We start from the raw sequence: 144,179 nt of genomic DNA on the forward strand, positions 1-144,179 counted from the left end.
AAGACATAGAAACGGCTGGACATGGGTATTGCAACAGTCCACTATATTCCTTATATCTACATGCATTCGACGTCCTATGCCAATCAAATTGCAACCTGATTCCCGCCCCCGCCCCCCTTCCTGACCATGAAATTTGCCCAGAGCCTGCCCGTCCTTCCAGATTTTCTAAATACTCTTCTGTTCCATTCCTGTCTATAGCAGGGCTTCCCATGCCCCCTTCCACATTAAAGGAAAAGAAGAGAGTATATTCTGAACATGTAGTGATGACTACACGTTCCGAATATGCACTGCTGATGAATAGCGTTCCACGGTACCTAGTTATTGTATGGGTCCTATGACGCATGAGACAATAGCTTGAAGTATTTATTTCGTTAATAGTAGGACCTGAGGTCTTGGTTTTTAATACTTTGAATGTACGGCTGCAGTGTTTCATTTCCATTACTTGTATTATCAGTTGCTGTTCTATATCAAGAAGGAGAATGGTCTTTCAACCTACTATGTTGCATATTAATGATATTGCACACCATGTTAATACCAACCTGAGATTTTTGCATGTGACACGGTTACCTATAATGAAGTACTCTCTGAGAAAATTTCAGCTGGACTTTCATAAGATTTCAGAATGGCGTACATGTTGATGATTGGCTTTATTTGCTAAAAACATAAAAGTATGCATTTCAGAAATGGGAAAAATGTGGTGTAATATGATTACAATATCAAACAATCACTTATATGAAAGCGTGGTGACTGTTCTTTAAGTCATTTCCGATCTCTTGTGGGAATCTCAGAGCAGCGAACTTGGATGAAATGGACAGAGATTGCAGGTAGGTGGCGCTCGGTGGGAATGTCTTTCCGTCGTGAAATGGCTCTGAGCACTATGCGACCTAACTTCTGAGGTCATCAGTCGCCTGGAACTTAGAACTAATTAAACCTAACTAACCTAAGGACATCACACACATCCACGCCCGAGGCAGGATTCGAACCTGCGACCGTAGCGGTCACGCGGTTCCAGACTGAAGCGCCTGTACAGCACGGCCACACCGACTTTCCGCCGTGAGGCGTGCCGCAGAGAATCTCGGGTTCCAATCCCGGTCTGGCTCACATTTTCACTCGTCGCCGCTGATTTCTCGTAATGTGCCCATGCAGCTTACAACAGTAATCCCTTCCCTCTTTCCTTCCCCCCCCCCCCCCCCCCTTCTCCACCTTCAACTTATATATAATCATACAATCACAACTGGCTCGAAAAACTCAAATACCTGGATGTAACAGTTTGTTCGGATGAACATACGACAGACTGCAGTTCAGCGGAAGAATACTAGCGAAATACAATCAGTCTACAAAAGAAACTGCTTAAAAATCACTCGAACGATCCTTCCGAGAATGTTGTTGAATTGAGTGGGATCCGTACCAAACATGAATAACAGGGGATAGAACGTATTAGAAAAGGGCAGCACGAGTGACCACACGGTTTCCTGAACGATGCGAGACCATCTCGGAGATGCTGAAGAAACTCGAGTTGTAGGCGGTTGAAGGCAGACGCAAAGTATCCCCTGAATGCCTGCTTATAAAGGATCAACAGCAAGCTGTACCTGAAAAATCGACGGGAGCGTGAAAATATAAAGCATAATTACAGTGTGGGCAGAGACATTTATGCAGTGATTCTTCCCGTGCTCTACGAGTTAAAACGGGAAGTATCCTCTGCCATGCACTTCACAGAGTATGGACGTAGATGTAGATGAAGGCGAAAGTCAAGCTCTTTCATCCAGTGGATAACCCGTGTTTCGAACATTCGCCACAGACCCGCTGCTGGCCCGCGAGCCAGTTAATTAACATGACAGCGGTAGCGTAAGAGCACAAAACCTCTGCGGGCCGCTGCTCCCTCCACAGACTCCTTCCGAGCTGCCTCCGTGAACTTTTTTCCTCAGACAACTGAGTGCGGAGGCCCGCTGAACGCCTTCCACGAACAGCACTCAGACGCGCGGTTTCGCGTGTGCCGTGTGCTAATTTAAAACTGCGGATAGCCGGCCGTAGCTGCACTAACGCCCTACGAGCGCTGATTTCTTACCGGCGGGCATGTAATGGGCTGACCGCACCCTAAGACGCGCTGGTGTTGGAAACAAAATTTGGTGGATAAGCTCAGTTTTAGAGAACCTGCTCCGTTTCATTGTAACTTAGGGTGAACTGTGGCACTTTTACACAGACTTCTTCCCGGATTTTTTTTTTTTTTTAATTTTTGGCAAGATTTATCGTGTTTAAAATTGTTAGTCTTATGATAAGTTTGTATATGTGGTGTCTATCCTTTCGGACATCAAGACGATGACGGCCGGTGTGCGTTCAGTGCAGATTGAAAGAACCCCCTCACTTGAAATGAACCTCCAGAAATGTCTCAATCTAGACTGTGAGCCCTTCCATGGTGGTATTAGAGGCGTAGAGCATAACCGGCCACGCTTTTCCACAGGAGTCTTGCGATCTTCAACTGAGTTAGTGAGCAAACGCATAAGAAATTTATCTACTTATATACACGTACGAAAGAACAGACACCATACGTACCCATATAAGTATATAGTTCTGGCAATACCGGCCATGACCTTCTTCTTCTGTGCGGATGCACACATATTCCCCCAACTCTTACGGGCCTTGGTAAGAAAGTCTTCAACGAGCGATGAGTGTGTTGGGGTGGGACAGTACGAATGTAATATGTGGACATACAACATGAGAATGTGGGTCTCGCGGGAGGCGTACGCGAGATAGTCCCTACAGTCGCACTAACCTCTGTGCCCTTGGTGCCTCAGATGGAACTGGGGCTGCTGGTTTAGCGGTAAACTGCGCGCCTGCTATTAGAAAAGTCTCAGGATCGAATCTCGTTTATACCATTGATTTTTCAGTTACCGGCACGGTAGCTCAGCGTTTTCGATCCTAGGGTTTAGTTACCTCTGTAATTAAAAAACTGAGTAAACGCATAAACGAACAACCTGAACGAGTGTCATTGGACGTCCGCACGAACAAATTCAAGGAAAATATATAGAACAAAAATGAGATAAAAAAAAGATGGATAGAGCGTCTACCATGTAAACAGGAGATCCTATGTTCGAGTCCCGGTCGGGGCACACATTTAAACCTGTCCCCGTTGATATATATCAACGCCCGTCAGCACTGAAGGTATTAATATAATTCTAATTTCGCATAGGAAATCTCCCTACCTGATATGTGGAGATGCTCACGTACTTTTATGCCCCTCGCAAAGCCGTAGCAGCGCCGACGGATTCTAAAAATGCAGTACCACTTTCTGTGTTCTAAGTAATGAAGCGGGAAGAAGTTTATTTGTGCAATTTTTTTTTACACAGGATGACATTATGTGTTTATTTAAGAAACATTGTGAAATGAACAGTTTTTAAGGTTGCTGAGCATCTGTCATACAATAACTTTTAAATGAATTTTTGTTTATTTAATTACGACCCAGGTCTCGGTCTTTTATACCATTTTCAAGCTCAAAATTGGCCATAAATTAAGAAAAGTATTCGCTCCCCAGAAAATGCCAGATGAATAATCATCATCTTGTAAAAACTTGTTCATTCTGATTATAAGTGAACTACTAACGGTACGAGGTATAGTCTACTGCATCACTAGACTGAGAGGCATCCCATTACCGAATGCCAACTATGGCGCACAGTCTGTAACTTGAGGCTACAATCGTGTAGTCCGTATAAGATGGTACGTCTTCGGTTATGCTAAAGTTATTCATTTTTTTAATATCAATTTTTCCTGGCCTTGTAACATTACTGCAAGGTGGTGCTTAAGACCTATCGACTCTTCCTAATATTTGAAATGCAAAAGGTAACTTATGTAAGCAAATATTTATTAACTCGGGCCAGAATAAATGTACTTTCCCAACTTAACTCTTTGCTGACGTCACTAGCGATTTCTGTAAAGGCACCTCATCTCACTGGGTTTGAAAATGTCAGATGGCCAACTGCCTCTATTCAGCCACCAGTGTGGGAACCTATCGCTCGCTCCTTACGCCTTGCTTACTGCCGCGCTGATACACTATGTGATCAAAAGTATTCGGACACCTGGCTGAAAATGACTTAAAAGTTCGTGACGCCCTCCATCGGTAATACTGGATTTCCATGTGGTGTTGGCCCACCCTCAGCCTTGATGACAACTTCCACTCTCGCAGGCATACGTTCAGTAAGGTGCTGCAAGGTCTCTTGGTCACCGGCAGACCATTTTCCACGGGGTGCTGCACTGAGGAGAGGTATCGATGTCAGTCGGAGAGGCTTCGCACGAAGTAGGCTTTCCAAAACTTCCCAGAGGTGTTCTTTAGGATTCAGGTCAGGACTCTGTTCAGACCACTCAATTACACGGGTGTTATTGTCGTGTAACTGCTCCGCCACGGGTCGCGTGTTATGAACCGGTGCTCGATCGTGTTGAAAGATGGAATCTCCATCTCTGAATTGCTCTTCTACAGTGGGAAGGAAGAAGGTGCTTAAAACATCAATGTAGGCCTGTGCTGTGATTGTGACACGCAATACCCCGCCATGAAAAACACGACCACACCATAACATCACCGCCTCCGAATTTTACTGTTGGCTCTACACAAGCTGGCAGATGACGTTCATCGGGCATTCGCCATAACCACACTCTGCCATCGGATCGCCACATTGTGTACCGTGATTCGTCACTCCATACAACGTTTTTTCACTGTTCAATCATCCAATATTTACGCACCTTACACCAACCGAGGCGTTTTGGCATTTAACGGCGTGATGCGTGGCTTATGAGCAGCCGCTTGACCGTGAAATCCACGTCCCGCCTAACTGTCATAGTACTTGCAGTGGATCCTGATGCAGTTTAGAGTTCCTGTGTGTTGGCCTGGATAGATGTCTGCCCCTCTTCAACTGTGGGCGGTCTCTGTCAGTCAACAGACGAGGTCAGCCTGTGCGCTTTTGCGCTGTACGTGTCCTTCACGTTTCCATTTCACTATCGCATCGGAAACAGTGGACCTAGGGATGTTTAGGAGTGTGTAAATCTCGCGTAGCGACGTTTGACACAAGTGACACCCAATCACCTGACCACGTTCGAAGTCCGTGAGTTCCTCGAAACGCCCCATTCCGCTCCCTCACGATGTCTAATGACTACTGAGGTCGCTGATATGGCGTACCTGGCAGCAGGTGGCACCACAATGCACCTATACTTGGAAGGAGAGACAGCATTGGTATTTTCTTTGTTTTATTAACCGCAAAATCGATTTTCGGTCACTTAGTGACAATTTAAATTGGTAGGCACTGGTGTCAGCAAGCTTAGAGCGATCACATTTATGTGATCGCTCTAAGCTTGTTGACACCAGTGACTACCAATTTAAATTGTATATTACAGCAGTGAGGATGGTCACTAAGTGACCGAAAATCGATTTTGCGGTTAATAAAACAAAAAAAAAAAAAAAAAAATACAACCAATGCTGTCTCTCCTTCCAAGTATATCAATTATCTGGTCGTGGTGCACAGGACACTCCATGGAGTCGCCAATCAATAACAATGCACCTAATATGAAAAACATAAGTTTTTGTGAGTGTCCGTATACTTCTGATCACGTAGTGTACATTCACTTCAAGTATGTGAAATAGGAAAACTGGAAATAAGGTAAAATGTGTTCTTATCTGCAAATAAGGGGTATTTTACAACATGCGCATCAAGCTCGAATTCTTACGGGAATCGGCGAGATGTCGCGACTAATGAGGTTAACGTGCAGGGGCACAAATCCAGTGAGTGTAGTGTAAGTTGGGAATTTGGATGCGACAGGAGGCATGATAGGGTAGTCCGTGAAGTCGTGGTGATCATTGTGTCCAGATGGCGTTGTTGTCAAGGCATCTCCTTAGTAAGCGTCCGCAGATCGTTGTCTGGGGGTCGCGTTTTCGCTTCCCGAGAACGGGGTCCCGGGTTCGATTCCTGGCGGTGCCAGTGATTTTCACCTACCTCGAGATGACTGGATGTTTGTGTTGTCCTCATCATTTCATCATCATTCATGAAAATGGGAGATTGGATTGAGCAAAGTTTGCAAATTTGTACGGGCGCTAATAACAGCGCAGTTGAGCGCCCCACAAACAAAACTTCGTCATCATCATCATACTTAGTAAGCATAACATCCACGTTCGGATGTCAGTCTGGCACAAATTTCGAACTTACCGCATTGATATAAATCAACGCCCATTAGCAGCTAATGTCTTGTATCTTATAATATGGTTATTAAAATATAACTTGGCACTAACTCAACATTACATTTAAGAATGCAAAATATTTTTTATATGGGCTGAAGAAGAGTGAGTAAACAGGCCCTAGGTGTGGGTAAAGTTTACACGTCTATGGAAGCATGTTTGCGCATATCACAGGACACAATAATGAATAAACAAACCACGTAACTAAAATTTTGCAAAATATGTTTCTTAGCAATGAACAAATTATAGTGTTACAATACAAAAATTGTACTAGTAGTAAATAAATTCATTGCTGAACTTCCACCAGTTTGCGTAATATGGCCTACATGAAAGTTTTAACGTTAATTAAAGGTTTATTCATCATGGCTGTCAGAGTTGCAATTCATGCGATCACGAAAATAATGTGTTTCCTTTAGTACAATCATTTTTAGCCCACCTTTTGCACTACGGCACTGGACCCATTTTAATTTATTTTTGATTGATTGTATCGCTTCAAGCAGTAAGTATAAACGCGATTTTCATTCTCTTCATCAGACTGCTGCAGGTTATAAGAGTAAGGCAGAAGGACTAGGTGGGACATTTACTGAGATGGAAGTGCTTGCTAGCAGAAAACTTGGAAGCACTAGTTTGTAAGATTGAGACGGATGGGGACATACAAGATGAGAGACGACACTGAGGGAACGGAATTTATGTGGATCTGAAGAGGATGGCCAAAGACAGGTGAGCATGGATAGTTAACATGTAAGAAGCAGCCTTTAGGCAGAACACTAATGATTATATCAGAAGTAGGCCTAACCAATTTTTGCTTTTAGCATTTCCTTGCCCTCCTCAAGCCGGCCGCAGTGGCCGTGCGGTTCTAGGAGCTACAGTCTGGAACCGAGCGACCGCTACGGTCGCAGGTTCGAATCCTGCCTCGGGCTTGGATGTGTGTGGTGTCCTTAGGTTAGTTAGGTTCTAGGCGACTGATGACCTCAGAAGTTAAGTCGCATAGTGCTCAGAGCCATTGGAACCATTTTTTTTTATTTTTTTGCCCTTATTATTTCTTATTCTCGTAAAATTAATTCTTGCTGCTTCTTAGGTCCAAACAGCTCTTTTGCACTCTCTGCCTTTTATTCTCTCATACCTTGAATTTTTTTAGATTGCGTTTGCAATTGCTGGTCTCTTAAAACTTCGTCGATTGGGATGTCAGTTAGAACGACAGTGCAAAATAGTGTGTACACGTGCCCCGTTGCCATGTTTGAATTAGTTTCGAAACTACAGTAATAACTTCCAGGCTTTCAGATTATACAAATGTGTCTTGTAAAGTAGAATATCTGTTCTCAGTTCAAAAAGTGTCCTCCGTAGGAGCGTTGATGGCTGAGCAAAAAAATTTATTCACCCTGCACAGAAACAGAAAAACGTTCTTCACGCTAACACGTTCCAACAACTAGTGCTGTGGAGTTCGTGAAAGCCAGCCGTAGATGGGAGTGTCAATCTTCTATTGTCGGTAGCGCTGTAGCAAGATTAGTTACCGAGAAGAGTGCTCTTCCTAAAAATGCCCCGTGCCTGAACGTGGCCCCATCTCCCGTACTCTATTTCCCTGCAAAGGAGCCGGATCTTGAATGTTTCAAATGTGTGCAAAACTGTGTGAAAGCTCAGTAACGTGCGAAACAGCACCATATACGACATTTTAATACATTATAGGCAAAGTAACAGTTGGTGTGCCATGTTCGCGGGAGAAATTTATAAATTTTAGGAGTTGGCAAGAAAATGCGATCTTGAACGATGCACATCAATTTTTATTTATACACCAAGATCCGTTCCATCTTCTTAACAAGGCATTCTCACCAGGCCGTCATGAGTATCAAATGATTTATTTTTCTTTTTCTCATATCGGTTTTAGATTTAAAATCTTCAAAAATAAATATTTTATAGAATGAGATTTTCACTCTACAGCGGAGTGTGCGCTGATATGAAACTTCCTGGCAGATCAAAACTGTGTGCCGAACCGAGACTTGAACTCGGGACCTTTGCCTTTCGCGGGCAAGTGCTCTACCAACTTTTTTTTTTTTTTTTTTTTTTTTTTTGTCCCCCTCTCCCGTCAAGGAATCAAGTAATCAGGGATGGGAAGGGGAAATCTTTTGTGGGAATTATTATTTATTTATTTATTTTTATTTACTGTTTTTAATACATTCTTAATTTGGTTTTACTTTGTACCACAACAAAAATAAATGTATCTAGCACCGCATCGTGCTCTGAGTAAAGAAAACAATATCTCGGCACGTTCCTACATCGAGGTAATGTATATGGGGAAAACGAAAAAAAAAAAAGTGCTGCATACATGATCCAGAAGGGTGTGTCGCTACTCTCCTTACGCTTCATCATCCAGGTACGTCTTCACGTATATCATGTTATTCCACCGAGAATCGAACTTAGTCTTGTCAGCTCACTCAATGGGTGTCTTCTCCTACCTGTTGATGATCCAGCTGCTGGAGGGTCGCGTAGGGCATTCCCTGAGTAATTAGAAAAATACTGTCTGTATTTTGGGTTCCGTACGATCTTGCAATGACGTTCTTGTAGGTAGTTGCAAAAGTCGAATACATCTTTAGATCCATCGTGAAATAAGTAGTGTACTGCATGCGCACGGATCCATGTGACAGCGTTGGTCTTGGCGCGCGGGAAATAGTAGAAACCGAGGTGTAATGTGTTCCGGAGTCACTCGTAGAAAATATGACAAAATTTGTCGCACCAAGCGCCATACGTCTTCTGCCGCGCCACATGTGAGACGGTGTTCGTCCGTGTCTGGCATCCCGCAGTCTACCACAGAGGCGATTCCGCCATGTTTATCTTGTGGAGGCGTGATCGAGTAATCTGTTTACCATTGACTGTGATGTACCATGTGGATCGGACGGCTGTGTCCAGTGTAACTGCGTGAATCGTCTTCCACACCACCTTGAAATTAACCTGAGGTGGGCGCCTCTGCTGTAGGACACGATATATATCCCGCGCCGATGCCTGTTTTGTCGGTGGTACTGCGATACGAACATAGCTGTGTTCAATGTAAAAGTTCCCGAAGTAGTAGAAGGGTGGGGGTATGTCTTGCGTCGTCAGTGGGGGCATAAGGGAGGGTGGAGCTAAGGACTCGAACAGCAAACCTGTCAAACTTTCCGGGTGGTGGTGCCACAGCTTGATCTGTGAGCTGACATACAGGGCCACAGCTCTGTCGTGGACATGGACTAGACCAAGACCTCCCCTTTCTGGGGGAAGGGTCAGCGACTCTCAACTGACTTTGAAGAGCATGCCTGTACTGACGTAGGCTCCGAATGCCGCTAATAGACGTCGAGCCATCAGTAACGGTATTGGAAGAACACGCGCTATGTGTGGAAGGCGCGATGCGAGGTAAACATTGACGAAGTGTGTCCTTTGGAGAATATCGAGGGTCCGCAGACGAAGGTTGAAGATCTGGACCCGAATTTGTTGTAATAAGCGGCGGTAGTTAAGAGCCGCAGTGCGCCGTATGTCGTCGTGAAACTCTATTCCGAGACATTTGATAGTGCCACGAAGCTGTAGAGGTTCGACACACGCTGGGGTCAACCCGTCTCCTATGCCCATGGCGACCGATTTGGAGACGTTGAGACAGCTGCCGGAAGCCACACCGTACGTGGTAATCCATTCTAGTGCTCTGATGACATCGTCGCGATTGCGGAACACGAGAACCAGGTCGTCTGCATATGCTGTACAGCGAAATGTGACGTCACATAAGGTAAGACCGGTGAGGCGTTGACGGAGCCCACAGAGGAGCGGTTCCAGTGCCAGAACATATAGTAACGTCCACAAGGGGCAGCCTTGACCCACGGAGCGGAAAATCGGGAGGGTCTGCGAGAGACGCCCGTTAACGAGCACTTTGGAAGTCGCCCCTCGGAATAGGCGCATCACGTCGTCTGTGAATTGCTGTGGGTACTGCATGTGCTGGAGAACGGACGTTAGGTACGCGTGATCCACTCGATCAAAAGCTTGGCTAAAATCTAGTGATGCCAGCGCTCCCGGCATGTGGCGTGCCCTGGCTAGGGCTATTATGTTGCGGTATCGGCACAGTGATGTGTGGATGTTGTTGATACCCCCTAGGGAAGTCTGATCTGGTGATATGACGTAAGGTAGGGTCAGTCGTAGACGGTTTGCTAATAGTCTGTTGAATATCTTTATGTCGCAGTTGACGAGTGTTAGCGGGCGGTAATCTTGTATTCGAGCCCCACCTTTAGGTTTGTAAACCGATATAATAATTCCTTCTACGAAGGTCGCAGGGAGCGGCACCGCGGGGGACGTAAGATCCCGACAGATGTCTGTCAACTTGGGAGCCAGTAAATACTGGAAAGTTCTATAAAACTCCACAGGGAGCCCGTCGGGGCCAGGAGACTTATTCGCTGCTCCTTTACCGATGGCGTCGATAACTTCGTCTTCCGCAATGTCATTCAATAATTCAGTTTGTAAATCCTGTGGGACAATGCCGTAAACCAGTTGTGAGACTGCTGTCACCATCGTCGGGTCGGAACATTGAGCAGAATAAAGTCGTGCGTAATGGTCGAAGAAGGCTGCAGCAATATCGCGTTGTGTGGTGTGATGACGGCCGTCCTCAGTGGTGATGGCATGTATCAGCGCCCGTCTTCACAGTGTACGTTCTCGGATGACGTGGTACATGGTGGGTCGTTCCGATGCGAGTCTGTCTTGTGTTCGCGCTCGGACGATCGTCCCTTCGAGGTGTCGACGCATATGGGCTACGATCTGTGCTTTCGCACGCTGAACTGTCAACTGTCGTTCCGGTGTGGGTGGCAAGGAGGCGCATTCGCGAAGGACGGTGAAACAAAAATCGAGGGTCTGCCGCCTCCAAGCAGCAGTCTCACGACCATACGTAATAAAGGTTCTACCTAGGGCCGGCTTGGCGCAGGTTAACCACCAACTAATCGATGTAGGATACGTTGGGAGGCGGCGGACGCACAAACAACACGTGTCTTCGATGGCGCGTCGACCATCCGGAGAAGCCAGATGAGCAAGGTTTAATTTCCAGGGATGTCGGCTGCGCCACACCTGTTGGCGACGAAGGGTGACGATTTGAAGTGGAACGATCATATAAAATTAATTGTTGGTAAAGCGGGTACCAGGTTGAGATTCATTGGGAGAGTGCTTAGAAAATGTAGTCCATGAACAAAGGAGGTGGCTTACAAAACACTCGTTCGACCTATACTTGAGTATTGCTCATCAGTGTGGGATCCGTACCAGATCGGTTTGACGGAGGAGATAGAGAAGATCCAAAGAAGAGCGGCGCGTTTCATCACAGCGTTATTTGGTAACCGTGATAGCGTTACGGAGATGTTTAATAAACTCAAGTGGCAGACTCTGCAAGAGAGGCGCTCTGCATCGCGGTGTAGCTTGCTCGCCAGGTTTCTGGATGAGGTATCGAATATATTGCTTCCCCCTACTTATACCTCCCGAGGAGATCACAAATGTAAAATTAGAGAGATTAGAGCGCGCACGGAGGCTTTCAGACAGTCGTTCTTCCCGCGAACCATACGCGACTGGAACAGGAAAGGGAGGTAATGACAGTGGCACGTAAAGTGCTCTCCGCCACACACCGTTGGGTGGCTTGCGGAGTATAAATGTAGATGTAGATGTAGGTCTGCAGATCGTCTCCTGCTGTGGGGGCCGCCGTCAGTGTCGCCGTAAAAGATGGGGCCTGTGATCTGCTGGCCGCGTCCGCGTCGTCATCTGTTGCTACTCGGGAGGGGTCAAGGTGTGGGAGGAGAGACCCCTCTCCTCATCCACCACAGCGGCCGTAGAATCGTTTTCAATGTCATCCGTCCAAGGTCCGTAAGTTAACGGTGGCTGCGGTAGAACACGTGTGGGCTGAGTCACTAAGGGTGAATCCGCAGTTGTTTCCGGTTGGGTACCAACGACGGGCGCAGTGCTGGCCATCGGTTTGCCCGAGAGGGCGGAATCGGGTTTGTCAAAATCAAATTGACAGGTGAGGGCGATCTCGTGTCATCCATTTTCCTTGTCGTTTCGGCAGCCGTCCGGTCGTCCAACTGGAGAAGACGTCCGCTGGAGGCAATCGTCTGAGGGTGTGCGACGTCGCTTTTTATGTTTTCTCGGTGACCTTTGTTTGCGGACGTGGGTTTCTTTGTCTGAAAGAGTTTGTGGATCTCGTATCACATCCCCCTCAGGTAGAAAGGCAGAGGTCGGTGCAACCCTAGCGTCGAGTTCCATTCTCTCGTCCGAATCTGCATGTGGAGTCGATGGGCAGCGTTCTTCAATCTCTGCAGACACTGTAATGGTGTTGGTCAATCCAGGACTGGCGACAGGTGTGCATTCTAACGCTTCGTGTCTTCCAAGGGGTTTGTCGTCTGTCATGACGGTTGATCGTGTCACCTCTGCGTAATTGAGAGGGAGGGCGGTGACCGTAGGAGGTGGTGTCGAGTCATGTAATGGAAGTTGTGTAACCCGACGTTGAATACACACCGAGCGCATGTGACCCTCCTGGCCGCAACCAGAACAAGTACGAGGCTGTCCGTCGTACATTACTATTGCTCGGCAGCCACCTATGACTAAGTAGGATGGCACATGTTTCTCTAATTCAATTTTCACTTGTCGGACGCCGTTGAGGACCTGGTACGTCTCGAAGGTGTTCCATTTTTCGGCCACGTGGCTAACTACCATCCCATAAGGGCGGAAAGCTGAGGTAACGACGTCCGGTGGCACTTCGAAAGGGAGTTCGAAGACTGTTATTGTGCGTAATCCTAGTCCAGCATGGTCAACAGTAACCTCTCCGATGTGACCATCGGAGTGTTTGTTTGAACTTGAGAGTGTTCGCGCATCTGTTCACAACTGCGTGACATAACTCGTCATCGACCATCTTGACGTAAACGACGCTACTTGTGATGGATAGGTGGATACCGATGATGTGCTGTGTTGGTATTTGAACTTCGTCACGGATGAATCGTTCGACTTCAAAGGCTCGTGGTACCAACTGACCTACCCAAGCACGAGTCACGCCCCGTCCTCACAGCTTTACTTCTCCCAGTATCTCGTCTCCTACCTTCCAAACTTAACAGAAGCTCTCCAGGAGGTTTCATATCAATGCACACCCCGCTACAGAATGAAAATCTCATTCTGTAAACATCCCCCAGGCTGTGGCTAAGCCATGTCTCCGCAATTCCTTTTTTTCAGTGCTAGTTCTGCAAGTTTCGCAGGAGATTTTCTGTTAAGTTTGGAAGGTAGGAGACGAGGTACTGGCAGAAGTAAAGCTGTGAGGACGGGGCGTGAGTCGTGCTAGGGTAGCTCAGTTGGTAGAGCACTTGCCCGCGAAAGGCAAAGGTCCCGAGTTCGAGTCTCAGTCCGGCACACAGTTTTGATCTGCCAGGAAGTTTTGTTTAATATTTTATAATACAAAGATGCAAAAGTACTTACTGCAGAAAGTCTGATTCATTATGAAAGATCCAAACGTGGTACTAAACTTCCATGAAAGCTTTACAGTTTAGTCACGAGTCTGTAAAAAGTGGTTGTAGCGTCCACGTATTTAAGTTTCGAAAGACGTTATACGTATATACAACTTATACTGTATATAGGAGTGAGATAGGGTTGTAGCCCATCCCCGATGTTATTCAATCTGTACATTGAACAAGCAGTAAAGGAAACGAAAGAAAAATTTGGAGTAGGAACTAAAATTCAGCGAGAAGAAATAAAAACCTTGAGGTTTGTTGGTGACATTGTTATTCTGTCAGAGACAGCAAAGAATTGGAAAAACAGTTGAAAGAACGGACAGACTCTTGATAGGAGGATACGAGGTTAACATGTTAACATCAATACTGAATCACCCCCTCCCCCTTCCCCCCCGCCCCCTCCATGAGCCGTAGACCTTACCGTTGGCGTGGAGGCTTGCGTGTCTCAGCGATGCAAACAGCCATGCCGTAGCTGCAACCACAACGGAGGGGTATTTGTTGAGAGGTCAGACAAACGTGTGGTTCCTGAAGAGGGGCAGCAACCGTTTTAGTAATTGCAGGGGCAACAGTCTGGATGAGTGACTGATCTGGCCTTGTAACACAAACAAAACGGCCTTGCTGTGCTGGTACTGCGAACGGCTGGAAGCAAGATGGAACTTCAGCCGTAATTTTTCCCGAGGGCATGCAGCTTTACTGTATGGATAAATGATGATGGCGTCCTCTTGGGTAAAATATTCCGGAGGTAAAATAATTTCCGATTCGGATCACCAGGCTGGGACTACTCAGGAGGATGTCGCTACCAGGAGAAAGAAAACGGGCTTTCTACGGATCGGAGCGTGGAATATCAGATCCCTTAATCGGCTAGGTACGTTAGAAAATTTAAAAAGGGATGTGGTAAGTTAAAGTTAGATATAGTGGGGATTAGTGAAGTTCGGTGGCAGGAGGAACAAGACTCTTGGTCATGTGAATACAGGGTTATAAATAGAAAATCAAATACCGCAAAGACAGGAGTAGGTACAATAATGAATAAATAAATATGAACTGGGACAAGCTACTACGAACGGCGTAGGGAAGGCATTATTGTAGCCAAGATCGACAAGAAGCCCACGCCTACCACAGTAGTGCAAGTTTTTATGCCAAACAGCTACGCAGATGATGAAGAGATTGAAGAAATGTATGATGAGATAAAATAAATTATTCAAATAGTTAAGGGAGACGAAAATTTGATAGCCATGGGGGACTGGAATTCGATAGTAGGAAAAGGAGAGAAGGAAAAAGAGTAGGTGAATGGGGAATGGGGGTAAGGAATGAAAGAGGATGCCGCCTGATAGAATTTTGCACAGAGCATAACAAAATCATCATTAACACTTGATTTAAAAATAGTGAAAGAAGGTTGTTTACGTCGAAGAGACCTGGAGACACCAGAAGGTTTCAGATTGATTATATAATGGTAAGACAGAGATTTAGAACCCAGTTTTTAAATTGTAAGACATCTTCAGGGGCATATGTGGACTCGGACCACAGTTTATTGCTTATGAACTCCAAATTAAAACTGAAGAAACTAAGGAAGTGTAGGAATTTAAGATCGGACCTGGATAAACTGAAAGAACTAGAGGTTGTAGGGAGTTTCAGACGGTGCATAAAGGAACGAGTGACAAGAACAGGGGAAAGGAATACAATAGAAGAAGAACGGGCCGGTTTGAGAGATGAAATAGTGAAGGCAGCAGAGGATAAAATAGGTAAAAAGACGAGGGCTAGTAGAAATCCTTGGGTAAAACTAGAGATATTGAATTTAATTGATGAAAGGAGATAATATAAAAATGGAGTACATGAAGCACGCGAAAAGGAATAAAAAGCCTAAAAAATGAGATTGACGGGAACTGCAAAACGGCTAAGCAGGAATGGCCAAAAGTAAATGTAAGGATGTAGAAGCATGTTTCACTAGGCGTAAGATAGATTCAGTCTACAGAAAAATTGAAGAGAGCTTTGGAGAATTGAGAATCACCTGTATGAATATCAAGAGCTCAGGTGGTAAACCAGTCTTAAGCAGAGAAGGGGAAGCCGATAGGTGGAAGGAGTACATAGAAGGTCTTTATAAGGGCGATGTACTAGAGGGCAATATTATGGAGATGGAAGAGGAGATGAAAGATGTGACACTGAATGAAGGGTTTGACGGAGCACTAGGAGACCTAAGTAGAAATAAGACCCCATGTGTAGACAACAGCTGGCCGATGTGGCCGAGCGGTTCTAGGCGCTACCGTCTGGAACCGCGCGACCGCTACGGTCGTAGGTTCGAATCCTGCCTCGGGCATGGATGTGTGTGATGTCCTTAGTTAGGTTTAAGTAGTTCTAGGGGACTGATGACCTTAGGAGTTAAGTCCCATAGTGCTCAGAGCCATTTGAACCATTTTGTAGACAACATTCCGTTTTAGAACTACTTACAGCCTTGGGAGAGGTAGCCATGACCAGAATCTGGTAGCCAAGATGTATAGGACAGGTGAAATATCCTCATACTTCAAGAAGAATGTTCCAATTCCAAAGAAAGCTGATGCTGTCAGGTGTGAATATTACCGAACTATCAGTTTAATAAGTTACACGAATTCTTTACAGGCGAGTGGTAAAACTGGTAGAAGTCGACCTCGGGGAAGATCAATCTTGATTCTATAGAAATGTAGGCACTCGGGAGGCAATACGGAACATAAGACGTATCTTAGAAGCCAGGTTAAAGAAAGGCAAACCTCCGTTTGTAGCATTTGTAGACTTAATGGAAGCTCTTGACAATGGAATACTCTCTTTCGAATTCTGAAGATGGTGAGGGTAAAATACAGAGAGCGAATATTTACGATTTGTACAGAAACCAGATGGCAGTTATAAGAGTTGAGGGACAGGAAAGGGAAGCAATGGTTGAGAAGGAGTGAGATAGGGTTGTAGCCCATCCCCGACGTTATTCAATCTGTACACTTAACAAGCAGTAAAGGAAACGAAAGAAAAATTTGGAGTAGGAACTAAAATTCAGCGAGAAGAAATAAAAACCTTGAGGTTTGTTAATGACATTGTGATTCTGTCAGAGACAGCATAGGCTTGGAGAAACAGTTGAAAGGTACGGACAGACTCTTGATAGGAGGATACGAGGTTAACATCAACAAAAGCAATACGAGGATAGTCGAATGAAGTCGAATTAAATCAGGTGACGCTGAGGGAATTACATTAGAAAATGAGACACTTAAAGTAGTAAATTAGTTTTGCTATTTTGGGAGCAAGATAACTGATGATGGTCGAAGTATACAGTATATAAAATGTACACTGGCAGTGGCAAGGAAAGCGTTTCTGAAGAAGAGAAGTTTGTAAACATGGAGCATAGATCTAAGAGTCAGGAAGTCATTTCTGAAAGTATTTGTATGGAGAGTAGGCATGTATGGAAGTAAAACATGGACGTAAATAGTATGGATAACAAGAGAATAGAAGCTTTCGAAACGTGGTCTTACAGAAGAATGCTGAAGATTAGATGGGTAGATCACGTAACTAATGAGGAGATTCTGAATAGAATTGGGGAGAAGAGGTATTTGTGGCACAACTAGACCAGGAGAAGGGATCGGTTGGTGGGACACGTTCTGAGGCATCAAGGGATCACCGATTTAGTACTGGAGGGAAGCGTGGAGGGTACAAATCGTAGTGTCAGAGCAAGAGATGAATATACTAGGCAGATTCAGAAGCATGTAGGTTGCAGTAGTTACTGGGAGATGAAGAGTCTTGCTCAGGATAGAGTAGCAATGAATGTTGCATCAAACCAGTCTTTGGACTGACGACCACAACAACGACAACAAAAATATTGAATCATTTGGTTGGTGCAGCTGAGAGCTTACATTTAAATCACCGAAGACTGTGATATTGGTTGTCTCTAAAAAACTAGAAATTAAGGATTTCTTCTTAGAGGTGCGCACTTTCTGATAATATACCTTCGTCGATGTCTACAACTCCGAGTGTATTCACGAATAGTTACAAAATATTTTTAATGACTGATCTTAAACAGATTAAAAACAGCTATAAAGCTGAAAGTGCATTCAGTAAGGTGGATAAATAATAACATGGACGAAATATTTTACCTTTATCTTTCAGTGACAGTGTTCAATAAAATTGGCACATCGGTGCCTGTGTTCCTGGGCTATTAACACATCAGTTAAAATCCAGTATCTTCTTAGTCTAGTAATAACGTAGAGCAATGGCGGACTCCGTTCTGTTCGGATACCAGCTCAAGAAGTATATGCAGAAGACAGTAAAAGCTGAACATCACCTAATAAAACAGGCAATGAAAACTTTGCTCTAACTCTAAAAATGTGTCTCTGAAGTAGATACAAAAACTTAACTACTGTTATTGTCGATGTTACATGGTATGGACGACATACAGTACAACAGGTATTCCTTCCCACTGCAAATGCTAAGTTAACCCTTTGCTCGATCAACTTAGTGAACTGAAGTGTAGAACTCTTCCGTACGTGTTCCGTGTCTTGTTCTTGTAGATGTGGTCCCTTACACAATTCTTGTAGCTCACTGAATTCGTTCTGAGATGTAAATAGCATTTCCATGTGGCGATGGATGGAAATGCCGGTAGATAATGTACTTTAAATAAATTACAGGATGCCATTACGGTGCATTTATTAACGAACATCGCAAAAGAATTCATAATGATGTGGTTTGGTACAGATAACTTAAAAAAATACAGGTAAAGGATAGCATTGGTGGCACGGAGAATAGTCTGGATTGCACCCTAAGACCGACTGAGGAGATTGACATGCAACAGATATCCTTATCGCTGTTCGTATAGTTTCTAAACTACTTGTATGTTGTCAAAAGAATAATAATTCCTATTTGTTTCTTGATGTAAACAGCTTACTTCGTAGTGGCGCGGCAGTAGCAGGGCTTTAATGACATTTCGGCACCCTCTATCACTTAATATGCCAAACGTGGACTCTAATAACTAATATCTGATAAGAAAAATGTTTTAGTTTCACGCCTAATTATTGGTATGTCCCTAACACTCAGAATCACGGGCTTGTAATTCCTCATACCACTGGCGCATTCACTTACCATGCGATCTGGCCAGTCTCACTGCCTGTGTTCCGAACGTGGGACCACTTCTCATTTGTCGCTACAGCATTCCTCTCAAGAAAGCAAGTTATTCGCGTTAACTGCAGTGTCCAAATACAATGCTAAAATTAGAAAATAAAATATTGTCAAAAACAAGAGGAACGTCACAATTATTTGCAGATAATGCACTTTTTGTTCATGTGGGAAGTCTAACTTTTTTGTGGAGAATCACTGTAATTTTACCAATTGCACTAACTCAGCGGTTATTATCGTCGTCTGGTGTGTTTCCGTAAGTGATGCCAACCTTGACTTCTTTTTTTAAATGTCTTCTCTCTCTCTCTCTCTCTCTCTCTCTGTGTGTGTGTGTGTGTGTGTGTGTGTGTGTGTGTGCGCGCGCGCGCGTTTGTGTGTGTGTGTGTATGAGTACACATGTAAGAGATTAGACAAAATTAATGAAGAAATTGTATTTGTCATAACCGTTGCGATATTTGTCTATCTCGTGGCGAATCAGTATAAACAGTGAGTTGTTTGTCATTTAATAGAATTTTTATTCTGCTGTATATGTGTCAGTTTTCTTGTAAAGTCAGCAGGCGTCTTTCATTATACACTATCTTACATGAGCGACAACCGCAACCATAAGTAGCACTCTTGAATAGCAACCGCTTTGTTGCTCTTGTAAATCATTTATTTAACAACCTGTTTCGTAACCTAGAAGCCACGTCATCATGTTAAATGTGGCGAGTCATTCATTAAAGCTGCAGCACGGACGGGGAGTGCCATTTCCGGGCACCGAACATCTCTTGTCTGTAAATAAGTGGCACAATTAGCAGATCGTCAGGTAAGCGGAAAGTATGTGTTCACGGTTCCTCAAGTGTGCCACGAATCCAAACGGACGACAATAGGCCGAATATAAGCGGGTATGTTAGGCCTGTTGTCGTCCGTATATCTGTTTCTTAGTCGATAAACACCTGTGTGTCTCAGAGGACCTGTAGTCAATGTTTCTGTCTGTTAGAGTAGCATTACCTTCAGCCGGGAACTGCAAGGCATGGCTGTAGCACAATGGTTCTCATCCTGGAGGTGATTACCCCCTGAGAGGTAGGATGAAATCTTCTGAGGGGCAAAATCTAAGCGAATTGGTTCTGTTTCAGTCACTGAACTAAGTTATTTTCAAAAGACCATTACTATTAACGCAATTTTGTAAGATTTTAATATTGGTTATGTACGTTATCAATAATTACTTTATTCTCAGTTAGTTGCATTAAAGTAATGAAGGTTACTGGTTCCTCACATAATCCACCCACTACACACGTATGTTGTGCGATGTTCCGTACAAAGCTGATGATAAAAGTGAAACATATACGTAAGAAATGATAAATATATCAAGAGAACGTCTTCTCCAAGTTGTAGATAGTACCTGCAGTATTTCAGAAATGGCTTCGTTACTTGCTTCGAATCAGATAAATGAAATTATTGACAGCTCGACACAGCAGGAAATACATAAGGGCTACTATAGTGCGGTACACAGTATTATTACTATTATTATTATTGGCAAATGGTTCAAATGGCTCTGAGCACTATGGGACTTAACATCGATGGTCATCAGTCCCCTAGAACTTAGAACTACTTAAACCTAACTAACCTAAGGACAGCACACAACAGCCAGCCATCACGAGGCAGAGAAAATCCCTGACCCCGCCGGGAATCGAACCCGGGCGTGGGAAGCGAGAACGCTACCGCATGACCACGACATGCGGGCGATTATTATTATTATTATTGCTGTTACTATTAGTGACTGTGGTCAGACACAAAACATTAACGATCTGAAGTCTTCCAATTTCTTCCAGTTTAGAAATAAGGAGTACAGTAGTCACGCGATTTACGAACAATAAGTTTAGTGTACATGTTTTAACTTGGTTGATTTTAAATAGGGCTGCAGTGTGAAGGTCAAGCAAGTGCCGCAATGAAGAGGAGTAGTGTAGGGGAAGTACGTTTTGTAGCAAGTGTCTATAGTCACTTTGGATAGTTAGCTTTCTTACGTGAGAGGAAATTGTGAGTAGCACTTGCAATGCACCACGAATTCCTTCGTCATTCACACTCTCACACACACACACACACACACACACACACACACACATAAAAGTGTTCCAAGAAAAGTCTTTCATTCTACAGTTTAGTTAGGTGCTAAAGATGGTAATTATGTGAGGAAAGGGGGGGGGGGGGACGGAGAGGGGATACTAGCTAATATCTAATTGCAAAATGTGTGTGTTAAATCCATAGGACTTAACTACTAAGGTCATCAGTCCCTAAGCTTGCACACAACCTAAATTATCCTAAGGACAAACACTCACACCCACGCCCGAGGGAGCACTCGAACCTCCGCCGGGAGCAGCCGCACAGTCCATGTATCTAATTGCACTCTGGGGTAATGGTACAAGAATAGTTAGGAACCACTACTCCAGCAGTACCTTAAACTCTAATGATTCCAACAAACCAGTCGTATTGCTTGACCGCGGAGAACAGAAATGGCTCTGTCGCTGTGGCTTGTTGGACATAGACGCTGTCCTCTTCCACTTGCCGCTGTGAAAAACTCTCTTCGTTTGCTGACGTCAACATGCCGAATCTTATAGCATAGATTTTTTGTCCTGTCATGTCGAGATTCACTGACGAAAGCTACATCATCCAGCATTTTGGAGAGATGGTTGCTTGCTCGCATTGCATTTATGTAATCGTATGTCACGTGATATCTCACGTTCATTTATGTGAGTTACTTCGCAGTTGTATTCCGTGTGGACAATGTTAGTTTCTTGTTCCACTTCGCGTCTTAACTACAACACGTGAGGATCAATACCTATCTTCTCTTCAATCATTCTAGCATACAGATAGTTTATATCATTATCTTACCACTCATTCAAAAATATTACAAGCGTTTGTATGAATATCAGGTAATTCTTCTATCATTAAAAAATGTTGGTTCTGTAAAAACAAGTCATCCGTTGAAGGACATTCCCATGTATTAATTAGGATGCCTTATATCCAGGCCGGCCGAAGTGGCCGTGCGGTTAAAGGCGCTGCAGTCTGGAACCGCAAGACCGCTACGGTCGCAGGTTCGAATCCTCCCTCGGGCATGGATGTTTGTGATGTCCATAGGTTAGTTAGGTTTAACTAGTTCTAAGTTCTATTGGGGGAATGGACATGCCTGCGGTTCCTCCGACTTAAGTCTCATCGATCACGTGTGGAATGCGTTAGGCAGACGTACTGTGACCACCCAAAATGAACCTATGACCATCAAGCAGCTGTCAACGGCGCTAGTGGAGGAAGGGAACGCCCTGTCACAACTCGTTACCATGGTGAGGAAAAAGCACCACTGCACCTGTGTGGTTACTTTATTTAAAAAGTACGACTGGTTTCGTAACGTAAGTTACATCATCAAAATCAAGGGTGATCCTTTTAAGTGTCCGCGATTTACAGAATTACATGTAATCAATGCCCGTACATATATGTAGGCCAGATGAGTAGAACATTTACGGTCTGGTTTAAGCAACATTCATCTGTTTCGGGCTCTAATGCATCTTCGGGAATCTATTTTTTTGAGAAGGGCCTTTCTGTCGCCAGCATTTCATACAGCCTTTCAGAGTCGCATAGGAAAGCGCAATGTTGTTTTGTTGTAGAAGAACTAGAGATTTACCATGCCTTAAAGCAATGTCGTAGTCACAGTCTCAGCACCCAAGTTCAATTGAAACATAAATCGATCTGAGCTAATTTTGGCTATTTCAGTGGATAACCCGGACCATTTACCTGTTTGTGCATTTTCTCCTTCTCCGTCTCCCCCACCTTATTATTGGTTTTCTTTACGACTAATATTTTATGATCGCTCTCCTTCTAGCTTTTTCAAAGAGTCGTAACATTTTTAATAGTTTCCACAGTACGCCATTTATGTGTCCCAGGAGTACCGAGTTCGTATTTTGTATTGCAAGTATTTGATTCGTGTGTACCCGATTCCTAGGATTTGTCTCGCATTCAGAGTGCGCCTAAGCACTTCTGCGCATGTGCCACCTATTTAGTGGTCCTATACATGTTTACGCGTTAGTTTGCAGTCGGCTGCGGTGCTATCCTGTAATCCACTCGTTGTATCCAATATAACATTGTATGGTTTTCACCGTTTTTCTTTTGTTTTCTGTTTTATTCGGTCTTCCCTCCCCCCTCCCAATCGCACCATATTTTAATGTTTTTTTATATTTCTTTTTAGGTACCGGAAACTGCCCCCATTCTACATTACGCTGCAGAGTGTCTACTGCACACCGTGATGATTACACACCCTCTTAACTCTTAAGAACCGAATCCTGCTGTTTGTAATTTCCGTGGAACAGTCGTGAATAGGGGACACTCGAATGTAATTATTGAATTTATATAAAAGTGTCATTTGTGTTCGTCTCATTGCGTATTTCTTTCAATTACCTTCAGTACTATATTACAGCACGTCTTTCCACGTATGGTCCAAGTTTCATCCAGTTATATTATATCCGAGTACTTTGTTCTTAACTTCTGCGCCGAGTAGGCTGTAAGATAGCAAAGCCGCACACACCGAAGATCGGCGGGAAGGAGCGGAGGGGCAGCTACCACCCACTCAGCTCCACTTGGAAAAAGTTTCCCAATCCGAATTTGCATCCTGTTAAGTTGAATAGACAGCTGTATCAGCTCCCTAACAGTTTGAAGAAGATCAGGACAAGTAATACTAACTGTGGTGTCACCGCCAGACACCACACTTGCTAGGTGGTAGCCTTTAAATCGGCCACGGTCCATTAGTATACGCCGGACCCGCGTGTCGCCACTGTCAGTGATTGCAGACCGAGCGCCGCCACACGGCAGGTCTAGAGAGACTTACTAGCACTCGCCCCAGTTGTACAGTTGACTTAGCCAGAGATGGATCACTGACAACTACGCTCTCATTTGCCGAGACGATAGTTAGCATAGCCTTCAGCTACGTCATTTGCTACGACCTAGCAAGGCGCCATAGCATTTGATATTATTTTATATTGTGGTTATAACATGTACCGTCAAGAGAGATGTTCTACAATTGTGGATTAAAGTTAAGTATTACATCAACTACGTACTTTATTTGCTACTATTAATTCCTTTAACTGTTCCAGACCTCACGCCAATCTGCGTGAACTTAACGCGTGCCTTTCGGCTTCCTCTCATTGTGACTTGGCTGTCTTGCCAAGTCACAACACTAACCACGTGAGACGTTACCCAGACTCGTGAAATCTTAAAAATGTATCGTCCCTGAACGGGAAACTAACATGACCTTCCACCTCCCTAGCTCAGGTCTTTGGTAGACTCTTATAAGGTGTTAACGACTGTAGATGGAAATATTACGTCATTCTTCGCGAAACAAAAGTAGTTTCCACTTCCATAGCTCAGGTCTTTGGTACACTGCTATAAGATAGTAAAGAACGTAGACGGAAAGGAAAATCCTGACTGAGCGTAAGCGACTTACATCGGACGAGATCTGATACAGTTCCGATATGTTCCCAAGCGATTCCCTTATTTTTGGAGACCTCCTTGGCTGTCGATTTGCTTCGGTGGAAGTAGTGTACGCCTTGGTTCTGTAGGCAATTGAAAAATTTTTCCATGATGCCTTGTCCCACTGAGAGAGAAATTTATTACCAGGTATGACCACTACTTTTGAAATAATGAGCAGTTTACTTACTGGTTTTTCATCTGTTTCATTTTCATTTGACTGTCCCTTATACAACAGATTTCAAACGTCATGTGACAGCGATATGCACACGTGAAGATGGCTTTAGTATTGCCTATACAAGGTATAAAAGGGTAGTGCATTGGCGGGACTGTCATTTGTACTCAGGTGATTCATATGAAAAGGTACACGACTTGATTATGGTAGCAAGACGGGAATTAACAGACTCTGAAAGCGGAAAGGCGCTTGAAGCTATGCCTATGGGATATTCCATTTCGGAAATCGTTAGGGAAATCAATATTCCAAGATTTACAGTGTCAAGAGTGTGACGAGAATACCAAATTCAGAGCATTACTTCTCAAAATCGACAACGCAGTGGGAGACGGGCTTCACTTAACGGCCGAGAGCAGAGGCGTTTGCGCAGAGTTGTCAGTGCTAACAGACGAACAACACTGCTAGAAATAATGGCAGAAACCAATGTGAGACGTACGACGTATGTATCCGCTACGACACTGGGGCGAGATTTTGTGTTAATGGAGTATGGCAGCAGACGACTGACGCGAGTGCCTTTGCTAACAGCACGACATCGCCTGCAGCACCTCTCCTGGGCCGGTGACCATGTCGGCTGGACCATAGGCGATTGGAAAACCGTGGCCCGGTCACACAAGGCGCGATTTCAGATGGTAAGAGCTAATGGTAGGATTCGAAAGTGGCATAATCATGGACTCAATATTCTCAAACAGCAATGGAATTTTTATGGGTGCCACAACTGTTCGCGACCGGTTTGAAGAACTTTCTGTGTATTTCGAGAGAATGATTTGTCCATCCTGATCGCCCGATATTAATCCCATCGAATATTTATAGGGCATAATCTAAAGATCAGTTTCGGCACAAAATTCTTCGTTGGGAACACTTTCGCAATTATGGACGGCTATAGGGGCAGCATGGGTCAGTATTATTGCAGGGGACATTCAAGGACATGTTGAATCCATGCCACGTTAAGCTGCTGGACTAGGCCGAGCAAAAGGAAGTCCGACATGGTATTAGGAGGTATCCTAAGACCTCTGTCACCTCAGTGTACACCAGTGAAGAGCTAGTACAGTCTCTATATCTTCCCATGCGATTTCTATAATTTTGGAAACCTGCAGAAAGAAATTCGTAGCCGTCGATTCAATTCAGATGAACAGGTGCACGCCTGCGTAGAATCATGAGTCCGAAGGCAAGCGCAACCATTTTCCCACGAACTGTAGATTAAAACTGAAGAAACTGCCAAAAGGGGGGAATTTAAGAAGATGGGACCTGGATAAAAAAGCACCAGAGGCTGTAGAGAGTTTGAAGGAGAGCCTTAGGGAACAATTGACAGGATTGGGGGAAAGAAATACAGTAGAAGAAGAATGGGTAGCTTTGAGGGAAATCCTTGGGTAACAGGAGAGATATTCAATTTAATTGATGAAAGGAGAAAATATAAAAATGCAGTAAATGAAGCAGGCAAAAACGAATACAAACGTCTCAAAAATGAGATCGACAGAAAGTGCAAAATGGCTAAGCAGGGATGGCTAGAGAACAAGTGTAAGGATGCAGAGGCACATCTCACTAAGGGTAACATAGATACTGCCTACAGGAAAATTAATGAGACCTTTTGAGAAAAGAGAACCACTTGTATGAATATCGAGAACTCAGATGGAAACCCAGTTCTAAGGAAATAAGGGAAAGCAGAAACGTGCAAGGAGTACATAGAGGGTCTATACAAGGTGGTGGTGGTGGTTAGTGTTTAACGTCCCGTCGATAACGAGGTCATTAGAGACGGAGCGCAAGCTCGGGTTAGGGAATGATTGGGAAGGAAATCGGCCGTGCCCTTTCAAAGGTCTATACAAGGGCGATGTACTTGAGGACAATGTTATAGAAATGGAAGAGGATGTAGATGAAGATGAAACGTGAAATATGGTACTGCTTGGAGAGTGTGACAGAGCACTGAAAGACCTAAGTCGAAACAAGGCCCCGGGAGTAGACAAAATTCCATTAGAACTACTGACAGCCTTGGGAGAGCCAGCCCTGACAAAACACTACCATCTGGTGAGCAAGATGTATGAGACAGGCGAAATACCCTCAGACTTCAAGGAGAATATAATAATTCCAATCCCAAAGAAAGCAGGTGTTGAGAGATGTGGAAATTACCGAACTATCAGTTTAATAAGTCACGGCTGCAAAAGACTAATGCGAATTCTTTACAGACGAATGGAAAAACTGGTAGAAGCCGACCTCGGGAAAAATCAGTTTGGATTCCGTAGAAAAGCTGGAACACTTGAGGCAATAGTGTCCCTACGACTTATTTTAGAAGAAAGAAAAGCATTTGCAGACTTAGAGAAAGCTTTTTACAGTGTCCACTGGAATACTCTCTTTTAAACTCTGAAGGTATCAGGGGTAAAACACAAGGAGCGAAACGTTATTTAAGATATGTACAGAAACCTGATAGCAGTTTTAAGAGTCGCGGGGCATGAAAGGGAAGCAGTGGTTCGGAAATGAGTGAGACAGGGTAATAGCCTATCCCCGATGTTATTCAATGTGTACATTGAGCAAACACTAAAGGAAACAAAAGAAAAATTCGGAGTAGGAATTAAAATCCATGGAGAAGAATAAAAACATTGAGATTCGCCGATGACATTGTAATTCTGTCAGAGACAGCAAAGGACTTGGAAGAGCAGTTGAACGGAATAGACAGTGTCTTGAAAGGAGGATATAACATGAACATCAACAAAAGCAAAACGAGGATAATGGAAAGTAGTCGAATTAAGTCGGGGTGATGCCGAGGGAATTATATTACGTAATGACACACTTAAAGTAGTAAATGTGTTTTGCTATTTGGGGAGCAAAATAACTGATGATGGCCGAAATAGTGAGGATATAAAATGTAGACTGGCAATGGCAAGGAAAGCGTTTCTGACGAACAGATATTTGTTAACATCGAGTATAAATTTAAGTGTCAGGAAGTCGTTTCTGAAACTATTTGTATGGAGTGCAGCTCTGTATGGATGTAAGATATGGACGATAAATAGTTTGAGGAAGAAGAGAATAGAAGCTTTCGAAATGTGGTGCTACAGAAGAATGCTGAAGATTAAATGGGTAGATCACATAACTAATGAGGAGGTATTGAACAAAATTGGGAAGAAGAGATATTTGTGGCACAACTTGACTAGAGAAAGAGATCGGTTGGTAGGACATGTTGCGAGGTATCAAGGAATCACCAATTTAGCATTGGAGTGCTGCGTGGAGGGTAAAAATCGTAGAGGGAGACCAAGAGATGAATACATTAAGCAGATTCAGAAGGATGTAGGTTGCAGTAGGTAATGGGAGATGAAGCAGCTTGCACAGGATAGAGTTACATGGAGAGCTGCATCAAACCAGTCTCTGGACTGAAGACTACAGCAACATTCACCGAACTGCCACACAGGGGGATAAATGTATTAACATCTATCGCCATTCCTTTCGACTCACATATATATGTCTGCTCCTCATATTGTCTATGTAGAATAAAAATAGTAAAAATGGAAAATTCTGCGACGAGTCGCCATAATATCCGTAAAATTACAGTAAAACCTCTGTCACAACCAAGTGCATACTAGTACCCCTCTCTGAAGACGACGGCAGGTGTTTCGGATGATCTCAGAGTGACGGTAGCACTAGTGTTGCCGCCGGCTGGAGGCTCTTGCCCCCTCGCGGCCGCTCAGCGTTGAATATGTATTCGGCGCTACGGGTATGATGCGGCACGCCGCTCCTTAATGCTGGATGCTGCCATTCATCACGCGGCCGAGTTATTGGTATTCTGCAGCGGGGATATAGATCAAGGCGGACCCCAATGAGCTGGACCATCCATCAGCGGCGCCGCCCCGGGCAGACTCCGGGTGCGCATGCGCCGGCCGCAGTGGAGGCTTCCTTGTCGCGGCACGGCCTTACACGTTCCGATACGCTACTGAGTCCAACACACACACAGACGGCAGCCGGATCACATTTACGACACTGCGCGGTCCGAGTTCATTTTCATACTACCCCATAAATTCAAAGAAGCAGGGCACCGACTAGGAAATGAACACAGAAATCCCGTAGGATGTTTTACTTCTGCATTTTAGGTAAGCCCGGGAGAGTTGGACCATTGGGTGAGACAGATCAGTGGTGTATTTCACAAATGCGCCACTAACGAGCAGCTCCCGCTACTCGTGAGGAAGCTCTTTTTGTGTAAATGTGGCGCACAAGTGTTGCTGTTAATGTCCTGTTAGTTCTGGAGAAAAATCACATTCTCTGCTCTTGTAAGCCGAAAAGTTTTATAGTGTAGTTGCATAACTTTGGCATTAAGGCTTAGTTTGCACAGCACTGACGCAGTATTTTCACTGTGAGCTTGACAAATGTCTGGAGATAAAAGTCGGAGTGGTCCATCTCTCGCAGATAATCAAGGGTAATGAACCGGTGTTATCTGGGGGAGATGGACCATATGTTTTAATGCAGAAGAGATATGACACAATTACATTTAACTGCAAACAATGTGGTATAATACCACTGAATATGGCCGTAGTTCCAGACTACGTTTATGTGTCGGAAGATACGTCTGTGCCAACAAATGGGAGAGCAGAATCTCACACACAGGCCAACCAACGACTATAAAGCTCATCAAAGGACCTACTATAACAAACACATCAGAAGAGCAGAGTTGTCTGCACAAGCCAAGTTCCTTCACTGGCACTTCGGACTCTACTCCAAACAGACCCAAAACTTCCAAGATTACAACTTCAAAACTGACTACTCATAAGCCATCACCAACAAAACTTTTGGAAGAAACGTCACCAGTTCTTTCAATTGATAAAACCATGAATTCTAAGAGGAAGGCAATAATTTTATTTAAAGTGCTAAAGTCTCCTGAAAATATTGAAACTGTAAAGGAAAAGAGGTATACGAAAAGAAAGGAAATAGAAAGAAAGCACAAAAAGTATCAAAAAAGGAAAATAGTAGTGAAAAGAAAAATAGGCAGTAAAAGTTAAAAAAAAAAAACTTTGATGACTGGGATGAAGATGAATGAATTTGTTGTGGTGAAATGTATTACGAAATTAACATAAAAGACGATTAGATTCAGTGTCCAGAATGAGATTTTCACTCTGCAGCGGAGTGTGCGCTGATATGAAACTTCCTGGCAGATTAAAACTGTGTGCCCGACCGAGACTCGAACTCGGGACCTTTGCCTTTCGCGGGCAAGTGCTCTAGAGCACTTGCCCGCGAAAGGCAAAGGTCCCGAGTTCGAGTCTCGGTCGGGCACACAGTTTTAATCTGCCAGGAAGTTTTAGATTCAGTGTGTTTCCTGTTCACGATGGTCACATGGATGTTGTTCAACATTTGGTAATAAATGCAATTTCTGTGGTGAGAGGAACACAGGCTAACGTTTGAACACATCTAGCAACTCACTGGGAAAGCCAATGTTCAACCAAGATTTACAATAAACTAATAAAATTGTTTTGGACCAAAATATTCGATAGTATAACTCTGAATTCATTACGACATATTCCAAATAATAATATATCATTCTAATTGACTTTTTTCCTCATGGCTGTCTCTCCCAGTACACATATCATCCGTACACATATGGTGATGTGGAACATTCCTGTACATTTTCATAACATATCACTTGTATTTTAAGTGGCAGCACGTCAACAATATATAGTAGTTACGTTGTTATGATGCGATATACAAAACGCTGCCACAAGTCAAAGAAAGTAGAAAAACACAAATTTTATGCTGAAGAAGAAAAGTGGTCCAACTACCCTGAACTCACCCTACCGTAAAACTCCCCAGCTCTGTGACAGGCTGCTAACAATGTGACGTTCACACTTTCTGACAAACGGAACTCTCTTGCGGCTGTGGTGCTCATTACGAAGTTTCGAAAAAAATCCAGGAGGTTACGGCACCTGTCTGTAAAAAGTGGAACACATTCCACGGCACGTTGTTACACGTTTACAAAATTCTGTGTGAGATGTTCGTGTGTTAATATGATTGCCACGATCTCCCCAACTTCAAATACTAGAGTCATGAGAAACCATTGACAGTTTGAATTGTTTATTCTTTCGGTTCTGTGGCCGTTTATATGAAAAAGTATTCATTCCATCTATGACGTCATTGCAACTGAATCAGCTAAGACGAACAGTGACAAATCTGAACTACAGGACGGGACCAACAATCAAGTGTCCACTGCCATCACCACCCTCGCATACTGCTTCGATACACCCCCCCCCCTCCCTCCTCACCCGTCCGCCTTAGTCACCATCTGTGGGAAATTACACAATTGGATCAGACTTTCCGCTCCGGACAAGATAGGAAAAGAGCCAGTATCAGCCGAGACCAAAGCAAGAAAGTTCTGGACATGGCCCAATCCTCATGATTTTGTGTGGTATAAGTAACACCAAATTGTTCGCCGCAGGGTTCCACCACGAGAGATCACATGAGGTGTCTTTGATTTCGACCTGAAGAAGTGAATTTTCCCACTTCCGTTTTTTTATGTGTGCGTTTCTGTTTTTCTGTTCTTACAAGAACCATATGATTTGTTTTCAGTACATCAGTTTAAAAGTTTATTTTTCTAAGTGTTGTGGTATAAAATTGACAATTTATGGCAAGTTGAAAGTGTAGATTCAAATAAAGGCACGACAAAATGATGCGACACATTCACTACGGAAGAGTTCTCTACGTAAAAGTGTGTTAAGAGGGTTACGTAGAAAATAAGAAAGGATCTTTGAGTTCCTAGGGTACATTTTTGATATATCCAGCAGGATACATCAATGTCATTCTCATAAGAGATGGGATCGTCATGCATTATTCTTCTGAGGAGCGAGAGATGTCGGGTAGCCCAGGAATTTCATGACTGTGTCAATTTTTTTTTAGCAGTATTGCACCTGTAGTGTATTCTTCATCTCCTTCCACTCCCACAATGTCAGTTTCCACACTGTTTCCTAAATATATTCCTTGCATACAGATTATTTCATGATTAATAGGAAAAACTTATACCGGTGAAAATATACAATAACTGAAGAAAAGTGTTTCCAGTAAACAAGAGTCAGCAATCATGTCGTTTCCGGGGTAGATGCAAATGTGTGTTTGCGAGCCACCACTGCTTTCAGTATGAAATATTATCCTAGTAATTTCGTTAAAACGTATCTGAAATATAATATTGTCGACTGAGTATCGTGTCAGAAATAAAATACACAACGACACGGAGGGACACACACTGTGGTCCCATTTATGCTTATGATATGCTCAATACAGCATAAAATGCATTGAAAGGTTCATACAAGGACGTAAAAAAATGGGTTATTCAGAAAGTGCAATACGCACCAAAAAACAAAGTAAAGATGAGCAAAACACAAGTGCTGATGTCTGTTAGGAGGTACGTCAAACAATGAGTAAGAAAGAATACAACTTTCCGTGAAATATCAATTTCCATATAGTACCTGTGAGTGACGTGTTACATTTTCATTTCAAAAGTCGGTAATTCTACAGCTTGGGGAAAACAACCCGATGACGTCAGAGCAGAGTAGGAGAGACTGAACCGAGACGAATTTTCTCAACATCTGTGGGCACGGCGAATTTAAAATTTTACTTCTCTTTTCTTTCACCATTGTCTGAGATTAGAGTTATTAATCTACTGTAATTGTTAGAGCAAAATACCATTTACAGTCTCTGTATGTCAGCACAAACTAGGAATTGTGGATTTATTCCTAGCATTGCACCTTAGTGTACCCCAAGTCGAAAATCTCACTCCAGTGGTCTTTCAGGTTTCCTTAACAATTCCTAGCATTGCTGTTCATTTACTGTAGTTAGTTTAATATTTCAGTTTTATCCAGTATACTTCGAGTTAACAGATGTCATAGGATGGCTATACACACATGTACAGATGGCGTATGCAAGGTATAAAAGAGCTCTACACTGCCGGAGTCATCGTTTCTATTCAGATGATTCTTGTGAAAAGGTTTACGAATTGATCATGGCAGCAAGACGGAAATTAACGGACTTTGATCGTGGAATGGTAGCTGGAGATGGATGACATTCTATTTCGGAAATCGTTAGGAAATTCATTATTCTCCGATCCAAAGTATCAAGACTGTGCCGAGAATAAGAATTTTCAGTCATTACCTCTCACCACGGACAATGCAGTGTCCGACGGCCCTCACTTAATGAGCGAGAGAAGCAACACTGCGTGAAATGACGGCAGAAATCAATGTGGGACATACGACGAACGTATCCGTTAGGGCCGTGCGGCGAAATTTGGCGTTAATGGACAACGGCAGCAGACGACCGACGAGAGTGCCTTTGCTAACAGCAGGACATCGCCTGCACACCTCTCCTGGGCTCTTGCCTACATCGTTTGGACCCTAGACAAGTGTGAAACTGTGGCCTGGTGGGATGAGACCCGCTTTTTGGTAAGAGCTGATGGCAGGTTTCGAGTGTGGCGTAGACGCCACGAATCCATGGACCCAAGTTATCTACAAGGTATTATTTGAGTTGCTGGTGGTTCCATAATGCTGTGTGCTGTGATTACATGGAACAGATTGATTCCTCTGGTCCAACTGTACCGATCATTGACTAGAAATGTTCCCAGACGCCTAGGGAATTTTTATTATGACAATTCACCATATCACAGGGCCACAATTGTTCGCGATTGGTTTGAAGACCATTCTCGACAATTCTAGCGAATGATTTGGGTTCCCAGATCGCCCGACATGAATCCCATCGTACCTTTATTGAATATAATCCAGAGGTGAGTTCGTGCACAAAATCCTGGACCAGTGACACTTTCGAAATTTTGGACGGCTATAGAGGCAGCATGGCTCAATATTTCTGCAGGGAATTCCAGCGATATGCTGCGTCCATGGCAACTCGAGTTGCGGCACTACGCCGATCAAAAGAATCCAGCACGGTATTAGCAGTTATCCAAAAAATGCTTCAAATGGCTCTGAGCACTATGGGACATAACATCTGTGGTCATAAGTCCCCTAGAACTTAGAACTACTTAAACCCAACTAACTTAAGGACATCACACACATCCATGCCCAAGGCAGGATTCGAACCTGCGACCGTAGCGGACACGCGGTTCCAGACTGAAGCGCCTAGAACCGCACACTGGCCGGCTAGGAGTTATCCCAAGACTTTTGTCACCTCAGTGTCTATCATAAGTAATTTCAAGTTGACGTATCTCTGACCAGCTGGAACTATTATATTCAGTTAACATATTACTAACTGCCTTCTTTGACATAAGAGGTATTAGCTAGGGTAAATTGGTTAAAATTCACACAAAATTGATGCAGTCTTCATAGACTGCTTGCCACTTTGTCGACCGATGAATTTTCGGCTTACGGTTAGTTGGAAAATTTTCCACGATTCACCGACACCTACACTTCTCTGACGTCACCGCCAGCTTGTTTTTTCGCACTCCGTGTAAGGAGTTCTGATAGAACTAATCAAGTGATTTTTTATCTTGTCTCTAGTATGAAAGATCTATGAGACCGTCAAATACCTCCAAAGGGAGCTTATGTATTACTGAAGCATCATATCCATTACTATGGCTATCTGATTTAATTACGCAAATTTCCATTTGCTGTTAGTTGGGGCTGAGGGGGAGTGTATGCATACTATGGAGTATTGATCTGAAGTTAGGCATCTTATGCTGGTTTGAGTGGCAGGATGTGTTGCTGATGGTAACATCCGTAGTTATTGTATGACGAAATATGTCAAACTGATGTTTGTTATTTAAGTGGGATATAGTAAGACCCAGGAAGTTAACGCTACTGTTTATTTCATATTCGACAGTGAATCTGATGGTGTGAAGTTTGCTCAGATCTTCGACTAGGACGTCAACTTTGATACTGTTAACGTGAAACAAGAGGAGAGTGGGGTCTACGTCTCTCTTACAGTAAATAATTTTACCGATGATTTCGTTTTTGGATGAGAAGATGCTCTAGATCTTCTAGATGTTTACTGTGGATAACAGCTAGCAGTCTAGCGTTTGCTCCCCACTGTAAGTCCAGCATTTTCTATATAGAATTTATTGTTAAAAGAGAAATAATTGTGAGAGAGTACAATCCTGAGAATCTCTGTTAACTCATATTTCAGGTAGGCTGAGCTTTCTGAGTTTTAGGGGGTTATTTTGTTATTATGCTATAAGTTTCTTCTACTGGGATATTAGTATAAAACTAACAGTATATACTAAGGCAAATCTCACTGTTGGTGGTATGTTGATGTCTTCGATACGTTCTATATGGTCAGTTATGTTTTCTTAATTTTATAAGTGGTTTCAAATTTGTCGTAAGTGGCAACAAGATCCTCAGGTTTTCTGCATATATCGTAAAGCGGGTTGACTACCTGAAATGTATGAGTTAATAGAGATCCTCAAACTTCTATTGTCTCATTATTTCATTTTTAATAATCTAGTCTATAAACAAAATGATAGACTCGCACGGGGGAGCAGTCTTGTGTCACATATAGAAAACAACTTAATCAAATCAGCCCTTGCCACATCTCTTGCAGTAAAAAACACACAGTAGACAATAAATAAAATAATCTCCACATGAGTTACACCTTACAGATAAAGGAGGCGCAATGAATTTTTTACGGAAAATTGGAATTCATATACATAAGAACGTTTTTCCTGATCTCATTCTGAATCAACAGAGTCACCTTTTCATCATTTAAACCAATGTAATATTCCAATAGTACACGAGTCATAGTACCTTAAATGATATGCCTTTACTGTTAAATTCAGCTCTAAATTATGTTCTTAGTGTGAGGTATTAAAATTTTGTTGTTTATAATGTAAAATGCAACCACAGATTCAATGTACAAACTTATATTTCTCATTATAATAGCAAACGTATTTTATTGTGCTTATTTACTGTGTACATTGTTTGGTGTTATCTGTATACATATAGTATTTGTATGTGTGATCCTAAACATTCAGCATATTAGAGACTATTGTGGACGTATATGTGAAAAAATAAAATAAATCTTCTTAAACAATACTTGTTGCTGGTTCTGTTTCATTTACAAACCTTATACTACAGACTTATAGTATTACACCCACCGTTCTCGATATGTCAATTATCGACAAAATAGCTTGTTAAAAATATTTTCTTCAATTTTCAGAGTTTAATTCGTACTACTTGTGATGTAATAGCCTTCTTATTTCAATCAATGAACAGCATTACACCCCGTTTTCTACACAATTACGCTCTTGCTTGCGACGTTTTATTACTTCTGCCATCAGAGAAGTCATGTGAATAATATCTGTGAACCCATTTACTATGTATTAAAGAAATGCACACATGATGGAACACAAAACCCGAAAGAAAGCTTTAATAACTTGATTTAGAACAGACACCCAAAGAAATATTTCACTCATCTACTATTGTTAAAATGTCCACATATGATGCTTGTCTGGAGTTCAGAGATGGTAACACTCGAAACACTGGAATCAGACCATAATGAGACTAATATCTGTTGCAGGTTGCTTCACTGGAACGATATTGAAGGAGACTGATCATGTGCTTATTGCTAGTTCTAAAATGTCAGGCAAGGATATTGTCAAAAGAGCATGTGAGGAGAACCAGACTAGAAGAAAAGAGCTACATGAAGAACAAAACATCCAAACGTGTGGCCGTCGCTAACGTTAAAGTACTCGTTACTGGCATAAATGCTACGAAAACCGTTTTTCTTCATTCACGGCAACTTTTATATTTTAGTGTATAACAAAAATTTTCTGCTAAACGATTGCAAATAAGAAAGTGAAATTTTCTACAGAATTGTTACATACTATACCATATCTTCCTGTGGTACACTATTTTTCAAAATGCACTACTGTGTTACTTATTTAAATTTTGGGGAAATAAAAGTTACTACGTGTCATACACATAAATTTAAATAACTGTTGCGAGAGTTCCAAGACTGACATTAAGAAACTGGTATGCAGATTTGTTTTGCTGATTATTAAGAATAATCTACCGCGTTTTGAAAATTACAAGTCAAGTTATCATTGAGAAAAAGTTTCTCAGGTTATACAATGTGTTCTTAGCAGTTTCCAGCAACGTCATTATCAAATTACTTGACAAAAACCTGAAACAAGACCAGATTATAGTCAATAATATAATGACAATAAGTGAAAAATTTTGTTCAATTACCTCTCAAATAGTAAAAGTTGTATTAGCTTATATGTACCCGTATATTTTCTCCTACATCCACCCTTAAGCGTTTTAGGGGAACTGCATAAGACATAGATGAACATGGACGGACAGGGATATAAACTGTGTCCCACTAGAATGCGACTCCAGTGATTTAACAATTGTGCCACCTAGGTATAGACAGCATGTCGTTTCAGTTCCGACAAATTCGAAAATTTCTTATGCGACATATTCCAGTAGAATTGATCGGTACCTGCACTACAGTTCTTCCGAGCTACACTGTGGATACTAAGGCGATGGTTGAAGGCCGATGGAGTATAAGCAAAGCATTATTTAGAAAGATCTATACGTATGTAAATATGTAACTTTAGCCTCCCGCAGCGACGATACGTTTACCACGTGACCCCGCTACTACCTCGCTTGATATAGATATCAGGACCTTTGTCTACGGCTTGGCACTGGGAAGCTAAATTTATTTGTATTTAGTACAAGCCTTTGTACAACAGTAGTAACATTTAGCGAGGCTCTGGGGCGATTAATTCAGGTCGTGATGGATCGCTGACAGTGTACTAATGGATCGGAGTAATTAATCTGGTGAAGGACTAGCAGTATTAATGACGCTCCACGTCTGACTGGTGTAATGGCTCCTCATCGTCTTAAGCGAGCCCATGACGGGTAAAGGGAATGAGGTTAGATTTATATTTAAGCGTGAACTACCCGGATGGTGAACTCTCGTTCTCTTTCCTACCGATCGTTGAAGTCTCCTAATGCCTGAAATTACATTAAGCGCTTTGTTTTGCTTGTGACTTTGGCACCGTCGGTACGCCAGAGACACCGAAAAATTATTCACACCTTCCACAAAATCCCTTGTTAAATGTTAAATGTACATAAGCGTTATGCTGTTTTTCTGGAAAACAAGTGAAACTTTTCCCTCTCCATTTCTACACAAAATTGAAGGAGCAGCCAGTATGACGCATGGATTAATATCTATTGATACCTGCTTCACATGAATTTTGTGATTTCCGTGTTACTGAGTTCATCGGGCCTCGAAGATCAGCTGAAAATTTGTAGAGTATTAACTTGTGCTATCACTTTGGAGCGATACAGATCCAGTGTCGCTGTAATGTGGCTTGGCATTTTGCGAAATCACTTGTCTGTTGCACTAAATGATGTCCCTTTGACTTAATGGCTTTTGTAAACTGGTCTCTTTAGAAAGAAAAGTGTCACTTAAGAAGAATCGGTAACAGTGAACTCCGGAAAATTATTCATGGCTGCCACAAACTGACATTTTGATTATTAATCAAATAATTCACAATTCAACATCAAGACGGAAGTCACGTTGTTTATCACCGATGTGTTATCTGCAACACAAATAAAGTCGTAAACCCACAGTTAGATTGCATTTGTACAAAGCCGTAAACATGCTTTATAGATTATTATTTCTAGATGAAGATAAGAGCGTCAATTAAAATTTTTCTCATTTGGGTGAGGCAGTAGTAAATGCTCGTTAGTGAGAAAAATTAATAATATGCTGAAGACAGTTTTCAGTTCCTAGGATAATGGCTACTCATTACCAACAGTCACTAAAGCTCTTAGCGCTGTGAACAGTTTTTGCAACCTCCAACGAATGCTGAGTATCACCAAATGTGTTACATAAATGAATCAGTTGTGGAAACATCAGTTTTGAGTACAGACAGACCTTTTCAATCAATGTCATCTGCTCAGATGAACTCCAACATACATGGTGTAGCTCCTCTAACACACTCAACAGTTTGATAAATAACGGCTACACTGCCCTTCCAGACAGTGGAGACAGTTTTGACCCATATGTACGGGCATTCACAGTGGTAGACACCTAGCTAGCTTTGTCAAGACTAGAAACTGCTCAGAATCAACAGTACGGATTGCTGCATAACAAAGCTACTGAACCAGTTGCGATGACAGCGGTCGTACTATCCCATATTATTTATTGGTCCTACTAACTTACATTATCAAGTCCAGAGCCAATGTAAACCCATCGATAGCACCATGCTATGATCTACATTAAAGTGACGACCATTAGTCTAAACCTGCAACACCACGAGGTCATCACACAAGGGAAGTCAAATTATCATAAAGAGTACTACGTTCCAAAATATTTAGATGATTAATACTGCACAGTTTAGATAGCATTAACACCATTACGCAGCGAGTTTCTCATCCAGAAATGGTATTTGAATGTTGGTTGTGTGTGAGAAGGAACATGCATCGGAATGTGAAAAGGTTCAGTAAGTAATGTAACACTTTTTTTGTTCTAGATTCCAATATATCATTATACACTCCTTTAGCTAAAGAAGTCTATTTTTCAACATAATCTCCGGTCAGTGCGACTGCCCTACGCCACATTACTGGGAGGGCCTGCCGCCCGCTGTGGCCTAGCGCTTCAGTTCGGAACCGCGCTGCTGCTATGGTCGCAGGTTCGGATCCTGCATCGGTGATGTCCTTAGGTTAGTTAGGTTTGAGTAGTTCTAAGTTCTAGGGGACTGATGACCTCAGATGTTAAGTTCCATAGTGCTCAGAGCCATTTGAACCATTTTTTATACTCACCTGATAGTAATATGTTAGTTAAAGAATGGAGAATAGCAAGCAGTCGTTGCCTTCACCAAGTGCTTAGCCGAAAAACTGCCTAAGTCGTTTTTCACTTGGCCGTGGGATAAAGCATCAGTTCTCGTTACTGTGCAGTGCCACAGTTTATTCACTGTTGTGCTTAATTGGCAGTACTTGGAAACTGGCTCGGAACGTCTTTAGGGACGCTGATTGGAAACTTTAATATCGTCGTTGTTGGACTTGCACATCGAACATGGCATTGTACAGCCATGTTTGACAGTTTAATAAATTTACCATCGTGGTCAAATGTAAAATGCTACTCGTGGGTGCGAGATGTGCTAGGGCACTGTATTTGACACCACTACTACTTCCTGTATCCCAACACCCCTAAATTGAAAACGCAGGGCATTAAGTGTTTTTTAGTTGTGTAATGACAGACGGCCAATCTCGAGGACATTAAGCATCACCTCTAAGCACTGGCTGGACTCATGCACCTAAACACCGGCAGATGATTTACGATTAATGCCATGCCATTCAACTATTTCCGCGTGCAAAATCTTAGTCACAATTCTCTTTCTACTACAGATGGGACGGCGATCACAGACAGGTCAAAATTAAGCCGAACAGACACAAAGCACGCATCATCAACTAGAATTTTGGCAGGGAACATCCGTGTAGTATCTATGGTCTAATGCTCTCTAATTCCAGATTAACGTAGTTGTTGCAGAGAGTTATAATGTTGCATTGTCATGTGCATGAATAAAATAGCAAATGGCCCGTCTAATGCCATCCCCCTTTTAGTTCGGCAACACACCGAGTGTCACCGACGCACCTTTGTTGAGCGCTTTAAAAATGTGCCTATCGGAAACATCATCAGTTTACTCTCGCAGCGGTTCTAGCCCCTGATTTTGGGCAAACTGCACTTCAATGGTGTCGAAGGGGTTGCCTAACCCTCAAGCCATGAGGCTGACAGGTTGTTTTTAAGGCGCTAAACTATGGTGCTTGAGTGGCACTGAGGCTGTTGCAGATTGGTTTTAAACAACCCTAGTGGTTTCACCCTTTTTTTCCAGAGCAAAAATTGCGGTCGCTCTACACTCTAAAGTGGTCAGATCAGTTTCAGAGTGGTTGCAGCCCACGTTGTCAGAGTAGGGTTGAAGCCCCAGGAGGATTGCAGGAGCGACGAACGTCGTCCTGTTGCTCGTGGTGAGGTAATTGTGAGGTAATTAACACCCCAAGGGAAGGTGTCATTTCATCGACCCCTTTATGCCACCTGCTGAGAGGTCTTTTCGTGTTGAGTCTGAGCTGCGGTACATCTAAACGGTTTCCCTCAGTCACCCATAAGAAAATAACATGATTTCAACGTTAGGTGTTTAGGTTCTGAGCTCCATCACAGTGGCGAGCAGGCGAGCAAAGAGGGGGTGAAATGTGGGTAAGAGGCGGTTGATGACACCCCATCGTGTGTTGCACTCTGGGTGGCACTGGACAGAATTGCGTAACTTTCGGTGGCAATAAGACATCATTAACCCACCTTTAAGCTCAAATGAACTTTTTCGTATTTGTCGACACCTTGCTGTTAGAAGCGTCGATGACCCCGAGGGTGACGTCGCAGGGAGCCACGTTTTTACACCATTATAGAGGAAGGTGGTTCACAACTCTGAGCCAAATTTCTGGATTATGCGTCGCAAAGGGTAAAAATTACGAGGTTTCGAAACAGTGCTTCTTTAGTCCTCTTGTACAATGTAATTTAGGCCGGTTGTACATGGACGAAATGGCAAAGAGAGGGGAGGGCAACAGTAGTTGACGTCCTCTCGACAATACGGTCATTAGAGACGAAACACAAGGCAGGATGGGAAAAGGAAGGGCAAGAAAACAGGCCGTGCTCTTTTCAAAGGAATCATTCTGGTATTTGCATCGAATGATTTAGGGAAATCATGGAAAATCTAAACTCAGATCGCTTGACGGGTATCTGGCTCATTGTCCTCCCGCATTTCAAAGCTGAAGCCTTCTAACAATCAGAACTAAGTTACATTGCTATGCCACTGTTTTTCCGGTAAAAGCCACGTAACGTATCCAAATACAAATGAAAGACCCATTCGACTAGAATATTTAATTGACCCCGAGAAACATTATAAATAATGATACCAGTGGTCATCGGTAACTGACAAATACAACCTTACTCTCTTTTACCCTTGATTCGGGTTTGCATGCCTTGTAGGAGTGAGAGAACGTTGAAAGCACTCTGAGTGGTAGAAAATAAACATGGATGCCCAAGAACAGTAACGTTTTTCGCCATCCCTGGAGCCAATTCGCAGAAACCCCGCCGCGGGAGGGCCGAGGATCAATAGGCAACCGGCTATAGGCCATGCTTTTATTGTGCCGTGCTGGGATGTCCAGCTTAGTTTTGGAGGGACACAGTATCTGCTGTGGTGCCAACCTCCGACGAAAACATCTTACAACCTGTGAGTGGAATACAGAGTTCGCCTTTTAGTGGAAGTAACTATTGTGCCTAAATAGCTTTCTCCAGAAAGCACTGAATGTCAGAGATAAACATCTCGTAGATACACTCCTGGAAATTGAAATAAGAACACCGTGAATTCATTGTCCCAGGAAGGGGAAACTTTATTGACACATTCCTGGGGTCAGATACATCACATGATCACACTGACAGAACCACAGGCACATAGACACAGGCAACAGAGCATGCACAATGTCGGCACTAGTACAGTGTATATCCACCTTTCGCAGCAATGCAGGCTGCTATTCTCCCATGGAGACGATCGTAGAGATTCTGGATGTAGTCCTGTGGAACGGCTTGCCATGCCATTTCCACCTGGCGCCTCAGTTGGACCAGCGTTCGTGCTGGACGTGCAGACCGCGTGAGACGACGCTTCATCCAGTCCCAAACATGCACAATGGGGGACAGATCCGGAGATCTTGCTGGCCAGGGTAGTTGACTTACACCTTCTAGAGCACGTTGGGTGGCACGGGATACATGCGGACGTGCATTGTCCTGTTGGAACAGCAAGTTCCCTTGCCGGTCTAGGAATGGTAGAACGATGGGTTCGATGACGGTTTGGATGTACCGTGCACTGTTCAGTGTCCCCTCGACGATCACCAGTGGTGTACGGCCAGTGTAGGAGATCGCTCCGCACACCATGATGCCAGGTGTTGGCCCTGTGTGCCTCAGTCGTATGCAGTCCTGATTGTTGCGCTCACCTGCACGGCGCCAAACACGCATACGACCATCATTGGCACCAAGGCAGAAGCGACTCTCATCGCTGAAGACGACACGTCTCCATTCGTCCCTCCATTCACGCCTGTCGCGACACCACTGGAGGCGGGCTGCACGATGTTGGGGCGTGAGCGGAAGACGGCTTAACGGTGTGCGGGACCGTAGCCCAGCTTCATGGAGACGGTTGCGAATGGTCCTCGCCGATACCCCAGGAGCAACAGTGTCCCTAATTTGCTGGGAAGTGGCGGTGCGGTCCCCTACGGCACTGCGTAGGATCCTACGGTCTTGGCGTGCATCCGTGCGTCGCTGCGGTCCGGTCCCAGGTCGACGGGCACGTGCACCTTCCGCCGACCACTGGCGACAACATCGATGTACTGTGGAGACTTCACGGCCCACGTGTTGAGCAATTCGGCGGTACGTCCACCCGGCCTCCCGCATGCCCACTATACGCCCTCGCTCAAAGTCCGTCAACTGCACATACGGTTCACGTCCACGCTGTCGCGGCATGCTACCAGTGCTAAAGACTGCGATGGAGCTCCGTATGCCACGGCAAACTGGCTGACACTGACGGCGGCGGTGCACAAATGCTGCGCAGCTAGCGCCATTCGACGGCCAACACCGCGGTTCCTGGTGTGTCCGCTGTGCCGTGCGTGTGATCATTGCTTGTACAGCCCTCTCGCAGTGTCCGGAGCAAGTATGGTGGGTCTGACACACCGGTGTCAATGTGTTCTTTTTTCCATTTCCAGGAGTGTAGATTGCAGTCCCGCGGTTTTGGGAACATCACTGAAAGTATTAACTCTGCAAAAAAGAAATGTTCATGCAAACACAAACCACCACCACTGGCTAACGTAGATAAAATACAACTTAAAGAGAGAATTTGTATGGTGACAATGGGGACCCGTTTCATTGATCACATAGAGAGATGAAAAGAGAATGAAGCGACTTTTTTCCGTATAAGACGGTAGGACTTAAATTATTGATCAGCCAGCTAGAGACAAGAACATTTTTATCTACCGGCGTTCATTAGATTCGGAGCCCAGCCAATCTGTAGTAAGAGATGAAATGCGTGGCAGTGCAAGGTCTCCTTTTAATCAACATTCGATCAGAAGTCATTCGATCTTCACGAACCTCTGCCGCCAGATTTCCACGCTGAGAGCTGTCGTCGACTCCACGAACTACTGCACAACCTGAGCCCATGTATTTCAGGCCGATATGCAATTAGGCGCTATTGAGATCCTTCGTGCAACCAATAATTTATTCTGTCACTACTTCATCTTCCACTTGCAGCACAATGTTGAGACTGTGAAAAGATGTGGAGATACATTAAAGTTATTTTATAGCGAATATATCTCACATTTTCATAAGAGGAGAAAGCGATTGTAAGCAGACAATCAAATATAAAATTATAGAAATTTTAAAAGCCTTCTAAAAACTTTTCAAAATTTTCCAGAAATTTTTATATTGTCTCTACTGCAGTTAACATTTTTTCTTATAAGCTGATGACCAGTTCTGGTAGCTTAACTACCATTTTCAGATCACACGTACTATTACAAAACACAAGCAGTGCACAATACTGTTCCATCCTTCCATCATCCATAACATTCTTATTTCAGCTCATCGGGTAAAATCTGCTATATACAACAGCATGTTGTACAATGTGACAGCATTTGAAACAAATATCTGTGACACCTATTGAAACAGGACTTTTGTTTCAATTGATGTTACAGATAGCGTGGCTGTACGTAACCGATTTTACCTGAGGATTTAAAACGAGAATGTTGTGGATCAAGCAACAGTGTTGTACACTGCTAGTGCGTTTTTAGTATTAAATATGATCTGAAGATGGTAGTTAAGCTACCGAAACTGGTCACCACTTTGTAAAGAAATTATTGTTAAATGCAGTTTACAGAAATCTGCTAAACCCTACCTTGGCAAGAAATGTCTGTGGATCTTGCCCCAACTGAGAAAGTTTGGAGCATTATGGACAAGGCCCTCAAATCACATCTGGGTCCAACTAGACAGAATTTGGCATGATTTCCGTAAGAGGGCATCTATAAGCCCTATCTATCAATGCAAAGCCGAACAACTGCTTGCATAAGGGCCAGAGATGGACCAAATCCGTATAGACTTACTCAATTTGTGACTCTTTCACTTGAATAAATCACCCAGTTTTTCTGAAATTGTTATCATTGTCTTTACATGTACATCACATCTACTGATTTCCGTTCCATTCGTAAAATTCCTTCATTGTGCGTCATTTTTACCCCTTAGAATGCTTATTGGAGATTGTACTGTATAATGTTCAGCTCCTGCAGTCATGTGTAATTTTCAGACTGATATTTGCGCAGGAAAACCACCAGGACGGTCTTCTTCCCCACGCCGATGTCGTCTATAGGTCCAACAACTTTTTTGCATATTGTGGATTGCACAACTCTACATTTCTGAAAATTTAAAGCAAGTTGCATCGCAGTAAGTCTTACCAGTGTTTGAATGCGTGTTTATGCAGCTTTTTTGGATAACGCTTCTTTAAATATAACTGAATCACCTACAATGAGTCTGGGATTACTATTATCCGCAGGAGTCAGCAACATACAACATGAACGACAAGGGTCCCAGCACACTACCCTCGAGCACACTCAAAGCTATTTCTACTTCGGTCGATGACTCTCTATTCAAGATAACATGCTGTGTCCTCTCTACCAATAAAACTTCAATCCATTCACAAATTTCATTCGATGCCCTCTATGATTGTACTTTCGTTCATAAGCGTTCGCGTTGCACTGAGTTAAACGCTTTTCGAAATGTATGAAATACTGCATCTACTAGACTACTGTGTTGCTCCATGACTGTCGGGACCTTATATGAAAAAAACGCTTGTCATTTGTGCATGACCGATGTTTTCTGAATTCATGCTGATTGGCATGAAGGAGGTCATTCTGTTCGAGAAACCACTTTATGTTTGACATATATCTCTTCTTATTCGTTCAATAGGTAGATATTATTTGACCTGCCATCGACAGCCAGACTCCACGCAGAAGAACAAAAAATAAAATAAATATGAATAACATCTTATATGAATGGTACAAGTAAGGTTATATGTCCTTTTCAAAAGGGATTGCTGGCAGAAGATTGAAGCAGCTGAATACTTCGTCCACAAAAGTTCTGCAGGAGTGTTGAATACTGACATGAATAGTGTGAAGGACACTACTGTACCTAACTGAAGCATAGGCTGTAAGAAATATGTGAAAGAAGAAACTCGAAAACTCTGAATGACGTGTTGCAGAACACTGGCAAAATGGAGCCGTGAACAAGCCATTTCACGCCATGCTTCAGTTCCTTCATCGCACAGCAGTTCCGGTAGTGCAGGTCGTGCATTCCGCTTGCTCCTGAGGTCATGGGTATCAGCAAGCTGGAAAATACAGGTCAGCTGCGTCGGTGTGGGTTAGTAAAAAGGGTTGGAAATACGGAACTGGGTCGGTAACTTGAACTTCGAGGCAACGGCGGTTTGTGCACAGTAGCTGACAAGGATTTGTTTTGTTGTTGTGGGTCTTCAGTCCTGAGACTGGTTTGATGCAGCTCTCCATGCTACTCTATCCTATGCAAGCTTCTTCATCTCCCAGTACCTACTGCAGCCTACATCCTTCTGAATCTGCTTAGTGTATTGATCTCTTGGTCTCCCTCTACGATTTTTACCCTCCACACTGCATTCCAATGCTAAATTTGTGATCCCTTGATGCCTCAAAACATGTCCTACCAACCGATCCCTTCTTCTAGACAAGTTGTGCCACAAACTTCTCTTCTCCCCAATCCTATTCAATACCTCCTCATTAGTTACGTGATCTACCCACCTTATCTTCAGCATTCTTCTGTAGCACCACATTTCGAAAGCCTCTATTCTCTTCTTGTCCAAACTGGTTATCGTCCACGTTTCACTTCCATACATGGCTACACTCCATACAAATACTTTCAGAAACGACTTCCTGACACTTAAATCTATACTCGATGTTAACAAATTTCTCTTCTTCAGAAACGCTTTCCTTGCCATTGCCAGTCTACATTTTATATCCTCTCTACTTCGACCATCATCAGTTATGTTACTCCCTAAATAGCAAAACTCCTTTACTACTTTAAGTGTCTCAGTTCCTAATCTAATCCCCTCAGCATCACCCGATTTAATTTGACTACATTCCATTATCCTCGTTTTGCTTTTGTTGATGTTCCTCTTACATCCTCCTTTCAAGACGCTATCCATTCCGTTCAACTGCTCTTCCAAGTCCTTTGCTGTCTCTGACAGAATTACAATGTCATCGGCGAACCTCAAAGTATTTATTTCTTCTCCATGGATTTTAATACCTACTCCGAATTTTTCTTTTGTTTCCTTTACTGCTTGCTCAATATACAGATTGAATAACATCGGGGAGAGGCTACAACCCTGTCTCACTCCTTTCCCAACCACTGCTTCCCTTTCATGCCCCTCGACTCTTATAACTGCCATCTGGTTTCTGTACAAATTGTAAATAGCCTTTCGCTCCCTGTATTTTACCCCTGCCATCTTCAGAATTTGAAAGAGAGTATTCCAGTAAACGTTGTCAAAAGCTTTCTCTAAGTCTACAAATGCTAGAAACGTAGGTTTGCCTTTTCTTAATCTTTCTTCTAAGATAAGTCGTAAGGTTAGTATTGCCTCACGTGTTCCAACATTTCTACGGAATCCAAACTGATCTTCCCCGAGGTCCGCTTCTACCAGTTTTTCCATTCGTCTGTAAAGAATTCGCGTTAGTATTTTGCAGCTGTGACTTATTAAACTGATAGTTCGGTAATTTTCACATCTGTCAACACCTGCTTTCTTTGGGATTGGAATTATTATGTTCTTCTTGAAGTCTGTGGGTATTTCGCCTGTCTCATACATCTTGCTCACCATATGGTAGAGTTTTGTCATGCCTGGCTCTCCCAAGCCCATCAGTAGTTCTAATGGAATGTTGTCTACTCCCGGGGCCTTGTTTCGACTCAGGACTTTCAGTGCTCTGTCAAACTCTTCACGCAGTATCTTATCTCCCATTTCATCTTCATCTACATCCTCTTCCATTTCCATAATATTGTCCTCAAGTACATCGCCCTTGTATAAACCCTCTATATACTCCTTCCACCTTTCTGCCTTCCCTTCTTTGCTTAGAACTGGGTTGCCATCTGAGCTCTTGATATTCATACAAGTGGTTCTCTTCTCTCCAAAGGTGTCTTTAATTTTCCTGTAGGCAGTATCTATCTTACCCCTAGTGAGATAAGCCTCTACAGCCTTACATTTGTCCTCTAGCCATCCCTGCTTAGCCATTTTGCACTTCCTGTCGATCTCATTTTTGAGACTATGTACCCCTTTTTGCCTGCTTCATTTATTGCATTTTTATATTTTCTCCTTTCATCAATTAAATTCAATATTTCCTCTGTTACCCAAGGATTTCTAATAGCCCTCGTCTTTTTACCTACTTGATCCTCTGCTGCCTTCACTACTTCATCCCTCAGAGTTACCCATTCTTCTTCTACTGTATTTCTTTCCCCCATCCCTGTCAATTGTTCCCTGAAACTCTGTACAACCTCTGGTTCTTTCAGTTTATCCACGTCCCATCTCCTTAAATTCCCGCCTTTTTGCAGTTTCTTCAGTTTCAATCTGCAGTTCATAACCAATAGATTGTGGTCAGAATCCACATCTGCCCCTGGAAATGTCTTACAATTTAAAACGTGGTTCCTAAATCTCTGTCTTACCATTATGTAATCTATCTGATACCTTTTAGTATCTCCAGGATTCTTCCAGGTATACAACCTTCTTTCATGATTCTTGAACCAGTGTTAGCTATGATTAAGTTATGCTCTGTGCAAAATTCTACAAGGCGGCTTCCTCTTTCATTTCTTCCCCCCAATCCATATTTACCTACTATGTTTCCTTCTCTTCCTTTTCCTACTGACGAATTCCAGTCACCCATGACTATTAAATTTTCGTCTCCCTTCACTACCTGAATAATTTCTTTTATCTCGTCATACATTTCATCTATTTCTTCATCATCTGCAGAGCTAGTTGGCATATAAATTTGTACTACTGTAGTAGGCATGGGCTTTGTGTCTATCTTGGCCACAATAATGCGTTCACTATGCTGTTTGTAGTAGCTAACCCGCACTCCTATTTTTTTATTCATTATTAAACCTACTCCTGCATTACCCCTATTTGATTTTGTATTTATAACCCTGTAATCACCTGACTAAAAGTCTTTTTCCTCCTGCCACCGAACTTCACTAATTCCCACTATATCTAACTTTAACCTATCCATTTCCCTTTTTAAAGTTTCTAACCTATCAGCCCGATTAAGGGATCTGACATTCCACGCTCCGATCCGTAGAATGCCAGTTTTCTTTCTCCTGATAACGACGTCCTCTTGAGTAGTCCCCGCCCTGAGATCCGAATGGGGGACTATTTTACCTCCGGAATATTTTACCCAAGAGGACGCCATCATCATTTAATCATACAGTAAAGCTGCATGTAAAGCTGCATGTCCTCGGGAAAAATTACGGCTGTAGTTTCCCCTTGCTTTCAGCCGTTCGCAGTACCAGCACAGCAAGGCCGTTTTGGTTAATGTTACAAGGCCAGATCAGTCAATCATCCAGACTGTTGCCCCTGCAACTACTAGAAAGGCTGCTGCCCCTCTTCAGGAACCACATGTTTGTCTGGCCTCTCAACAGATACCCCTCCGTTGTGGTTTCACCTACAGTACGACTATCTCTATCGCTGAGACACGCAAGCCTCCCCACCAACGCCAAGGTCCATGGTTCATGGGGGGGGGGGGGGGGGGGGGGGGGAGGATTTGTTTATATCATAAAATTTATAACCAGTACTGATAGGTCACCAAAAACAGTCAGAAGACGTTAGTGAAGTACTTTATTGCATTACGCATTTTGGGCGTAGCGCATCAGCAGATCAAAATACAAAGTTGATGAAAAGGTTTAGATACAAACATTGTCACACATAAAAATCCATTATCGGTACTCTGATGTTCGTCATTTGGCACTACTATCTTATGGATTTTTATGTGTGACAATCTTTACGTCTAAAAATTTTCATCAAATTTTTATTTTGATCTTCTGATGATGGAAAACGCCCGAAACGTGTAATGCAATAAAGAAGTTGAAGTAATATTTCGTGACTGTTAACGACCTGTCAGCATCGATTATAATTTTTGTAAGTATCAATATGGTCGCAAACCCTGTAAGGTGCCAGGACATGGGCACTTAAACGTTAGCTTACCAACATTAGTATTAATAATAAAGCGACTGGCAAGGGCATCAGATCATGACCCTATTGAATATTGATAAATATGAGGCCGTCTCGAGCAGTATTCCCTGCATGTCTGCATGATTAAGTCACTAACTTAAAGCATTGGTGAAGAGTGTCGGAAGTTGAGAATTGTGGAGTATAAAGTCTGCAGCTGGCCGTAGCTCGCCGGGTCGCCGTGGGCGGCAGGTAGCGGTCACCGGAAACGCGGGACAATACGGCGCTTTTGGGGATAGTCCGGCATCCGGAACCACCTGTGCTGGGCAACACGTGGCGAAGACGGGAATTTCGTTTGCTTAGGGGCGATATGACCTACTCGATCATTGGGTAGATCTCAGAAATGCCGTTGGAGGAATTTCGGCGATGATAGAGCGTTCGACATTGGCCGAAAGGGGTATTCATCCGCCGCGTTTTCGCACGCATGTGAGACGGAAGAATTGTGGAGAGAGAGGACTTCGCCTTCACCCATCGAGCGGTACGGACTTGGAGACGGCGTCTTGGCCATCGTCTTCGAAGGGAGATGTACGGTCTGTATCGCAGCACTGCACCAACGCGTGCTCCGTGCAGAGTTCTGCTGCTAGAGCTCTTTGTGTGCTCAGAAGCGAGATTTTCACCAACGCCTAACCACTTCCAATAACTTACCTAACAACCTTGATCTGGTAGTTATCCTTGCGAGGTGCCGAGCATTTATCAAACAGCTGCCGGTAATAAGGCGCGTAAGTACAAATTGTCAATGTGCCATTCTCAGGAATATGTAGGTGGACAAAGAAATTCACTTTTTTTTTGTAAATTCTGTCAGTTGTGGGGCATATCAAATTAAAATTCCAATATTACAATCGAATTATCGACTTCATTGTAGCTAGCATTTATCCTGTCCCAGTAAGCTTTACATGTACTCTAGTCACTGCACAGCTTGCCCAGACGGGAAGGAAAGAAGGTTTGCGGTCTTCCGTGTCAGCGACGGACAAATAGGATTACAACCCTAGACACTACTTTTTGTTGTATTTAAGACGACTGTGTATGGTCAAGCTTCGAGAGGGGGGGGGGGGCGGAGTCATTGTTGATGCGCTAGCCGAATTTTTTTGCATTGGAATGGCTGGCTGTATGCGCCGCTGTGAATACAATTTGATGTGAACGGATAAATCGGGCGGAGCTGGAATCCTCTGAACAAAGAAAACACATCTTTGAAGAAGCTCAACAACACCATCTGCAAGCTGATAGCGCGGAGGCCGCAGGACAGTGGGGTTGTGGGCCGTCAACACTGGATTTTGGCTGGAGCAACAGACGGCGTTTACCGTCCAGATCTAATGCCAGCTGAGAACCAGAATGCGACTGCGGAAGAAAGGTTTCCGTTACAACGACAGAAAGGCTGTGCATAAAAGTGAATTACGCCATTCTCTTGTGGTGGCCTTTGTGTCGCTGGTGACAGCGTCAGTAGTCTAGTACCAAGATTTTGAACTGATGAAACGACGAGCAGGCTATTGGGCCTTAAATTTGAGAAGCAGTGAGTTGTACAACTGTGTTGTATTTTGGTGAAACATGGTGAGGCCCTGTGGGGCACGGATATTATAAAGTACAGTATTATCTGAGGCTTTTTAGTGATAAACTTTTGTTAATGATTCAAATTGCCTTCCTATGTGTCCTGGTGACGTATGTATGTTTGAGGATTGTGCAACTGCAGATCGTGTGTGTTCTCAGTTGTGTGTCCGTGTTTGGTAAACATGTTGGTCATAGTGGTATGTCCTTACATGTTGAGTAGTGTATGTTGTAAGTTATATTGATTGCCCCCTTATGTAAAGTTAATCTCACTTGTGCAAAATAGTTATATTGCATGATAAATGTACAGTAGGTTAAGATTTTCTGATTGTATATTCTTTTGTGCCCTCTTAAAGTCTTTGTTACTATTTTGGGGCGAGAGCGTGTTTCCCTGAATTTTTACATTGCTTTATCAAGTGTCATGTCATTTTGAAAGTTTAGCTCGAACTCCTGCTTTGTTTTACATCATGGATACGCTCTGTGTATTTATGTATGGTCAAACTTTAATAAAATTAAATTGCAGTTGATTAAGAGCCATCCACTATTTAGACAATCTCCACTCCCACCGAAATACTATGCGGTAGAATGAAAGGTGGAAGTAATGTGCGAAATGTGCTCAACACTAATTATGACGTATATTTTGCGGGCAGTACTATATGTATACAGACATAAAACATTAAAAATTTGACGCGTGGCCAGCCGTTTGTGGTTGCTTGGAAATTGGAATGACAGGGCAATGGGAAAATCAGAGTCATTTGCAATAAAAACACCATGCAATACATTAATAAAAAAAATATAAGAATTGCAACAATACAGTAAGCAAAGCAGGTGGCTCGATGAGATGCAGTCTGCCAGTTCTCTAGCCACACATCGGGAGACAGCACTCAAACCCTGGCGTTGCCCGCTAGTCTGGACGCAATGCCACCCACATTGGTTGAGTGCTGCAGGCAGCTAGTACTTCTGAAACATACTTCTGAAACACATACAAAAGGTGCGAATACACCGGGCAGTTCTCAAGCTTACAGATCAAACAATTCAGAAACGAAGATCAGTTTCCAATAGTTAAAGAGTACGTCTAGCGTTAAAATAACAACATAGAATAAGATATAAACCTTTCCCAAAACCACATCGTATAGTCTTATCCAAACGGTAGTCGGGCGTCAAAATAGGATGGAAACGCCCCTCCCCACCACAATTCAACGAAGGCACAATAACAGTTCAGTAAAATGCAAGATGGAGTCAAATATACAGTTCAAATGAAGGAGATCTACTCAGCGATAAGCAAAGCGTACTTAGCACGAAAAGACTACATGAGAAAGTTCAGTTAACATTTGGCACACGATAACGATTTAAATAACCTCCAAAAACGTATTAAATACAGAGTATAAGGTTGAAACTCCTTAGTAAATGTTTTGAAACTGGTAAGTAAATATACACCACGAGAGACTGAGGCGTACTGATGATCAAGACATCGAATTTCTGAGCATTTCAAATTACCACAGCACTGAACTGCACGTTAAATGGCAGACAAATAAAACACAACATACCCGCCAAACTAGATGCCTGGCAGTGCTCATTTCATTCCAGTTCGCACAACGCAGCTGAGCAACCGCTGTTACATACCTACTCAAAGACGCGCTCACCCGTTACAGCCTTACGTCAGGTACCTTCCCGGTTGCCGCACACCTGCACGGGTGATGTGACCGTCCTTCTCCATGGGCTGCTCTGCACGCGACCCCAGTCCGTTCCTCGGCTGACGGGCGCAGTTGATCCTATGTACTCCGAGGCGCCGGTGCAGTCGACCACACTCCAACAACCACTTACGCAGCATGTCCTTTGTCGCAGCCGTAAGACTTGCTAGCTCGCCTGCTAAGGGTGAAGTGGCCCTCACGGGGACTAAGGGAAGACAATGATCAAGTCTCAACAAGTTTACTGACAAAAAATGTGCCTCCTTCGATGTAAGAACAAAAAGCACAAAATTCAGCGCCTTATGAGGTTCTCGTACAGAGCCTTAACAGAGTTGTTATCTAAAAGTCACATGACTGTTTCTAGTATATACACTATGAGGTCAAAAGTATCCGGACACCTGGCTGAAATTGACATACAAGTTACTGGCGCCTTCCGTCGGTAATGCTTGAATTCAATATGGTTTTGACCCAGTCTTATCCATGATGACAGCTTCCACTCTCGCAGGCATACTTTCAATCAGGTGCTGGAAGGTTTCTTGTGGAACGGCAGCCCATTCTTCACGGAGTGCTGCACTGAGGTGTCGATGTCAGTCGGTGAGGCCTGACACAAATTCGGCGTTCCAAAAAATCCCAAATGTGTTGTACAGGATTAAGGTCAGGACTCTGTGCAGGCCAGTCCATTAAGAGATGTTATTGTCGTGTAACCACTCCGCAACAGGCCGTTGCTCGAGTCTGTTGAAAGATGCAATCGCCATACCCGGAATGCTCTTCAGCCGTGGGAAGCAAGAAGGTGCTCAAAACGTCAATGTAGGCCTGTGCTGTGATAGTGCCACGCAAAACAACAAGGGTGCAAGCCCAACACAAGAAAAACACGACCACACCGTAACACCACAGCCTCCGAATTTTGCTGTTGGCACTACATACGCTGGCAGATGACGTTCACCGGGCATTCGCCATACCCACACCCTGCCATCGGCTCGCCACATTGTGTACCGTAATTCGTCACTCCACACGACGTTTTTCCACTGTTCAATAGTCCAATGTTTACGCTCCTTACATCAAGCGAGGCGTCGCTTGGCATTTACTAGCGTGATGTGTGGCTTATGAGCAGCCGCTCGACCACGAAATCCAAGTTTTCTCACCTCCCACCTAACAGTCGTAGTACTTGCAGTGGATCCAGAGCAAGTTTGGAATTCCTGTATGATGGTCTGGATAGATATCTGCCTATTGCACATTACCACCGTCTTCAACTGTCGGCGGTCTCTGTCAGTCAACAGACGAGTTCGGCCTGTACGCTTTTGTGCTGTACGTGCCCCTCCACGTTTCCACTTCACTATCACATCGGCAACAGTGGACCTAGAGATGTTTAGGAGTGCGGAAATCTCGCGTACAGAGGTATGACACAAGTGGCATCCAATCACCTGACCACGTTCGAAGTCCGTGAGTTCCGCGGAACGCCCCATTCTACTCTCTCACGATGTCTAATGACTACAGAGGTCGCTGATATGGCGTACCTGACAGTAGGTGGCAGCACAATTCACCTAATATAAAAAACGTATGGATGTCTGTGATGTCCTTAGGTTAGTTAGGTTTAAGTACTTCTAAGTTCTAGGGGACTGATGACCTCAGACGTTAAGTCCCAATAGTGCTTAGAGCCATTTGAACCATTTGAGTTGATCGTGTCGTGAAGCTGGCTTTCCGAGAATAGCATCCTGTTTCGGTCCAACGCAGGCACAGAAAATTCTATCCTTAAAGCAGTCTAAATCCACAGAGGAAAGAATGATGAAAGCTGAAAACAATGGCGTCGGTTCCTCCAATAGTCTTCGAGATTGTCCTGAGACGATGAGGTGGGTAGCACTCACCAGCGGACGACGAGTTGGTTAGCACCTGCCCGTTGGCCGGGGGAGTCTCTCATAGCTGGATGTACTGGCTGGGATAGTCCATGTGTCGGCCTTAATAGCTGCCGACGGTGGAGCTCTCATGATACTGTTTTCTCGTCAAGTATTGTGCGGATATGAGTAGGTCCTTCGAATGTGGCAGCTTCTGCCAGCGCTGGACTGCCTCCTCGTTCCCGGCCGTGACTGTGATATGGACAGCTTACGATGCAGAGGCGTGCAGGTGTCATGTAGACTGCACATGTGCCCGAGATGTCCGAGAGCTTGCCGCTCCCTTTCTCGCATTTCCTCAGTAGAGCAGAAGGGTTATTGCGATCTTCAAGCATAGTACAGACTGGCCACCTCCGCAGTCTGCAATCACGCTAAGAGAGCTCGGCGCACCTTATGCTCGCCCCCTAGCGGCCGACGCTCTTGGGACAGTCCTTGGAATCCAGGTAGGTGGCATGAGCTATCGATCTTCGCGGCACGCCTCAAAATTCACAACAAAGTCGAAGAAGGGCCTCTGAGACCGGGTAATTTTAATCTTGCCGGTATGGCATTGCATTGAAGCTAGAAACGGGTTGCCGACATCGATCTGATCGCATGTCGCGAGCTGGGGTCTTTGGTCGAGGCGTGTGTTCTTGGTTTGGCGGGGTCTGATACAGTCAGTTAGCTGGAGGGTACGTGGCTGGCAAGTTGTGGCTTTTGGGGGACTCTGGCTGTCCAGTATGGATCGCGAGAAGCCGCGAGTGGTTAAATCGGTCGGAGGCAAGCCTTGCCGGCTGGCTTAAGGATTGGTAGCGCCGAGTTTCGCAAAGAGCAACCTGATGAGCAAGTTCACGGCCTGCCATGCAAGCTTATATTTTACAGCACCTCAAAGACCGCCTGTACGGATTGGAGGCAATAACACCACTGGCTGGAATCCTGCAAGCCACGGCAACTTCACACCTGGGAGGAGTTAAATACGCTTTCTTATATTTTGGGTACCCGTCATTGCAAAGCCACGTCTGTGTTAATGCGGAATTGAACCTGTTATATTATCGGGCCTACGAGTGACTGTGTGTATGATCATCGGTCAGTGTAGCTGATCGCAGTTTGTGTTCCAGGCCTTATTCCATGTAAGTATGCGAGTATTCTCTGTTGTAAACTGAATCGACTAAATAAAATCTGTAACATAATCTGTGCCTGAAGCAAAGCACCGTTTGTAGATGGGTATGCCTTAATTATTGCATCAGCAATCGCTGATATTTCAGCTTCTAAATTTCAGTTAATTTTAAGGAGTGTTAAGCTTGTAGTCTGTATGTGTAGTCGCTTCCGCGATAATTCGAGAATTTCCACATCTTAGGGATTCTAGTCTGCAACCTTATTTGCACAGATTACTGTTTCCTTCTGATGTGTGTTGGAAGGGTAGCTCTGGCAGAGGACGACGCGTTCCTTTTCCCTGGGCTCGGACCAGAGACGCGTTTGCTTTCTGCCGCAGCGGCACATCCGTCATCGCTCGACGTCTGGGTTGGCTGGCAATCTGGTGCTTCTACTGGCTCCGTCGTGGTCACTCCAGTTAAGTTGATCGTTTGATGTGTGCCACCGCAGAGCGTTGCAGATTGTTCTGGAACCAGTAGTCTGACCTATTTGGTGAATTCAGTAAGCTGATGGGGTTTGAAGCGTGTTCTGCCAGCCCAAAGTTTCTTCTCTCTATACCTGCTTTTTAACTACTCATTCAACCTTGCACCCTTATTGTTACTTCTGAAAACGTTAAATTTTAAGGCCCTTTACTTATCAACATGAACTCTTGAACCTTTTCTTTCGTCCACCGTCATTAGCTAACTTCTCTCACTATGAAACTTGCATGCTCGGCTCTGATAGCCGTCTGCTGTAGTTCGCAGCTTACCTAGAATTTTTGGATAGCTGTATTTTTTTATTAACGGTTATTGTCAACGTTTTTGCTGGTGTGTACCAGTTGGAGTCACATTTAAATAACATGTCCTCCCAACTTATTTTGTGTTTCGAGCAACTGTATTTTTATTAAGGGTCATTGTCAACGTGTCTGCTGATGTATACCAGTTGGGAGTCACATTTGCATCGCATGTCCTCCCAGCTTAGTTTGCATTTTGGGCAATTTTACATTTATTTAAGGGTAATTAGCAAAGTTTCTGTTGATGTGTACCAGTTGGGAGTCACGTTTAAATTGTATGCCTTTCCAGCTTTGCCTGTATTTTGGGGGATTGTGTATTTTATTGCTTAAGGAATTTTTATTAAGGCTTGTACATTGTTAACGGCTTTCCTTTCTGCATTTTGGATGGGCGTTATGCACTTGTGTAACATGTTACCCAAGATTGGAAAACCTGCTTGGCCACTTCTAGTTAGTGTGACTTCTTCTTTGATTTGGGAATTGTATGCTTCCTGTTTCAAGCCCTGCTTTTAATGGTATAAACTATTAAAATTTGAATCTGTTGAAGTTATTTAAAGATTGTGAGCGTTGGGAGTTTTTTAAAAAGAGTTTTTTTTAAATTGTAATTATAATGTTATTGTTACGCAATATAATGTATTCATTGAAACATCAAACGACGAAATATGTGGGACTACCTTTCATGTATTTTCTTTAAAGTTATCCCAAGCCTAGTTGTGAGTCAGCAGCCTCGAACCCATAACCATTCCACTGAGGAACAGCAACAACGCTCTGAGAGTACAGTCGCCTGAATGGAGAAAATATGCCGGCCGAAGTGGCCGTGCGGTTAAAGGCGCTGCAGTCTGGAACCGCAAGACCGCTACGGTCGCAGGTTCGAATCCTGCCTCGGGCATGGATGTTTGTGATGTCCTTAGGTTAGTTAGGTTTAACTAGTTCTAAGTTCTAGGGGACTAATGACCTCAGCAGTTGAGTCCCATAGCGCTCAGAGCCATTTGAACCATTTTTTTTGGAGAAAATAGGTAAGAAACAAGACGAAATATGCGGATCTTAAATTTTTTTAAAGAAGAATGGTTCACTTGAGCCACGTCTGCTGTTACTGAGAGTTCAGAGAGCCCAAGATAAAATAGAACTCATCACCTTTATCATCATTTATTTAACAAGTGCACAAGCACTAAATTAGTTCCGACTTATCTATGGGAAATTCATACATTGTACAGAAAAATGTATTTGCAAATATTAATTGTGAGTAATGGTGGAAAATTACCGCAGGTGTTTTGCGTCAAGAAAACGTGTCTCAATTCGTAAAGAAGCCACTTTTTAATCCTATGAGGCAGGACAGGTAGGCGCAGGTGTATCTTGAGGTACACCCAGGTGCGCGCCAAGTTCCATCCTCATCGATCAGCCTTATATTATGGGGTGGCAAGCGTGCAAGTGCGTGGGCGTTGGGCGGAGGTAGCAAGCGAACCCAGGACTCGCGCAGTTGACGGATCCATCAGGTGCTCTCGGCCTACCCGAGGAACGCCCAGTAAATTCTTGTTTACGACGCATGCACCCGGAGTTATTTATTGCTTAATTGCGCTGTGAATACATCAAAACTAATTCGTGGCTTATATGAATAAAAAATTACGGCAGATATTAGCGTGAAATACGGTGGCCTCGGATTAGATGCAGGCGTATCGCGTTGCGGTGAGCACCCCGTGTCCGCCATTAGGGCATCGGGCGGAGTCCGCTCATTATAATAATGGCGGCGTGAGTTATCGGAAGGGTCCGGACGAACGCGTCCGCTGACCGCATCACAGAGGCTCTACGGAGGAAGGACATCTGCCGCGAGCATGACGCGCATCTGCTTCATGATGTGGTAGGTTGCCACAGGTAGCCGAGCGTTGCTGAACTCAACCTTACTGCCCACGGTGTCTCACTACGCCTCGAGGCTGGTTCATAGCAGCAGAAGGAAGGAGGTGAGGTAATATTTGGGTTCAACGTACCACTGACGACGAAATTGTTAGAGATGGACAACACATCGAAGCCACGGGATTCACTCATGGGATGAGATGTCATTCATTGAACGCGTTGAACCGTGTTCAGTTCGCTTCATACCTATCATTTGTGCTACTGCCTTGCTGAGAAGTTGGGTCACTCATCTTGAGTGGTAAGTGGTGATCAGTATTAACCTTGAAGTGTACATCAGCGTCACTCTGATCCTGAATTTTTTTGTTTGTTATTGTGCATGTTCCACTGCATATACACATCCCGCTGCCACCTACGTAAATTTAGCACTGAGTGAGACCTAGTGTAGGACAGGCTTTCAAATTTGGAGACACTATTGTTTAAAATTAGTTTGACAGAAATATCTTTTGAAGGGTCACTGTGAGCCTTGCGTACATTTGTCTAACAGTTGTGACGCCGTGTGCGACGTTCATTTATGTAAAAATGGGACGTAGGAATGACATTTTAGTAACGGCAGATGATATACGAGAAGACGTTTTACATCTACATCTACATGGATACTCTTCAAATCACATTTAAGTGCCTGGCAGCGGGTTCATCGAACCACCTTCACAATTCTCTATTATTCCAATATCGTATAGCGCGTGGAAATAATGAACACCTATATCTTTCCGTACGAGCTCTGATTTCCCTTATTTTATCGAGGTGATCGTTCCGCCCTGTGTAGGCCGGTGTCAACAAAATATTTTCGCATTCGGAGACGAAAGTTGGTGATTGGAATTTCGTGAGAAGATTCCGTCGCAACGAAAAACGCCTTTCTTTCAATGATTTCCAGCCCAAATCCTGTATCATTTCTGTGACACTCTCTCCCATATTTCGCGACAATACAAAACGTGCTGCCTGTCTTTGAACTTTTTCGATGTACTCCACCAGTCCTACCTGGTAAGGATCCCACACCGCGTAACAGTGTTCTAAGAGAGGACGGACAAGCGTAGTGTAGGCAGTCTGCTTAGTAGATTTGTTACATTTTCTGAGTGCCTGCCAATAAAACGCAGTCTTTGGTTAGCCTTCCCCACAACATTTTCTATGTGTTCTTTCCAATTTAAGTTGTTCGTAACTGTAATACCTAGGTGTTTAGTTGAATTTACGACTTTTAGATTAGACTGATTTATCGTGTAACCGATGTTTAACGAGATCCTTTTAGCACTCATGTGCATAACCTCACACTTTTCGTAGCATTCAGATACTTTTTCTAAATCGTTTTTCAGTTTGTTTTGATCTTCTGATGACTTTATTAGTCGATAAACGACAGTGTCATCTGCAAACAACCGAAGGCGGCAGCTCAGAATGTCTCCCAAATCGTTTATATAGGTGAGGAACAACAAAGGACCTATAACCCTACCTTGGGGAGCGCCTGAAATCGCTTCTGTTTTACTCGATGACTTTCCGTCAGTTACTACGAACTGCGACCTCTCTGATAGGAAATCGCAAATCCAGTCACATAACCGAGACGATATTCCATAAGCACGCAATTTTACTACGAGCCGCTTGTGTGGTACTGTGTCAAAAGCCTTCCGGAAATCCAGGTATACGGAATCGATCTGAAATCCCTTGTCAATAGCACTCAGCACTTCATGTGGATGAAGAGCTAGTTGTGTTTCACAGGAACGATGTTTTCTAAATCCATGTTGACTGTGTGTCAATAGACCGTTTCGTTCGAGGTAATTCATAATGTTCGAACACAACATATGTTCTAAAATCCTGCTGCATATCGTCGTTAACGATATGGGCCTGCAATTTAGTGGATTACTCCTACTTTTTTAAGAATTATTTAGTCGTGAAAGTGACGTAACGGCTTTCGTAATGAGATTCTGAAGCTCATGTTCCTGCAACAGTTACGGACAATGGCGAAACTGATCAGTCTGCCGAATCTACAGAGAGCGATGGCAAAAATACAGTCGTGCACGGTAAGAATGGTCATTGTTGGAACATAGCTGTCCCTAATAGAACATGCCTGCCGGGTGTCGATGACGTTGTAGTCCATATTCCAAGAATGTGGAAGTAATAAATAAAGGATTTATGAATAATTGAGAACACCTCAAAATATTCGTGTAATATGTGCATTTCATTAAGTGACAAGAATGTTCATGTAATTAAACTGCAAATTAAGTCTTCAGATCTGGACCCTTTTCAAATTTCTTCACTGAAGAGTGTCAATGACGGTTTTTACTTTTCTCGAATGTTGGAAGCATTAATACGAATAATGACTGAAAAAGTACATGAGAGAGATGAAATAAAATGGCTTTAGAACGTGATAGTTCACTTTCATTATAAAATATTCTATGTTCTGACATTTTTTCCAACAAATACTTATGGGTCGATGTGACTTTCGTGTACAATTCGAGTAATAGTTTCAAAGGTGTACACCACTTCCCATGCTTGAGAGAAGGTGAACTTCTTAGTCGAGATCGCTTGTGAACAACCTTTGTTGTCGACTACCGACTGCGATAAGCAAGGCTACCATTTTTAGGCCTGTGAATGCATTCATAAAATGTGAAATTATAAGGAGATAATATTAAGTATATTAGCAGGTGTATTATAACAGCAAAACCATGTTACAACATACCACGATAAAAGGTCTTATTTGTCTCCTATACCAGTTGTATAAGTACTCTTTCTAAAACGTTGCTAGGCGTATGAGGGACGAGAAGACCGAAGCACCGGCAAGTCAGTGTTAAAATCGCAATATACAGCGTAATTCGCAAGATGCTTGTGTTCCGTACCACACACTAGTGTGTACTCCACTGCAACCAAGGCACCGCTAGACTTGCAGCTGGCGACCGTTACTGGACGGAAAACTGACAATTTGGACCGACACGTGGCGCTAGTGTATTCACGTACTTCGTACTTAAAATTATTAATGTGTTTCAATTGCAGCACGATTCCTGTTACGTGTAAATAAAAGATTCCTACACACCATTTCTAAAATTATTGTAAAATAATTATTATAACAGAAGCTAAAATTACGCTTATTACGTTTACTTGCACAAGTGCGCCTTTGTAGAAGCTGATTTACCACCTCCTGCTATTTCCAAAACTGATTCACTGTAAACTACTATAAGACACTATTTTTTAATTTATAAAAGTCTGGAGACATAATCGTAGAATTATTAAAATTGTAAGAACTATAGAAATATGCAGAAGTTACAAGATGGGCTTGCGTTGTTTCATTTGGATAGCAACTACAGCATCGCTTCTTGATAAAAGTAATGTAAATTACATTAACGATAGGTGACTACAATGGAGAAGTTATACGTGCTCAGAGAATTGTAATTACTATTATATCTGTATAGTAGTATATATGAGAAAATATTTCATTGTCTTCTCTGTCTTCTTCTTCTTTGTCTCCCGTGCCTGGTTGGTTCTGATGTCGCATTTAGATCACGGTCTGTAAAGAATTATTTCTACTATGTGTAGTGTATTTAGAATTTCTGCTAAATATATATGTCAGTATTTAATGCAGTATGTGTTTTTGTTAGTAGCCAGAAAGTACCTTCCCTGTCCCCTTTATGTAATTAATTACGTAACAATTAAATGTTGCCCTTGGCATTTGTAATTGCATTGTTGAAGCTACGCCATTACTGTTAATATTGCTAAAAATTTCTTCATAGCTAATTAATTCTGAAAATATTGAAAGGATTTAATCTCAGTAAATGTAAAACGGCGTCTCATAATAATTTCCATTTCAATTTAGGCCAGAGGTACAGTTTTATTGAAAGGAATTATTTTAACTGTGTACGCTGCCATTGCACATAGGCTATACTGGAGCGCCAAGCCTCACAGAAAACAGTAATTGTTTGAACATTATATTAAATTTGATTATCGCGTAACATTTAAGAAAGATAATTTTTTTATCCATCGTGAGTAAGACGGATGTCTTCACGTTGGAATACGCGTGATATTGCTGGCCATAGCACCCAGAGAAAATTTAGTCGTGGGTTTTAATGAACGTAAAAGAGATTTTCTTCAGTCAAACATTTTCATTCCAAATTAACGGAAAATTTTTTCTCTCTTTTCAAAAAAAGTATGTTACGCGATACAACCTACGCTGCTGATGACATCCTAAGCTATTACCACGTATGCAAATTATAAAATGATTACAGTGATTGTGGATAACACACTTAGTTCACGACCGGCCGAAGTGGCCGAGCGGTTCTAGGCGCTACAATCTGGAACCGCGCGACCGCTACGGTCGCAGGTTCGAATCCTGCCTCGGGCATGGATGTGTGTGATGTCCTTAGGTTAGTTAGGTTTAAGTAGTTCTAAGTTTTAGGGGACTGATGACCTCAGAAGTTAGGTCCCATAGTGATTAAAGCCATTTGAACCAACTTAGTTCACGTAGTAACAACGGCAGGTGATGTGACCGACCATATCAGAGTCGCGATCTGCGGCAGTATTGTGTTCACGATGTCTACTACCGGAAAACAGTCTCACCATGGTGATATTAATGGGCATGGTAAAGCCACTGAGTTAGTAACACGTTAACAAAGTAGGAAAAATCATAAAAACTCTAGGTAGCGAACAAATTAAATTCGCTTGTAAGGCGAATGACACCCCCACAAAATGCTCATTTACAATGTTCTGTTAAAGGGTGCAGTGTACAGTTCGGCTTTAGGAAAGGTAAACGCACCAGGGTGACAATACTGACGTTGCACTTGACAAGGGAAGAAGGACATAAATAACAACTCACGTTTATAGAATTTGTTAACTTACAAGGGGAGGCAACGACACTTGGATCACGGATGTACTTCAAAGTATTTACACCTTCAGTAGTCCGTTAGGGAAACTTAATGTGCAAGTAGCAAGGTGTATATTTAGTCAATTTCGAGAAAATCGAGAAGTTTTACAGGACGTTGCAGCACTAAGCACGATATGGCTGTGGCCAGGTGGTTAGTAATCGCTTTGGTGGTACGTATACTCAAATTGAGGGAAGAACAGCATGGCCCCTGCACAAGGGCGAAAACAAAGTGGTTAAGAGTTCAAGCTTCGTAATCGCTAGGTCGCTGGTCTAGTCCTGCCCGTTTTATTATTATTTTGTTTAATGCATATTTTTGCAACACTGGTCACATTTCGAAAAAATGGCATCTGATAGGTAATGTAATGAAAAAATACACGTGTATCTGCATGAACTTAAATTGAATTCGAATGGTATTTCACTGTTTGCTGATTTTTATTACCACAACAGATTTTATATTTGTAATTATCGACAAGTAAACGACCAAGCACACAAAGTTTTCCAGAAAATTTATGCCTGTCGTGATCGGAGAAATCCGTAATACCTGCAGTCTGCTACGTACCCGGAAGTGCTTTTCGCTTGGGCGCTTTGACCTGCGGGCACAGGTTTCAAGGAAGAGTGGCAGATTTCGAAACCCCAAATCAAACATCGATAAATAAAGGCGTGAAGAACTTTATCGAATAACACTATAAATTACAATGTGCCTGAATATAAAGGCAGTGTACAAATAAATAAACGTAGGATGGGCTTTCGAGACTACGTAGCATACGTGCCAATTGTTTGAAAATCACAAAATATACATCTTTATAGCAGAAATGGATGTGACCCTCGACCCTTCGATTGCTGCAGATCATGAATATCGTCGTTAGTTAATAGATGCGTTAGTGCACTGCGAAATTCTTCTTCAGGAAAAAGACCTTAATCGCAAATCACGACAGGCATACATTTTCAGGAAAGGTTTATACGTTTTGTCGTTTACTTGTCGATATTTATAAATGTAACAATATCTCTAATAATAAAATTAATAAACAGCCGAATAACATTGCAAACTCTATAAATGTTTGTGCATATAAATGTGTTTTCATCATACTATCTTTCAAATATCGTATATATCAAATAATACGACCAGTGTTGGAAAAATATATGCATAAAAAGCTTTGAACGGGACTCGATCTAGCAGTTGTGGAGCTTGAACGGTAACCACTTGACCGCCACCATTTCGAATCGACAGCGGTAACGCACCGGTACATATTCGATGCGGAAAACTTTTCTTATAATTTTCTCGAAACTGCTTATGTAGTACGCCTTACTACTTGGACATTATGTTGTCCTAATAGCCTAATGGTATACAAAGTGTTAAGTGGACTGTGATCCGAACATCGTGACTTCTCCTTATTAGAAAAATCATTCGGCTATGTAATATCTTGCAAAATTCTCAGAAAAATTAATGAAAAAGAAAGATGGCTACTACAGATAACGTACGAGAACCTAAACGAAAAAATAATAAAAGAGCAAGAAATATGTGCTCAGATTAGGAAGTTGGAAGACAAAGATGTAGTCGTTCGACCCTAATGTTCAATCTATGTGTGAAAGTGGTACTGATGGAAATAAAGAAGGTTTGAGGCGATATAAAAATTCAGGGCAAAAGTATTCCTTTCTTTCACCTTTACATGCAGTCATGGACTGTGCGGCTGGTCCCGGCGGAGGTTCGAGTCCTCCTTCGGGGATGGGTGTGTGTGTTTGTCCTTAGCATAATGTAGGTTAAGTAGTGTGTAAACTTAGGGACTGATGACCTTAGCAGTTAAGTCCCATAAGATATCACACACATTTGAACATTTTTTTTCACCTTTATATTTCCTGTATTTTACCACTCATTGCAGGTTATAGGTCCTTGAACTCCATGCACCTTATCTCACTTTACGTATCGCTCTACCCGTCTCCCATACATATACCACAACAGGTCTACATATTCCCTTTGAGCCGCGCATCGCCTTGTATCTATAAGTTTCAAACGCAGCCAGAGACCTTGTCACTTGTTGGGTGATAGGTTTCGCGTGTCCCGATAGGGGCAGCTTAGGGAAATTTAGCCCTTGACGCACGTGCAGGAGTGACGTTTCGCTCGGTACGCTGCCTGTGTTGATGGCGCCTGAGAGGTGAAGAGGTGTGCGACACGGCAAACCCATTGTTTACACACCCGTGTGTGGTGGGGTGTGGCGTACCGTGAGGAGTAACCGCCTCTGTGTGTGGTAGGTCACAATGGAGGGCAGATAACCACCGGATGGCCGTTAAAACTTGGATGCGGGTTACAGAGTCAAATATGGCTGAATATGCACTAGAATTCCATCTAACCAACTCTCCTACATTTAATCTTGTGAGGCTTCATTCATTAAGCCCGTACCAATTGCCTTGTTATTGGAGAGAAATTGTTAGGTCCCCGGCCGCAGTTTTACGAAATAAATTAAGGGTAACAGTGTTAGAGGTTACCAACGTGTTTTATAAGGGGTTTTTCATTGGTGAGACCAACTTGTATTTGATTACTTTCCCAGAGAGATATCAAATTAAATTTCCGGTCACGCGCCAGGTCTTCTCTGGTGTTACCTGAACTTTTCTACTGGAATGTAGACTGACAGAAAAACGTTCCACCGCCAAGAAGGAATTGAGCGACATAAACGACAGTTGGTTCACGTGTCTCTACGTCTGAAAGATGATGTCTTGGATTCTGTGCCATTAGCGCCACTGTGACAATGCAAGTCAGGTTTACTTTAAATACGCGCTGTAACGATCGTGAGCGTTAGTTATCTTCGAGACTGGACATGGTGAGTTGATGTTGCCTTTAATGCAATAAAGACGCCGTTATCAACACCTCAGTTTGAACGAGGTCGTGTAATAGGGCTATTAGAGCCTGTATGTTCCTTCTGCGATATCGTAGAAAGACTTGGCAGGAATGTAGCCACTGCACATGATTGCTGGCAGTGGTGGTCATGAGAATGCATAATCGCCAAAAGACCGTGCTCCGGACGACCACAGGGCAGATCCCCATCAACTTGTGCTTCGGCCCTTGCATCACGGTATAAAATGCAGTCTGTTAAAATGTGCCGGACAGAGATGTGCACACCACAAGCATCACAAACCGGGGGATCCTCCCGCCGTAATAGAAAGCTATGTGTGAGAGGACAGTGCCCAATCCAAAGTCGCGTGAGGGCCACCTCTTCCCGCCTGAGCAACCGGCAGGAGGAACGCCACGGCCGAGTTGTTGACTTCACCAACCGCAGTTTATTGGCCGTCACCGCCAGCCTTTCTTCCTCCGTGTGTGTCTAGGATTTTAAAGTTTTGTGATGTGTCTGGACTCTGTCCTAAACTTTTAGGCTGGAGGTTTTAGTGTATTGCAAAGTAGCTTGCTCCTCCTTTTTTTTTTCCTTGCGGTCAGCCAGCCACTTCCATCTGAAATATTGTTTTAGCTCCCTCAACCTCTTTCTTCCTGTGTTGTCCATGTTTTACTGCTGACGGCATGCTTCGTCCCACGCTTCGGTGTGGGTAGGCACTGATTTTTCCAAGCTTGTTACCTGTGTTTTACGTTCTGCTTTATCTTACTGTTCTGAGTATTTTCTTGACACCCGTCTCAATGTGTTACTGAGCGGGCGCTGAAGGCCCTTCCTGTCGTGCGCCCATACAACCCTCTGCACCACCACCACCACGGGCGACCAAGTGCCGCTACCGAAAGAGAAAACCATCATGTTCGGCGCACGGCACTGACGCACTGTACTGCACCTGCAGCAGCAATTTCATCGGCAGCCGGCACCACAGGTCACAAAGAAGCATTACATTCAGGTACTTCAAGGACAGCTGCGAGCTAGATGCCCTGTAGCGTGCATTCCATCGATCAAAAACCACAGCCATGTGACATTTGTGTAGTGCCCAGCGAGAGCACTTGGAGGACAGGGCGAAGGTCTGTTTTTTCTGATGAAAACTGATTCCGCCTTGGTGCCAGTGATGGGCGTGTGTTGCTTAGGAGCAGGTCAGTTGAGGGCCTGCAAGCAACCTGTGTGCGTCGCAGACACACTGGATTTACACCTGGAGTTGTGCCTCGGGGTGCAGTTTCGTATGAGGCAGGAGCGGTGTCGTGATTATCCCATGCGCCCAGACTGCGTCAGTCTAATGCTTCGACCTTTTGTGCTGCCATTCATGAACAATATTCGATTAGGTGCTTTCCAACAGGATGACGCTCGTTCACACACCGTTGTTGTAACCCAACGTATTCTACAGGGTGTCAACATGTTGCCTTGGCCTGCTAGATCACAGATCTGTCTCCAGTCGTGCAATTGTGGAATATTATCGGATGACAACTCCAGCGTCATCGACAACCAGCGATATCCGTCCCTCTACCGATCGACCAAGTGCATGGGGAATGGACTCCATCGCACAAACTAACCCGGCACGTGTACAACATAATGCACGCACGTTTACATGCTTGCATTCAATATTCGAGCGGCTACACCGGTTATTAATGTAACAGAATTTCACATTTCCAATGATTTCTCTCGCACTAATATTAACCTGTTATGTTACAAAGGTAATCACTTAAATACACTACTGCCAATTAAAATTGCTACACCAAGAAAAAATGCAGATGATAAACGGGTATTCATTGGACAAATATATTATACTAGAACTGACATGTGATTGTACACTCCTGGAAATTGAAATAAGAACACCGTGAATTCATTGTCCCAGGAAGGGGAAACTTTATTGACACATTCCTGGGGTCAGATACATCACATGATCACACTGACAGACCCACAGGCACATAGACACAGGCAACAGAGCATGCACAATGTCGGCACTAGTACAGTGTATATCCACCTTTCGCAGCAATGCAGGCTGCTATTCTCCCATGGAGACGATCGTAGAGATGCTGGATGTAGTCCTGTGGAACGGCTTGCCATGCCATTTCCACCTGGCGCCTCAGTTGGACCAGCGTTCGTGCTGGACGTGCAGACCGCGTGAGACGACGCTTCATCCAGTCCCAAACATGCTCAATGGGGGACAGATCCGGAGATCTTGCTGGCCAGGGTAGTTGACTTACACCTTCTAGAGCACGTTGGGTGGCACGGGATACATGCGGACGTGCATTGTCCTGTTGGAACAGCAAGTTCCCTTGCCGGTCTAGGAATGGTAGAACGATGGGTTCGATGACGGTTTGGATGTACCGTGCACTATTCAGTGTCCCCTCGACGATCACCAGTGGTGTACGGCCAGTGTAGGAGATCGCTCCCCACACCATGATGCCGGGTGTTGGCCCTGTGTGCCTCGGTCGTATGCAGTCCTGATTGTGGCGCTCACCTGCACGGCGCCAAACACGCATACGACCATCATTGGCACCAAGGCAGAAGCGACTCTCATCGCTGAAGACGACACGTCTCCATTCGTCCCTCCATTCACGCCTGTCGCGACACCACTGGAGGCGGGCTGCACGATGTTGGGGCGTGAGCGGAAGACGGCCTAACGGTGTGCGGGACCGTAGCCCAGCTTCATGGAGACGGTTGCGAATGGTCCTCGCCGATACCCCAGGAGCAACAGTGTCCCTAATTTGCTGGGAAGTGGCGGTGCGGTCCCCTACGGCACTGCGTAGGATCCTACGGTCTTGGCGTGCATCCGTGCGTCGCTGCGGTCCGGTCCCAGGTCGACGGGCACGTGCACCTTCCGCCGACCACTGGCGACAACATCGATGTACTGTGGAGACCTCACGCCCCACGTGTTGAGCAATTCGGCGGTACGTCCACCTGGCCTCCCGCATGCCCACTATACGCCCTCGCTCAAAGTCCGTCAACTGCACATACGGTTCACATCCACGCTGTCGCGGCATGCTACCAGTGTTAAAGACTGCGATGGAGCTCCGTATGCCACGGCAAACTGGCTGACACTGACGGCGGCGGTGCACAAATGCTGTGCAGCTAGCGCCATTCGACGGCCAACACCGCGGTTCCTGGCGTGTCCGCTGTGCCGTGCGTGTGATCATTGCTTGTACAGCCCTCTCGCAGTGTCCGGAACAAGTATGGTGGGTCTGACACACCGGTGTCAATGTGTTCTTTTTTCCATTTCCAGGAGTGTATATTCATGCAAATTGGGTGCATAGATCCTGAGAAATCAGTACGCAGAACAACCACCTCCGGCCGTAATGAAGGCCTTGTTACGCCTGGGCATTGAGTCAAACAGAGCTTGGGTGCCGTGTGCAGGTACAGCTGCCCATGCAGCTTCAACACGATACCACAATTCATCAAGAGTAGTGACTGGCGTATTGTGACGAGCCAGTTGCTCGGCCACCATTGACCAGACGCTTTCAATTGGTGACAGATCTGGAGAATGTGCTTGCCAGGGCAGCAGTCGAACTTTTCTGTATCCAGAAAGGCCCTACAGGACCTGCAACATGCGGTCGTGCATTATCCTGCTGAAATGTAGGGTTTCGCAGGAATCGAATGAAGGGTAGAGCCACGGGTCGTAACACATCCGAAATGTAACGTCCACTGTTCAAAGTGTAGTCAATGAGAACAAGAAGTGACCGAGACGTGTAACCAATGGCACCCCATACCATCACGCCAGGTGAGAAGCCAGTATGGCGATGACGAAAACACGCTTCCAATGTGCGTTCACCGCGATGTCGCCAAACACGGATGCGACCATCATGATGCTTTAAACAGAACCTGGATTCATCCGAAAAAATGACGTTTTGCCATTCGTGCACCGAGGTTGGTCGTTGAGTACACCATCGCAGGCGCTCCTGTCTGTGATGCAGCGTCAAGGGTAACCGTAGCCATGGTCTCCGAGCTGATAGTCCATGCTGCTGCAAACATCGTTGAACTGTTCGTGCAGATGATTGTTGTCTTGCAGACGTCCCCATCTGTTTACTCAGGGATCGAGACATGGCTGCACGATCCGTTACAGCTATGAGGATAAGATGCCTGTCATCTCGACTGCTAGTGATACGAGGCCGTTGGGATCCAGCACGGCGTTTCGTATTTCCCTCCTGAACCCACCGATTCCACATTCTGCTAACAGTCATTGGATCTCGACCAACGCGAGCAGCAATGTGGCGATACGATAAACCGCAATCGTGATAGGCTACAATCCGACCTTTATCAAATTCGTAAACGTGATGGTACGCATTTCTCCTCCTTACACGAGGCATCACAACAACGTTTCACCAGGCAACGCCGGTCAACTGCTGTTTGTGTATGAGAAATCGGTTGGAAACTTTCCTCATGTCAGCACGTTGTAGGTGTCGCCACCGGCGTCAACCTTGAGTGAATGCTTTGAAAAGCTAATCATTTGCATATCACAGCATCTTCTTCCAGTCGGTTGAATTTCGCGTCTATAGCACGTCATCTTCGTGGTTGAGCTATTTTAAAGGCCAGTAGTCTATGTTTCCTAGACAAATGTATTCCCAAAAATTCATTACATTAATTGTTAATTTTTTTCCGTCACTGTGTATTACGAAATGATGCCTAGTGCGTTGTCGAGTATTGTTTACCCTGTAATTATTTTCAGCACGAATCATCATGCTTCATGACCCACTGATTGGATGTAGTCCATTATGTAATCACACATATTTATGTTTTGGTAAATTTGCCAATTAGCAAGAGCCAACCTCGACTGATGTTCTCAATTAGCGGCCGTACAACAGAGAAGAAGGTTATAATTATGTTAACACTTTTAATCATTGAAGTTTTATTCTATTTGTTAACGCTGCTAATGGTGAAGTGACTTTGATTTTTCAATGTTTTCCTTTTAAATCGTGTTATTTCCTTGAAGACTGATTTCTTAAGTGCAGAAAGTGGACTCATGAGTCTTTGTCTCACTTCCTTCAAATGTCATAAGCTCAGCTGAGCCTTGCTTGCAATGTATTTGTATTAACTGGTGTTAAAGTTTATTTGAAGCACATCTTTCCAACTGTGACAAATTTCTTTTGTGTACACCTCTAGTAAATAATTTTTTTTTTTGTCCTGTAAAAGTTTTACGATTTGGGGCCAAGTACCTTACCGCTCCCTGTGCCATGCATTGCTCCACCCTTTCACCCTTAATTCTTTATAAACCAGGAGCATCTGTAGGGTAAGGTGGTACAATTTCGACCATTTCGGACGATTGCTATTGTAACTGGAAACTACTGATGAAAGAAATAGTTTAAATTATGGCACTTGTTGTGTGATGTTTAATGAACATGTAACACAAACATGACACCATTACGAGTGTTGGTTTAAACACAAGTAAAGGTTACAGAATTGAGTAAAACTGTTCGAAAATGTACCACACTAAGTACAATTGTGATCGCTCCTTGGTACAATTCTGATCATTGACGTCTTCCACATAAAAAGCACTTTCTCCCTCGGGCACCGACGCAAACTTTATAGAACCAAACATTACATTTTTTTCAGAAAATCCTGTCACAATTTGCCGATGATTCCGCACTGTGGTGATTCAAGAAGCAAAATCCACAATTATTCTCATTTTTGCTGGTGATTTGAAGCTTTTAATACTTACTTCATCATTACTCACAGACCCACATTTCTGTTTATTGTTCTTGTTGCATTTGTTTATTTCTTTCTTCGTTGCACGTTACAAGATTTCTCTTGCTTCGGAGATTTTCCAGGTTTTCACCTGAGTGAGTCGAATTGGTGTCTGTGTTTTCCTTTTCCGACAGGAGACCTCTTTCTCAGGAGTTGGCAAAATATGCTTGAAAGCATCGTGCTGAGGAATTGTACTGGATGCTAGTGTTCTGGATTTGCCGTGCTCTTCAGTCACATCTTTTAAAGATTCACGTTCTTCGCCCGGAATGCTGGTAGTAGTTTGATTGCCGGGGCTGAATAAACAGGAGCCTCGAATGACGCTGAAGGTGCAACTTCCTTATCTTTAGGACTAACTGCTTTTGGGCGTCTGTTGTTAGGAGGAAAACCGGACTAGTTTACATTATAAATACGCTCTGGTCTAGCAAGCAAATTATATTCCTTTAACGTTTCTTCCAAATTCTGGAAATATTTACTTGTTTTCGCTTTGTTTAAGTCTTCAGCTCTGGCTCGTGAAAAACCCTCAGTTTCTGCAGCATAAGGTTAGCGTGTTTCTTAATAAATACTGTAAACTTAATAAATAATACTTAAGAAATACTGTAAACCAATCTATTCCAGCAACCTTGCTTTCTAAATTCCATAGATGTTTCAAACTATTTTTCTCAGGCAACCGCAATGCAGCTCTTCTTAACTGGACTGGCGACAGATCCAAACCTCACTGTTCTAGAAATAAAGCTCTCTGGACATGACCATCTTCCATTTCAGAATTGAGTATCGTTGTATGACCAATTCTGTTTTCTACAGTTGGAGGTAATCCACCTTGCATTTTTTTTTAATTTTTACTTTACCATGCAGAGTGCTGAAGGGAATGCCGTATAATTCTGATGAAGCTCGAAGACTCAAATCTCCATCCATTACAATCTTTATTGACTCATGTAATGCTGTTAAACTCCACCTATTGTAGATTTTCTTTCCTGGTAGTTTTCGGAGCATCTAAGAGAAAAAAATAAGGGTTTGCTTTAAAAACTCGCGGGAGAAAATGCTTTTAAATACACAGAACTTATCTGTAGTACTTGTGTATAATACGTCTACAGCAACCTATCTTGACGGACTAAAATAAAGGACTAAATTGATAGAATTTGTAACAGGTTATCGAAGTTAACGAGTCTTTGGAGGATCCAGAGGTTGCAGTGGAACGTAAGTTAGTTTTGAGCTTGACAAGAACAGAAGTTTAGGTATCTGGAAATGGTTTCCACTAAACAGATATGTAAGGGCCAATGGACTACAAGATTAGCGAGAGACCAGGTTTACCGGCGGGGCGATTGGAAGCGGCCGCAGGACAGCCGCGATAGACTGTGGCACAGACAGAGATATGTTACTCTGTGACTGTAGGTGGTTCGACCCTAAAGCATACGGATGGATATCGAAAGACATACTACTCACTCACACTCAACAAGATGTTATACATCGCATAAAAATGCCAGCTGAAATCATAAACATATTTACAACTAAACCAAATCATAAACATATTTACAACTAAATCATTGACTCCATCACTAATGTTTACACTTGTTAGTGATGAATAATTTTGTGATACACGATAAACCGTACGGCCGGTAATGGCATTGCACAATAGCCATCGTTTTTGTTTTCTACAATATTATGCTTATATGTCTAAGGGTGTCGAACTCTACGGGTCACTACAAATACACTGATAAATTGGAACAGTATGTAGTTCTTAGTGAATCGATTTATTGATCAGTGCTCGTTATAATATGAACAAAGGTTCGTTAGAACCACAAATATGTTAATGAAATATTCAGTTCAAAATGATAAGAACTGGTATAAACAGTCATGTCGTGACATACCCTGTCAATGTGAATATTTATTTCAGTTATAGAATAATAAATATAAGAATACTGGTCCATTCACATATACGTCACAGTGTTGTACGAAGTGTGTAATTTTGTGGAAAGGTGCTAGAGTTTTCATTGGCTGAAGTGTCGTGATGCTTATTATGTACGTCATTATGAAATGAATCCACATTCCTTTATGTCAGTAGCGATTAGCAGAAATAATAAAAGAGAAATACTTTAACTCAGAGGATAACATAGATCAGATATGGGAGAAAATCGAAGAAAATATTGAAGTTGCAGCTCAAGAAGCAGTAGGTACAAGAGTTATGAAACGAAAGACGAAAACAAACAGAACACCGTGGTTTCGCAAAGATGTCGAGGAAATATTTTAAAAAGTGATGTATAAAATACTCAAAACACAAGAGTGTTATGAAGATTACAAATAACTCGTAATGAGACAGTTACTAATGAAGCGTTTTGAACAGGAACACTGCGAAATCTGTTGTAAAAATTTAGAATATGATTTCGATGGGTTGCAGAAACAAATACGCTGAATAATACGACAGCGGAGAAAAGAATTTAATGAAGTTTTGAAAGTGAACTACATAAAATATGTCGTTCACTTTTAGTAAATATCAAATATTTAATAGAGTTGTATAAAGGGAAAAAAATCACCAGAAAACGAAGAGAGGTCAGAGGTCCGTATACAAGTAAATGATAATATAACTGTTTCACGCGAAGAAGTAGAAGAAGCTCTAAGTCTGTTAAAAATAGTAAGTCTGTAGGGAAAGACAGGATTCCCAATGAATTACTGAAGTATGGAGGACAGCCACCAACTCAAGGATCAACCAAGCTGGTTAACAATGTTACAACTGGTAATAAAACTCCAAATGTTTGGAGAATTTGTATTAGAATTCTCATGTATAATAAAGGACATAACAAGGACGCACACTGTTACAGAGGGCTAAAGTTTCTATGTTCTTAAACTCATAACAAAAATAATCGGGAACAGAAAGCATTACAATCCTTGCAGAGGAGCAGTATGGTTTTACATCGGGTAGGTCATGCACAGATGCAGTATTATCCAGGTTGAAGAGAAGTTCGCTTGATGCAACAGACCAACTTGTCTTTGTTGCATTGATTTACAGGCGCTTCCAACATGATTCAGTTAACAGATGTTTTAAACCTCCTGTGAAATCTGGGGATACCTTCGAACGTTATAAAAACGGTTGAAGACATTTTCCCCAACAACTACACTCAGGTGAAAATGGGTTCCTGGCTAACTAGCTGCATAACAATTAATAGTGGTGTCAGACAAAATGACCCTTTGAGCCTGCTACTTTTAATATAGTCATGGAGGAAATGATAAAGAAGATATTGACTGGTTGCAGATACAGAATGTAAGACGATGAAACAAAAATCAATTGTTATGTTGGCTGTGCAGTTGTGCTAGTAAAAGGTGAAGATAGCTTGCAGAAACTTTTTCATGTATTTAACGTGAAATCAAAAATATAAATGTGGTAATATCCACTCAAAAAACAAAATTTTTGACCACATCTGTGGAATTGGAAATAGGCAGAAGAGGTGTTCATTATGTAATGACATTTAACTATCTTGAGACTGAACCGTCCAGAAACTGATATGTGGAAAAGAAAGAGAACAAGTAGCGAAAGCAAACAAAGTGGTAAGATATTATAGGGAAAACAAGCATATAAGACAAGATGCAAAGGGAAGAATATAGAAAAGAATATAGAGAACAGTAGTGAGATCAATTAGCATATATGCCTCAGACAAGACCGGAAACATCAAAAACAAAGAGGTTTTTGGAAACCACCGAAATGAAAGTTCTGCAAAGGATTGCAGGGAAGGCACAGAGAGAGGAAGTGAAAGCATTAGAAAAGGATTTAAAGTGAACTTCATTAACGATTGGGTACATAAGAGAAAGCATGAATGAAACGAGCACAGACAGGATGGATGAAAGGAAGCGTGTGAAAATCGTAAGAAATAAATCACCAGCTGGTAAAGGAAATATTGGCCGTCCAATGAAAAAATGGAGTGACAACCTCAGAATAGATGAGGGTTAATGAAGGAAACGGCTTTAGGATGGAAGAAAAAGAATAGTCACACTTCGTTGTTTATCGCGTCTTGGTTACGTGCATCTAAGAATGCGGATTAAGGAACTCATGTACTGAGTGCACGTCGTGACTTGATCTCAATGGAGATTTTGTCGTTCTTTTTGTCACACCAGATATTGCAAGGGCTGTTCGATATATTTCGCTAATTCACTTTTTTCACATATAAAACTGCTTGTAGGACCACCATAATGTAGGAGTTTGGACCTTAGTCAATAAACCATTTGTTGGTTCAAATGGCTGTAAGCACTATGGGACATAACATCTGAGGTCATCAGTCCTCTATAACTTAGAACTACTTAAACCTAACTAACCTAAGGACATCACACATATCCATGCCCGACGCAGGATTCGAACCTGCGACTGTAGCAGTCTTGCGGTTCCTGATTGAAGCGCCTAAAACCGCTCGGCCACCGCGGCCGGCAGCCATGTGTTCGTAAAGTTAAATCTGCAGCGGTGGCTATATTTATTGTAAATGTTTCCCTGTTCGTATGATCATTAACTTGTAATTCGCATAGCTTCACTGCCCTCAATTATTCGACGGCAGGATCAGCTTTAGGTAAATTATTCCGCTAATAAGGCGTAAAGTAGATGGTGTGCGGCTCGTCCCTAGGACTTTTATGAGCCTAGCTTTATTCAGAGCCGTACATTTGCCCCTATGTCTCACTAAATGTAGAACAATAACATCGCACATTATTGACATTATCTTAATTGGCGACTGCGATGTCCTCCTTGGTAGCCCATGCGATGTTAATAGATCCATGCAGCACCTACTGCGATGATTCTACACCTGACGACGACTTCCAGCTGTCACACGCCGCCCAAAAGGTACCTCAAATAAACAACAAAATACGAAACAAATATATCAACTACCAAATGCCATGCACACACACGACACATTTCTGTGATATCAAACATTATAATCTCTAAATAAAATCTATTTAGGATACGCTTTCTCATTTATAGGCAATGAGTGTACAGAAACCACCGCACTTCTAACACTTACGGAAAAATCCAGAATTTAATTCAGCTAATTTCTGTACCCTCGTGCTACCTGCGTCAGCATCTCATGTACATAAATCGACATCCCCTAAATATGCAATCCTACCATGCATTATCTTAATCTAACTACCTACTGACATGGTAGAAGAAGAGATGGAAGTCGAAATGGAAGACATAGTGATCGAGTATTACAGTTATAGAGTTGAAAGACTTGTGATAAAATAAAGCAGAATTCATAGATAGCATTGCTTCGAAATTTCTAAAATCATTGACGAGCTTGGCAACCAGGACTCAGTCCTGGCGTGTCGAAAGAATGGGGTACTCGAAGCAAGAGTCAAAATACTTCGAGACAGCTCCAAAGGATTTGTCAAGCCAGTGATAGAGTTCATCAAAGTAAAATGATGCAAGATGTTTCAAATTTTCAGAATAAGAGGTGCAAGCTGTACGGAAAGGCGGGTAATATACATGATCCTGTCACATTAACGTGACACCTGCCTGTACTCGACGTCAACCAGTAACCACTCACAGACGGCCGGTAGCTTCACTAGCCAGGAGGGGGAGGGGGAGGGGGCTGGCGGGCGGCAGCAGAAACAGTGCAGTCATTGTTGTAACGCGAAAACGGAGCGAATTATCTCACATCCGAAAGGGCATGATCATAGGGTTTCGGGCCAAAGGTGGATGAATTTCCGAAACAGATAAGTTCGTAAACTGTTCGCCTGACGCCGTGGTTAAAAGGAAGATGAGGAGGAGATAGTTAACGTCCCGTCAACAAGGAGGTCATTACTGACGGAGCACAAGCTCGGATTAGGGAAGGAAATCGGCCGTGCCCTTTCAAAGGAAGTGATACGTGTTACAAACAGGACACAATAGGAAGGACCAGGCCCCTTTACTTTTTTTCTTTTATCACTCGATTATTACATCAGAGAAATACACATTTTAAGACAAAATTTAACTGCATGAAATATTGCTCCCAGTAAAGGTTAACATAAGCAGTGACAAAACTTAGTTCTCTTATGGGTTTCTGCTGGCAACAAATTTTAAGGAGGCAATGTAAGGTTTATATCAATTTAGCTCAAACACGTAGCTAGTGATTGAATCACGACACAGACACTTAAACAATTTCGGCAACAAATAAATAGCGTGAATTTGTACTCACAGTAACCAACTAATCAACAGCCTTTCCACTGAATAAGTAGTAGGCCATTTGGAACGAATTAGAAACACCCAGCAACCAAGGGAGTTAATACTAACAGTCTTTAAATGTCTTGCCCCCCATTAAATAAACAAACTTACAGTAATTAAATGAATAACAAATCAAACACACTACGCTCCACTCAAACTCTTCAGTGGAAGCCAAGCCAAAATGAAGATTCCATTAACTGACTAACACTGAAGTCACACTAAAGCTCATCTCTGTGTTTCCAGACACACACGGGGCAAACTTATACAAGACAAGATTTTGAAGGGAGCACATTAGTAAAACCGGTAGTGGAGCTAACTCGTGCCACTGAAAATTAAGGTACTAGACCGGGCCACAAGGTGTTATACAATGAGGTTGCCTTAGTGCTGTACTGGGCTCCAAAATATTAATTCAAATGGGCAATTCAAAATTAAGTACACATAAACCAGCATTAATTAACGAGGAGTGACACCAGGTCGCTCGAAGGGATGGCAACACTTAATTGAAAAGACGAATGCCGGAGGCGGCAGTAACATCAAAATGGTTGAAATGGCTCTGAGCACTATGGTACTTAACTTCCGAGGTCATCAGCCCCTAGAATTTAGAACTACTTAAACCTAACTAACCTAAGGACATCACACACACCCATGCCCGAGGCAGGATTCGAACCTGCGACCGTAGCAGTCCCGCGGTTGTGGACTGAAGCGCCTAGAACCGCACGACCACAGCGGCCGGCCAGTAACATCAAACACCTTCTCCGAGTTTTAACCAGGAGTCACTTCCCGCTATACAAGTAAACATTTAACCAAGCACAAGGAAGGAACCCCAAAGAGAAAATTCAAATAAAACCCCCAAAAGATTATAAAGGACAGGGAACCCCAACTATTTAAATGTAAAAGAATTAGCTCTCCCCAAAGGCAGTGTAAACGCTAAGGCCACACTTAAGAGGCCACCAAAACTGGTTACGAAAGTCTTATACATTTGCTCCTTTCCTTTAAAAGAAACACAAGGCTGCTACTGCTGGACGTCCGATATGGCTCGTAGAGGATACATCAGGCAGAAACCTTAGCTAGGCGGTCGCAAGGCACGGCGAGCAAAATCAGGAGAGCAGACAGGCAGGCAGCCCACACGTATCCTCCATCCTGAACCGGCAGACCGCGTACAACCAACTCCACATATACGTGGTTGCTTCCCACCTCGTACCTCGCGGCGTCTCAGCAGGTCGCCCGAGCAAACGTCAACTGCCACTCGCCCCGCGAATGCGGAAAACAACAAGGCAAGCAAAGATAAGAAACATCGAAGGATCGATAATGGATATCCAAGAGACTGGCGCACCAGTAACGAGCGCCACGGCCCAGGAAGCATCCCGGCGTTTGCCTGAAACGATTTACAGAAATCATGGAAAACCTAAATCAGAATGGCCGCAGATGGGTCTGAACCGTCGTGCTCCTGAATGCGGGTCCAGTGTGCTAACCACTGCGCCACATCCAGCGTGGTTAAAGTAGCCCACGCATCGCAAAATGGCGCTATCCAAAACCGGTGCCGAGGCAACTGTGGTGCAACACATGCCATGGATGTCAGCGGTGAAGACGCCTGCGAAGATGTGTACAGCTGAATAGACGTGGAACTGTTGAGCAACTGCCCCATCAGATGAACCGACAGTGTGCCTCAGAGACCGTTGAGTGAACGCTGCTGCGTATGTGCCTGCACAGCATGCACCTGGTTTATCCACGCATGCTGATTGCTGTTCATCGGTGACTGAGATGGAATTGGCACACCAGTACCGCATCTGGAGAGTCACTCAGTCGTGACTGGTGGCGTTTACAGGTGAATTACGTTTTATGCTCCTTCGGACAGATGGCTGTTGGCAAGTACGGAGTGTAACGTCTGAAAGCAAACACCCTGCAACCATCATTGCAAGGGTCCAAGCCGGAGGGAGGGAGGGTTATAGTATCGGGAATGTTCTCATAGTATTCCCTGGGTAATTTCGTCATTCTGGGAGGCACAATGCATTTATCCTAGGGGACCAAGTCTACCCTTAGACACAGGTTTTTTTCGTCAGGTCTATGGCATCTACCAGCAGAACAATGTAACATGTCACAGCTCGCAGTGTACGTGCGTGGTTCGGAGAGCACCAGGACGAATTTACTGTACTCGCCTGGTAACCAAACTCCATAGATATAAACCCCAATGGACCCTCATGCTCATAAATTAAGAATAATTGCTCAATTTGGTGCCACACAACGTGGCACTTCACAGAACTGGCGCTAATAGCATAGGCACGTAGGGAACACACACGACACAGTTTTGTAAGTCCACGGTATCGGTGATAAGTTGAGAAAACCGTTCCGAAACACATGTGCTACAAAACGCCACTGTTTCCTGCGCATGTACCGCGACACCAATATGCACCGTGCACACGTACAGAAGCCCGACAATGGGTTGGCATACTCTGGATCAGGTGGGCGAGCAGCTGCTGGGGTATAGCCTCCTATTCTTGCACCAGTGGCTGCCGGAGCTCCTGAAGAGTCGTAGGGGTTTGAAGACGTACAGCGATACGTCGACCGAGAGTATCCCAGACGTGCTCGATGGGGTTTAGGTCTAGAGAACAGGCAGGCCACTCCATTCACCTGATATCTTCTGTTTCAAGGTACTCCTCCACGATGGCAGCTCGGTGGGGCCGTGCGTTATCATCCATCAGGAGGAAGGTGGGACACACTGCGCCCCTGAAAAGGCGGACATACTCTTGCAAAATGACGTCCTGATACACCTGACCGGTTACAGTTCCTCAGTCGAAGACATGCAGGGGTGTATGTGCACCAATCATAGTATCACCCCACACCGTCAAACCACGACCTCCATACAGGTCTCTTTCAAGGACATTAAGGGGTTGGTATCTGGTTCCTGGTTGACGCCAGATGAAAACCCGGCGAGAATCACTGTTCAGATTATACCTGGACTCGTTCGTGAACATAACCTGGGACCACTGTTCCAATGACTATGTACTGTGTTCTTCACACCAAGCTATACGGGCTCTCCTGTGACTAGGGGTCAGTGGAATGCACCTTGCAGGTCTCCGGGCGAATAAACCATGTCTGTTCAGTCGTGTGTAGACTGTGTGTCTGGAGACAACTGTTCCAGTGGCTGCGGTAATGTCCCGAGCAAAGCTACCTGCAGTACTCCGTGGCCATATGCGGACACTGATGGTGAGATATCGGTCTTCTTGTGGTGCTGTACGCTGTAGACGTCCCGTACTGTAGCGCCTGGACACGTTTTCTGTCTGCTGGTATCGTTGCCATAATCTTGAGATCACACTTTGTGGCACACGGATGGCCTGTGTTAAGACCTGCTGTGTTTGACCAGCCTCCAGTCGCCCTAGTATTCTACCCTTCATTACGACATCATTATGTGTTCTTTGAGCCATTTTCAACACACAGTCACCATTAGCACGTCTGAAAACGTCTGTACACTTACTCGCTGCACCGTACTCTGACGTACACCAACACACCTCTGCGTATGTGGACTGCTGCCAGCACCACCGTGCAACAACTGCAGGTCAAATGCTCCGCATGGTCATAGCTTGAGGTGATTTATACCCACAAACCACCCACCAGAGCGTTGTTTCACCATGTATCGGCATTATCCTTAATTTATGAGCATAAGTGGAGAATCTGTGGGACCATCACGACTGGGCTGCTCACGCTATGGATCCTCAACCGAGAAACTTAGCGCAGGTTGGCCAAGACACTGGAGTCGTCACTACTCCACATGCCTGTCTGGACGTTCCAGAACGTCACTGACTCTCTTCCTACACGTCTCACAGCACTCAGCATGGAGTTTGGAATTTAATGTCGCATCGACAATGTGTTCATTAGAGGTAATTGAAGCAGAATCTCTGACTGGGGAACAATGGAGAAAGAAATCTACCGTCGAATATCAGTTTCATAGCACTGCGCCATCTCCCTCCGTTTTGTCAAATAGCCAGTAGCCCTATTAGATTGTTCCCTGACGCAGCTGCTGTGTACGAGAAAGTCTGGTAGTTTGCATGATCTATCTGGAACGGCACCACCGTCTAGGGTAGGGAAAGTTAGTTTTGTGCAATATTCTGAGCACAAGTTACAGCCAGGTGCAGGCCAGATTGCAGTGAGTTACACATACTAACAGTTGCGAAGTAGAAGGCCACAGGGCCATCAAATTGCTGAGAGACTATGTGTAGCAGTTTTGCATATCGCTAATCAAATGCAGAAGGGGCCCACTGGCCAACCTAGTGTGTTATGAGTACGTGACGCGAAGCGCCACATATCACATATGGCAAAACAGAGGTGCACAGCCACTTATAAATAGGTGCGGGTTTCTAACGGGATTCATTCATGTGTGGTAGCTCTCCTGCATGGCGGTGCGTGTCACACCACCAGCTACACGCAGCAGGAGATGGGGCGCCAGCATTACAGTCTACGGCGGGTCGCTGGTTCGACCCTCTCTGATCAACGCGGGATCCGTAAGCAGCCAGCGGCAGGCCACTCCACGGCTCGCTACCGCGGGCAGTCGTCCTGGCTTCCAAGACATGCGGAGGCATCCTGAGACGAGGGCAACAGATTCGAACGCCGGACTGCAGGCACTTGTTGTTGCCGCGATCTCAGCCATGCTGGAGAGAAACACGCAGCTGGCCGCCTGCAGCTCACACAGAGCGGCGCTGAGTTTTCAGGGACATAGACCACTGAGTCGACAGCCGGCATTCTGACGATGCTGCAAATCCACTGGTGTACAAGACCGACCCACAGTTCGTGTGTGGGTCGCTGAGGCAGCCATTCCATGCCAAGCCTTTTCGCAGACAGCGAAGTGGTGTCTTCAGCAATGCGGGACCCAGTCACGCTGATACAGAGGAACAGGGGCACTGTAGTTGGAAACAATAAATCACTTGGAAAGCTCGGACGAGTCTTAATATGGTGCCTTCTACCTCTTCCCGCTACATTTGATCATCCTGATACATTCAGTGGCAGAAGTTCCCACTACATATGTAAATGCAGCAATACTTCGACTAAATTTCCTCTTGGTATAGCGAATGGCAGTTGTTTTTAAATGTGGATAAATGCTAAATAATACCTATAACAAAGATAAAGAAATCGGTAGTGTCTCATTACAAGATTAGTGGTGAAAATCTGGGGCACACCACATCTTATGAGTACTTAGGTTTAATACCAAGAAGCGATATGAAACTGGACGAACCTGTGTAGTCAACCGTAGGGAAGTATAGAAGACCTGTATTTGTGGGAGTGTTCCGGTAAAGTCCACTGCATCTGTAAAAGAAACCGCATTCAAGACGCTACAGCAACTGGTTCCACACTACTGTTAAAGCGTTGGGCATGACGGCTAAAGGCGACTTGAAAGAGTCGTTGCCAGGATCTCAACAGGTCTGCGTAGACCACATGAAAATGCAGTGTAGCAACTCTAGGTACGTCACTGGGAACTATCGGAAGAAAGGATATTTTCTTCTCGTGAAGCCCTGTTGGATAAACTTATGGAACTAGTTTCTGAAAATTTCGGATAGTTCTGCTGCCACCATCGCATACTTCGCGCAGAAGTCATGAGAATTGGCTAGACGAGTACCGATACACATAGAAAGTAATTTCTCCCTTACTCATCTGCAAATAGAATAAATGCAGAAAATCGCTAACATCATTAATAATGCTATTCGAAAAACATCCCGAAAATTCAGGGATTCTTATAGCGACATTTATTTTTAATTCTTTGATCGTTTTAGACCATGATATGGACATGTCATTTCAAGCAGGTATCCAGTGCACAGAAGCAGATATATGGTAACAAATTTTTGTCTTCATTCTCTATGAAAACAATGATCATTTTATGGTTCTTTTCTCATCAAGTCTAGAGTTAAAATATACACTCACAGAATTATTGTTGTTATTCGCTAAGCTTACTTCAACAGATTTCTGGGAATCCGACTGCTTGAAACTATCAAAATCCAGAAGTTGCTGCAGAAACATCCCTTACACACCGAAGAGTCAAAGAAAATGGTACACCTGCCTAATATTGTGTAGGGCTCCTGTGAGCACGCAGAAGAGCCGCAACACAACGTGCCATGGACTAATGACTGAAGTAGTGTTGGAGATAACTGACACCACGAAACCTGCAGGGTTTTCCACAAATCAGTAAGAGTACGAGGGATGGAGATCTCTTCTGAAGAGCACGTTGCAAGGCGTCTCAGATCTGCTCAATAATTATGATGTCTGGGAAGTTTAGTGGCCACCGGAAGTGTTTAAACTCAAAAGAGATTCCCTGGAGCCACTCTATAGCAATTCCATACGTGTGGGGCGTCGCATTGTCAAGCTGGAATTGCCAAAGTCAGTCGAAATGAATAATAGACACGAATGGTTGCAGGTGACCATGCAGGATGCTTACGTACGTGAGACCTGTCAGAGTCGTATCTAGACGTATCAGGAGTCCCATATCACTCCAACTCCACACACCTCACACCATTACAGAGCCTCCACCAGCTTGAACAATCCCCTACTGACATGCAGGTTCGATGGACTCTTGAGGTTGTCTCCACGCCCATCCGCTCGATACAATTTGAAATGAAACTCGTCCGACCAGGCGACATGTTTCCAGTCATCAAGAGTCGACCGCCGGTGTTGGTGGGTCCAGCCGAGGAGTAAGGCTTGGTGTAGTGCACTCATCAAGGGTACAGTGTGGTCATTCGGCTCCTAAAGCCGATATCGATGATGTTTCGTTGAATGGTTCCATGCTGACACTTGTTGATGGCCCAGAATTGAAATCTTCCGCAATTTGCGGAAGGGTTGCACTTCTGTCACGTTGAACGATTCTCTTCAGTCGTCGTTGGTACCGTTCTTGCAGGATCTTTTTCCGGCCGCAGGGAAGTCGGAGATTTGATGTTTTACCGGATTCCTGATATTCACGGTACACTCGTGAAATGGCCGCACGGGAAAATCCCCACTTCCTCGCTACCTCGGAGATGCTATGTCCCATCGCTCGTGCGCCGACTTTAACATCACGTTCAAATTCGCTTAAATCTTGATAACCTGCCATTGTGGGAGCAGTAACTGATTTAACAACTGCGCTAAACACTTGTTGTCGTACATAGGCGTTGCCGACTGCAGCCCCGTATTCTGCCTGTTCACCTATCTGTTCAAATGGCTCTAAGCACTATGGGAATTAATATCTGAGGTCGTAAGTCCCCTAGACTTAGAACTACTTAAACCTAACTAACCGAAGGACCTCACACACATCCATGCCCGAGACAGAATTCGAACCTGCGACCGTAGCAGCAGCGCAGTTCTGGACTGAAGCGCCTAGAACCGTTCGGCCACAGAGGCCGGCTTACCTATCTGTATATTTAAATACGCATACCTATTTCTTTGGAGCTTCAGTGTATGAAACAAGCAAGAAACGCATGTATGGAGTAAAAAGGGATGAAATTCAGAATTCAATACGACAGGCAAGTGTGTGCCGAGTGATGGTTTAAGGGATGGCTGATACGCAAGCAAAGAGAGCTCCATCAGGAATTTAACCGGTGCATAAGCCTAGATGACAAACAAAAGCTGCGGCAAGTGAAAATGGCCATGAAGAGATTATCAAGGACGTACTGAACTAATTTTCAATTAAAAATTTTGCAAACTAACTGACAAAAAACTCTAAGAATTTTTGTTCTTGGGCAAAGCCGGTAAGGGGATGAAAACTGTCTTTCCAGTCACTCACTGACTGAGCCGTGTGCGGCTCGAGTTGGTGCCGTTGGTAGGTTGGCATCGTGTAATAGGGATAGTGGCGTCTCGTTTCCTTCTTGTGTTTACTGGCGTTTGCTAGCATTGTCTGTCGGCAAGTGGCAGCAGCAGCCTTTATCGATGTCTAATACCATTGAACTACCTTTGGAAGGACGTCAAGTGTTTTCCGGGTAGGTTGTGTCAGGAGTTCGGTTGGGACGGAGCAGCAGGGAGGTCCGACAGCGTGAGGACAAGCCGGGACCGCTGGCTGCACGCAGGCATTGCCGGATCAAGTGCCTTTAGTTGCGAGGGCCACAACCTCGTTGTCCACCGGACCCAGGACGTTTGAGTTGAGTGAACATTAACCCAGCGGTGAAACCTCCACTAATTTGAGATCACGCCGTTTGTTCGTGCGTTGCTGCCCGCAGGGTCGCTGAGACGAAGAGCAACGAGGAGTGTTTGAAGTTGGTCAAATTAATTAGCCGTCCTCCACTTCTTATTATTAATCATTGAATTCCTTGTGTTTATTCATGGTGTTCAACCAGCGATATTTTTTTTCCCTAGTGGCCGCTATCGCCGCAGTTACCTGCCCTGGAAGTTAGCGTATTTTCGTAGCAGTGTAGCTGCGCGGGATTAGCCGAGCGGTCTTGGCGCTGCAGTCATAGACTGTGCGGCTGGTCCCGGCGGAGGTTCGAATCCTCCCTCGGGCATGGGTGTGTGTGTTTGTCCTTAGGATAATTTAGGTTAAGTAGTGTGTAAGCTTAGGGACTGATGACCTTAGCAGTTAATTCCCATAAGATTTCACACACATTTGAACATTTTTTTGTGCGGCAGTGTACTTTTCCTCGTCTTGCCGCTGCTGTCCAATAAGACATGCAGTTCGACAGCCTCCTTGATTGTGGTTCGGATATTTTGTTCTTTTGGACTAACTTGGTCGTAGTGGTTCCTTCCGCTTCTGAATGTTCCAAACACCAGTTCTGAAGACGCAGTGCTGTCCGCCGGTTCTGCCTTGCCCGGGTTATTCCATTGTTGTGTTGGTTACCAGACGCTAGGTAGATTTTGCAAGAGTGTTGGTCTGCGTTTAAACTGTCACCACTTTGAATTGTCATCCAGTTAAGTGAATACAACTCTTTTTTGCCTGTCTCGTCGGTTACGAAGTTGAGCGAATTTTCCCAGGCCGATACTTGGAGCACTGTCTGAGGCCCACTTCTCTCTTGGTTTGATCACATTACGATGATTATGTTTTTCAAAAAAAAAAATATTTTAGTGACTCTTGGAGTAGTTTAACTGTTCTTCAGAATTGTTACCCAGGCCTTCAGCTGTTAAATTGTTTCAGAGTTATCACTGTTTGGGCCTTCATCTGGCAAATAATTTGAATTTCTGGTCAATAAGGCCTTCGGCCTTGAATGCAATTTGTCTAAATAAATTTTTAATCAGATATTTTCTCTTATAGTGAAATGTTGATGATTGTGTTTGTCCTTTTTTTTAAAAGTATTTTAGTGTCTCTTGTAGAAGTTTAACTGATCTTAAGAATTGTTATCGAGGCCTTCAGCCGTTAAATGGTTTTTGAGTTATTACTATTGGGGCCTTCAGCCGGCAAAGAATTTGAATTTCTGGTAAATAAGGCCTTCAGCCATGAGTGCAACTTGCTTTAGAATTTTTTTTTATTTATACATGGTGTGTTAATAGTCAAATTTGATAATTGTTCCTTATTGTCAACCTCATTTGCAATTGATGTCAAAAAAGTGTACGTGATTTAAAAAAAAAAAACTGAGCAACCAACGGTAGCTGAGTAAGGCCCCGTCCACAACGAAATCTGCCTTTCCCTAAGTACCACGTCTCACTGACCTTACTGGAACCGAAACAGAAGATGACAGAGAGGGCGTAAAAATTGTATTCTGTCTTCCGACACTGTTTCACTGCGGAAGATGATAATGTTGCTCCTCTCAATCATCCAACTAACATCGAAGTGGCAGATATTAAGTTAAGCAACCGCGGGATAGGAAAGCAACTACAGCCTCTTCGCAGTATCTGGGCTGGATGAGACATCTATGAGATTCTACGAAATATCTTGCTCTCCTTGTAGCAATAGTTTATCGCAGGTCACGGGTGAAACAAGTGCTCAGCGACGGGAAGAAAGCGCATTACCTATCTTCAAGAGTGTTCTTAGAACATATGCACATACACTATGTGATCAAAACTATCGGGACACTCCCAAAAACATACGTTTTTCATATTAGGTGCATTGTGCTGCCACATACTGTCAAGTTACTCCATATCAGCAACCTCAGTAGTCATTAGACATCGTGAGAGAGCAGTATGACGCGCCCCGCGGCATTCACTGACTTCGAACGTGGTCAGATGATTGGGTGTCACTTGTGTCATACGTCTGTACGCGAGATTTCCACACTCCTAAACATCCCTAGGTCCACTGCTTCAGATATGATAGTGAACTGGAAATGTGAAGGGACGCGTACAGCACAAAAACGAACAGGCCGAACGCTTCTGTTGACTGACAGAGACCGCCGACAGTTGAAGAGGGCTGTATTGAGTAATAGGCAGATATCCATCCAGACCATCACACAGGAACTCCAAACTCCAAACTGCATCAGGACCCACTGCAACTACTATGACAGTTTGGCGGGAGGTGAGAAAACTTGGATTTCATGGTCGAGCGGCTGCTCATAAGCCACACACCACGCCGGTAAATGCCAAACGAAACCTCGCTTGGTGTAAATAGCGTAAACATTGAACGATTGAACAGTGGAAAAAACGTTTTGTGGAGTGACGAATCACGGTACACAATGTGGTGATCAGATGGCAGGGTGTGGCTATGGCGAATGCCCGGCGAATGTCATCTACCAGCGTACATGCCAACAGCAAAATTCGGAGGCGGTGGTGTTATGGTATGGCCATGTTTTTCGTGGAAGGGGCTTGCACCCCTTGTTGTTTTGAGTGGTACGATCACAGCACAGGCCTACACTGATGTTTTAACCACCTTTTTGCTTCCCATTGTTGAAGAGCAATTCGGGGATATCGATTGCACCTTTCAACATGATGAGCACCTGTTCTTAATGCACGGCCTGTGGCGGAGTGGTTACACGACAATAATATCCCCGTAATTGACTGCGGGCCGGAGTGGCCGTGCGGTTCTAGGCGCTACAGTCCGGAGCCGTGCGACCGCTACGGTCGCAGGTTCGAATCCTGCCTCGGGCATGGATGTGTGTGATGTCCTTAGGTTAGTTAGGTTTAATTAGTTCTAAGTTCTAGGTGACTGATGACCTCAGACGTTAAGTCGCATAGTGCTCAGAGCCATTTGAACCATTTTTTGTAATTGACTGGCCTGCACAGTCCTGACCTGAATCCTATAGAACACCTTTGGGATGTTTCGGAACGCAGACTTCGTGCCAGGACTAACCGACCGATATCGATACCACTCTTCAGCGCAGCACTGCGTGAAGAATGGGCTGCCATTCCCAAAGAAACCTTCCAGCACCTGATTGAATGTATGCCTGCGAGAGTGGAAGCTGTCATCAAGGCTAACAGTGGGCCAACAACATACTGAATTCCAGCATTACCGATGGAGGGCGCCACGAACTAGTACGTCATTTTCAGCCAGGTGTCCGGATACTCTTGACCATATACTGTGGCTGTAGGCTTATGTTGCGGATGTCAGTTTGTTGTAGAACTATGGAAATTGTTTTACGGTCACATATCGTGACTTTTATGGCAAACGAAATTCTTCCTCTGTGTGAGTCAGCAACAATCCCACAAACAGAGATCTTGCGAAACTTGCTTTTCCCTGTTCGCCAAAGTGATCCACAGGGTCGTAGGATTCCTTGCCCAAATTTAATACGTCACTTTTAACGAACAGATTCGACAATTGTACAGGTAATCTCAGGGATTACTCTAGGAAGTATGATGATACCAATATTGTTTACAAGGTACATAAATGATGTAGTGGACAGTTCCCAAGCTTCATGAGGCAGCTTGTAGATGGTGCTATTCTCTCCACGAAGGTAGCAGTGGCTGGAGACAGCAGTGTAGAGTTGGAAGGCCCGCAGATGATACATAATCGCTGCAATTGACCATAGACTTACATATATGTAGCATATTGCACAATTAGACAAGGAAATCTACTATTTGGAATTACATTGTTGCTGACATATCACTGGAGACTTTAAGTACCGTGAAATACCTAGGACCAACCATCTGGGACTACTTAAAGTGCAATAACTACATTAGGGGCGCCCAAAATTTCAGACGGCGAGTTATGTCCTGGCACGAGAGCCACAGCACTCAGCTTTGCTACACATTTCCCCCACTACACATTTCCCCCACCATCACGCCACGCTTTCTGATTGAGTAGTCGACTTAGATTTTTATTTCACGTTTCTCAGCAACACCACACACACACACACACACACACACACACACACAAAGTATGCCATTAGTTTGGTGAGCTGAAGACATAATTTTTGTCTGGTAAACTGTCGGCGTACGGACAGACTTAGGCAATGCAAGTTCACATATTTTTGCACTCAAGTTTCGATGTGGTCATAATCGAAAAACGGTCTTTCACAGAAATGTTTCGATCGAAATATTGTAGCACTTTTGCAACCTCATTATGAAGACGTGGAAATTCTACCTGAAGAAAGCAATGTAGAAGTAGTGGACAATTTTAACGCGATGGATCTGTCATTAACACGGGAATTACCTAGCAGAGCAACCAGTTAAGCCCAAAATGAAATTTGCAAACCTCACGCTTCCTGTAACGTCAGTGAGCTTAGGGAACTGGACTGTGTTTGTCAAAACATGTCTTTCTATAATGCCATTTTCTATTTAAAAACATCTCCACCAAATCAGAAACAAGCGTCTCACTTTGCAGTGTCTTACTGTGGGCGTGTGCAGTCAAGTCTACTGAAAGTAGGAGGTCAACAATGCATTCTGGATGTTCTAATTTTCGTTCTGCACTTCTTTTTCCTTCTTAACTCGATAACAGCGAGTTTTAAATAGAAAAATCGTTCAAGGATTGCCCCTTGACTTAACTAGAGAACTTTGCAATAATACATAAAGTCACAGTTCCATCGAAAACAGTTGCAACACACAATAGATAATGCGTGCAACACGAGAAATTTTACTCATACAGCCCATAACCTCACGGGCTGCAGGCCTGCAAATTTAGCACAAAGTGCATCTTGATGTACTGAGCAATAAATCCCATCTGCCGAACGTTGTAATTCTTTGCACTTTCACTGTCAACTAATTTTTTTAATTCCTTATGAATGGTAACTTACCATCGTTTCCTAGCAAATTTGCAGTACCCGTCGCTGACGGGGCTGTTTAATGTGTACTGAGAATTCTCATCCTTCTACTCTGTCATTTCCATTATTTTCAAAGTCTTGAGACGATAGATCGAACTCCAAACAGCCATTGGCGTTGTGAATGTCCTTCATAACATAAACAAATAACGAAGTGTTAACGGAGCTGATACCACGATTCTACCGAACTGAATAAAGTTATGCCGACCGAAAAATGCCATACCACACTTCTAAACGAAATGTTGAGCTGTACTGAGTATTGTAAGGAACGGAAAAAAGGCGATACAGCCGAAGTCTTGGCCCACCCGCCGCCCGCACACTCACCCCACCTGACGTATGGCACACCATTGCCGGCCCTGGACTACATAAAAGAAATTGTAGTAAAATAGTACCCTGACTCACAGAAAGATTCCTAAGGAATTTTGATTAATCCGTGATTAAAGTAGCCTACACAAACTTAGAACTTGTTCGAAGATTCTTGTGTGTTGCCCATCAGTGTGGGACGCGCAGCAGGTTGAATTAGTGTAAGAGGTTGTTAAGCGACCACGAATAGTGGTGCTTTCCGTCACGGGATCACTGAGTCGGCGCGAGAGCATTATGGAGATTTCAACAAACTCCAGTCGCAGTCACTATCAGATAGGAATACTGCATCTGGAGCACACTGAAATAAAATCATTGAAACTTCGAATTAGGTTAATAAAAGAAGGGTGAGACTAACATTGTGAGAAAAACTCTATGGAAGTAAGACTGTGTGGAGGCTGTAGCATCAAGACATCCTTGTCTAGTCAGCTCGCTGATGCAAAATTAAAGAACCGAAATTCAAACTGGAATTCAGTCAACCATTTAGGTTGCACACTGAGGACAGAAGAGAAGCGAACTTCTCAGATTATGGATGGTGCAACCGCGAAATGCGGAAATTTATCACTCCCCCAAGTCAGCAGAGTGCAGCAAACAGCCACAGATGGCCGTGAGCTTTGAACTCCCGATCACCAACCGCGTTCCTCGGAATTCTGGCACCGACTCCGCGAAAAATTCCTACCTTCTGCCCAACCTCTAAGAAAAACCTGGAGGTGGGGCTGAGTCTGTACCGTTGCCAACGCTATGGCACAGGAAAGTCACAAAAATTCCGAAAATTGGGGGAAAAGACAGAAAACTTACTCCTCTCTGCACAAAGGGTGTACATTTTACCGTCACGAGGTTGGTACTGTACTCAGACCTTGTTATTTTCAATCGGTCAGTCCGTCCGCGCTCTGCGTTAGGCGAACCAATGTTTTCTCATTGGGTGAAAGAAATTTTGGGACGGGGTCAGAGACGACATTACCACGCCAGTCTGCTGGTGCTGTGGCCTCGGGCACTAAGAAGTAGCACAGAGGAGCCAAATTGTCGCACTCGATTGTTTGCAGGGTAAAGTGAGGTACCCATCTTGGCGCCGTTCCCCAACACGCAATAGTACAATTGTAGTGGTGTGGGGAGTTCAGCCGGCCGCGGTGGCCGAGCGGTTCTAGGCGCTTCAGTCTGGAACTGTGCAGCTGCTACGGTCGCAGGTTCGAATCCTGCCTCGGGCATGGATGTGTGTGATGTCCTTAGTTAGGTTTAAGCAGTTCTAAGTTCTAGGGGACTGATGAATTCATATGTTAAGTCCCATAGTGCTCAGAGCCATTTGAACCATTTTTTTTGGGGGGGGGGGGGGGCATTCAGACTTACGCCACAAATTTTCAGAAGGGCTTTCTTACATCATAAAAGGACACGCCAGCCAGCCCTGGGAAGGCAAGCAGGATTTGGAGCGTTCTTTCTTAGCGCACTCTGCAACAGTCCAACAGACCACCAATGTAATGGCAAAATGCTGACAGTGAAATGAATGGATGTCACACTGCAATATGTGACAGTAATGGTGTAACGGATATAAGTGCAGATATTTTTATAGGCAGCACCTTAATATGAGACACATCAGTGTGTCTGTTGTTTTTTTCTCTAGATCAAACAGTCTTTCCGGAAACACGCTGTTTTCTGCGTGATCGTACTGTATCACTAAGTGAGCTGCGCCTGTCACTGTAACCATATCGTGTCCACGCATCCACACTTCAACACCTGACACCGAGGGGAAAATAAACATTACTGTCTTGCTGTTTCCCATATGTACTTGGAAGTAGTAACAAACCTAAAAACAAACGACTTGTCATGGCTATAATTATTAGTGTACAAATGACGCAGATAATGAAGTTCAAAAAAAGTGGTTCAAATGGCTCTGAGCACTATGGGACTTAACATCTGTGGTCAGTCCCCTAGAACTTAGAACTACTTAAACCTAACTAACCTAAGGACATCACACACATCCATGCCCGAGGCAGGATTCGAACATGCGACCGTGGCAGTCGCGCGGTTCCGGACTGAGCGCCTGAACCGCTAGACCACCGCGGCCGGCGATAATGAAGTAATGATGTCCTCAGTCACCAATAGATATATCTGCGTTTATACCTGTTACACCCTATAAAGATGGGTTCCGTAAACAGGGGTTTTGTGGAACGTAGAGTCAAAATTTCGAAATCCATGAAAATGTTCTTCCATGATTCCCTACCGGTAGCCTTGATCGTTATGCTTAATGCTCGTTATAGAGTTTCAAAATTATTGTTTCGTAAAATTTGCATTACCTTACAACACCTAAACATATTGCAATAAGCAAGGCACATTTATAAACTGCGTACACATCAGTGACTCAAAGTTACAGTAGCACCTAACCAGTCCTGAGACATACCAGTATGTACTCAACGGTTTTTGGTAGGAAGTATTCCCGGCCATCCACTTTGGCATTCTGGCTATACGAGGTGCGACAGTAAAGTAATGAGACTAATGTGAAAATAATGTTGCTTATCATTTTAGTCAAGTTTAGTGTTGTCTTCTTCAAAGTGCTTCACTTCTGATTGCACACACTTTTTCCAGCGCTTCTGCCATTGATGGTAACATTTCTGGAACTTGTCTTCTGCAATAATCTCTAAGACCCTCTTCATTGCTTTTTGGACCCCCTGTGTTGTTTGAAAATGGTGTCCCTTGACCGCCGTTTTGACTCTAGAAAATAGAAAACAGTCGCACGGAGCGAGATCTGGTGAATAAGGCGGCTGTCGTAGTACTGAAATTTGTTTTGAGGTCAAAAATTGCTGTACTGACAGAGCAGTATGGGATGGCGCATTATCGTGAAGCAGAATCCAATTATCAGCAATGCTGGCATCGGCACGAAAAACTCTTTTACGAAGTCTATCTAAAATTTCTTTGTAGTAATATCGGTTAACAGTTTGTCCAGGAGGCACCCACTCTTTATGAACAATTCCCTTGGAATCAAAGAAGCACACAAGCATGCATTTCACTTTTGACTTTGACATAAGAACATTTTTTGGTCTGAGTGATCCCTTTGAGCACCATTGCGAACTTTGGCGTTTTGTCTCTGGATCCTACTGAAAAAAACCAACTTTTGTCACCAGTGATAATACCCAATTTAACACAAAAAGAAATGGCATACCTTTGTACCGTATTATGCTGTTCGATTTCCGTGACAAGAGACACAAACACGTGTTAACTTATTACAGCACAACTAACGACTGAACAGTTGCATCGATGTACCGCTTGGACTAGAAGCAGCTTATAAACCAAGGTCAAAGATATTGTGCCTACGCAAGCGTGCAGGGTTTCCACATGTTGCAAAGAAAATCAGTCTCATTACTTTATTGTCGCACCTCGTATATGTAGATCTGGATATGTGAACTACGTTTACAAGAGGCTCCCAAAAAAGAGATTTTGTTCACCAGTTTCTCAATACTTCTTCCGTTTGGTCATGCAAACACTTCAATACCGGTTCTGGAAATTCCGTGCGGCTGCCGCATTTTCTCTTCCACAATCTATTTCCATTCGCAAGTAAGGGAACAACCCACTCTGATGCTTGTATGAATTGTCAAGTTACCTACTGTTTTTAAAAATTTTCTCCTAATCTGGACAGAGTGGCTTCTTGTGCAGTAAAGGAGACGTAGAAATATTAGACTGAGCACATCTGAGAAACAGCCATTGTGCTGACTAAATCAGAAACCGGAACATACGGTTTCCAGAGGTCGTTTAAGTAAAACCATTAACAGTTGGAAAACCGACATTTGACTTGGCCAGGAAAACCACTTTGCGTCTTAAGATTTAAACACGGTAATGAGAAAAGGTTTCCGAAATTCCGATTTCCTCTGCCGTAAGTTGTGCTTCATGCAAACGTAGTGACTGTGTGTGTGTGTGTGTGTGTGTGTGTGTGTGTGTGTGTGTGTGTGTGTGCGCTGTGGGTGGGGAAGAAAACGGCGCGTGGCCCGCGGCGCGGCTACTGGTTGCCCGCCATTAGCATTCCGGCAGCAGACCACACCATTGAAAAACGTAGCACACCAGCTACATTACGGTGGGTTCGAGAAGGCGCAGAGCGCGCGTAGGAATCCTTGGCTGGCCACACCACTGCCGAGAGACGGCTGCTACATTCCGTTAGGACACAAATTTCCACTTTGCATTGAAGTAGGTGGTGATTTAAATCTTCATGAGAGATTATAACTATGTGTCGGAACGGAACTGAAACCCATAACCTCTGGGTCTCACACGCAAGCGCTCTATCGCATGAGCTACCTTTTTCAACTTAAAATCATTCATTCTGCTGAAGTGAGAGGTGTGGTCAAAAAATACTGTGAGTGAATTTTTTTAGCAGCATCTTCTGACGCTGCAACCATTTGTGTGGATTTGTCCGAAAGCCTGATCCGTTCAGACAGACAGCGATAAGTTGGAATACGTTCTGGCTTGTCTGCCAACGTCCGAAGATACTAGAGTGAAATTGCGTTAGCGTGTCTGACGCGTGTCGCAGCTCTCGAACAACGCGTAAATATTGAGTTTTAAATTGCAACGAAACTCACGAGATGTTGAAATTCTTGTATGGCGATACTGCTATAGCTCTGAAGCCCGTTTACAAATGGCATGAGAGATTTGAAAGTAGAAATTATTTGGTAGAAGACGAGCAACGTTCGGGACGTCCATTAACCTCAAAAACAGGAGAGAACGAGCAAAAAGTGGCAAAAATTGTTGGTTCACATTGGCGAATCTACTCGAGAGCTTACCGAGAAATTTGGCGTCTCATAAGGCTTCGTGCAAAGCATTTTAACCGATTATTTGGAAATGAGACGAGTGAGCGCAAAATTTGTTCCCAAACTTTTGAGTGATGAACAGATGGTGTATCGTGTGCCAGTTTTCAAAGATCGTTTTCAGTCAGGTCCCGACTTCATGTCCAAAACTGGAACTTGAGGTGAAAATCGGTCTATGGGTGTGACTCTGAGACGAAAGTTCAGAGTTGGCAATGGAAAACATGGAAAACGGTTGAATTTCCTCCACGTCAGTAAAAATCGAGTAGTAAAGTCATACTCACTCTGTTTTTTGGATACAGAGGGCGTAGTGCGACCAGAGTTCATTCCAAGGTGAACAACTGTAGGAGGCGAGTTTTGCAAGAGCGCACCGCCTCCTTTGCGAAACGATGTACGAAGAAAGAGACCAGAAAAATCGGCCAATCTCTTTCTTCTTCTTCACGACGAAGCACCCTGCCAGACCTCGCTTTTGATTCTCTAGATTTTGGCCAGAAAAAGAATTCCTGTCTGTAGACATCCATCTCATCATATTTAGCACCGTGCGTCTTCTGACTCTTCCCAAAAATTAATATCGTGCTTAAAGGAAAACGTTTTGCCACCGTTTCTGACATTGCGAGCAACTGAACGCCCTTCAAAGGTAGCCTTCCAGAAATGCTTCCAGTCATACGATCAACGTTGCGATAAGTGCATTGCTATTTCAAAAAGATTAAATCAAATTCCATGTAAGCTAATTATTTTGCTTCTAATACAATTATTCACCGTATTTTTTGATATCACATCGTACAATGACTTACTAGGTTGTACATGTGTTTCTGTAAAGTTTAACCAATAAAAAAAGATACTTCAAGGACAAGGAATTAATTATTAACGAAAATAAACAAGGAAAGAAGGAACTGGAAGTGTACATTTGGTATCCACAGGAACAGAATTTTTTTCAGCAGCGTAACTGTCTTAACGTCTTCTTGAATATCTTCTGTGTACTATGTTGATAAATTATTTGAAGTGATTTCAAACTAAATAGGAGGTATTCAGTAGCATAATAACGGCAACTGCCACAGAATATGTTTCTTCCTAAAATAAAATTTTCTTATCTATTTCGAGAAAACGAACAAATGATATTTATGTTAAAGCCGTGAATGAATTGTACTAAATTTTTATAAAGTGATTTTCACAATTTTTTGTTAGTTAAGCTCTAGGAGTACATGCAAAAATTAAATGTAAAATGCAAAATGCATCAGTTTCTTCGCTTTTACTTAAAAAATTAAAACTTAATACTAAATAATATTTGCCTCAATTACATTATCATAGGTAGACAGAGATTCAGGGCACTCTCTTCCTCCTGGGATAGGGTACTTCTCCTAAAGTAGAAAAATCAGCAATGATCAACGGCATGAGGAATGAGAAGGCAATTGATAACCACTGCATTAGATATGTAATGTGTATACACAGGACGAGTGGCCCGTATTGATAATTGTGTCGTGTTCATCTCTCCAATGGCAAAAGATTCCAGATTAATCCCTCATTGTGGTCTCTGGGAGATGATTGCCAAGTGGTAGGTAAACATGAGAAAAAGATAGAGTAAACAAAGAAATGATAGCGTCCTACGGGGTATGGACTGTCAGAAGTTTGAATGTCGTAGTTAAGCTAGGAAATCTGAAAGTATTGAATATTATGTTCGCACTGAAAAGTACACCTACTACTGAGACGTAAATTTACGTTTCAAGCTTGACTGAAAAGTTTAAAGCATTATGAAACATTCACTAAAAGCAATACACATTTTTTTCAAAATTTCAAAATATGTGGTTCAAATGGCTCTGAGCACTATGGGACTTAACATCTGAGGTCATCAGTGCCCTAGAACTTAGAACTACTTAAACCTAACCAACCTAACAACATCACATATATCCATGCCCGAGGCAGTATTCGAACCTGCGACCGTAGCAGTCGTGCGGTTCAAGACCGAAGCGCCTAGAACCGCTTGCCCACACCGGCCGGCTTCAAAATATAATGTACGTGATTGGATTACAATATTTTCGGAATGTGGGCACAAAATACCCCTCCCCCACCCCCCAGTTGCAATTCAGATGATTAAGCACAGGAGTAATCGGAACATGCTGTAAAGAGGAAATGTGGATCTTTAATATAAAAACTAGATAGAGGAGATGGGATGACACTATAGTTATACTCTTAGCAAAGAAAATCGTGAAAGAGGGTGATAAACTGCAAAAGGAGTTAAAAGTTCAAAATAAAGATAACATTTTACATATAGAGACAAATTCAGGAACGAGCTGAAGCCACATATGGCAGAACTGTTAGAGTAATACGTGTTCTAATGTGTTGTGTTTCTGGACTATTGCATCAGCTTTGTGGTTATTAATCTTCAGTGTATAGTTATAAACATTTTTGCAATGTATGGAATGACGTCATTAAATTATACTGTTGAAGTGCCTTACCTCGGAATATTTACCATCATTTTGCTGAGAGCATCTCGACATAAATGTTTCGATGTCGCCCGACACAAGATGTTCACCCAAGGCTACTCTTGCCGAAGTGAAACAACATTTTTTCAAAAACATTTAATAACTTGCAACAATCAAATTTAGAAACAATAATAAGCTTTCTGGAGAATATGTTTCAGTCTTTCACGTTACTCGACACACTCTCCCACCATTTTGGCAAAATATGGTATTACATTAAGTTAGAGCATTTCTACCACCTGGATAAGCCACTCATGTTAATACATATGCACCCTAGTAACGTAGAGTTGGTGCAGGTTTTGTACAAAGGAAACACTAACAGAGTTGAGAAAAGTGACCGATTAAATACCAAGACTGACTGATGTGGGATCCAATGCACCACCTTCTGGATAATTAAATTCATGCGAGTTTATCGTTGACTTGAGTGAAAGTGCACCCATTCCAGGTAATCATGGCCGAAAATAAGTTACAAAATTAGGCACTGTGCATCCATAGTTTTAATTCTTTAATACAGAAATCTATTACACAAACGTCAATGCCGGCATTAACATTGTAGGCTTTACTTCGATGGAATTCTATGTTGTGGATCTGGGTAACTGTAAATTCGTTGAAAGCAGATTACATTTCAGAATTTGTATGGGATGTATATGCACTATAAGAAAGCAGTTTTAAACAATATTTGTTAACTCTGAGAAAGAGTGGATAACTGTCTGTTTGTATACATGTGAATCGGATAATCTAGGAAGCTACTGTGTTCGAGTACTTCCTTCAGAACCAACTCCTGCAAGTTTCTTTTTTAGGTCCTCAATTATTTGTTGGATTTGTTTCAATCGCTGTCTTCCTCTACTGTTTTAGCCTCTACAGATCTCTCCAGTGCCATGAAAGTTATTCTCTGGTGTCTTAACAGGTGTCCTATCATGCTGCGTCGTATTGCTGTTAGTGTTTTCCATATACTATTTTCTGCGGAGAACCTCCTCATTCCTTACCTTGTCTATCTAATTTTCAACATTCGTCTGTAGCGCCACATTTCAAAACTCAGAAGCTTCGATTCCCCTCTGTTGCGATTTCCCCAGTCCATGTATCACTACCATACAATATTGTACTCAAGATTTCTTCCTCAAATTAAGACCTATGTTCGATACTAGTAGACTTCTTCATATTTTGACCGCCGATGAAAGAAAAAGAAAAAACACTCTACTATTGTAGAAGACAAGCTGTATTATGTCCTGTGCGGTACGTTCAAGATATCTATTTTAATGCAGAACATAACAACATGATGAGGTGGTTCTTAAACATATTTTGGTAAAATACTGATGCCGTGAAAAATTTATCGTGATTAAAAGGCTGATTTATGTTAGAAACATTTATTGTTTCTAAATAGCGCATTTTAAAACAACAACATGAAATCAGACATACTGATTAAACTCATGATGTCAGCACAAGCTGCAGTAATGTTAGTGAAAGGCATCATAATTACTATTACTTTGTCATGCTAAGCTCCTATTGGAAACTTAGTAAGAAAACCAGGAGGCACACCAAAAGAAAGAAAACCACGTATAGGAAAAGTAGTATCATATTCATCCAATTAATTTATGGACTAGTATAAACTGTAACAATGTTTCATCAAGAAACAGAAATAGTTTCTTATGCTTAGGAATATTCTTTCACATTTCTCGAATTAGCTATTAACTAATGATTTTCTTTGCTCCATCATGTATGTTGAGCGACTCGTTTCTTCGCTGCACTCCGCAGCTTGTTCAGATTCGTACTTGTTCCACATCTACGCGGATCTGTGTGACTCTCCTGCTTCAGCTTCCTTCAGTACGTATTTGATATTCAGTTACTTCAGTGGACTGGCGCTGATTAATATTCACAGGTCTGTACACCCAGTGTCTGGCGCTGATTCCCAATAACTGTCGTCAACAAACTGCTGTTCCTCTTACAAAACATCAGTTCACTATTGACCACCTTTAAACAACGGTGATGCTTCTGTTTCGAAGTGACAATCATCTTAATCCCCCCTGCCTATCACCTCAAGTACTTGATAATTTGTACATCTCCCTATCTTATTAGAAGTTGCTGATTCTTAGTCCTAGTTTCTACTCTCGTTTGCATATATGCCGATTCTATCATCATAAAGAAATTTTAAAGAATATTTATTACGTTTAAAAATGGACTCGAGGTTTTTCTGTTATTGCCATCGTTCCTCATACAATATAAAAGCCAATCAGAACAGACAACGTTGTCCCGAATACTACAAAAACAGATATCTGAAATCAAGTTCAAGGGCAAATATGGTAACACCCGGCAGAATGGCGCGGTGTCCGTAAATTTACTTATACCAACTTTCCATGAAAATTTGCAGTTCCGTTACTTTGCTTTGTTATTTACAAGAGGTAATCTACTTTCAAACAGGATTTCATCAATTAAGATAAACTGTGTTAAAGTAACGAGAGATTGCATTTTAATGACAAAATGAGCACTACGCACTCAGATGTGCAATTTACACTTACCAGTATTATGTGAGGAAGTTTAACCTACTTCAGTAACGTAAGTTAGGAACACCATAATTTCCTTTGTGCTACTTGGGGCTTTTCCTACGTGATAATTATCTACTCGAGTGGCTCTCGCGCGTTACTTCGGATATTGTCGTAGGACATGCACAGAGTTTCGACGCTGAAGCTGTTCGCTATATTCGTGTGTAACTAAAACGTTGTGTTTTGCCTTACGGCAGGTCTTGTCATGGGGGAATCCTCGTTAGAGAGGTCCACCGCATTAGCGTCTACGGAAGTGATTCCAGTGGTGGTTTCCCCTTGCCTTCCACTGATGATGATGAAATGAGAATGAGGACAACACAACACCCAGTCCCTGAGCGGAGAAAATCGCTGGGAATCGGACCCGGGCCCCATGGTGTGACAGACCGCCTCGCTGACCACTCAGCTATCGGGGCGGACCCGTGTGTGACTAGGGGGAGATTTTTTTGTTTTTGATGAATATTTCTCATTCTCTGCTTCTAAAGACAGAACGGGCTGTTAGAGTTCAAACCCTCTGCATGGTTATTCCTTAATGACTGAGCTCCAGCGCGAGTGCCCGGAAGTACTTGAGTTGATGTTTATAGAATGCGTCTTTCAGACTGCGGCATCGTTAGCGAGTTTATGGCTTACTGCGTTGTCACCGGATATCGTATTTCATTGTCTCCTCTGGCCGAGGACGTCTTTTACAGAACACAGCAACGTTTGCACTTACGCCGCAAGACGAAAAATACCTTCAGTTGTTTCTTCAAGATCCTGCCGAGCTTCAGTTATAAACGCAGGGAAACCACTGCTCCATATCTACTGACTTCCCACGGTGTTTGCAAATGCCGGGATGGTTCCTTTGAAAGGGCACGACCGATTTCCTTCCCAATCCTTCCCTAACCCGAGCTTGCGCTCCGTCTCTAATGACCTCGTTGTCGACGGGACGTTGAACACTAACCACCACCACCACCACCCACGGTGTTTAATACCTGCTGAGCGAATGACACTCTAAATCTCCTTCTACATAGTTAAGAGGCTTAAGCTCTTCGCGAAAACGCTCATGATCTAATATGGTACGTCTGCTGTGAATGTGTGCCCGTGATACACCGTTACCTTGAGATGAGTGATGACAACTGGTATCTTGTAAATGCAGGTCCTATGAGTTGGTTTCCGATGCGCACATTGACACAAGAAGCCACCTGCTTTTCAATTAACTTTGACACCCAGAAAAGGAAGATTACCATATTTCATGATTTACACACCGAAACAAGCAGGAGACATCCAGTCAAAGCTAACACGTGTACTGATTGGTAACACGTGTACTGATTGGTTTAGTAGGTTGGAGAACAGCCGGTAGCTGCTCATCGACAGTGGCAAATCTACAAGAAAAGGATATGCATCATCCATAAGATGAACATTAAAGTACCGGGGTTAAAGGTTCCTCAAACATATACCGAGGACTAAAGGACATGCCAAAGTGACATTCCACTTCCAGTGTGACAATATGAGACTCTAATAAGAGCAAAATACTTCGCAATACCAATTAAAATTTAAATCCCTTTTTCCTTAATTCCTGTCACCACACATTTCCAACCAAGTAACAATTTGTTGCGGAGTTTCTCTTTTTTACGAATTTTTAGGGTTCCGTGCCTCACTTTGCAGAAACGGAACCCTTATAAGATTGTTTTGTTGTCTGCCCGGCCAGCCTCTGTGGACGAGCGGTTCCAGGCGCTACAGTCTGGAGCCGCGCGACCGCTACGGTCACAGGTTCGAATCCTGCCTCGGGCGTGAATGTGTGTGATATTCTTAGGTTAGTTAGGTTTAAGTAGTTCTAAGTTCTAGGCGACTGATGACCTCAGAAGTTAAGTCGCATAGTACTCAGAGCCATTTGAACCATTTCTTTGTCTGCCCGTCTGTCTGTCTGTATGTCGGACAACTAAGATTCCTTTCGCTCCGGAACGTATAAATGGATCAATTTCAGTTTTATGTCACATATTAAGGTCTATGATCCCTTGGAGATGCAAAAATTTTAAGCTTCTCAGTCATTTCAGTCAAAAAATACGGCCATTTGTGTCATATATTTTGATACTCGAAAACTGACTCATCAAAACTCAAAGGATTCTTCTCGTTGTAAGAATCATGAAATTTCACAAAAAGCAAGGTTTCACAGTGAAAGTAAAGGAAAAAAGCTGAAAACTGTTCATTTGTAATCATACAACAAGTAAAAATATTTTTTTCATTCTTTATCCGTCTGTCTGACTGACTGTCGGTTAAAACCCTTTTTCCCCCAGACAGTATGACGTGTCAAGTACAAATTTATGTCACAAACTATTATAAGGTCAATGGCCCCATGGTGGTGCAAAGTTGTACGCTTCTAAATCAATACTCTCTAAAAAATTGATTTATGCATCGTTCGTATCGTCGTAGCGTATTTGATTAATAACCGAAACAGCCTCGACCCCGCTCGCGAACACTAACACTGCTAAAATTTTTAATAAAATCATTAGCAATGGTGGCCTAAGGTTTGCGGCATAAGAAGCCACTTTCATTCTGCTAACGGCCTTATCAAAGAGGGCGGAGGAACGGACGAGTTTCAAGGCGTTGTAGTGCGATTCGGGTGGGAAACTGCCCCTATGGACGGAAGAATCGGCAATTATCAACGGCATGAGGGTGCAGGAGGCAATGGAAACTACTACATTAAATACACACAACGTGTATCCACAGGGCATGAGGCCCGTAATAGAAAAAAGTGAGGAGTCCAGCCTACACGTTGCTTATAGGGTGCCTAAAAGATGCTGCGTTCTCGGAATGCTATACACATATCAAACAAATTGCATTAATAGTTTTCATTACCATAATGAAGATTGACAATACTTAACTTTGTACCTACAACAAGTGTCGCAAGCGATGGACGACGTGCGAACAGTAATGTTCTTCGCTATACACAATGTCCAAACAAGCAATGGATAAGGATCACTAATAATGGTTCTGCTTGTGCCGCTCTACAGCTGTCCTGATACTGTCCGTATACTGTCCGGCCAAGGCTGGTAGAAGCGGTGCTTCTATTGTCTTCGGTTAGAGGGCGCTCCTGTCGTGGTGCGGTCCTTGTGAGCAGGATATTGGCTAACGTCTTCTCTGCTCTTGCGTTCTTCATCTTCGTGCCGGCGCTTGTGGTTGCGCCAGAACATACCTCCCCCTCAAATGACGGACCGTCGTCGTTTAGGGAGTGCGACAACTGCGGGGGAGATAGGAGTGTAGGCGCATCGCCGAGCCGAGCCGAGCCGAGCCGTCAAGCTTCCGGCCGTACCCCGCCATCCGGCTTGCGCTCTGCGGAAACGTCCCCCGGAAAACGTCCAGAAGGATACGCGTCCACCTTGTTGTGCCATGAACCAGATGAAAAAGGCGGCGACTGCTGCGGTGTGGGCGGGTCCAGCTCCATCGGTGGAACGAGAGGAGGCGGAAGAGGCGAAGACTCCGTCTCCATGGAGTCGTCCAACGGCGTCGTGATGATATCCTCCGGCGGCTGCTGTGGCCGCAATGTCCTCTGGATCCGTGAATCTGGGGGAAGAGAGTCGGAAAGATCATTGTGTACATGACAGAAGTGATGGTGATATTGATGGCGGCGCTGCAAGCCATTTGGGCCTGAAAGAGGATACGTGTAAGTGCCAAGTCGACGGACGATCTTGTCTTGTGCCCGCCGTCTGCTGCCGCTAAAAACACTGTAAAAGACAGTACCATGCGGAGCGAAGAGATACTTGCGCCGGATGCTGAGGAGGGTGGACCAGGTGGAGCAGTGGAAAAATTTTGGAAATTTGTGGTGAGTTCCTATGGGACCAATCTGCTGAGGTCATCGGTTCCTAGGCTTCACACTGCTTAATCTAACAAAATAACTTACGCTAGGAACAACACACACAGCCATGCCCGATGGAGGACTCGAACTTCCGATGGCGGAGACGCGTGAACCATGGCAAGACGGCCTAGTTCGCGCTGCTACCCCACGCGGGACGGAGCAGTGTCCGATGACGACGGCCGTGAAGCAATTCCTCGGCGATGGTACACCTCGTGGGTGCGAACGATATGAGGCGAGAAACAACTGCAGTGATTGATCCCTGGTGTGTGCGGAGTGAAGTTTGGCCTTCTGATGCTTGAAGGTTCAGACAAAACGTTCCGCTTCGCCGTTTGACTGTGGCTGGAACGGGGCAGTAGTTAGATGCTGTATGAAATTGCGTTCACAGAATGTTTCAAATTCATTTTACGCGAACTAAGGTCCGTTGTCTGACACTATTACTTCAAATAGACCTTCGAAGTAAAAAATCGATGTCATCAGCTTAATTGTGCTACGTGGCATTGTCGAGTTCATTGGCCTAGCAAAAGGAAACTTGCTATACGAGTCAACCACCTTCATGACCATGAGAAAAAGTTTCAATAACCAACAAAATGATAACTTTCTACGAGTCGGCACGTGGAATGTCATAGGTTTTAACGTGATAGGAAAACTAGAAAATCTGGAAAGGCAAATGCTAAGACTCAGTAAAGATATAACGAGCGTCAGTGAAGTGAAATGGAAAGAAGGCACGGATTTTTGATCAGACTTGTGTAGGGTAATATAAACAGCAGCGGTAAGTGGTGTAACGGGAGTAGGATTTGTTATGAACAGGATGATAGGGCAGAGAATGTGTGATTGTGAACAGTTCAGTGACAGGGTTTCTCTCATCAGAATCGAGATCAAACCAACACCGACGACAGTAATTCGGGTGTACATGCCCACTTCGCAAGCAGAAGGTGAATACGTAGACAAAGTGCATGAGGATAATGAACAGGGAATTCAAATCGTAAAGGCAGATAAAAATTTAATAGTTACGGAGAATTGGAATGCGGTTGTAGAGGAAGAGGTAGAAGAAAATGTTAAACGAGAATATGGGCATGGGACAAGGGTTGAGAGAGGATGGTTCAAATGGCTCTGAGCACTATGTGACTTAACTTCTGAGGACATCAGTCGCCTAGAACTTAGAACTAATTAAACCTAACTAACCTAATGACATCACACACATCCATGCCCGAGGCAGGATTAGAACCTGTTACCGTAGCGGTCGCTCGGTTGCAGACTGTAGCGCCTAGAACCGCACGGCCGCTGCGGCCGGCTTGAGAGAGGAGAAAGACTAATTGAGTTCCGTAATAAATTGCAGCTAGTAATAGCGAATACTCTGATCAACAATCACAGCAGGAGGAGGTATGCTAGGAAAAGGCCGGATGAGCCAGGAAGATTTCAGTTAGATTATACCATAGTCAGACAGAGATTTCGAAATCCGATATTGGATTGTTAGGCGTACGTAGGGGCGATATACTCAGCCTACAATATGGTAATGATGAAGAGTACGCTGAAATGTAAGAGACTAATCAGGAAGAATCAATGCACGAAGAAGTGCGGAACAGGAGTACAAGAGGAATGAAGAGATACAATCGAAGCTCTCTGAGGATACAGATACTGCGATACCTCAGTGGGCAGTTCAGCTGAATAGGAATGGTAGCCTTTAAAGAGATCATTCACGGAATTTGGAGAGGAAATCGTAGGTACAAGGAAGGTAACTGCAAAGAAACGATGGACAACAGAAGAAATATTTTCGTCGATCGACAAAAGAAGGAAATCCGAAAATGTTCAGGGAAATTCAGGAATACAGATACACAAGTTACTTAGGAATGAAATAAATAGCACGTGAAGACAAGCTAAGGCGAAATAGGTACATGATATGTGAAGAAATGGAAAAAGAAATGATTGTCAGAACGACTGACACAGAATATAGGGGAGCCACTGTTAAATGCAGAGGAGAGAGCAGATAGGAAAGTATACACTGAGCACTGAGGGCCTGTGTAGACTCTGGGGGGGGGGACTTACCTGATGACGCGACAGAAGAAGAAACAGGAATCATTAGTGAAGAGATAGATATCCAGTATTAGAATCAGAATTTAGAAGAGGTTTGGGATACTTAAAATCAAATAAGGCAGAAAGAATACTTAAGAAATCATCAGTATTTCAAAAATTATTGGGGGGAGGGGGGGTGAGGGCAAGTGGCAACAAAAAGACTTTGCACCATCGTGTGTAGAATGTTTGAGACGGGCGATTTACCGTCGGACTTTTGGAAAAGCGCCATCTACATGTTTCCGAAGATAACAAAACCCGGCGTGTGCGAAAATTATCTCGCAATCAGCTTGTGCATCTAAGTTGCTGATAAGAATAATATACAGAAGAATGGAAAAGAGAACTGAAGGTCTGTTGAATGACGATCAGTTTCGCTTGAGGAACTGTAATGGCACCGGAGAAGCAGGTCTGAGTTTTCGGTTGATAACGGAAGCAAGACTGAAGAAAAATCAAGACACTTTCACACGATTTGTGGACTGAAAAAAGCATTCAACAAAGCGAAAGGATGCAAGATGTTCGAAATTCTTAGAGAAATGATGGTAAAATATAGGAAAAGACGGACAGTGTACAATATGAACAAGAACCAAGACGGAACAATAAGTCTTACAGACGAAGAACGAAGTATTTAGATTGAATAGGGTGTAAGGGATTCAATCATGTGCCTCTATTGTTCGATCCATAGATCGGAGAAGCACTGGCGGAAATTAAATATAGATGCAAGAGTGGGATAAAAATTCCATGTGAAATGGTATTGGCGATAAGATTCGCTGATGACATTGTTATCCTCGGTTAAAGTGAAGAATAATATTGTAGGCTGTATTCTATGGAATGAACAGTCTAATGAGTACAGAATACGGATTGAGAGTAAATCTAACAAAGGAGAAAGTAATGAGAAGTAATAAAAATGAGAACAGCGAAAAACTTAACATCATATTTGATGATCACTGAGAAGAAGAAGTTACGGAATATTGCTAACTAGGCAGCAAAATAGCCCATGACGACGAGGAAAGGAAACCATAAAAAGCAGACTATCACTGGGAAAAAGAGCATTCCTCGCCAATAGAAGTTTACTGGTGTCAAATATAGGCCTTAATTTGAGGAATAAACTTCTGAGAAGTACGTTTCGAGCACAGCATTGTGTTTCAGTGAGACATGGACTTTGAGAAAACCGAAACAGAAGAGTGTAGAAGCATTTTAGATGTGGTGCTATAAAAGAATATTTAAAATCAGGTGGACTGAAAAGGTAAGAAATGAGGAAGTTCTCCGCAGAATAGATCAGGAAAGGGCTGTTTGTAAAACACTGACAAGAACAAGGGATGGGCTGATAGGACGTCTGTTAAGACATCAAGCAATGCCTTCCATTGTACATGAGGAAGCTGTAGAGGGTAAAAACTGTAGTAAAGGACAGAGATTAGGACACATCCACAAATAACCGAGGACGTATGTTGCAAATGCTACTCTGGGATGAAAAAGTCTGCATAGAAGAGGAAATCGTGGCGCGCGGCACAAATCCAGTCAGAAGGCTACAGGCTCAAAAAAAAAAAAAAAAAATGGTCAAATATTTTAGCACTCTTTCCTCTCCAACGAAAACTTATAGGTTTTCTCCCGTTGACTTAGAATCACGAAGATTGACAGTAACGCGAGTTTCACAGGACAAGCAAAGGAAAAGATCCAAAAATTTAAAATGTGTAATTATGTCACACGAACAAAATATTTTTTAATCTATCTGTCTGTCTGTTAAGGCCCTTTTTGTCTGGAACAGATTGGCGTATCACGTATCAAGTTAAGGTTTATCTCTTGTATCAAAGTCCACAATCCCTTGGTTGCGTAAGCTACTAACTCAATGTAATCAAACAATACGAAAATTTATATCACATGTTTTGATAACTCGAAAATTCACTCATCAAAACCTACAGGGATCTTCCCGTTGACCTAGAATCAAGAAATTAGGCAAGAAGCAAGGTTTCACATTATGAGTAAAGGAAAAAATGCGAAATCTGTTAATTTGGAGTTATATCCCACGGATTTCTTTTTTATTTATCCTTCGGTACCTGTCCGTCTCTTAACACCCCTTTTTCTCTAGAACAGGTTAGTGTATGAAGTTGAATGTCACATAGAATGTAACAAATGTCACATACTAAAATCTACACTAAGGCCATTAAAATTGCTACACCACGAAGATGACGTGCTACAGACGCGAAATGTAACCCACAGGAAGAAGATGCTGTGATATGCAAATGATTAGCTTTCCAGAGCATTCATCCAAGGTTGGCGCCGGTGGCGATACCTACAACGTACTGACATGAGGAAAGTTTCCAATCGATTTCTCATACACAAACAGCAGTTGACCGGCGTTGCCTGGTGAAACGTTGTTGTGATGCCTCTTGTAAGGAGGAGAAATGCGTAGCATCACGTTTCCGACTTTGATTAAGGCCGGATTGTAGCCTATCGCGATTGCGGTTTATCGTATCGCGACATTGCTGCTCGCGTTGGTCGAGATCCAATTACTGTTAGAGAGGATATGGAATCGGTGGGTTCAGGAGGGTAATACGGAACGCCGTGCTGGATCTCAGCGGTCTCTTATCACTAGCAGTCGACATGACAGGCATCTTATCCGCATGGCTGTAACGAATTGTGCAGCCACGTCTCGATCCCTGAGTCAACAGATGGGGACGTTTGCAAGACAACGACCATCTGCACGAACAGTTCGACGATGTTTGCAGCAGCATGGACTATCAGCTCGGAAACCATGGCTGTGGTTACCCTTGACGCTTCATCACAGACAGGAGCGCCTACGATGATGTACTCAACGACGAACCTGGGTGCAAGAATGGCCAAACGTCATTTTTTCGGATGAATCCAGGTTCTGTTTACGCCATCATGATGGTCGCATTCGTGTTTGGGGACATCGCGGTGGACGCACATTGGAAGCGTGTATTCGTCATAGCCATACTGGCGTATCACCCGGCGTGATGGTATGGGGTGCCATTGGTTAAACGTCTCGGTCACCTCTTGTTCGCATTAACGGCACTTTAACAGTGGACGTTACATTTCAGATGTGTTACGACCCGTGGCTCTACCCTTCATTCGATCCCTGCGAAACCCTACATTTCAGCAGGATGATGCACGACCGCATGTTTCAGGTCCTGTACTGGCCTTTCTGGATACAGAAAATGTTCGACTGCTGCCATGGCCGGCACACTCTCCAGATATCTCACCAATTGAAAACTTCTGGTCAATGGTGGCCGAGCAACTGACTCGTCACAATACGCCCGTAGTGACTCTTCGTGAACTTTAGTGTTGAAGCTGCATGGGCAGCTGTACCTGTACACGCCATCCATGCTCTGTTTGACTCAATGCCCAGGCGTATCAAGGCCGTTATTACGGCCAGAGGTGGTTGTTCTGGGTACTGATTTCTCAGGATCTATGCACCCAAATTGCGTGAAAATGTAATCATATATCAGTTCTAGTACAATATATTTTTCCAATGAATACCCATTTATAATCTGCATTTCCTCTTGGTGTAGTAATTTTAATGGCTAGTAGTGTATGTTTCCTTGGCGGAGTAAAGAAGCTGATCTTCTAAGTCAATGCAATCAAAAGATTTGGTAATTTATCTCACATTTTTGATGGGAAATTTTCGCTGGCTTACCAAGCGTAGAATTATGAAACCGGAATTTCCGTATAGGTGGTGCTAGCCGTCCCTGTAGGGCCCGTGAGACCATGTCTGCTTGCTGTATCGGCTAACAACGAATGTCAGCACACAGTAACCCAAGTTCCATACATCTGTATCGGTTTCAAACCCGTAAATGTGACAAGTTTTGTGTCTATGAACTACCATTTGCGGATAGTATTGGATTTCTGTTATCATTTGAAGAAATCAGCTTCAGAATCGCATCGAATGCTTGTCGAAGATTCCGGCGAACACGCTCTTGGGAAAACAAAGTGTTGCGAGTAATTAAAAAAATACAGAAGTGGTGATTTTGACGTCAGAAACGACAAGCGCCGGAAATCACTAAAAAAGATCGAAGACAACGAATAGCAGGCCTTATTGGATGAAGACGATACTCAGACTCAACAGGAACTCGCGGAAAAGTTTAATGTGACACAGAAAGCCATTTCTCTTCGGTTGAAAGCTGTGGGGAAGGTGCAGAAAGTGGGAAAATGGGTTCCTCATGAACTGAATGAAAGACAGCAAGCAAATCTAAAGACCATTTGTGAAATGCTGCTCGCCAGATACAAAAGAAAGTTGTTTCTCCATCGAATAGTGACAGATGATGAAAAATGTAAGAGCTGTAAATCATGGGTGAATCCAGGCAAACCATCGACATCCACTGCAAAACCAAATCGCTTTGGAAAGAAGACAATGCTCTATGTTAGGTGGGACCAGAAGGTAATCTATTATGAACTGCTAAAACCTTGTGAAACTATTAAGACTGATCGTTACCAACAGAAAATGATCGATTTAAATCGAGAATTACGTGAAAAACGACCGGAATATGGAAAGGGCGACACAAAGTCATATTGCTCCACGGTTACGCTCCATCACACACAACAAAACTGGTCAGGGAAACGATCGAGGCGTTCAGTTGACCGATCCTAGGGCATGCGGCTTATTCTCCAGACTTGGCACCGTCCGATTATCGTCTATTTGCATCACTGGAACATGCTCTTGCTTAAAAACGCTTCAATTCGCATGAAAATGTACGAAAATGGCTTGCTGACCGGTTAGCTTCAAAAGAAGAACTGTTTCTCTCTCTCTCTCTCTTTTTTGTCGTGCTATTCATAGCCTGCCGGAGAGGTGGGTGAAATGTATAAATAGCAATGGAGATTATTTTGAATAAAATATTGTTTATTAGTTTCAAACAACAGATGTAAAATTATTGTAACCAAATTCCGATTTCATACTTCTACGCCTGGTACAATCATGAAATTTGGCAAGAAGCAAGGTTTCTTCGCAAAAGTAAAGTAAAAATTTTGAAACTTGTTAAATTGTAGTTATATCACGTAAAAATATTTTTCCAATTGCAAGTTTAGTTCAATCATCATCCGTCAAAAGCATAATAGACAAACATTACTGGACGCAGAAATGAAAGATAAGTTGCACTCATGTTTTATTAATAGGTAAACAAAGCAGTGAAGGAAACCAAATGAAAATTTCGAAAGAGAATTAAGTTTCAGGAAGAGGAAATGAAAACATTTAGGTCAGCCGCAGAAAAAAGAAATTGAAACTATAAGGTTCGCGGATGACACTGTAATTCTGTCTGAGACGACAAAGGTCCTGGAAAAGGTGTAGAACGGAATGGTTAGTGTCTTGAAAAGACACAAGACGAACAGCAGTAGTGGTAATGGGATGTAGTCGTGTTATGTCAGTGGATGCCGAGGGAATCCGACTAGGAAGTGACACCAAAAGAAGTAGATTAGTTTTGCTATTTGGGCAGCCAAGTAATCGATGATAGTCGAAGTAGAGAGGATATGAATTAGCACCGTATATAGCAAGAAATGCGCTTATGATAAAACGAGATATGTGAACATGAAATACAAATTTTAGTGAAAGGTAATAATTTCGGAAGGTATATGATTAGACTGCAGCCTTGTATGAAAGTGAGACATAGAAGATAAACATTTCGGAAACAATTATAATAGAAGCTTTTGAAATGAGGTGCTGCAGGAGGTTGATGATGGCTAGATCCATAACTTATAAATAGGTACTAAATCGAATTGGAGAGAAAGATATTTATGGTACAACGTTCTAAAATAAGGCTTAGGTTGGATTTAAAATAGGTACGCCACTCATACAATTAGTATATCTGGTGGCGATTTCAATCTACCCTCGATATGTTGGCGAAAATACGTGTTTAAAGTCGGTGGTAGAAATCATCCGAAATCGCACTAAATGCTTTCTCCGACAACTATTTTGAACAGTTGTTTCAAGAGCCCTCCAGAAGTGTAAATCGTTGCGAAAACATACTCGACCTCTTAGCAACATGTAATTATGAACAAATAGGGATACAGGATTAGTGACCAGATCGTCGTTGCAGCGAGACATACGAACCCACTAAATATAAACGGAGATTATGTCTATATAAAAAGTAGATGTATATTCGCTTGATGCCTTCCTAGGAACCAGTCTCCATTCCTTCATTCCTTCCGCACTAACTACGAAAGGGTAAACCATACGTGGCTTGAATTCGGAAAAATAGTACTGACAGCAATTGTGGGATTTACACCAAATTAATAAGAGACGGAACCGACGCCCCGTGGTATACATAACAGTCGGAACATTGACGAAGAAACAACGAAAACAGTATTCGAAGTAAAAAGAACATGAAAAAAGAATCTCCAGGATTAGTGAAGTTTCACAGAAGCTCGAAATTCAGAGCGACGTGGTTCTGGCAGTTTTCGCAACGAAACTCTGGCTGAACATATGCCAGAAAATCCAAACGGATTCTGGTCATATGTGAAGTACACCAGCGGCAAGATACAATCAATATTTTCACTGCTCGGTAGCGATGGTAATATTACAGATGACGGTGTCACTGAAGTGGAGTTATTAAATATTTTCCGAAATTCCTTTGCCAAAGAGGACGAAGTAAATTTTCCAGAATTCCAGTCGAAAACTGCTACCAAAGTGAGTAAATTAGAATCACATATTCTTGGTCTAGCAAAGTAGCTTAAATCAATTAATAAAGGCACGTCATCCGGTCCAGATTGTATATCAATTAGATTCCTTTCAAAGTATGCTGATATAATAACTCTTTACTTAACAATCAAATGCAACCGCTCGCTCGACGAAAGATTCGTACCTAAAGACTGGGAAGCTACACAGGTCACACCAGCACATATAAAGTAGAAAGGAGTAATCTGACGAGTTACATATTCGTATTACTGACGGTGATTTGCACTATTATTTTGGAACACATACTGTGTTGTAATATCGTGAATTATCTCGAGGAAAACGATCTGTCGACATACAGTCAGCTCTGATTCAGAAATTATCGTTCTTATGAAAGAAACTATCTCACTATTCACAGGAAGTAATGAATGCTTTCTGCAGGGGATCTCATATTGATTCCACATTTCTAGATTTCCAAAAGTCTTTTGAGTCCGTTCCTCAGAAGCTGCTTCTGATCAAATTTCATGCCTACTGAATAACGTCACAGTTGTGAAACTTGATTCGTGATTTCCTGTCAGAAAAGTCACAGTTTGTAGTAACTAACAGAAATTCATCCAGTAAAACAAATGTAATATATGGCGTTCCAAAAAGAAGTGTTATAGGCCCTCTGCTGTTCCTAATGTATATAAACGAGTTAGGAGGCAATCTGAAAAGGCCTCTCAGATTGTTTGCAGATGATGCTGTTTTTTTTATCATTTATTAAAACCACCATAAGACCAAAGACAATTGCAAAGTGATTCAGACGAGATATACGTATGGCGGGAAGAGTAGCAATTGACCATCTTTAATGAAAAGTGTGAGGTCATTCATATGCTTTTTAAACGATATACGTTAAATTTCGTTTAGATGATAAAGTGGACAAATCTAGAGGCCGTCAATTCAACTAAACACCTACGAATTACAATTACAAATAACTTAAATTGAAACGATCACATAGCTAACACTGTGGGGAAGAGAAACCAAAGAAAACATATCCAACATGAGAATTTAATGTCATTATATCATCCACTTTGTACAGCCAATATTCACAATCCGAATTGCTTAGTAGCAGAGTAATAAACCTCCAATTCCTTAGAGAATGGAACCATCATGTATAAAATGGCTTCAAACATACGGTTATTTTACAAATGAACTATTTGACGTTAGGCATGTAAGAGAGGAAAAGTTGACAGTAGGCTGGAAATTTTATACATGCTCTGTTGGAAGTCGTTAACATTAGATGAGTATAGTCTGAGAAATTTGCATTCCATTTTAAGCAAAGGCAAGTTTTTCACATATCTCTGTATTTATGGCGTTATACCTTCTCAACTACGTGTCGTACAATGATATAATTTTGTAGATGCATTCAATGGTATATGCAGATACTGTCTCCAAAATGAGATGCGAATAGAATTAGTAGTGAAGAAGCAAAAAATTAAAACCACGTGTCTGATACTGAAGCTTTATTGCATGAATGAACAGCGAAAACATAGTTAGCTCCACGTACTTTTCCTTTCATCACTCTGTGGGGAATGTCAACGACGAAACGTTTGGAAAATATTTTAAATCATGTGTCAATCTTGCTGGAAGTAACTTAATGTTTTCTGTTCCCAATATTGGATGAATAAAGTCTGGTTACCTGCTCACCATGGACTACGCTGCCTTCAGACGCTCTCGTATATACAGTTTCTAAATGTAATAGGTCTCTCTAATGTGTTTAACTTTTAATATGAAGTTATACCTCTAAATGAGTACACTACGATGGATTTTAAATTCGCTCAATAGCTACGTAACGTATTGAAAAATGATGTTTGCGTTCCCTTTGGTAGGCGTTGGATAAGTAACCTGCAATTTTTAATGGGTGACCGTGCCCCCCGTTAGGTGTTCCGTAGTATGGATCCGCTCTGCTTCTGATTTTCGCAGATATTCGTGTGTTGCGGCACACGAAACTGCAAACAGTTTGTTGAGGACAGGCGCTAAATCTCCGTAAAAGCCACTGATCTATGTGATTCGTTGTAATGCTGTAGTTTTGGAATGCTTAAGGTTCTACATGCCTTTGAGTAACACGCCATAGAGTTGAGATAGGTACGACATGAATTCTAGTTTTTCATATTTTGTGAAGAGCTAGACTAGAGTGCCAATGTATTAAATTCATAAAAACAAATTTGCTTAAATTGCCGTACTATTGATATAAAAGCTACGCAATGAGTAAGGCATAGATATGAAACGATTCAAATACATAATGAATAGATAGAAAATTAAAAATAATTTTTAAAGAGTTAGTAACACGAAAATAGGTTAAAATGCAGACACTTATGTAGGTTATAACAATTAATGAATATTTCTCTTTTTATAGTACACTAGCTGAATACCTGACATTGCTCTGGTGTGAATTTATTCTTATTTCATATTAGTCCATCACCTCCTTCCGCTTCTGTCTGCATATATCTTCCTTCATCCTCTCTATGTCCATCTCCTACACCCCCTCATCCTGTCACGCCCATCCCCTGACTGTCTCTCCATCTCCTCCTGCCCCTCTCTCTGTCTATCTCCTCCTCCCTACTCTCTCTATCCATTTGCTCCTCCCCTTCTGTTCATCCGCTCCTTCCCCCCTCCACCCCACCCCTGCTCATCTCCTCCTTCTCCCCTTCTCTCTCCACTCTACCACACTCAACCCCAGATCGTAACTAATGTGTAAACCAAATTTGGTTGAAATGATTCCAGGGGCTTAGATTCAGATATCTACGCGTGCCTTTGACCACGTACGCACATTTCACATACGTTTGACATATTTCACACATATTTGTAATCAAATTTCACCCGTATCTTCAGCGAATTTCGCCTTGCAGTTTCATTTTCGGGCAGCTCAACGTTTATGAAGACGTATCTCTCGAGCGATGTGGTGTGCAATGATATAATTTTGTAGCTACATCCAGTGGTACATGTGGCTACTGTCTGCGAAATGTGTTGTGTACAGAATTGGAAGTAAAGAAGTAATATAGCTGCGTTGGGTACCGTGCAGTCTAGGGCCCCTTGCCATGGTTCGCACGGCTGGCCCCGGAGGAGGTTCGAGTCCTACCTTGGGCACGGATGTATTTGTTGTCCTTGGCGTAAGTTAGTTTAACTTAGGTTAAGAAGTGTGTAAGTCTAGGGACCGATGACGTCAGCAGTTTGGTCCCATAGGAACTTACCACAAATTTCCAAAGAAATAATAAATCAAAATATCATGCTTCTTGCAGCAGTTTTACTGCAAGATCAGTGAAAATGTACTATCATACCTTTTTTTCCGTTTCAACGTTTGTGGGGGTTGTCAGTGACAAGAAGTTTGGAAAAGTTTGAAATTGTGTGGAAAGTTTCTTGCGAGTCACTGAGTGCTCTCAATCTCAAGCAATGAATTACTAAAGTATGGGTATTCGAGCGTAGTTGGCTATACTGCGTTTTCATGCTCACTCCCACCCCTTTGATAGGTAGGTGTTTATCACCTGCACATAGATTCTTTCCATACGATAAGTGACATGTGTACCAAGTTTGTTTGAAATCGGTCCAGTGGTTCAGGAGCAGATGTGAACATACGTACATACATATACACGTTCATCAATTTTTATAATATGTACAAATTTCTTTACAGCCATTCACACTAAATTTTATGAAAAACTAATGGATAAGTGTGAACAGCATGGTGGCCTTTCTAATTTTCAAATGAAGAACAATGCTATAAGACATTAGTTTGCACCAAAAATTGATATTAAATGGCCATCAATTATTTTCGAAGCCGTCCGCACACGGGACGAGACAGCTGACACTGACATGGATGGGAAATCCAAGTGTGTGAGAGACAACGCCCGCGTCTCATGGGACGTGCTGGTTAAAGTGATTTGCGACTGCAGCGCTCTCCAACACTAGCTATCTGCTCGCGTACCACAGTTTATTTATGACATTCGAAGTGCTTAAGATTAGTAAGCTGGCTCTAATAAAACTCACGTGTCTACCCTTGTTCATACGCTACTCGCGTTGTTCTGTATGTATTATGCATAATAAAAACTTCAGTATCCTTGAACATGTTAAGACACAAAAAAATGAAAGTTCACAAAATCGAACAAATTCGTTCTAATAGAGAGAGCACTTACATTTAAATAACTTCGAATATAATTAAATATTTTTACGAAATTAGTGAAGTAGTCCCACAACGTCTTAGAAAACGCGAAGATTAATAAACAGAATTTTGGATACAGCTGTAAACGAACTAGCTACGTAGCACTTTCCACTACGCTACGCTGAACTTATACAATGTAAGGCCTCATATTACATGTTACAATGTCCTGAAGACCTTAATCGTCGCCGGCCGAAGTGGCCGTGCGGTTAAAGGCGCTGCAGTCTGGAACCGCAAGACCGCTAGGTCGCAGGTTCGAATCCTGCCTCGGGCATGGATATTTGTGATGTCCTTAGGTTAGTTAGGTTTAACTAGTTCTAAGTTCTAGGGGACTAATGACCTCAGCAGTTGATTCCCATAGTGCTCAGAGCCAGCCTTAATCGTCTATATGTTCCTAACTGACATTTGATTGCAACAAATCCTACCAAGAACAACGGGTTGGTGAATCTTCAATATGCTGTTACCTTAAAACGGAATGCTTTCACAACGCGCATGTTATAATGAGAAAATAACTAAATAAAAATCTCCTTTAACTACCAATACGACGTTTCCCGGCATTTTATTACAACAAGTCGTACTACTAACGGAGTATTTTCGAGAGATCATCAGGGTACAGGTACTTTTATGCATCAGATATTCACATGACGAAGGTATAATGTTTAACACCCGCCAATGGCGTCTCCCAAGATCTACCCATGAAATCCCAGAGCGTTCTCATCTCTTATTGTTTCGACGTTTTGTAGGACGTTGCTGGAATATCGCAGGACATATCTTGTCCTTCACGCTCTGCTCTGCCTCCTGAACATGAAATAACAGGAAGTGACGCCACAAAACTCGTACAGCTTCACAGTAACTTCAGCTTTTATGTCTCGTGTGAGGACGGCGTAAGCGTGAGTAAATTTTTCCTGGAGTACGTTTCAGCTACAGCCGTTGCTTTGCGTTGCAGTATCAATGTCAGCTCCTCTTTCATCTCCAATAACTCTAGTTCCCATCCAGTTTTATTGCTTCAGGAGTTGGTAAGGGCATCGCAAGCAGATAGGTTCATGACTTATATAAGTGTAGATTTAAATATTTTCATATTTTCCATGATAATGTCACTAATCTCAGAGACGTTCTATGTTGCTTTGACAAGTGAATGGAGTAAGGGATCTCAAACTGATTTCACTACTTTTGCAGTACTTTAGTAACGAATAAGCGCACTCAATTATTCATCAAAATGGATTTTAATAACTGGTTATACGCATGAACGATTTTACCTTGAAACGCGTCGGAAGTGAAATTTCTTTACGAAGGATTATAGGAGTTCAAGTGGACCTTTTCCTTGGTATGTGCACAGTTCTATGAAACTATCTTCGTGGAATATTGTTTGTTGCTCCGGGCACCTGCCTCAGAAACTATCTCGTAGATCCGTTACTTTGTTTTGTTCTTTGAAATGCAACGGACAGAGAGAGAAGCTGATTCCACAAAAACAAACACATCAAGAGTAGGCAGCTCTGAAAGGATGACATCAGACTGTGTCTGGCAGTAATGTTATTGTAAAACGTGTCAAGCAGCTGATAAGGTTCATCGAAGAAGGCAACCACATGCTTGGTCCGTCCGGGCATCGGTATTCGTCTGTCTAATCGGACGACTTGCATCTCTGTAACAATACAATACTCGACTACCAACAGTGCTTAATTACCCTAAAACAATAGTGAAGAAATGTAATCCTTATTGCTGCCATAGTTGTAGGAATTAAGCTAGCAACCATTTCTGCTTCACAACTATCCAAATCCACGTCTTACTAACCACATACTTGAGCATTGACAACTACTTGCTTCCTTGGCTGGTCGTACGTGAATGTTCCCTTTCTCTTGTACAAGATAAAGTTTTTCTAGGCAATATCCAGCCTCGTTCTGTGGCACCCATTCACTTTGATGGTTGTGGACGCTAATTCGTAGTATCGCTCGAGAGCGGAACAGGGCCAAGGTCTCATTATGCTGCCAACTTCCTTATTTCGATGGTTCATGGAAGGGGCCGCTTCATGCACCAGTCAGAGTATAATAGATCCCAGTCAACCTGAGGCATTATAAAAGTTTTCTTCTTTTTCTACCGCAGGACAGAGTTTATTTCCTGCAATTCACTTCATAACTCTCTTTCCTCAGGGAGACCGCTCACTCATCGTCGCCACACAACCTTATCGTCTGTTAACTCTACACTTTAATTACACCATTTAATTAGCCTAGCAAGGGTTCCTTCTCATACTGTGGGAAGAATCCAATCCCAATATTTGTCATGTTATATCTAGTAAACTGGATGTTCTGATTGGTTAGTGACACTTATTGCGGAACCAGTCCTCCTTAGTTGCAGTAGCTACGTCATATATTTTCATTGTTACCTCACTGCCGGAAAAATAGCCAACATCCTCAAGAACTGTTTTCAGTGGCACCACTGATGGGTTATGATGTTGGTGATTCATTTGTCATGGTCATCGGCGATCAGATGGCGATTGGGAGGCCTGTCTGCGCAACTTCTGTTTTGACTATGCAGACAGCAACTTTACTGAATATAGAGGTAAGCAGAGTATATAATATTCATTCGAGGGTACAACAGTGCCCACTGGCGGTTACGTACTCCTGCAGAACGACAGCAGCCACTTGAACGGGGTCGCATTTGCGGCCTGTGGGAAACTGGGTGGACTTATCGGCGGATTTCTGACTGTTTTCGCTGCAATGTCTCGATGGTGTCGCTGATTTCAGCAGTAGTCCGTGGAACATTCCCACCCTGTAGACCAGATTCTGGACGTCAGTGTAATAAAGCCGAATCTGACGAGCAGCAGTGGCCGAACGAACATCACCCAAGGACGAAATCCGGACACATGTCCCACCTGCTGTGTCATCACGGACCATTGGGAACCGCCTACTTCCAGCAGAAATAAGATCAAATGTGCCTCTGGCCAGGCCCCCACTGACACCAAAACACAACCAATGAAGATGCTCGGTCATCAGCTCCCGTACAAAGTTCCAATTTTTACACAGTCCATTTTGTTGTCACAATCCAATCTAATCATTGTCACAAATGATGATGATGATGAAATGAGGACAACACAAACACCCAGTCCACGGGCGCAGAAAATCCCGAACCCGGCCGGGAATCGAACGCGGGACCCGGCGGACAACACAGCCAAGCACGGCTAGTCAGGTGTAGTGAAAGTGTTGACTTGAGAGGGGAATGACGCTCTGTTATCTTCAGCGATGAGAGTAGGTCTGTATGTGACTGATGGAAATCCACAGGTATGGCATAGACCTGGTGAGCTCCCTATTCCACAGCGTACTCGCCCACGACACACAGGTCCCATTGCAAGCTTCATGGTGTGGGAGCCATCAGTTACAACTCGCAGTTAGTACATGCTACTTTGCGTAGGGTGCTACTACGTTTCTTAGGCAGTAAACTGATGTGCTTTTTCAGTAAGACAATGCAGGTTCACATACGGGTGCTGCGACGCAACATGCGTTTGGTGGTCTACAACATCTGCCTTGGCTAGCAAGACCACCAGATCTTTCGCCAGTTGTTCACGTATGGGACATAATGAAAGAGCAACTTATTCGTTCTCCAGGACCGGCAAGAACCAGTGCCGAATTGCAACACCAAAAATCACCAGTGCTTCGGACATACTATCGCAACATGCCATTCAGCATTTTTAAGGCCATTTACATGTAAGAATACAGGCTTCTGCTACTGCCAGAGTGGATATGCTGTGTATTTACGCGATTGTTTGTACACCCTTTACTGTGCCATGTGTTCTTGATTTGGCATGAATTTGTTATCATATACTTCAACAACGATAAACTACCCGCCACCTCACTAGACAATTAAAATTACTTTGTCGTTCAGGCTGTTACACTTTTTTCCGGTAGTATACATGTCTGTTCGAGTACACAGTGAACTTGATCAGCATGTCGAGTGCCTTCTACCTAATCTTTAGATTGTTGTTTGTTTATATTCTAACCTCAGAAGCATAGCGAAAGCTGAGTTCACATTTTCATTCCACAGAATATCATCGTAATACGTGTCTGTTGAAGAAAATATTACTTTTGAAGCAAAATTGAGCTTCTGCATGGACGTCAGTTTGTTGCAACTCGATGCTATAGTATTACACGGAGTGGATAATTCAATCTGAAAAACACGTCCCGGAAAACTGCATTTGAGGCAGCTCGGGATTAAAACGAAAAGGCAGAGATAAGATGGGTGTCGCAGGTAGGCGGCCTGCTGTGTCGGCCAGGCCTTGGTGCGTCATATCGAGTAGAGGAGGCTGCCCGACCCGCGACCGGCGATCGGTTTCAAGGCCCGCCGCATCGCGCACTGTGCGGTGGTGCGCGCGTGTTTTGTTTGCTCTGCGGTTGCCCCCGGCCGCCGCAGCAGTGTCCTGTGTCTTCCGCGGCTGCGGCTGCGGCCTTGGAAGCAGACACCAGTTGCCCCTGCTCCACAAAAGTACATCTGTGTCTCCACATCTCAAAAGTCCAGCTTGGTGAGTTTTTCGAGCAAAACGTAGTGGGGGATCAGGCCATCTTTACAGTTGTGTGACTACGTTTTACTAATAAACATGTCGATGAGTGCCGTGAAGTTTATCCTTAAAGAGTCTTTCCAACAATAGTTTTAGATTTTAGTTTTAGTTATGTCATGTTCCGTAGATCATTTTCCCGATTATTTTATCGATATGATGTGGAACAAGTCAGATTACAAGAAATATATACACACATGAATAGTGCTAATATTAATATTACTGAAATTTTTAGTTCTGCACATGTTACTACATTTAGACTTACATTTTTTTTTTACCATTTCTGAAACATAAACTCGTCCATGGAGTGGAAGAAGTTGTCCAAAAGAAATGATTTTAAGCTACAAAACGTCATCACCAAAACGAAAATTGCATGTTGGAGTTTATTGTAATAATAAATTCAACCGATACTCCTCGATATGCTGGAGACAAAGAGACCAGCTACAAGGCAAATTTTCTTTATACGCTAATTTAACGTCATTCTGGTTATAACCAGATAACATGAAAAAATAAAAAATTTTAATTTTATCCATACTTCGCAGCTTCGAACATGACTGTATTTAATACACTGAAGGTGTGAATTAAGAAACGGCTTCAGTCGCAACTTTTCGTGTTCTATTAAGTAGACTATTTATTTAGGACCCCATGGGTCCACCATCAGGTGTAATTTGTCTTAATACATCTCTGATTTTTTCTACTGGATGAGGTAAAATGCATATTCCACAGAATCAAGAAAAGCGTTTTTAGCGTTTTAGCAGCAGCAAACATTCTTTTCTCCATGTACGAAAACGATGGAGAAAAGAATTTTTGCTGCCGCTAAAGCGTTAAAAATGCTTTTTTTTATGTGGAATATGCATTTCACCTCATTCAAGAGAAAAAGTAAGGCCACGAAAAGTTGTGTCTGAAGGGGTTTTTTAATTCATTCCTCCAGTGAAAGCAATATTTAAGTCGACGGCAGAAGATTTAATCTGGAAAAAGGAAAAATTGTTTCTTTACGAAAGAAAGAATTTTAGGCGTATGGATATAAAGATTTTAGTTCGAAAGAAGTTTCTGTTTACAACAGGGAATCAACTGACTTATCAAACCGTTTCTGTTACTTTTCTCCAGCTGTAATCGATCTTATTGAAACGCCAAATTTTCCAGACGTCTCTTCTGTCTCTATACATAGAATGGTTTTGTACCCCTTACCTGGGTTTAAGGGTCAGTCGTTCTGATATATCTCTCGGCCTGTTGCAACATTTAAATAAATGTTCGAATGCTTGTAAAATTTTCTCTGGGACAAGTTAATCATTTTGTAGTCAACTTTATGTTGAAAAGTAGTGTCTATCTTAACTGATGAAAAATTTTGTCTAAGAAACATAATTTTTAGTTCAGTTTTTTCATGCCTTTATTCTTTCTCTTACGAAAGTTTCACTGCAAGTACTTCCATCTTCTCCAAGATTTTCGCTGCTTCCTTTTTTATTCAGCATTATGTATCGAACTCAAGACGTTTGTAAACTGTACTGAATCATTTGAAAGAGTCACATGACTGAACCGCCAACATCTGTCGGTAAATAAATATTTATTGACTACTGGCTTCTACTATCTGAAAATATTCAGGAATCATATTATTATTTTCAACGGCCGGTATGGCAAAAATTTGACTATGGCGCCAAATAAAATAAAAACAGTTCACATGAAACAAAACCAACCGTCAATCACTAGTACTAATAAGAAATAATAATTTATTTTACTACTGACGGCAGGGTATTATTGCTATCTACTGCAGAGAGTAGTGATGAAGGATAACTATTATTTCATTTGACACCACAGTAAGGAGTTCGGCATACATACTTCCGTAAATTATTTCGTGATACTCGAAGATCATCACATAGCCTAAACCGGTAGTCTACACCTCTTTACGGTCCTAAAATATGAATTCTTTCTTCTCAGCATTGTGTCTTTCGTAGCTGCAGGGAGCCTGTAGCTTTGGATGCGTGTAAATGATTTTTGGCAATAGCAGATAAGTCAGTTTTAGTGAATTTATTGAACGACGTCGTGGTGTTAATATCGATAGTTATGCTTGCTACATCGACTACGACAAATTTTTTACGCCCTTCAGCATGACAAACTGATGTATATATTAGGTGAATTGGAGTGTATGTTTGTGACCTTCGATACTTTATTCATTTATTTGCAGTTTTCTTTTAGTCTATTATCTAGATGCGCGAACAGACCAAATGTTTCACATGTACTGGTATGAACACAGTACATAATATTTCAAAATAATTTCAGATGTGTTAATGTAACTCTGTATCATTGTGCTTACGGGAGGAAAAGTCTACATAAAATATCCACATAAAGAAATTAAAATCTTTAAAAGGGAGAACCAAAAAAGTTATACATACTATCCTTTGGCCAACTGGTGAAAGGATATACAACGTTCACTCGAAATCCAGAAAAAAAATTCTACCGTTCTGGTGTACTATGCTGCATTGTTACATACATACTTTATAATTTATAATTTTGGACTACACTACCCTTCTACCTGGTATCAGAACCAACGTAGATTTCTCATCTGTCTGCATAGTTAGTACTCAGCGTCTGAGACATAACTCAGGATCCACAGGTGCTATGCTGCCCTGCCACCATGGTGTAGAGTTGCGGAGATGACTCTCAGGATCTTAGGAAATCTGAAACGTTAATCTGTCTTTTATCGCAATTGTTTTATTGCTGTTGTTGTTGTTGTGGTCTTCAGTCCTGAGACTGGTTTGATGCAGCTCCTCATGCTACTCTATCCTGTGCAAGCTTCTTCATCTCCCAGTACTTACTGCAACCTACATCCTTCTGAATCTGCTTAGTGTATTCATCTCTTGGTCTCCCTCAACGATTTTTACCCTCCACGCAGCCCTCCAATGCTAAATTTGTGATTCCTCGATTCCTCAAAACATGTCCTACCAACCGATCCCTTCTTCTAGTCAAGTTGTGCCACAAACGTCTCTTCTCCCCAATCCTATTCAATATCTCCTCATTAGTTACGTGATCTAGCAACCTTATCTTCAGCATTCTTCTGTAGCACCACATTTCGAAAGCTTCTATTCTCTTCTTGTCCAAACTAGTTATCGTCCATGTTTCACTTCCATACATGGCTACACTCCGTACAAATACTTTCAGAAACGACTTCCTGACACTTAAATCTATACTCGATGTTAACAAATTTCTCTTCTTCAGAAACGATTTCTTTGCCATTGCCAGTCTACATTTTATATCCTCTCTACTTCGACCATCATCAGTTATTTTACTCCCTAAATAGCAAAACTCCTTTACTACTTTAAGTGTCTCATTTCCTAATCTAATTCCCTCAGCATCACCCGATTTAATTTGACTACATTCCATTATCCTCGTTTTGCTTTTGTTGATGTTCATCTTATATCCTCCTTTCAAGACACTGTCCATTCCGTTCAACTGCTCTTCCAAGTCCTTTGCTGTCTCTGACAGAATTACAATGTCATTGGCGAACCTCAAAGTTTTTATTTCTTCTCCATGAATTTTAATACTTACTCCGAATTTTTCTTTTGTTTCCTTTACTGCTTGCTCAATATACAGATTGAATAACATTGGGGAGAGGCTAAAACCCTGTCTCACTCCTTTCCCAACCACTGCTTCCCTTTCATGCCCCTCGACTCTTATAACTGCCATCTGGTTTCTGTACAAATTGTCAATAGCCTTTCGCTCCCTGTATTTTACCCCTGCCACCTTCAGAATTTGAAAGAGAGTATTCCAGTTAACATTGTCAAAAGCTTTCTCTAAGTCTACAAATGCTAGAAATGTAAGTTTGCCTTTTCTTAATCTTTCTTCTAAGATAAGTCGTAAGGTTAGTATTGCCTCACGTGTTCCGACATTTCTACGGAATCCAAACTGATCTTCCCCGAGGTCCGCTTCTACCAGTTTTTCCATTCGTCTGTAATGAATTCGCATTAGTATTTTGCAGCTGTGACTTATTAAACTGATAGTTCGGTAATTTTCACATCTGTCAGCACCTGCTTTCTTTGGGATTGGAATTGTTATATTCTTCTTGAAGTCTGAGGGTATTTCGCCTGTCTCATACATCTCGCTCACCAGATGGTAGAGTTTTGTCATGACTGGCTCTCCCAAGGCCATCAGTAGTATCTTATCTCTCATTTCGTCTCCATCTACATCCTATTCCATTTCCATAATATTGTCCTCAAGTACATCGCCCTTGTATAAACCCTCTATATACTCCTTCCACCTTTCTGCCTTCCCTTCTTTGCGTAGAACTGGGTTGCCATCTGAGCTCTTGATATTCATACAAGTGGTTCTCTTCTCTCCAAAGGTCTCTTTAATTTTCCTGTAGGCAGTATCTATCTTACCCCTAGTGAGACAAGCCTCTACATCCTTACATTTGTCCTCTAGCCATCCCTGCTTAGCCATTTTGCACTTCCTGTCGATCTCATTTTTGAGACGTTTGTATTCCTTTTTGCCTGCTTCATTTACTGCATTTTTATATTTTCTCCTTTCATCAATTAAATTCAATATTACTTCTGTTACCCAAGGATTTCTATTAGCCCTCGTTTTTTTACCTACTTGATCATCTGCTGCCTTCACCACTTCATCCCTCAGAGCTACCCATTCTTCTTCTACTGTATTTCTTTCCCCCATTCCTGTCAATTGTTCCCTTATGCTCTCCCTGAAACTCTCTACAACCTCTGGTTCTTTCAGTTTATCCAGGTCCCATCTCCTTAAATTCCCACCTTTTTGCAGTTTCTTCAGTTTCAATCTGCAGTTCATAACCAATAGATTGTGGTCACAATCCACATCTGCCCCTGGAAAGTCTTACAATTTAAAACCTGGTTCCTAAATCTCTGTTTTACCATTATATAATCTATCTGATACCTTTTAGTATCTCCAGGATTCTTCCAGGTATACAACCTTCTTTTATGATTCTTGAACCAAGTGTTAGCTATGATTAAGTTATGCTCTGTGCAAAATTCTACAAGGCGGCTTCCTCTTTCATCTCTTCCCCCAATCCATATTCACCTACTATGTTTCCTTCTCTCCCTTTTCCTACTGACGAATTCCAGTCACCCATGACTATTAAATTTTCATCTCCCTTCACTACCTGAATAATTTCTTTTATCTCGTCATACATTTCATCTATTTCTTCATCATCTGCAGAGCTAGTTGGCACATAAACTTGTACTACTGTAGTAGGCATGGGCTTTGTGTCTATCTTGGCCACAATAATGCGTTCGCTATGCTGTTTGTAGTAGCTAACCCGCAATTATTCATTATTCATTATTAAACCTACTCCTGCATTACCCCTATTTGATTTTGTATTTATAACCCTGTAATCACCTGACCAAAAGTCTTGTTCCTCCTGCCACCGAACTTTACTAATTCCCACTATATCTAACTTTAACATATCCCTTTCCCTTTTTAAATTTTCTAACCTACCTGCCCGATTAAGGGATCTGACATTCCACGCTCCGATCTGTGGAATGCCAGTTTTCTTTCTCCTGATAACGACGTCCTCTTGAGTTGTCCCCGCCCGGAGATCCGAATGGGGGACTATTTTACCTCCGGAATATTTTACCCAAGAGGACGCCATCATCATTTAATCATACAGTAAAGCTGCATGTCCTCGGGAAAAATACGGCTGTAGTTTCCCCTTGCTTTCAGCCGTTCGCAGTACCAGCACAGCAAGGCCGTTTTGGTTAATGTTACACGGCCAGATCAGTCAATCATCCAGACTGTTGCCCCTGCAACTACTGAAAAGGCTGCTGCCCCTCTTCAGGAACCACATGTCTGTGTGGCCTTTCAACAAATACCCCTCCGTTGTGGTTGCACCTACGGTACGGCCATCTGTATCGCTGAGGCACGCAAGCCTCCCCACCAACGGCAAGGTCCATGGTTCATGGGGGGGGATTGTTTTATTAAAAATTAAAATTCACATGGCAGTAATAGCCGGTTTCTATCTAGATCATCATCAGACCATGTCTCTGGAACGTAAAATATAATTCTCCTTAGAGAGTAACAGGCCTCAATATTATACAAACTACCTAAATAATAAAACAGATATACACGGTAGTAGTGAAACACAGGTGTTTGTACCATTTGGTGGTGAGCAGAGACGACGAGTGGTGTGCTGAGAAGTGTCGGAAGATATCTCCGGCAACCCTAAACTGCCATCTACGCGCATTGCGTGAAATTTCAGACTAAGGTGCAGAGCGTAGATATGCGAGGAGACACCATCCGTTGCCGCAGACGTGGTAGCCTGGAACCTCTCGATGAGTTGCGTCAGACGCGAGGAGTGTGGCGGGCCAGAGATGTAACGGCAGAAGGATGCAATTGATCACCACGGAAACAGGGATCGACTAATAGCGGTCAGTATCGTAGTTTGGATGGCTCTTCTAGTAACATACGGCGCACAATTGCGAATATACGCCATTTTGTTGTTTGCACAACACTTATGTACTGATTCATATAAGCGTGAATGTTAAGCACTGTTGCCAGGCGGATGCTTTTGGAGATCATAAGTTATTCAAAATTCTTTTAAACAATTTTACTTACAATTTGTGTTATTTTAGAAATATGAAGGACTACTAAAATGCTACGGAAGAAAATCGTAAATGGAACTTGACTCGGAACAAAGTGAATTCACTAACACAAAATGGAAAATTCAAACATTTCAGAATGTGATCTGGAATCACGCTCTGAGAGAGGTGTAGTAGTGCAATTGACAATTTTTAATGTGAAATTGATGTTCACACAGACAGTTCTTCAAGTAGCGTAATTGTTAAACCCAAAGATGTTTCATGTGGAGTAAACAAATGTTCGAATGGACGTACTTCAAGTGAATCGAACGTGCAAGTAACCAGACGGCCTGCCCGACTGGCTGGCCGCGCGGTCTAACGCGTTGCTTCCCGAGCGGGAAGCCGTACCGGTCCCTGGCACGAATCCGTCCGAAGGATTGGTGTCGAGGTCCGGTCTGCCGACTAGCCTGTGGACTGTTTTTAAGGCGGTTTTGCATCTGCCGCGACGAATACTGGCTGGTTCCCGTTATACTCTCTCAGTTACACTATGTCGGTGATTGCTGCGCAAACACAGTCTCCATATACGCGTACACCATAATTACTCTCCCACACAAACACTTGGGGTTACACTCGTCGGGGCTGTACCGCACGATAACCCTGGGTTCAGTGTGGGGCGGCGGTGGGGGGGGTGGACTGCTGTAGCCTGTTGTGGGGCTGTGAAACACTGAGGGCTACAGCTAGACGAACCCTCTCCGTCGTTTCTAGGTCCTCGGTTCAATACACAATACACACAAGCAGTCAGCCAGTTGATCCAGTTGCACTATTGTTGCTGAGTTTTAAATCAATTGGCGCAATTTAAAAAATCCAGTGATTTAACAAAATGGACAACAAATTTTAACAGTTTGTCACTGCAATGTCATGCTTTATCAGGTGAAGTTTCACAAATGAAGACGGCTTATCGTGGTTTTCTTGTATCATATGTTATTTGTCTAAGGAACAAAAACAATTCAAAGATACGGTACAAAAATTAGAAACATAGTTGATACTTTTGTGGAAGAACTGTGGCCTTAAGTATAGTGACAATTTGATGATCAGTGCAAGCAACGCCTCTCGCACAAGGACTTAGAACTTAGTAATAAATTATTAGAACATGTGGTAAATGAATGGGACGCACGTGCGATGTTTGAATGAGACTATTCTGGTGAATCAATTAAGTCAGAATTAGCACAAATATGTTTACATTAATCAAAGCTTTATCAGAATGGTGTGACCAACTTAAAATGCAAATCACAACCTCGCAACTGCTTTTAAAGAACATACGACACAACAGTCCTGCTGCTTACTGTAACGATGTGAATTGTACTGATTTATCATCAAACCATATGTCATACAAAATAGGGGACGCACCTTGATTATCCTCCATCCTTCTTGAAGAAAGCTTACTTAAGCACAACCAGTTACAGATACTTTTACCGTATAAACGTACCCCACATCTACTTGTGTTCATAAATGCTATCAAAGGTGTACTACCTCAGTCCTACAGTGAACAAAATGGCTCTGAGCACTATGGGACTTAACTTCCGCGGTCATCAGTCCCCTAGAACATAGAACTACTTAAACCTAAGTAACCTAAGGACATCACACACATCCATGCCCGAGGCAGGATTCGAACCTGCGACCTTAGCGGTCGCGCGGTCCCAGACCGTAGCGCCTAGAACCGCTCGGCCATCCCGACCGGCCCTACAGTGAACAGCGAAAGATTCACTTCACAACAGGCTACACTCAGGACGATGGAGCCCTCTGGGCAACGTCTTGACATACATATGAACAATTTGATACAGCATTTTTATCTAAAAACTGGCCAGGATGCCACTAGGAGAGGCTCAGGAAGCCAATATTCAACCCTGAACGATTTCATGGTAAGGGGGGTAGCTTCTACAGATACTTAGACAAAACTCGCTATTGAGACGAGGAAGTTCCTCATAGACATGTGTTGAGAATTCTAAATGGAAAGCTACCTTTAGACATTTGCGAGAAAGTGATACACGTACTAGAAAATAACCTAGAATATTTTAAGTCCGTACTTGACTCGAGGGACCTCATACATGAAGACATAAAGGTCAGTCATAATAATGGTAATGGTTACAGTAGCGTACCTCAGTCAAATCACTCACGTGTGTGAGATCACAATTCAGGCCGAAGAATGAGTGTCATGCTGCCCATATGCAGTCACCTCCTATGTCACCTAGGCATGATGCAGAATGTACTGAAAGCTGCCCACCGATCCTGAACAATGACAGAGAAAGTAGATTAACTGCCATCGTCCTGATTTCCGGGGAAATGTGGGCGGGCAATTATATGGAAATAACAACGGTTTTGGAATTCAGATACTGCAAACCAAATCCGAGGGGATATGAATAATTTTCATCTGCACAGTAATCAGCTAAACTATAGGCCACCTGATGCCAGCTGGAAATAATTCTTCAATCCTCTGTGGTAAGACTGAAAACAACGAAGTTTACGTTCATTATAAAGTAATGGAATGATCCCACTGCACTTCAGAACAACTAAAATTTAAAAAAAACGTTTGAAGTATTTCATGTATTTGATAAGGGACAAGGTTTAATAAATGCGTACATCCACCACAGGGACCTGATATCACATGACACATTTTGAAGAAAATGTTACTCCACTCCGTCGGCAAAGCAAGAGCCTCTTGCCCATTAAATAAAATGAATCTTCATTGGAAGCTAATTATACAACATACACGTTGGGTGGAATTTATCTAATCTTCTAAACATGTTGTTGTTGTTGTGGTCTTCAGTCCTGAGAGTGGTTTGATACAGCTCTCCATGCTACTCTATTCTGTGCAAGCTTCTTCATCTCCCAGTACCTACTGTAAACTACATCCTGCTGAATCTGCTTAGTGTATTCATCTCTTGGTCTCCCTCTACGATTTTTACCCTCCACGCTGCCCTCCAATGCTAAATTTGTGATCCCTTGATGCCTCAAAACATGTCCTACCAACCGATCCCTTCTTCTAGCCAAGTTGTGCCGCAAACTTCTCTTCTCCCTAATCCTATTCAATACTTCCTCATTAGTTACGTGATCTACCCACCTTATCTACAGCATTCTTCTGTAGCACCACATTTCGAAAGCTTCTATTCTCTTCTTGTCCAAACTGGTTATCGTCCATGTTTCACTGCCATACATGGTTCCACTCCACACAAATACTTTCAGAAACTACTTCCTGACACTTAAAACTATACTCGATGTTAACAAATTTCTCTTCTTCAGAAACGCTTTCCTTGCCATTGCCAGTCTACATTTTATATCCTCTCTACTTCGACCATCATCAGTTATTTTGCTCCCCAAATAGCAAAACTCATTTACTACTTTAAGTGTCTCATTTCCTAATCTAATACCCTCAGCATCTCCAGACTTAATTCGACTACATTCCATTACCCTCGTTTTGCTTTTGTTGATGTTCATCTTATATCCTCCTTTCAAGACACTGTCCATTCCGTTCAACTGCTCTTCCAAGTCCTTTGCTGTCTCTGACAGAATTACAATATCATCGGCGAACCTCAAAGTTTTTACTTCGTCTCCATGAATTTTAATACTTACTCCGAATTTTTCTTTTGTTTCCTTTACTGCTTGCTCAATATACAGATTGAATAACATCGGGGAGAGACTACAACCCTGTCTCACTCCTTTCCCAACCACTGCTTCCCTTTCATGACCCTCGACTCTTATAACTGCCATCTGGTTTCTGTACAAATTGTAAATAGCCTTTCGCTCCCTGTATTTTACCCCTGCCACCTTCAGAATTTGAAAGAGAGTATTCCAGTTAACGTTGTCAAAAGCTTTCTCTAAGTCTACAAATGCTAGAAACGTAGGTTTGCCTTTTCTTAATCTTTCTTCTAAGATAAGTCGTAAGGTTAGTATTGCCTCACGTGTTCCAATATTTCTACGGAATCCAAACTGATCTTCCCCGAGGTCGGCTTCTACCAGTTTTTCCATTCGTCTGTAAAGAATTCGCGTTAGTATTTTGCAGCTGTGACTTATTAAACTGATAGTTCGGTAATTTTCGCATCTGTCAACACCTGCTTTCTTTGGGATTGGAATTATTATATTCTTCTTGAAGTATGTGGGTATTTCGCCTGTCTCATACATCTTGCTCACCAGATGGTAGAGTTTTGTCATGACTGGCTCTCCCAAGGCCATCAGTAGTTCTAATGGAATGTTGTCTACTCCGGGGGCCTTGTTTCGACTTAGGTCTTTCAGTGCTCTGTCAAACTCTTCACGCAGTATCTTGTCTCCCATTTCATCTGCATCTACATCCTCTTCCATTTCCATAATATTGTGCTCAAGTACATCGCCCTTGTATAAACCCTCTATATACTCCTTCCACCTTTCTGCCATCTGAGCTCTTGATATTCATACAAGTGGTTCTCTTCTCTCCAAAGGTCTCTTTAATTTTCCTGTAGGCAGTATCTATCTTACCCCTAGTGAGACAAGCCTCTACATCCTTACATTTGTCCTCTAGCCATCCCTGCTTAGCCATTTTGCACTTCCTGTCGATCTCATTTTTGAGACGTTTGTATTCCTGTTTGCCTGCTTCATTTACTGCATTTTTATATTTTCTCCTTTCATCAATTAAATTCAGTATTTCTTCTGTTACCCAAGGATTTCTAGTAGCCCTCGTCTTTTTACATACTTGATCCTCTGCTGCCTGCACTACTTCAACCATCAGAGCTACCCATTCTTCTTCTACTGTATTTCTTTCCCCCATTCCTGTCAATTGTTCCCTTATGCTCTCCCTGAAACTCTCTACAACCTCTGGTTCTTTCAGTTTATCCAGGTCCCATCTCCTTAAATTCCCGCCTTTTTGCAGTTTCTTCAGTTTCAATCTGCAATTCATAACCAATAGATTGTGGTCAGAATCCACATCACCCCTGGAAATGTCTTACAATTTAAAACCTGGTTCCTAAATCGCTGTCTTACCATTATGTAATCTATCTGATACCATTTAGTATCTCCAGGATTCTTCCAGGTATACAACCTTCTTTCATGATTGCTGAACCAAGTGTTAGCTATGATTAAGTTATGCTCTGTGCAAAATTCTACAAGGCGGCTTCCTCTTTCATTTCTTCCCCCCAATCCATATTCACCTACTATGTTTCCTTCCCTCCCTTTTCCTACTGACGAATTCCAGTCACCCATGACTATTAAATTTTCGTCTCCCTTCACTACCTGAATAATTTCTTTTATCTCGTCATACATTTCATCAATTTCTTCATCATCTGCAGAGCTAGTTGGCATATAAACTTGTACTACTGTAGTAGGCATGGGCTTTGTGTCTATCTTGGCCACAATAATGCGTTCACTATGCTGTTTGTAGTAGCTAACCCGCACTCCTATTTTTTTATTCATTATTAAACCTACTGCATTACCCCTATTTGATTTTGTATTTATAACCCTGTAATTACCTGACCAAAAGTCTTGTTCCTCCTGCCACCGTACTTCACTGATTCCCACTATATCTAACTTTAACCTATCCCTTTCCCTTTTTAAATTTTCTAACCTACCTGCCCGATTAAGGGATCTGACATTCCACGCTCCGATCCGTGAAATGCCAGTTTTCTTTCTCCTGATAACGACGTCCTCTTGAGTAGTCCCCGTCCGGAGATCCGAATGGGGGACTATTTTACCTCCGGAATATTTTACCCAAGAGGACGCCATCATCATTTAATCATACAGTAAAGCTGCATGTCCTCGGGAAAAATACGGCTGTAGTTTCCCCTTGCTTTCAGCCGTTCGCAGTACCAGCACAGCAAGGCCGTTTTGGTTAATGTTACACGGCCAGATCAGTCAATCATCCAGACTGTTGCCCCTGCAACTACTGAAAACGCTGCTGCCGCTCTTCAGGAACCACATGTTTGTCTGGCCTCTCAACATATACCCCTCCGTTGTGGTTGCACCTACGGTACGGCCATCTGTATCGCTGAGGCACGCAAGCCTCCCCACCAACGGCAAGGTCCATTGTTCATGGTTCATGAACATATAGTAAATAATTTTCCAATTTACACAACCCCTTGTATATCATTACATCTATTAACTAGCAGTGGAGAAGTCAACAACTGGGAAAATCCACTACCAGCCTGCCTAAAGTTGAAGACAAGTAAACTGCACCCATTGAACAGTATTAGACAGAACATCTATGACAGAAAGTTAGGACGTATACAAAAATATTTAAATGGGGAAAACATTGTACAAATATCATTCTTATGCCCTGAAAGTTTTTTTTTAATATATACCGCCACAACGTAGTTTAGAACTTTGCCGATACTCTGTGGTAGTCGCAAATATGGCGAGTTCTGGTGTGGAGCGAGCTTCCTGTGTGTTGGAGTTCGACAAAAACAAGTGTGCTATAGCTGTTCAACGGATGTTTAGAACCAAGTACGGTAAGAAGCCATCAACAAGGAAGGCCATTTACCACTGGCACAAGAAATTATTTATGACGGATTGCTCGTACCCGGCAAAGTGAAGCGGACGTCCTAGTGTGAGTGAAGTGAATGTGGAGCGCGAACGAGAGACATGTTGCAGAAATGGCTGATGCCTCAAATGCAATCTGACTCTCCATTCATCTTTCAGCAGGATGGGGCTCCACACCATTTTCATTGTGAAGTTCGTGGATACCTGAACATGGAGCTGCGGCATCGATTACATCGGCTGTGCTGCAGAAGGGGACAGCTGTTTCATGAAATGGCGTCCCCGATCACCAGATCTCACTCCGTGTGACATTTTATGTGTGGGCACATTAAAGACCTGGTGTATGTACATCTACCACGTAATGTAGCAGAGCTCCGGAAGAGAATACGGGAAGCAACTGCCACAGTCGATGATACCATGCTGGGACAGGTACGGCAAGAATTCGATTACCGTACTGACGTCTGCCGGATCACTCATGGTTCGCATATCGAATGTTTGTAAAAAAAACTTTCAGAGTTTCTCTTCAAAGTGCAATATGTATGACATCTGTACAATGTTTAGTTCTTGTGCGATAAATAACACAGGTCAACGATGGAAAAACCTTTTTGCTGGAGATACCGTATTCTTATGGTTTCTTATGGTGGGAACGCCAAATATGATACTTAAAAAACTGTATCACCCACCATTTCTTCACATTTTACAGTTGAATTTATTAAATTAAGTGACTTTTTAAAGAATTTAACAGCTTTTATATAGTTAAAATAATTTTAAAATGAGGTGTAATGAATGTAGATGACATTTGCTGGCAAAAAAAGATTGATTCTACTTTTTTGTTAACAGATGGTGTTTTGTTTACTGTAACCTAACCTCACTTCCCCGTTTCCTGTAAATGTGCTCAGTACAATGTCTAATCATGGTTGTAAAAGCTCTGCTGACAGTTTTTTGTTATATTTGTAGTGAATTTGAGATTAAAAACACCAAAAAAACATTACAGACTTTGTGAAAAAGGTTTATCTATCATACTTTGGATCTAAATTTGGTGATCAAGATAAATCTTGGGCGCCGCATAAGGTGTGTTATGTGTGTGTTGAGGATCTGACAAAATAGTCCAAAAAAAGGACAAAAAAAGCCTTTACATTTGCTGTTCATATGATATGGATGGAGCCAAGAAATCATTCCGGTGATTGCTACTTTTGCAGTGTTGATATTACTGGTCACAATACGAAAAACAAGAAGGTAATAAGCTACCCTAACATTCCATCCGCCATCCGACCAGTAGGGTGTAGATTTACCGCTTCCTGAACCACCAGAAGATTTAAATTCTATTCCAACAGAAGTATTTTCTGATGTACAATGTGTTTTAGATGAACCGGATTATGAAGAGTTCCATTGTACTACAAAAAGTCTAGAGCCCAAATTGTTTACTCAGACCGAGCTTAACGATTTGGTTAGGGATCTGGGCTTAACGAAAGAAAAAGCTGAATTGCTTGGCTCTAGATTAAAAGAAAAGAACTTATTGGCAGTTGGAACCAGCATGTACCTGTATAGAAAGAGAGGGCAGCAGTTTTCCAAATTTTTCAACAAGAAGGTGATTCAGTGTAGTGCTCAGACATTCCCGGTCTGATGAATGAGTTTGATATTGAATACAAAAAAGGAAGACTGAAGGCAGTTTATTGATTCATCCAGAACGTTTAAAGCCTGTTTTATTACACAAAGGTAACATGTATGCATCTATACCTGTTGGACATTCTGTACGTATGAAAGAAAGCTGTGAAAACCTAGAAATAGTGCTAAATAAAATAGGCTATTCTGCTCATGGTTGGATGATATGTGGCGATCTAAAAGTAATATGCATTCTCGTTGGTTAGCATGGTGGCTTTACCAAATTTACATGTTGTGTGAATGGGACAGTAGGGCTAGGGATCAACACTGGTGCAGAAAGAACTGGCCTGTGAGGGAGTCTTTAAAACCTGGTGAGAAGAACTTGGTAAACAAGGAATGTACCAGGGAATCCTAGTGCGCATGAGGGATGCTGTCCACGAGAAGAGGACTGAATTGTGGGAAAGCCGGTGTTGGTTATTGCATCATGACAATGCGCCAGCTCACGCGTCACTCCTTGTCTGCAGTTATCTAGAAAAATACCCCAGTCCCGTTGTGCCCCATCCACTGCAATCTCCGGGTCTAACCCCAGCAGACTTTTTCCTGTTTCCCAAACTGAAAATCACGTTGAAACGACGACGTTGCCAAACCACAGAGGAGATACCGGACAATGCGACGAGAAACCTGGACGCCACCCCACAAAATCTGTTCCAGGAGGCCTTCCTAAACTGGAAGCAACGATGGGAATGGTGTATTGCGAGTAGAGGGAACTATTTTGGAAGGGAGGCGACAGTGCTTAAAATGTTGTGCAATAAACAGTCAAGCTGATAGAGCAAAAGTTCGGTTTCTTTTTTAACACACCTCATATATATATATATATATATATATATATATATATATATATATACTGCGCGGTAAATTATATGGCATGCATTTACTCTAAATTTATCACACAGAGCCCGGGGCCCTACAAAGAATCATTGCACTGCAAAGCCCATACAGGCAGGTTCACAGTCATACATCACCCTATTAGCAACGAGTCAGAGATAACGCCGATAGCGGCGCCGAGTGGCCACGCGGTTTAAGGAGCCATGTAACGGATTGCGGGGCCACTCCCGCCGGAGGTTCGAGTCCTCCCTCGGGCATAAGTGTATGTGTTGTTCTTAGTATAAGTTAGTTTAGGTTAGTTTAAGTAGTGTGTAAGTCTAGGGACCGATGACCTTGCCAGTTTGGTCCCTTAGGTATTCAAACACACACACATAACGCCGATATCTACTTATCTCTCGTCATTAAGATAATTCCGCTTTCTCTTCTTGCTAGTAATCAATTAATTGGTTCAAAATGGTTCGAATGGCCCTGAGCACTATGGGACTTAACTTCTAAGATCATCAGCCGCCTAGAACATAGAACTACTTAAACCTAACAAACCTAAGGACATCATACACATCCATGCCCGAGGCAAGATTCGAACCTGCGACAGTAGCGGTCGCGCGGTTCCAGATTGTAGCGCCTAGAACCACTCGGCCACTTTGGCCGGCAATCAATTAATTACTCTGAATCTTTTAACTGAAGCGAAGGAGGAATCATAATATGATCGGTACAGATTAGAACTCACACGTGATTTCGAACTTTTAATAAGAAGGTACTGCGATGAAGACTGTTTACTATTTGAAATTATGTACTCAGATCGCTGCTTTCTCCAATCATGTTTTCAAAAATTATTGTCTTATAAAATACTTCTTGTTTCTCCCTGAGGCTCATCTCCTCCCTGCCTCTGGAAAGTTGTTTTGGGTGGATGTTTTGCCTTGATGCGTCTCATTGTGCCGCGCGGAGCGGCCGCGCGGTTAGAGGCGCCATGTCACTGATTCCGTGATCACTCCCGCCGGAGGTTTCAGTCTTCCCTCGGGCATGGTTGTGTGTGTGTGTGTGTGTTTGTGTGTGTGTGTCTTGTTCTTAGCATAAGTTAGTCAATTAGTGTGTAAGTCTAGGGACCGATGACCTCAGAAGTTTGGTCCCTTAGGAATTCACACACATTTGAACATTTGAGCGTCCCGTTGTCATGATGTATGACTTCTTGCTGACTGTCTCTCAGCCCTGTAGGCCAGCAGTTCAAAAGGCCATATTTTAGCTTCAGCTTGTTCCTCTTATTCCGCAGTTCCTAATTCCTTATTAAGTTACAGACTCTTGTGTTACATAAGGCGTTCCTGTCGTTACCTGTAACATCTTGGTTTACGGTACACTCCCAGACGATGTGGTCCAGGCTCTGCATTCACGTGCCTATTGTGCATTGTCGTATTTTCAGTAAGATCTGACTAATTGGAAATCTGTACAGGAACCAATGGGCTGGTATGTGAGTCGATGGTCTGCAATCATTAAAAATGTTTATAATTAATAAAGGAGTTAGCCAGGGCTTCATTCTCTCCCCATTCATTTACAACGTCTATTGTGAGAAGATTTTCTTGTATGCTCTTGACGGAAAGTATCGAGGCGTGGTGGTTAATGGAGTTTTCCTGAATAAAATCAGATATGCTGATGACACTGTTTGACTTGTAATCAGGCTGGAATGTCTGCAAGAGCTACGAAACACTGTTGCTGAAGAGAGCAACGCCATGGGACTACGTTTAGACCTCAAGAAGAGAAATGGTTAGTTGTCAGCAGAAACCAAGATGAAATAAATTACACTCTTACACTTCACAGTGATATCGAAATGTTTTCATCATTTAAATATCAGTGCTGTCAAATTAACGACAATAGAACTTGCCTCAAGAAATTCGCTGCAGAGCTGAGCATAAGAAGGAGAAAGTTCTGACTAGCCATGACATAAGTATTATGCATAGCCTTTGACTACTGCGATGCTACGTGTTCAGTGTCTTACACTATGGAGTAGAATATAGGACACCCAGCGGAATATTAGGTAAAAATCTGAGGACACCCGAAATGTCGACGTACCGAAGGATATTAAGGATGTGGTAGTTCAAAAATGGATCAAATGGCTCTGAGCACTATGGGACTCAACTGCTGAGGTCATTAGTCCCCTAGAACTTAGAACTAGTTAAACCTAACTAACCTAAGGACATCACAAACATCCATGCCCGAGGCAGGATTCGAACCTGCGACCGTAGCGGTCTTGCGGTTCCAGACTGCAGCGCCTTTAACCGCACGGCCACTTCGGCCGGCGATGTGGTAGTACTTCTGTGGAAATTATGAGTACCACCAAGAGAAGAAAACTCGAATACTTTGCCCAATGTCAACTGTTGCAGTTAATATTTCAAGAAAAGGCAGGTGCTCTAGGACAAACAAATTTATCTTGGTTAAAGAACTGAAATCAGTGATTTGGAATCAGCACAGCACCACTGTTCAGATAGGCATGGACAAACAGAAGATCATGATACTTATCGACAATGTTCTTGGAGGATGAGGCACTTAAAGAAGAAGAAGATAATTCATGTAATTCCTAACGTTTAGTTTTTCTGGTGGCTGCTTTGGTATAACATCGCATTATTACAGACGAGTAATGTAGCTCTGACATCGCTTTATTACAGCTACAGATATTCAACACACGGCGTCTACTGCTGGGACACACATCCCTAAGGTCTAAATTACTCTCCTAAATAAAAGTAGCTTGTTCGTATCCAAACAGTTTCCTACAAGTGTGTTCCTGCACTTCGCTGTGAAATGTCATGTTCGACGTCTTACCCAAAAGTTCTCAGTCTTTCTTAGGGTTCGTCCCGTCTTATGGAGTTCGCCGCTTTAACGATTTGATGAATTCATTTTAAATATGTGACCGATTGCGGTCCCAGTCGCCAAGGTCGTCAAACTTCAAGACACGGAAGTCGTATTTGTCATGTCTGTGGATCTTGTAAACTTAATTCTGTGATTTAACGTATTTTTATTGTTTGTGTGTACAGCATTTTATGAGGCGCAGCGAAGGAGCAGTCCAGCATTTGCCTAAACGCCTATAAACCAAACTTCAATTTACACGCACCACGTAGCAAAACAGTCCAGAAAACTACGTCCATGATTCAGACTAACTCACGAAGTAGTGGCACCTCTATCCAATGCTCAACAATAATAAAATCCGCTGTTGTGGTTACAGGGAACCAAATAAGAGCGGCGTCACGGAAAACTACCGAGCTGAGTTCTTAACTGGTTTAATCTGTTCCTTGTAGAGGCCCATGTTTTTGGCATGTTAGGAGGAGACCATAGTAGCATCATAATGACTAATAATTGTATCCCACTCTGTTCGCCAGGAAAGGAGACGGCCTAGATGCTGGTGAGAGACTCCCAACAAAATCCATCTCATATTTCTCCGACTGATAGGCAGGAAAGGCAGGAAAGCCTACCACTTAGAGTCGACGTCAGTGTATGTGTGTGTGCGTGTGTGTGTGTGTGTGTGTGTGTGTGTGTGTGTGTGTGTGTTTGTATGCGATGGGGCGGGGAGGATTAGAAAATGTCTTTACGGCTTACCCTCCAGGCAAATCCCAGAACCGCATGGAATTTACCACCTTCATTCGCAACTATTTACCTTCAAAGGGGGGAGCTGGCTCACTCTCTACCCATCATTGTGGGAACTTTTTGGTGTTTGAAACCACACAAGACAATAAATTTTTTGTTTCTATCAGTAAAAGTAAAACAAAAAACAAAAATCTAAGCAGCTTGCGTGATTTGCTTAAACAAAATGTTTTGATGTAGCTGTGAGGCATGTCCAAGAAAACTGTGGGGACCTACCCCTTACGCTTTCAGAATTTAGAAACTGTGGGAGTGGAAAATATTTTGACTGTGATGGATGGCTGAAAGTGGGTGGAGGAAGCCAGTTAAGAGAGACTACTGTAAACTGAGCTTTTGTGCTAACTGTGGGAAGATCATAAAGCTCTGTGCATTCTCATGTTAGAAGCTAGGATGTTATGGACAGAGTGGGCGGCTTACATGTCTAGTGGAGGTAGGACTGTAACTCCCCCATGACGCCAGGAAGTTGCCAGCTTTTTTTTTTTTTTTTTTTTTTTTTTTTTTTTTTTTTTTTTTTTTTTTACACTGAATAGCAGTAACATATATCTCACAGGCACGACTGTCTGGGAAACTTAACAGCCTTTTCTTCAGAAATTGTAAATGCTCAGCCCAGAAGGATTAGATCACTCCATAAATGAGGGACTGTGGTCTCATGTAGGTAGATGTTTCTTGCCAAAACATGGCCGCGTTTACCGTGAGAATGAGGTCTCCCGAATCAAAAATCTTCTTTTTTCTTACAAGAGAGATTTGGAATGACTGACTGACTCCTCTCAGGACATGCAAAGTAGAGGCTTGCTCTCCCAGTGTGGGAGACCTGGTGCTGTGTCTGAATTTGCTATCAGGCCAACACAACAGTCAAGAGGGGAGATTCATTGAGTAGAGGGTAGTTTGATTGGTTTGTGGAATGCGGGAGCGGTTTCGTTTTGTTAATTCGGCTCCCCCACCCAGGCTAGGTGGAAACTGGTGGTGCTTCTTTGGGGTCTTCGTCTTCCGGTCGTGCCCTGGTAGAGAACTTCACTTCTTTCCCTAGTTGGTGAGACTTGTGGTCTGTATTGTGGTCTGTATTTTGTGGTGGACCAAGAGCCTGTGGCAGTTTCCTACTGAAACCGCTTATCACATCGTGTGTCACGAGAGAGTTCTGAGTCGGCTGTCTGATGTCTGACAATTCCAGCACGCACCGTTGTGCCTGTGAGTCAAATTGGTTTGGCCAGACCAGCGAACGAGTGCACCTCACACTGAAATCTGCTGGGATTTCAGGGCTCTGATATGGAAGTTTCCCTCGTTCTGACAGTCAGAACGCCAGACCCTTAGTTTCCAAAATTTCGTGGACGCGTCAGGACAATACAGCTGCCGCAGCGCACCACTCCTCGGCCACAACACTCTGTTTTCTGCTACCGAGGCGAAGTCAGGTTGCTTTGTAAAACGGATTAATTAAAGAAAGAATTTGTATAGCTTCCACTTCGATATATGCTTTGCCTATCAAACACCGTTCCTTGTCGATTTGTGTTTGTCATTTTTGTGTAACGTCTATCAGTTAGTTGTAATTACTAAAGGTTTACTAAAACTCGTCATTATTATGTAAACTTGGATGCACCACTGTTCTCATTCATACTCCCTCTACTAGCCACTGTTTTCATTTTGTTTCGGTGGTAGGTGAGTAGCTTCTTTCAAACATATATTTATGATTAAAGCGAGCGACGGACTGCCATATAGTCGCGTGAACTTAAAAAGATTGGGACGACTTAACGAGTTTGAGGTGAAAAGGTCTGAACTCTGGAACATTTTAGCGTGTTTGTCTTGCACTTGGATCTTCTGTTTTGCACTGGTTATCCAGTGTGGAACTCTAAATCTGAACACACAACTGAACTTAAAAAGAAAGTATTAAACTCTCAGTCACTGAACTCTAAGCTTTTGTAAGTTGCGAACATTATTTATTTTTCATCTCATAGACAAATTCTGCCTGCATATTTCTTTACTATTGCACTATTGTGAAACCAATCATCAGGATATTGCAATTAATGCGTCGGTTGGCCCCTAGACATTAAACGCAGGCAAATAGTAAAACAAACCGCGTATTCTAAAACCCATGAACGATTTAAAACAGTATGTCTTCATTTGTTTCCACACGGTGAAGTCGCACACTACAGAACTTGCTAGTGTTACTTAAACATCGATAGTTAACACATCCAATATTTATTTATTTATTTATTTATATATGCATTTATTTTACCTGGCAAGATTAGGGCCTTCAGGCCCTCTCTTACACCTAACCAGGCATACGCAGATTGAACGAGTTACAGTTTCTACAGAACATTAAGAACATATAACGTAT

Source organism: Schistocerca piceifrons, chromosome 6, assembly GCF_021461385.2.
Source record: "Schistocerca piceifrons isolate TAMUIC-IGC-003096 chromosome 6, iqSchPice1.1, whole genome shotgun sequence".
In the NCBI taxonomy this organism is placed as follows: Eukaryota; Metazoa; Arthropoda; class Insecta; order Orthoptera; family Acrididae; genus Schistocerca; species Schistocerca piceifrons.